General features: G+C 45.4%; 1 protein-coding gene, 2 non-coding genes and 1 pseudogene across 3 annotated transcripts; 2 read left to right on the top strand and 2 right to left on the bottom strand.

Moving 5' to 3' along the window:
* Positions 1-65,733: 65,733 nt before the first annotated feature.
* On the bottom strand, positions 65,734-94,780 carry LOC133460767 (zinc finger protein 501-like). Its single transcript, XM_061741536.1, has 3 exons — positions 94,617-94,780; positions 87,621-87,773; positions 65,734-67,041 (listed from the first exon to the last, which is right to left on the bottom strand). Exons 1-3 carry the CDS (start codon positions 94,662-94,664, stop codon positions 65,743-65,745), a joined length of 1,500 nt encoding a protein of 499 aa, XP_061597520.1. The 5' UTR covers positions 94,665-94,780; the 3' UTR covers positions 65,734-65,742.
* Positions 94,781-95,026: 246 nt separating this feature from the next.
* On the top strand, positions 95,027-118,920 carry LOC133460768 (zinc finger protein 501-like; annotated as a pseudogene).
* A 21,059-nt stretch (positions 118,921-139,979) lies between these two features.
* trnar-ucg (transfer RNA arginine (anticodon UCG)) lies at positions 139,980-140,052 on the bottom strand. Its single transcript has one exon. It is a non-coding gene; the product is annotated as a tRNA-Arg (tRNA).
* Positions 140,053-142,118: 2,066 nt separating this feature from the next.
* On the top strand, positions 142,119-142,192 carry trnat-ugu (transfer RNA threonine (anticodon UGU)). Its single transcript has one exon. It is a non-coding gene; the product is annotated as a tRNA-Thr (tRNA).
* The last annotated feature ends 1,987 nt before the right edge of the window (positions 142,193-144,179 follow it).

Raw genomic sequence — 144,179 nt, 5'->3', positions numbered from 1 at the left:
GTGTTCCTTCAGAACCTCCAGCAGCTGCCTGTACCAGCGAGGATTCCACAGATCTCTCGTGGCAAAAGTAAGTTTAATACGTCACACACATCAGTCCAGTCTGTGATCTTGTGGTTGGAAAGACCATCCTTGAAGTGGAAAACTGCAACCAAGAGGTGTGTGTGTGGGGTGGGGGGGGGGTCAGCTTTTCCTTCTAACTGTATAATTTAAAAATTCTTGTCTTCATCTTTCACCAGGTGGATAATGTTTGCAGGATGCTCCGATTCATCCAGCCTACAGGACATGAAGTCGACACTGACTTCTTGGTAAAAAGTTCACCGACCACGGACTTCATGAAGTTCCTCAAGGCTACAAAAATGAGTCCAGCAACAGTTCTCAATTACATAAAGAACATGCTCAGATTTGTAAGTTATTTGAGCACGTATCAGAACCTGGATGACCAGGACTTTAAGAGAAATTGCAGCTCATACGCCGACCTCCTGCGAAACCTCCGAAAGCCAGTTGCGAAGTCAAATACCAAGGCAACTTGTAGCACCAGGTCTGTTCTAATCGGCTCACTAGTCATTTTTCTTCCCCGTTGGTGGTACTGTGGTACTCATTTCTCTGCTGTTTTCTTGTTTATCATTTTAGGTACGACCGCTTCCAAAGAGGGCTGCCAAGCGTCCGTACCTGTCAGAAAGTCCTGCGTGTGGCCAAGACAGACATGCAAGGGGTGTTTGCCAAGCTTCTTCAAAAAGAGCACGTTGGAAACGGGGAAAAGACCCACTTCCGGTACTACTGTGAAGCCATCCTGGTTTTGAAACACTGTCAAAGACCAGGAGCCGTGGAAGGAATGACAGTAAGTACTTTTCTCTAACACACACACACGCACACGCACACGCACACGCACACACACACACACTAACAGTAAGCCTGGAAGAATATAGAAGTTCTGACCAGGATCTGTGCTCATGTCACGAATTCACTTTGTATCCATTCATTGATTTTCAGGCAACGGAGTGGGTGGAGAAGAGGGAGTGCGACGGCAAATTCTGCATCGGCGTCAAAGACCACAAGACTGCCACCATGCAGATTGCATCGTTTGCTTTGGATTCAGAAGAGGCAGCGGTAAGTTTTCTAACAGGCTGAAACAATAACTAATGATTTCATGTAAACAAAGTAAACAAACTCAGAGCAGGCTATGGGGAACTAGAGGCAGAGGGTGAGAGCAGGCTGCAGATGTTCTGTGTTACAAACACAAGAATACAGTGTTTTTGCTGAATCAGGCGGCAGCAGCAGCTGAAGGAGGACCATTAAGATAACTAAAGGCAGTAATTAACGTGACACATATGATAAATGATACATTTTTTTACAAGATTATTTGTTTTCTTTGCAGATGCTTGACGCATATTACGTCTGGGTCCGGGCTGAGCACATCAACAGTACGGACAACAAGGACAAGTTCTTTGTTAACGTCCATGGCAACAAAATAAAATCTGTCACCAATGACATCAGCCGTCTGCATACACAGTAAGTATTGACCCGTTAAGAAAAACTGAAAGAATTAATTGTGCGAGTCGGAGTGTCATTTGATATTTCTGCTACATTGCAGCTGCAATCTCTCTAACGTGACCAGCCAAACCGTCAGGAGGTCGATCGAAACTGAGTCCAGCGAGTGCTTCACCGACGAGCAGAAAGCTGGTGTGGCGCACTACATGGCCCACTCAACGTCTGTGGCCAACCAGCACTACCGGATGAAGACGATGAATGCGATAGTGACAGCAAGCAACCTGCTCAGCACCTTGGCAAGGTATGTGTCGTCATCTGAAGCACACAACATTCAAGTATTCTGTCTCACAGCGCATGCAGAGGTCTGTCCATCCGTTTGTCACTGTTTAACCTTGAAATCATATCAATCTTGCAGCTCCTCTTCTGACGAATCCGCCCAGCCGAGTTCTCGGGGACAGAAGAGGAGCAGAGAGGAAGCGGCCGGTGAGAGGGAAGACGAGGCTGGGGCCAGTGAGGGTGACGAGGAGGCAGAAGACTTCACCAAGTTTTTGAAAAGCTTCCCAGTCACCCTGAACGACAGTGCTCCTAGTGTGAAACAGCGTCAAGATGCTGGAGTAACACTTCAAAGACCCTTTTACGACAAGTGGCGGGCCCTTCAACAAGCCCTGCGGGCAGAATATATCTCTGGTAAGTGGTAAATACTTAATCAGTGTTAATCTGAATTCATATGTTCTGGAAGCACTGCAATTATAAAAACTGAATATTCATTTAAATGTTTTTTCTTTGACAGGAAAATTTACAAGAGGTCCCCCGACTGAGCACAGGGTGGACAAAATGATCCGGCAGGAGGGATGGGCTTCTAACCATCCCACTTTTACCAAGATTCAGGCAAAGTGGACACCACCAAAGAAGGTCCAGGTGGAGAGCGATAAGAGATTAATGGCCATGGTAAACACCCAGAAATGGACAGGTGTGGCCATTAAAGATTTTGGGGGCGAGAAAGGAAAAGGTTTGTACAGTCTTGTAAGCAAAGTCAAATTCTAATATGAATACACTCATGTAATTGAACAAGCCCATTAATATCCTGTCTTTTTGATTGCAGGAGTGGTTGCCACCCGCGTGTTTCCCGAAGGCTCCATCCTATGCGATTACCACGGGAAGAGGATCACAAAAGCCGAGGGACAGAAAATGTTAAAGGAGTTGTCTGATGAGATGGGATACATGTTTTTTGGCCTGGACTTCTGCATCGACGCGCAGACCTTCCCCTGCGAGTGCCATCCAGAGGTGGACACGGTCGGGAGGAGGATCAACCACTCCAAAAAGAAGCGGATAAACGTGAAGCCCTTCCACGTGAGGATGAAGTTCGCGGAAGGGGAGAGGGACATCATCCTTTTTAAGGCCACAAGAGACATTTCAGTCGACGAAGAGCTTTTTTTCAACTACGGCGTGAAAAGAAAGTCGTTTGCTGGAGAAGGAGCAGCACTGGATTGGTTGGATGAGTGAAGAAACATCCAAATTGGACTGTGTCTTTTGTACATTGTGTACATAATTTTATGTACATAATTTTTGTGTGTTACGTTATATTAAAGTGGTTTTAATTTTAACTGCCTCAGTGTCTTTGTACTTTTTTAAAGAAAGATTGTGGTGATTTCTGATTTCTCAGACGACAAAGTTTAGTTTCTTTTATATGGAACAATGTTTCACACTTTGTGTGTGTGGGCTGGTGGGAGAGAAGAGGACGCTGGGGCCGTGTACCATGGAGGGACCCCGGCCTGGGGAGGGTCCCGCAGTCCCCCACAGAGACCCGGACACCAGGGACCGGACTCAGAGACCCAGGACTGTGAAGGAATGACAGTAAGTACTTTTTCTCTAACAGTGTAGCACAATTCAATAGAAATCAGTGCTCTCTTTCTCTCTATTTCACACTCACACACGCAAACAGGACATTAAGAGTAATCCTGGAAGAATATGGAAGTTCTGACCAGGATCTGTGTTCATGTCACTAATTCACATTGTATCCTTCACTGCTTTTCAGGCAACGGAGTGGGTGCAGAAGAGGGAGTGCGACGGCAAATTCTGCATCGGCGTCAAAGACCACAAGACTGCCACCATGCAGATTGCATCGTTTGCCTTGGATTCAGAAGATGCAGCGGTAAGTTTTCTAACAGGCTGAAACAATAAGTAATGATTTCATGTAAACAAACTCAGAGCAGGCTGTGGGGAACTAGAGGCAGAGGGTGAGAGCAGGCTGTAGATGTTCTGTGTTACAAACACAAGAATACAGTGTTTTTGCTGAATCAGGCAGCAGCAGCAGCTGAAGGAGGGCCATTAAGATAACTAAAGGCAGTAATTAACGTGACACATATGATAAATGATACATTTTTTTATAAGATTATTTGTTTTCTTTGCAGATGCTTGACGCATATTACGTGTGGATCCGGGCTGAGCACATCGCTCGCAGTACAGACAACAAAGACAAGTTCTTTGTTAACGCCCATGGCAACAAAATAAAATCTGTCACTAATGACATCAGCCGTCTGCATACACAGTAAGTATTGACCTGTTTAGATAAACTGAAAGAATTGCGAGTCGGAGTGTCATTTGATATTTTTGCTACATTGCAGCTGCAATCTCCCGAACGTGACCAGCCAAACCGTCAGGAGGTCGATCGAAACTGAGTCCAGCGAGTGCTGGAAGAATTGCGAGTCGGAGTGTCATTTGATATTTCTGCTACATTGCAGCTGCAATCTCCCGAACGTGACCAGCCAAACCGTCAGGAGGTCGATCGAAACTGAGTCCAGCGAGTGCTTCACCGACGAGCAGAAAGCTGGTGTGGCGCACTACATAGCCCACTCGACGTCTGTCGCCAACCAGCACTATCGCATGAAGACCATGAATGCAATAGTGACCACAAGCAACCTGCTCAGCACCTTGGCAGGGTATGTGTCGTCATCTGAAACACACAAAATTCAAGTATTCTGTCTCACAGCGCATGCAGAGGTCTGTCCATCTGTTTGTCACTGTTTAAACCTTGAAATCATATCAATCTTGCAGCTCCTCTGACGAATCCGGCCAGCAGAGTTCTCGGGGACAGAAGAGGAGCAGAGAGGAAGCGGCCGGTGAGAGGGAAGACGACGCTGGGGCCAGTGAGAGTGAAGAGGAGGCTGAGGAAGCAGAAGACTTCAACAAGTTTGTGAAAAGCTTCCCAGTCACCCTGAATGGCAGTGCTCCAAGCGTCAAACAGCGTCAAGACGCTGGAGTGACTCTTCACAGACCCTTCTATGACAAGTGGCGGACCCTTCAACAAGCCCTGCGGGCAGAATATATCTCTGGTAAGTGGTAAATACTTAATCAGTGTTAATTTGAATTCATATGTTCTGGAAGCACTGCAATTATAAAAAACTGAATATTCATTTAAATGTTTTTTCCTTGACAGGAAAATTTACAAGAGGTCCTCCGTCTGCGCACAGGGTGGACAAAATTATCCGGCAGGAGGGATGGGCTTCTAACCATCCCACTTTTACCAAGATTCAGGCAAAGTGGACACCACCAAAGAAGGTCCAGGTGGAGAGCGATAAGAGATTAATGGCCATGGTAAACACCCAGAAATGGACAGGTGTGGCCATTAAGGATTTTGGAGGCGAGAAAGGAAAAGGTTTGTACAGTCTTGTAAGCAAAGTCAAATTCTAATATGAATATACTCATGTAATTGAACAAGCCCATTATTAATATCCTGTCTTTTTGATTGCAGGAGTGGTTGCCACCCGCGTGTTTCCCGAAGGCTCCATCCTCTGTGATTACCACGGGAAGAGGATCACAAAAGCCGAGGGACAGAAAATGTTAAAGGAGTTGTCTGATGAGATGGGATACATGTTTTTTGGCCTGGACTTCTGCATCGACGCGCAGACCTTCCCCTGCGAGTGCCATCCAGAGGTGGACACGGTCGGGAGGAGGATCAACCACTCCAAAAAGAAGCGGATAAACGTGAAGCCCTTCCACGTGAGGATGAAGTTCGCGGAAGGGGAGAGGGACATCATCCTTTTTAAGGCCACCAGAGACATTTCCGTAGATTTTCAACTACGGCGTGAAAAGAAAGTCGTTTGCTGGAGAAGACTGGTGAAACATCATAAAAAAAAGATCGCAAAAGCCGCTCCACACTGATCACATCTGTAAGGCTTGTCTTTCTAACCTTCTAATAATAAACAAGTCATGTAATGTCCTGTAAACGGCGAGGTCCTTGCATAAGCCACCCTAGGGTTTCTGTCCTCACGTGCACAACCACTACCTGTTATCTTTCCTCTGGAAATGAATTATCATGTCATGTTTATGTATATATTCATGTTGTGCAAATTAAATTAAAAAAAATAATAAAGGCTTGTCTCCAGTGTGAATACGTTGGTGTCGCTTTAGCTGATCTTGTCGGGTAAAAGCTGCACCACACTGATCACAGCTGTATGGTTTATCACCAGTGTGAGTTTTCTTATGGATCTTTAGGTTTGATGAAGTGGTGAAGACTTGTTTGCAATGATCACAGCAGTGTCTTTTGGGTCTTCCTATATGATTCTGTAACAGAGAAGATGACTTGCATTATCTTGGCTGCATTTTCAAAAGCCTTTTCAGTTTCAAGTATGGTCTTATATTTCACATATGCACATGCCGATCCACAAATGCAAAGGACAAAATTCACAAATGCAAACGTCGATCCACAAATGCACAGAACAATTCACACGTGCGTAGGACAAGATACACACAAATCTGCCCCGCTACTGCTTTTGCTTGTCTCGTCTTCAGAGTTCTCTTCTTTTCACTCCTCCGAAATTTACAATTATGGAATTGATTAACTGGTCTCTCAGCACAATTGACCAAATTTTTGCAACAAGAAGACAGGGGGTAAGGGAGCCCTCTTGCCCAGATGGGACATTTTTTGCTGGATATACAATGGATTCCCAAAAATACTGGAAGCCTTTGTGCATGGCGATTCTGTCCGTCGAGGACGTCGAAGTCGCCTTCATATTTGGATTTATGATAGCAGGATTTCTCCTGATTATCCTCATGATTGGAGGTGGGGGTTTCCTGATGTATCTACAAATGCGTAAGTTGTCGGCAGCCGTCTCGGCTCTTTCAAAGCCACCAAACAACTTTACACGCAACAGGTGCAGCAAGCCAGTGAAATTATCTGTGCGCACCGAGCAATCACATCCTCCAACTGGGTTTGGAGCTTCCACGCTATTTTTTCAAAAACAAAGGGAAAAGGTTAACCCAAAAGTAATGAAACAAAAGGAGATGGAGATCCCAGCCAAAAAGAACAAAAGAGGGGTCAGTACAGGGCCAGCCACGCAATGGGCCGTCGGACCACGTACTTTCCCCACTAAATAAGAAAACCCAGGTAAACCTATAACCAAACAAAACCGATAACAGGACTACCGGCAATCTCCAACTCAAACTAAAATAAGAGAAAACCCTTCCCATGTTACGAGGATGCGCACGAGAAACACCTGCCGTCTGGACACCTGTTACGAGCATAACTAATGACTGGTCCTAGAACTAGAGCTCTCCCCTACCGAGCCCAAAGTAACAAAACAAACAAACAAACTTATGCAAAGCAAAACAATGCACAACACCTTGGCACAAATCTTCCAATTTATCACATTCAGACAGCCAAAATGCACTGTGTCTTTTCCCTCCGACACAACACACTCAACACACGAGCAAACAAATGTTTTCTACCAAACCAAACAAAGGAACAACCCGACAGCAGTGTGCCAGCACCGAACCCAAAGCAACTTTAAGCACCGGATCACAAACTGCAGGCCCCAAAACAAGGCAAACATGTAACTAGTCAACAGATGTCCAAAAGCTACCAAAATACAACTTCAACAGTTCCAACTAAATTATGCAGCATAACCAGGGACAAAACCGACGAGCCCCCATTTGTCATAACCTGGCCCGTAGGCCATGACAAAAATGGACAACAGTGCAAATAAAAATATGCTATTTATTTTAAAGAAAAATACGGCAAATGCAAAACAAACCAACTTGTGAGGTGTGGAGGTCAGCATCAGTAGTGTCAGTGTGTGTGCATGTGGAAAATGTGTGGTGCGTGTTAAGAAAAATAGAATCAAAACCAAACAAATGAATGGGGCTGGCAGGGAAGAAAGAGCCACACTGAAGGCAGGGAGGTTTTATAGACTGGAACACTGGGCCCAGGTGCTCCAAATCAGCCCAATCAGCTCATCTCACACCAGACTCCTCAAAGATAAAACAGAGAGAAAGTCAGGCATGCCCACAAATAAACAGGGTCGTCACACCTTTACATCATGATTTACGTCACGTTTTGTTTGAAAGAATTTACAATCCTAATTTAGATCTGTTAAGTATGGAGGAAGGCGTTTTTAATTGAATATCTTTTTGAAAATATTTTTGTTTTTTCTGAATTTTTATTTAAAGCCTGGGAGAGAAGGAGAAAGGTAACTTATATGGGATAAAATCCTCAATTTGTGTGTGTTTCTCTGTGACAAGAACTGCATATTATTATTAAATAAATAAGTCTCTTTCTCTCACAGACTGAAATCTGACCGAAGGATCGTTCACTGCAGAATCTGTAAGACTCCCCATGAAGCGCTGACCACCCATCTGACGCGTATGTGCATGAAGAATAGCACAGCGGCAGAGAGAAAAGCTTGAGCTTCAGAAGGCCAAAGATTCGGCGAAAGCGTGGAATCGTACAGGCAGGACGTGGGATTTCAACGACCTCTGCAAAATCGTTCCCCACCAGCCGTCGAGGGCAGCGTTAGTGAATGAACTGTGGAGGAGAGACTTTTTCGTTATCAACGCACCCGAACAAGACCTGGACATTAGCGATGAGCAGCAGCCTTCGACGAGTGCAGCTGCTGCTGGAAGCAGTGTTCCTCCAGAACCTCCAGCAGCTGCCTGTACCAGCGAGGATTCCACAGATCTCTCGTGGCAAAAGTAAGTTTAATACCTCACACACATCAGTCCATTCTGTGATCTTGTGGTTGGAAAGTTTTCTATCTAAAAAGTTCCCCGTTGTAACATTTTTTGTAATCTTTCAGACCTCAGTCGAGATTCGGCAAAACTGTCAGCACGAACATGGCGACCAGCGGACTTTATGGCAAGTTCCCTCGCGAAGCCAAACTAGTCGCGGGCTTCCACGGTTACTTGAAGACCATCCTTGAAGTGGAAAACTGCAACCAAGAGGTGTGTGTGTGTGGGGGGGGGGTTAAACAGGGTCAGCTTTTCTTTCTAACTGTATAATTTAAAAATTCTTGTCTTCATCTTTCACCAGGTGGATAATGTTTGCAGGATGCTCCGATTCATCCAGCCTACAGGACATGAAGTCGACACTGACTTCTTGGTAAAAAGTTCACCGACCACGGACTTCATGAAGTTCCTCAAGGCTACAAAAATGAGTCCAGCAACAGTTCTCAATTACATAAAGAACATGCTCAGATTTGTAAGTTATTTGAGTACGTATCAGAACCTGGATGACCAGGACTTTAAGAGGAATTGCAGCTCATACGCCGACCTCCTGCGAAACCTCCGAAAGCCAGTTGCGAAGTCAAATACCAAGGCAACTTGTAGCACCAGGTCTGTTCTAATCGGCTCACTATTCATTTTTCTTCCCTGTTGGTGGTACTGTGGTACTCATTTCTCTGCTGTTTTCTTGTTTATCATTTTAGGTACGACCGCTTCCAAAGAGGGCTGCCAAGCGTCCGTACCTGTCAGAAAGTCCTGCGTGTGGCCAAGACAGACATGCAAGGGGTGTTTTCCAAGCTTCTTCAAAAAGAGCACGTTGGAAAAGGGGAAAAGACCCACTTCCGGTACTACTGTGAAGCCATCCTGGTTTTGAAACACGGTCAAAGACCAGGAGCCGTGGAAGGAATGACAGTAAGTACTTTTCTCTAACACACACACACACACACACACACACACACACACACACACACACACACACACACACACACACACACACACACACACACACACACACACACACACACACACACACACACACACACACACACACACACACACACACACACACACACACACACACACACACACACACACACACACACACACTAACAGTAAGCCTGGAAGAATATAGAAGTTCTGACCAGGATCTGTGCTCATGTCACGAATTCACTTTGTATCCATTCATTGATTTTCAGGCAACGGAGTGGGTGGAGAAGAGGGAGTGCGACGGCAAATTCTGCATCGGAGTGAAAGACCATAAGACCGCCACCATGCAGATTGCATCGTTTGCCTTGGATTCAGAAGATGCAGCGGTAAGTTTTCTAACAGGCTGAAACAATAAGTAATGATTTCATGTAAACAAACTCAGAGCAGGCTGTGGGGAACTAGAGGCAGAGGGTGAGAGCAGGCTGCAGATGTTCTGTGTTACAAACACAAGAATACAGTGTTTTTGCTGAATCAGGCGGCAGCAGCAGCTGAAGGAGGGCCATTAAGATAGCTAAAGGCAGTAATTAACGTGACACATATGATAAATGATAGATTTTTTAAGATTTTTAAGATTATTTGTTTTCTTTGCAGATGCTTGACGCATATTACGTCTGGGTCCGGGCTGAGCACATCGTCAACAGTACGGACAACAAGGACAAGTTCTTTGTTAACGCCCATGGCAACAAAATTAAATCTGTCACTAATGACATCAGCCGTCTGCATACACAGTAAGTATTGACCTGTTAAGAAAAACTGAAAGAATTAATTGTGCGAGTCGGAGTGTCATTTGATATTTCTGCTACATTGCAGCTGCAATCTCCCTAACGTGACCAGCCAAACCGTCAGGAGGTCGATCGAAACAGAGTCCAGCGAGTGCTTCAGCGACGAGCAGAAAGCTGGTGTGGCGCACTACATGGCCCACTCAACGTCTGTGGCCAACCAGCACTACCGGATGAAGACGATGAATGCGATAGTGACCACAAGCAACCTGCTCAGCACCTTGGCAAGGTATGTGTCGTCATCTGAAGCACACAACATTCAAGTATTCTGTCTCACAGCGCATGCAGAGGTCTGTCCATCCGTTTGTCACTGTTTAACCTTGAAATCATATCAATCTTGCAGCTCCTCTTCTGACGAATCCGCCCAGCCGAGTTCTCGGGGACAGAAGAGGAGCAAAGAGGAAGCGGCCGGTGAGAGGGAAGACGAGGCTGGGGCCAGTGAGGGTGACGAGGAGGCAGAAGACTTCACCAAGTTTTTGAAAAGCTTCCCAGTCACCCTGAACGACAGTGCTCCTAGTGTGAAACAGCGTCAAGATGCTGGAGTAACACTTCAAAGACCCTTTTACGACAAGTGGCGGGCCCTTCAACAAGCCCTGCGGGCAGAATATCTCTCTGGTAAGTGGTAAATACTTAATCAGTGTTAATCTGAATTCATATGTTCTGGAAGCACTGCAATTATAAAAACTGAATATTCATTTAAATGTTTTTTCTTTGACAGGAAAATTTACAAGAGGTCCTCCGACTCAGCACAGGGTGGACAAAATGATCCGGCAGGAGGGATGGGCTCTTAACCATCCCACTTTTACCAAGATTCAGGCAAAGTGGACACCACCAAAGAAGGTCCAGGTGGAGAGCGATCACAGACTAATGGCCATGGTAAACACCCAGAAATGGACAGGTGTGGCCATTAAGGATTTTGGAGGCGAGAAAGGAAAAGGTTTGTACAGTCTTGTAAGCAAAGTCAAATTCTAATATGAATATACTCATGTAATTGAACAAGCCCAATAATATCCTGTCTTTTTGATTGCAGGAGTGGTTGCCACCCGCGTGTTTCCCGAAGGCTCCATCCTCTGCGATTACCACGGGAAGAGGATCACAAAAGCCGAGGGACAGAAGATGCTACAGGAGCAGACCGATGAGATGGGATACATGTTTTTTGGCCTGGACTTCTGCATCGACGCGCAGACCTTCCCCTGCGAGTGCCATCCAGAGGTGGACACGGTCGGGAGGAGGATCAACCACTCCAAAAAGAAGCGGATAAACGTGAAGCCCTTCCACGTGAGGATGAAGTTCGCGGAAGGTGAGAGGGACATCATCCTTTTTAAGGCCACAAGAAACATTTCAGTCGAGGAAGAGCTTTTTTTCAACTACGGCGTGAAAAGAAAGTCGTTTGCTGGAGAAGGAGCAGCACTGGATTGGTTGGATGAGTGAAGAAACATCCAAATTGGACTGTGTCTTTTGTACATTATGTACATAATTTTTGTGTGTTACATTAGTTATATTAAAGTGGTTTTAATTTTAACTGCCTCAGTGTCTTTGTACTTTTTTAAAGAAAGATTGTGGTGATTTCTGATTTCTCAGACGACAAAGTTTAGTTTCTTTTATATGGAACAATGTTTCACACTGTGTGTGTGTGGGCTGGTGGGAGAGAAGAGGACACTGGGGCCGTGTACCATGGAGGGACCCCGGCCTGGGAGAGGGTCCCGCAGTCCCCCACAGAGACCCGTACACCAGGGACCGGACTCAGAGACCCAAGACAGTGAAGGAATGACAGTAAGTACTTTTCTCTAACAGTGTAGCACAATTCAATAGAAGTCAGTGCTGTCTTTCTCTCTATGGAAGTTCTGACCAGGATCTGTGTTCATGTCACTAATTCACATTATTCAATGCTTTTCAGGCAACGGAGTGGGTGCAGAAGAGGGAGTGCGACGGCAGATTCTGCATCGGCGTCAAAGACCACAACCATGCAGATTGCATTGTTTGCCTTGGATTCAGAAGATGCAGCGGTAAGTTTTCTAACAGGCTGAAACAATAACTAATGATTTCATGTAAACAAACTCAGAGCAGGCTGTTGGGAACCAGAGGCAGAGCGTGAGAGCAGGCTGTAGATGTTCTGTGTTACAAACACAAGAATACAGTGTTTTTGCTGAATCAGGCAGCAGCAGCAGCTGAATGAGGGCCATTAATGGCGCTTTTGCACTAGTATCGCTTCTCCTCGGTTCTACCCGCCACGGCCCCATTTTGCGCTTTCGCACTAGGGCTGAGACGGGTAGAGCCGCTCCAAGCCGATACTTTTTTCTGTAACCATTTCAGCGAGGTTCTAATCAGGGCTGAGCCGCGACTATTTCACCAGCCTCCTCGCCACCGATTGGTCGTCGGGCGGGGCCGTAACCACCCTCCACGCCTCTGATTGGTCGGGGGGTTGGCCAATCAGATGCCAGATGTCTGAGTCAGGATGTGACCTCATAAAGAGCGACCCGCGGGTTCTTCTTCCTTTCTCTACGAAAACACAACAACAATGGCTGCTCAGAAATCTGTCCCGTGGTCAAACTCCAAGGTGGAGACCTTTTTGAACCTGGTGGCGGAGGATAGGATCCAGAGAGAGCTGGACGGGGCCACGAGGAACGAGAAAGTGTATCTCCAGCTTTCTCAGTTGATGTCTGAACTCGGCTACACCAGAACTCTCCAGCAGTGCCGCGACAAACTGAAGAAGCTGAAGAGCGACTATCGTGCGGTGAAAGACCACAATGGCCGTAGTGGGGCTTCCAGGAAAAACTGGAAGTGGCTGGTTACTTTGCTCGGCAAAAGCCGCTCCACACTGATCACATCTGTAAGGCTTGTCTCCAGTGTGAATACGTTTAGGTGATCTTGTCGGGTAAAAGCTGCACCACACCGATCACAGCTGTATGGTTTATCACCAGTGTGAGTTTTCTTATGGATCTTTAGGTTTGATGAAGTGGTGAAGACTTGTTCGCAATGATCACAGCAGTGTCTTTTGGGTCTTCCTTTATGATTCTGTAACAGAGAAGATGACTTACATTATCTTGGCTGCATTTTCAAAAGCCTTTTCAGTTTCAAGTATCGAGGGCTTGGAGCCAGAGGGGCGTAAGTGGCATTTTGGGCGAATATGAGTTCTATATATCAAATTAAAGGTCTCGATGAGCTCTATCCAATGGTGCCAAAAAGACCTATCTGAGGTCAAACTGTATTGAATAAAGCAACAAAACAATAAAGACCTAACACAAAAGTGTGAATAATGTTTGGAGCCAGAAGGGCGTAAGTCCACTTACGCCCTTCTGGCTCTGAAAATTACATGTAGGACCCACATGTTTGTTCAGAGCCAGAAGGGCGTAAGTGTAGTTGGTGCCCTTAAACAGCATTCAGAATGGCTGACATGGAACTGTCTGAGGCAGAAAAGATTTTGATGAATATTATGAAACAAACTGATGAATCCTATATTGAAGAAGTTGAAGGTGAGTCAGAGTTGTTTTTGAATGTATTTCATCACAAGAGTGATGACAGTAAGACAATCATGCCTTGAGAGCCCCTACCTTGTTAGCCTAGCATGGCTACCCTTAATCCCATTGTTTTGGTCTGATCTGGCTAACTGTGCCTGCTAACTAGCCTAGTGTTCTGACATAGAATATTCTTTTGAACTTTCTCATAATCTACTTTATCCTAGCCTTGAACTATTAGAGTCAGGGTACTCATGTAGGATATTATATTAATAAGCTAATCATTAAGGGACACAACCACATGAGGTGAGGGAGAGAGATCAACTTGAGGGACACATGGAGACAGCACATGATGGAGGAAGTGAGTTCTGATTTGCATAGAAAATAAGTTTGAACATTCACCTTATCTAATCCTTACCCTGAATTATTAGTATCAGGGCATTCATGTTGGATATTAATAAATATTAATGATATCATTTAGGGACACAGCATGAGATGAGGGAGAGAGATGAGGAGAGAGAGAGGGACACATGGAGACAGCAGAAGATGGAGGAAGAAGGACAGACAGGGCGACAGATCATGCAATTGATGAGGGACACATGGAGACAGAAGAGGATCGAGGGAGTGAGACAGTAGACATTGTGCTAGAGTTTGTTCAGGACGGAGGGGTTGAAAGTGGCCAGCAAGAGGAGACAGTAGATTTTGTGATAGAATTTGTTCAGGAGGGAGGGGCTAACAGTGGCCAGGAAGAGGAGACAGAAGATCGAGGGAGTGAGACAGTAGACATTGAGCCTGTTGAGGAGGGAGGGGTTGAAAGTGGCCAGGAAGAGGATGCCAACACACCACAAAGAGGAAGAAAAAGACAGAGAGATGTTGAAAATTGGAAAACAAAACAAACGTAAAAGGTTAAGAAATTCTGGCCAAAGCTACATTAATTCACATGGCATTCATGTTCCAGGAAGGAAGGTGAGGGAGAAGAACTGTGCCTCTTGTCATTATAAATGCAATCAGAACTTTCCAGAGCCAGTGAGGGAAAGTATATTTCAACATTATTGGGGGATGGGAGATGCAGCCAGGCAGAAAGACTTCATTGTCAATCACGTTATCAAAATCACCGAGGCCGGCCTGGCTGAAAGCAAAAGCGTGGACGAACAGGTGATCGACTTCCTCCGGTCATATGAGATTGATATCGACGGGAGAGGGATTGAGGCTTGCCACCCTCTCCCAAAGAAAAAACCGACTGACAGCCCCACTGTCATCCTGAGGTTTACAAACCGTAAGGACAAGATTGCACTACTCAGGCAAAGGAGCAAGTTAAAGAAAAGCAACGTGTACCTGAATGAGCATCTAACCAAGAAAAACGGAGATATTGCCAAGAAAGCTCGACGACTAGCAAAGGACAAGAAAATCGTATCAACCTGGACAGCAAACTGCAAAACTTTCATTAAAGTTGAAGGACCGGATGGAGCAGAAAAGGTGATAGCCATAAAAGAGTTGGGGGAGTTGAGCAAATATTAAGAGGGTATTTATGGACATGTATTCCACCTTGACAACGTGTTATTCTCCTTACTGCAACATTGTTCATTTCTTTACTGTGAACTGCCGATTTGGTAATGAACTCGCTTATCCAATGATTAAAGGGTCCGGTTCTGAGAGGACTAGGTTTGTACTCAAAAATGGATATGGATTAACTCTGGATTGGATTGGGACTGTATTGGACACTGGATCACGTGGGAGAGTAGCCTACTATCATCGTGGGAGTGAAATGGTATCGGGGATCAGTTTCAAACATCCTCCTAATGACAGATAAATACTTCACCACGTCAACATCTGGATATGAAGATGAAGAGGAGCGACCTGAAGATACAGGGGACATGAACGATGACTCGAATAAAGGCAATGAGCACGTGAATATTTCACATGAGGTTACTGATCATGAAATACATGATATGAATAGTGACATTGATCCTGAATCCCACTTCTACAGCTCTATCAACATAAACTGTGAGTATTACACAGAGACTCAATTTAACAGCAATATTAATATGGATGGGGCATTTTCAATTATTCATTTTAATGGCAGAAGTCTCAACAAAAACCTGGGGAGAATTAAGGATTATTTATGCAAATTTAAAAAATATCATGTGGTTGCTGTGTCTGAATCTTGGGCAAATAATGAAAACGAACGCGATATGCAAATAGAGGGTTATGAAATGTTCACAAAAAATCGTGCTGGTAAAACAGGAGGTGGTGTCGCCCTTTACATTGACAACTCTCTAAGATGTAATTTGGTAGAATCAATGTCTAAAACAATAGAAAATACCTTGGAATGTGTCACTGTTGAAATACAATTAGAAAAAACAGCCAACATTGTTATAGGATGTGTATATAAAGCACCAAAATCCCCAGTGAACCTATTTACCAAACAAATGGCTGCTATGTGGGAAAATGTCAGTGACAGCAAGGTTAAAATAATATGTGGTGACATGAATATTGATCTACTTAATCCAAATGGACATAAAAATACCACTGACTTTATAAATACTATGTACAGCAGTAGCCTTTTCCCATTGATTACAAAACCCAGTAGAATCACCAAAGATACCGCCACATTGATAGATAATATATTTATTAATAAAATTGAACTTAATATTACATCCGGCCTTCTCCTACATGATATAAGTGATCACCTTCCTGTTTTTGCTGTAATCCAGGACATATTAAAGACAAGAAAGGAAACCATTGCGCCTAGGCCTGCTTATTACTATACAAGACTCAGATCACCAGAAGCCACCGCTGCCCTTGTTAAGGACCTCAGCAATAACAATTGGAATGACGTCCTTGAGAGCAATGATCCCGACAAGGCTTATGATATGTTTTTGTCTAAATTAATGGATTTTTATGACAAACACTGTCCTTTAAAAAAAGGTACTCAAAAGCGACATCTTGAGGACAAACCATGGATGACGAAGGGGATAAAAAAAGCATGTAATAAAAAAAACCTATATAGACGCTTCCTGAAATTAAGAACAACAGAAGCTGAAAATAAATACAAAATTTATAAAAACAAATTAACAAGTATTATTAGATTAAATAAAAAAGATTATTATCAAAACTTATTGGAGCTTCATCGGAGTAATACACAAGAAATATGGAAAGTATTAAATAAGGTTATTAAAAATGGTACAGAAAAGTCGGATATACCCAACCATTTTATCAAAGCAAACAATCAAGTTATCAATAAAGCTATTGATATAGCCAATGAATTTAATAATTTTTTTGTTAATGTGGGCAGTAATCTTGCTAAGGAGATTGGGGAGAAGAGAAATGGAACTGGGACTCCAAACTTTAAAGATACAATACAAACCAATCTGCATTCAATCTTTATAAAGGATGTAGATGAAACTGAGATCATTGACATTGTGAGGAAATTTAAGAATAAAAAGTCCACTGACTGGCTAGGGTTAGACATGGCCCTAGTTAAAAACATTATATACTGCATAGCCAAACCTCTTGCTCACATTTGTAACCAATCTTTTCAAAAAGGTACATTCCCTAATCAGATGAAAATAGCCAAAGTCATCCCAATTTATAAAAACGGAGACAGACACTTATTTACTAATTATAGACCCATTTCACTGCTCCCACAATTCTCCAAGATATTGGAAAAATTATTTGTGCATAGACTTGACAACTACATTGAAAAATACAATCTTCTGTGTGATCAACAATTTGGCTTCAGAACTAACAGATCAACTTCAATGGCAGTGATGAGTTTAGTAGAGCAGGTCTCTACAGCCATTGACAACAACAAACTTACTGCAGCTGTGTTCATTGACCTCAGTAAAGCATTTGACACTGTTGATCATGAATTGTTGATGAAGAAATTGGAGAAATATGGAATCAGAGGGACTGCGTACCAGTGGTTAAAAAGCTACCTTGCAGACCGTTACCAATATGTACAAATTAGGGAAACCAAATCACCTTTTTTGAAAATAAAATGTGGAGTCCCTCAAGGGTCGGTTCTGGGGCCCAAACTTTTCATACTATATATTAATGACATTGTTAATGTATCAAGGCTCTTTAAATGCGTCCTATTTGCAGATGACACTAGTTTGCTTTGCCATGGTACAAATCTGGAGCAGCTCCTCAGAACAGTGGAAGGGGAGATGGATTTTATGAAAAAGTGGTTTGACGCCAATAAACTTTCCCTAAATTTAAGCAAGACCAAACTTTTAATATTTGGAAACCGAAAGATCAATGAAGAAATTTCTATCAAAATCAACAATATTCCCATTGAAAGAGTAACAGAATACAAATTCCTTGGAACACTCATTGATCATAAATTAAAATGGAAATCACACATTAATTATGTCAAAAAGAAAATGTCTAGAACCATTGCAATTGTAAATAAATCAAAAGAATTTTTAAATTCAAAGTCACTCAACCTTTTGTATTGTTCCCTTGTAGTTCCATACATGTCTTACTGTGTGGAGATGTGGGGAAACACATACAAGACCCATCTAAAACCCATTTTTGTATTACAGAAACGAATAATACGTATAATAAAGAAAAAAACGTTCCATGAGCCAACCAACGCTCTTTTTATAAATTTAAATACTCTCAAATTCTGGGATATAGTTAAGTTGCAAACCTTATTGGTCCCATTCAAAGCTCACAACAATCTCCTTCCACGCAGCATACAGGAGCTGTTCCAAATCCAGGAGAACAAATATCAACTGAGAAATGCTGGTTCATTCAAAAACCAAAAGGCAAGAACAAAGTCAAAAGAACATTGTATTTCAGTAAATGGTGTAAAACTATGGAATTGTTGCGAAAAGGACTTAAGAATGTGTAGTTCAATCCATACCTTCAAAAGAATGTTTAAAATTAAGACTATCAACGGGTATAAAAAAATACTGTAACAAACTGTACGGATATATTCTAATTCATTGACACCAAATTTCATAGTGGTTTCATAGTATTATTACTGGGCTTTTGTTTGCTTCTTCGCATCCACCAATATATGATAGTGTAACAGATGTATTATTGTTGTGCGTGCGTGCGTGCGTGCGAGTGTGTATTGATTGTATGATAATAGGGTAGGCATTACAAGCTCATGCTTCAGCCTACACCTTTTTTGGTCACATCTTTTGAGCCATCTCTTTAGTTCCTCCCTGGTTTTGCTGTTTTCCCCATGTGTGCTGTATAATGATGATGGTTGCACCGATGTAACATTGTTTTTTGTTTTTTGGATGACCAAAATAAACAATAAAAGAAAGAAAGAAAGAAAAGAGGGAAAAGAAACTGTGAAAAAATCTCAAGAAGAACTCATTCATTTGAGTATTATCTAACCTTTGAGGGAAGACAGATAAGGGTATGCAAAGACTTCTTTTTGAAGACCCTTGATGTGTCTGAGAAATTTGCGAGGTCTGCAGGCGGCCATCCGTCTAGTGAATTGGGAATTTCCCCTCCAAGCAAGAAAGGGCGGCATGCACCTCAAAATAAAGTGCCTGAGAGTAGCAAAGACAAAATACGTGAGCATATCAAGTCTTTCCCAAATCTTGAATCCCACTACTCCAGGAAAGATACAAAAAAGCTCTACTTGGAAGGATCTCTGAATGTGCCAAGAATGTATGCGCTGTATAAAGAGAAATGCGAACAGGAGTGGAAGATAAAACCAGAAAAACAAAGTCTTTATAGAATGGTGTTTGACACCGGAGTTCAATCTAGCTTTCCACACTCCAAAGAAAGACGCGTGCAAATACTGTGAATGGTACAAACGTTTAGAAGACAATCAGTACGTGCACATGCAGCGATTCAAACTGGTTGGAGATCATTTGCACACATCGTACTGACTTTTAAACTGCATGTGAACACCTTAAGTCAGTCAAGTAATCTGATCAGACTGGATTCATCAACCCGCTTGCAGCACCTAGATAAGCCAGTCGCAACCGCCTTGTTAATGCCATGTGTACGGAGACATGGATATTACAGTCTGCGCATGCTCGAGAATTTCCCCCGGGTGGGGTTTTCCCCCAGGGGAGGGGATTCACCTGGAAGTGAAAGGAGACGACGCAGGACGCAACGCTGCTCAGTAGTAGCTCCCTGGGGTGTCGTGTGACTGCTTCAGGGGTGTCGTCAAAATATTTCCTATTCTGACATTTCATATATAAATACTGTATTTTCGCGACCATACGGGCGCCGTGTGAAAAGGCATAGCCTCAGTCTTATGTGTCATATTTCTGTATTTAAAACACACACGGCGCACCGACCGAAACGGCACACACACACACAAGCACAGGAGTGTGCGTATTTAAAAATACAGCGGGAGCAAAACTTTGTTTGATTGTAGGCTACTTTATTTCAGTTTTTACATTAATCAAACCCATTAAGTCTCATCCTCTGTTTCTGCATTAAAGAGCTCCGCTAAATCAGCTGTGCCAGTCCGAATTACTCGCTGTCAGAGTCACGTTCCGTGCCGTGCCTCGGAAATGCACGCTTTTGCAAAAGCTCGCAAAATAATCCCAGCAGACACGTTAGCCCACGCATCAACAATCAATCTGCAAACTGTGGCATAAAAAAAACAAAATACGCCGTACCCTACGCCGTAGGCTGCGTCTATTTAACGCGGACCTAATGCCGCGTTCCATTTATCCTCGGAAGTGGGGATTTCCCAGTCCCCAGTCGGAATTTTCAACTGGAACGCCCCTCAAAGTGGGGTTTCCCACTGGGAAAGTGGGAGAGTCTTCACCACCCCCGAGTTACCATTCCAAGATGGCTGCCATTCCCAGTTCCCACTTCCGATTTCCGAGGTAAATGGAACGCGGCATAAACCGGAGCCGGCAGACATAAATCTCTAAATTTCGGAGCAAATTTCTTAACAGGCGTAGCTACAACTGTTAGATTTCATCTATTAAACCAACATCTTCCTAAATGATTTATTTCAGCCGGCGTGATTCTCAACAGAGCAGCGTCCCAGAGAGAGTTTCTCTCCCGGGGCTGACGCAGCAGCTTGACCCGGCGGACACGTCTCTTCTCGGGCTGTGAGCTGAGGTTGCTCCCCGGGGGCGGCGGCTCTTCTCATCTCCGAAAACATCGGGTCAAATTTCTTAACAGGCGTTATTTGGATAAACTGAGCCCCGGTTGCGGATCTTAAGGTTACCTTTATGCCTGAAAAAATATTAAAACTTAATAAAGTGCCATATTAACAGCGCTACAGCTGAAATTAAAACAGCTTTTGGCTCTCTGCTTCCTGATCAGGTTAGGGATGAAAACGAGGGGGAGTAGGAGAAATGGGACAGGCACCTGGGCCAAGTGCCCTAGATCTCAAGTGCCCTAAAATCTCCCCCTTCTTTTTTAGGGGTTAGGGAAGAAAAGAAGTGCGAGTGGAGAAAAGAAGGGCGAGTGAAGGAGAATTGGGATTGGCCCTTAGAATGCACTTTTTCCTTGTTGTTAAGCGGAGGTCAACCGGAAGTGGCTCTTTGTTGAAATGGTTACCATGGTTACCTCGGGTACAGCGCCACCTAGCGTCACGGAGTCAGCCATGCTCTGGTTACAGTGGTTTATTCAATCTGATTCAGTCTGATCTCAGAACAGCATGTGTGATCAGATAAGTTGATCCAATCTTCTGCATGTCATTATCTGATCAGATCTCCAACCACCTTGAATCGCTGCATGTGCACGTACTGACTGAGAAGGACAGTCATAAGGATGACTTTGATGCCCACCAGTTAAGAAAAAAAACAGGCCAGAGAACATAAAGATAATGACAAAAAGAAAGCAAAGGAACAGGAGTCATACAAGGCTGTCACTTTTGACCTGGAGCAAGTGCTAACCACCCCCTGGAGCAACGTTAGTAGCCTGTTCTACTCACGCAAGTTAAGTATCTATAACCTGACTGTATATGAAATGGACAGTAAAGATGTTGTGTGTTACATGTGGCATGAGGGGGAAGGCGGCAGAGGATCATCAGGGATCAGCACTTGTGTTTACTCGTACCTTTCACAACTTAATCCTGAAGTCAAACATGCAGTTCTTTATTCAGATACATGTGGTGGACAGAATAGAAATGCTGCCTTTAGCACAATGTGCCTGCATGCAGTCAGCACATTGCCCCTCTCCACTATTGACCATAAGTACATGGAGTCTGGTCACAGCCAGATGGAGTGTGACAGTGTACATGCTGCAGTGGAAACTGCGAGAAGAAAGGTTCCAATCTACTCCCCTGATGGCTACTACACCCTTGTAAGAGTGGCAAGAAAGAACAAGCCATACACCGTACATGAACTTGGTCACAAGGAATTCCTGGACTTCAAATCTTTCTCCAATCACATACTCAAAAACAAAACCAAAGATGAGGAAGGACAAGCAGTGCATTGGCAGAAGATTAAATGGTTTCGCTACACAAAAGAAGAACCCAGAACAATCTTCTTCAAGAATGATTTCACCGACCCAACCTTCCGTGAACTGAAGGTGGCAAAGCAGGCAACCAGGGGCACCAGGAGCACCCATTCCATGTCCAAACCAAGCTCAATGTATGAAAGTCCTCCTGGGATCAGTACATTGAAGAAGAAAGATCTACTCACCCTGTGCAGCAATGGGAGTATTCCTCACACATACACAGAGTTCTACAATGCTCTGACAGTGAACAGTGAGTAGAACTAAACAGACTAGTGAACAGAAAAGCAAATACGATGCGACATGATTCTTTGGATGTGGTCAGTGAATAGACTCACAGAGTAATTGAAATGGTTGAACAAAAAAGAAAAGTGAAATGAGTAAAAAGAACATGAGAACTGTCTATTGTATACAGTATTTGAAAAAAATACTGAATGAAATGAAAAAATGAATGAATGCCATGAAATAAATTGTCTATTGTAAACAGTATTTGAAAAAAATACTGAATGAAATGAAAAAATGAATGAATGCCATGAAATAAATTGTCTATTGTAAACAGTATTTGAAAAAAATACTGAATGAAATGAAAAAATGAATGAATACAATGAAATAAATTGAATAACTCATGAATTGCCAATCAGAAGTGTGTTTAGCAAGTTCTTTTACTTTTATTACCGTCTGTACTGTTCAGCAGACGCCCAGAATGGGTTTAATGTTAATTATTCAATCAATTCCCCTTTTGTTGCCCAATTTATTCCCCAATTATTGTCTGCATTGTTCAGCAGATACGCCCAATATGTCCATAGGAGACTTAGAATGTTTGGTGCCAAAAAGGCGTATCTGATGTTTTGGATTTATGATAGCAGGATTTCTCCTGATTATCCTCATGATTGGAGGTGGGGGTTTCCTGATGTATCGACAATTGCGTAAGTTGTCGGCAGCCGTCTCGGCTCTTTCAAAGCCACCAAACAACTTTACACGCAACAGGTACAGCAAGCCAGTGAAATTATCTGTGCGCGCCGAGCAATCACATCCTCCAACTGGGTTTGGAGCTTCCACGCTATTTTTTCAAAAACAAAAGGGAAAAGGTTAACCCAAAAGTAATGAAACAAAAGGAGATGGAGATGCCAGCCAAAAAGAACAAAAGAGGGGTCAGTACAGGGCCAGCCACGCAAAGGGCCGTCGGACCACGCACTTTCCCCACTAAATGAGAAAACCCAGGTAAACCTATAACCAAACAAAACCGATAACAGGACTACCGGCAATCTCCAACTCAAACTAAAATAAGAGAAAACCCTTCCCATGTTACGAGGATGCGCACGAGAAACACCTGCCGTCTGGACACCTGTTATGAGCATAACTAATGACTGGTCCTAGAACTAGAGCTCTCCCCTACCGAGCCCAAAGTAAAAAAAAACAAACAAACTTATGCAAACCAAAACAATGCACACCTTGGCACAAATCTTCCAATGTATCACTTTCAGACAGCCAAAATGCACTGTGTCCTTTCCCTCCGACACAACACACAATACGAGCAAACAAATGTTTTCTACCAAACCAAACAAAGGAACAACCCGACAGCAGTGTGCCAGCACCGAACCCAAAGCAACTTTAAGCACCGGATCACAAACCTGAACTGCAGGCCCCAAAACAAGGCAAACATGTAACTAGTCAACAGATGTCCAAAAGCTACCAAAATACAACTAAACTTCAACAGTTCCAACTAAATTATGCAGCATAACCAGGAACAAAACCGACGAGCCCCCATTTGTCATAACCTGGCCCGTAGGCCATGACAAAAATGGACAACAACAGTGCAAATAAAAATATGCTATTTATTTTAAAGAAAAATACGGCAAATGCAAAACAAACCAACTTATGAGGTGTGGAGGTCAGCATCAGTAGTGTCAGTGTGTGTGCATGTGGAAAATGTGTGGTGCGTGTTAAGAAAAATAGAATCAAAACCAAACAAATGAATGGGGCTGGCAGGGAAGAAAGAGCCACACTGAAGGCAGGGAGGTTTTATAGACTGGAACACTGGGCCCAGGTGCTCCAAATCAGCCCAATCAGCTCAGCTCACACCAGACTCCTCAAAGACAAAACAGAGAGAAAGTCAGGCATGCCCACAAATAAACAGGGTCGTCACACCTTTATATCATGATCTACGTCATGTTTTGTTTGAAATAATTTATAATCCTGATTTAGATCTGTTAAGTATGGAGGAAGGCGTTTTAATTGAATATCTTTTTGAAAATATTTGTTTTTTCTGAATTTTTATTTAAAGCCTGGACTGCATATTATTATTAAATAAATAAATAAATAAATAAATGTGTCTCTTTCTCTTAGACAGAAATATCACCGAAGGATCGTTCACTGCAGAATCTGTAAGACTCCCCATGAAGCGCTGACCACCCATCTAGCTCGTATCTGCATGAAGGACAGCACAGAGGCAGAGAGAAAATCTGAGCTTCAAAAAGCAAAGGAGTCGTCGAAAGCGTGGAATCGTACAGGCAGGACGTGGGATTTCAAAGAGGTCTGCAAAATCATCCCCCACCAGCCTTCCAGGGTAGCTTTATTGAAGGAACTGAGGAGGAAAGATATTTATGTTATTAACGCGCCTGAACAAGACATGGACATTAGCGATGAGCAGCCTTCGACGAGTGCAGCTGCTGCTGGAAGCAGTGTTCCTTCAGAACCTCCAGCAGCTGCCTGTACCAGCGAGGAGACCGCCAGCATCAGCGACGCACGGACCAGCGAGGGTCCCACAGATCTCTCATGGCAAAAGTAAGTTTAATACGTCACACACATCAGTCCAGTCTGTGATCTTGTGGTCGGAAAGTTTTCGATCTAAAAAGTTCCCCGTTGTAACATTTTTTGTAATCTTTCAGACCTCAGTCGAGATTCAGCCAAACTGCCAGGGTGAACATGGCAACCAGCAGACTTTATGACGCGAAGCCAAACTACTCGTGGGCTTCAATGATTACCTGAAGAGCATCCTTGAGGTGGCAAACTGCACCCAAGAGGTAGGTGTTTGTGTGTGTGTGTGAGTCTTGTAGCACCAGGTCTGTTCTAATCAGCTCACTATTAATTTGTATTTAATTATTTCTTCCCTGTTGGTGGTACTGTGGTACTCATTTCTCTGCTGTTTTCTTGTTTATCATTTTAGGTACGACTGCTTCCAAAGAGGGCTGCCAAGCGTCCGTACCCGTCAGAAAGTCCTGCGTGTGGCCAAGACAGACATGCAAGAAGTGTTTGCCAAGCTTCTGCAGAAAGAGCACGTTGGAAAAGGGTGAAATAGAGTGACAAACTTCCGGTATTACTGTGAAGCCATCCTGGTTTTGAGACACGGTCAAAGACCAGGAGCCGTGGAAGGAATGACAGTAAGTACTTTTCTCTAACAGTGTAGCACAATTCCATAGAAGTCAGTGCTCTCTTTCTCTCTATTTCACACACACACACACACACACACACACTAACAGTGTAGCACAATTCAATAGAAGTCAGTGCTCTCTTTCTCTTTATTTCTTTTCTCATCCGTAGATCTGAGGAATTAGTCTTAAATGTGTTTGTTAACATAGATAATTGAAATAAATCAAAATTGATAAAGAACAAAAATGTGGTGATGTCCTCCATCTCTAGACCTGCCCCCCCTGGCTCTGTGGGCCTGCTGATGGCCGGTGTCTCTTGGACCTTACCTTGGTGTCAGTGTTACGGGCCTCAAGTCCTGAGACCGCTGCAACAAGATTGGAGCTTTGCCTCACGGAGTTGAATCCTCCTAACTCTCCTCTGGAAACCTGGGAAGCAGAATTGAAACGTCAGGAGGGAGCCGGCCGTCTTTCTTCCCCGGAAAGCTTGGTCTGATCTATTTTGGAGACCGCATCTCTCTTCTATTGACTGTAAACTTTTGAAAGAAGGGTCGATAATTCCTGTCAGCCAATACAATCAGAGTTACCCACGTGCGTATTGTCCAAAGGTAAACAGTCGCCAGAGCATACTGAGTGCACGGACACCAGTGAGCATTAAACCAGTTTAAAAACAAATATAAAAACATGATTTTCACAAGGTGCAAAGAGGAAGGGGTTTAGCGCCTTTAGGGGCCGGATATAACACTATTGGGTGAACAGGTAGATTTGTTTATATTTATGTACAGAAATGGGCAGCTAATTATAAGTGTGTGTGTGTATGTGTGTAATAGATAGATATATATATATATATATATATATATATATATATATATCTCACACACACACACACCTCAGAAAATTGTGATAAAGTTCTTTATTTTCTGTCATGCAATTAAAAAAAATGTCATACATTCTGGATTCATTACAAATCAACTGAAATATTGCAAGCCTTATTATTTTAATATTGCTGATTATGGCTTTTTTGAGATAGGATATGAGTTTTCTTAAGCTGTAAGCCATGACCAGCAATATTAAAATAATAAAAGGCTTGCAATATTTCAGTTGATTTGTAATAAATCCAGAACGTATTACATTTCTGCATTACAGAAAATAAAAGGACTTTATCACAATATTCAAATTTTCTGAGACAGTGCTGTGTGTGTGTGATTATTATATATATATATATATATATATATACATATATATACATACACACACACACTTATATAATGTATGTGTGTGAATACGTGTGTAAGTAGATATATACACATACAGGTAGATATAGAGCAGATGGAGTTAATATAGAGATAGTATGGTGTAAATAAGTATATTTATATTTATATGGGCATGTGTGTACAAATATATAGAAATACTCAACTATGTGTGTGTATGTATGTATGTATGTATGTATGTATAGGTAAGTATGTGAGTATAATTAGGGGTGTAACGGTACACACAAGTCACGGTTCGGTACGTACCTCGGTTTAGGGGTCACGGTTCGGTACAACGAAAAAAAAAAAAGAAAAAGTCCCAAATGTATTAGATTAGTTTTTTCGAAACGCAGAACCATAAATCAGCCTTTAATCACCTTGCCTTCACACAGGAAGATTTAATTTAATTCTAAACAGGTACACCAAAGTTGTTTACTCAGATTCCTCATCATTTATGTTACAAGACAAATGAATCATGTTAACTGTAAAGAAATTACAACACTGAATTTTCACAAATGGCAACTTTATTAAAAAAATAAGACATAAGTTGTATATAAATAACATGTATGCACTATTGCTGGCTCAAGGAAGGACCGTGCATCTTCTGAAGGTGTCGTTGAACAGCTTCAGGTGCTTGGAAGATCTGAAACCGACAGAAGAAAATGTATTACTAGTAGAGCTCCGCTGTTACCTAACACTCGGTTAGGGAACACCGGAGCCGCCGGGGCCCGGGGCTCCTCACCGGTCCGGTCCGGTCCGTAAGCAGCTCCGGATCTGCTCACGGACCTGACCGGTGAGGAGCCCCGGAGTGTGGCCTCCGGTGCTCCGGAGCTGAGCTAAATACTTAGCCCATGCAGAAATCATACTTGTAGAATATAAATAACATTAAAAAAATAACGTCACTTACCGCTGACTCGTGTGCAGTTGCCAGGTCTGTGCTGTGGGAACTGATCCTTTTATGAGGGTAAATGTCGATGTAAAACCTAATTTTAACTGTCCCTCGCTGTGGAAACAGCCACGGCTTCTGAACAATGGCTGAAGCTCCAGCCGGCGGAGAGAGTGGTGGGCGTGGTTTCAGCAGCGGAGGCAGACCTATGGAAATCTGCTCCCGTCGTGACTCACGACGGGAGCAGATTCTAAACGGCTCGCAGAAGTCACATGACACTGGGGGATTCAGTCGGGCGAGAAATTCATGGGATTTCATCTTTTCTGTGTTGGCAGGGTGAGGGGAGACCACTTTATATATGTTAAAACAAGAAAAAACAGGTCCCCTCGTTTGTTGCATCTTCTTCGTCTTCTTTTTCCGTAATGGCGGTTACTGGCAGCTTTTAGGCGCATTACCGTCGCCTAGGGACTGACTCAGACATTGATTTATTTATTTATTTTTTTTAACTCGGACGTATTCGCCGTATGACTGCATGCACCGAACCGTGACGCCCGTACCGTGACGAATACAAATACCGTTACACCCCTAATAATTATAGTATAGTTAAGTTATTATACGTGTTAATAAATGATTAGTGAATGGGGGTAGGATTAAATAAGTTTACACTTCTTCATACTCCTTTTTGCACATGTAAATTAAGATAGTAAGTGTTAAAGTATGAAGTTCTTTGTTTTGTTACTTATCTTCTCTTTAATTGTTGTTTTTCTACATGTACAAAATAAAAATAAAATAAATAAATAAAAGCTTCTAGCTCTTGGTGATGAATATGGTTTGGGTTACAAAGTAATCCTGAAGGAAGACGATGGCATAAAAATAACTGTAGATTAAGTTTTTGAAAAATACGTATGAGTGATGCTGGTGCTCTGTTTGAAACTAGATGGGTCATTGTCTAGGTTTCTTTGTTTCAGGCCATGTGGTCAACTGGAAGACAATGTGGTCTTACAGTTGATGTTAGCAAGGGCGCAGATGGCACTGGGGACGGGGGGGACACACGTCCCCCCCAGATTTATAATGACCCCGATCCGTCCCCCCCAGATTTATAGTGGTCCCCGTCCCGATCCGTCCCTCCCATCCACTGTCCCTATGTAACAGCCTGTCCTAACTGCATGAGAGCGCGCACTGCGTTACATCGGACGCTCTCTGTCCACGCTGAAAGGGTTATGTCCCCCCCACGTTCTTTTGATTGACAGCTGAAACTCGCTTTGTAGGCTGATTTATGGTTCTGCGTTACACCAACGCAGACCCTTCGGCGTAGGGTACGCGGCCACACGCACCGAACTCTGCGCGTCGCCGCGTAACCTACGCCGTCGATTTTACGCGGAACCATAAATCAGCCTTAACCGCGCTCCCCGCCCGTGCGCTCCTGAAAGAAACTCCTAAAAGAGTAAAGAGACAAGTAAAAGATGGGTGATTACTTGACTTGTAATCTTCCTACGTTTGTACTTTCTAAACAGAAAACAAGCTTGATATTGTGATATTTAAATGTTCTATTTTCTTCCTGCCGCTCGCATTGAAAGCTGGTTGAAAGCCGGTGTTCTGAGATTTCTTCCTACCCATATTTTTTTCCTACTCGAGTTGACTGCGCATAGCAGCAACTTCAGACTTCAGAAGGCCATAATATCCTGCTACCTGATCGCCACGGAAGAGAAAAGGTTAGTTTCTTGTATTTTAATACTTTGTATGGACAGTATTTAATGCATATACACGTTTGAGGGACAAATCAAATGCATGTCTTTATGCCTGTGCGTGAGTGAATGTGCTTTTCCAGCTGTATTAAACAGCTGGAAAAGTTATTCAGTTGTGTGCCAAAAGCAGTGATGGAAATAGACAGGTAGAGCAGGAAATGGACAGACCACCAAAGGTTAACTGCATTATCCAGCAAGAAGTTTTGATTGATTTGATTTATTATAATGTTTGGCTACGGTAGGAAAGAATTCTAGGTAGGAAGAAATCTCAGAACACCGGTTGAAAGCAGGTTGAAAGCGCTGTAGGAAACAGTCATGGATGAAGAACGGCTGATCCAGTTAGTTGAAATGAGAAGTTATCTCTATGATAATTCCTCATTTCACTACAAAAACCTCAATAAAGTGGCAGAAAGAAATATTATCCTATTATATTATTTTTTTTGTTAACAATTTTTTATACATATACACATATATACATACATACATACACACACACACACGCATAGAAGAGGGCCCGTTTCCCACTTAAGGAGGCAGAGGACAAGTGTGACAATCTGTCTCTAGGGCCCATTGTTCCACCACGTACACATAGGCCCCCTAAAAGAGTTTCTGGTCACACACACACACACACACACACACACACACACACACATATATGCATTTACACAAAATAGTTGGAATCATTTGCTGACAGCTTGGTCCCCCCCAGTTCAAAAATCCTATCTGCGCCCCCGGATGTTAGACGTCAGAGTTGAAGTTAGACCTTTACCATGTTCAACACGTGGCTGCGGCTCAACACTTGCAGAATTGTTAGACTCACAAAATAAACTTTAGACTCACAAAATAAACTTTAAAGGTTTCAAACAAAAACTTCGTATTTCAATTAAATATGTTTTTTTAACGTGCAATTAAAAAACAATTACAGTTTGTATATTTTTTCCTCTCCATCTGATTTTTGATTGAAAGTTAGATTTTATCTTTGCTTCCATAATAAAGAAACAAAAATCCCTTCACACTTTTGTTAGTTTAGAGTACGTCTGGTTTTGATGAAAACTTGTCTGTGTTTCAGTGGTTGGACGGAGGCAACATTCATGCTTTTCCGTCTCTTTATTGGGGAGTTATTGACCGCAGAAGTGGGAATCTACGAATATCTGTCCAACTTTATGGGACCAAAAAGCTCCAGACTGCTGCGTCTGTGCGCGCCGCCACATTTACAAACATTCAAGCGCAGAAACGTTTCTATGTGCAGTAAAAAAACAGGTCATGTGTTTGATTTATCTGTGGTTTAGTTCAAACACGCTGATGCAGATTAAAATACAGCGTTTGGATCATCATTAGCAGACAGAAAAACCCAGAACGAGCGGCCACGTGGACCCGAACACTGACCTGCAGACCAGCAGAGGAAAAGCTGGACTCTGGACAGTCCTGGTCCTGGTCCTGGTCCTAGTCCGTCTGCATTCTTCCAAAATGTTTCAAATCTTCAATGTAACCGGGAGTTTCTCGGGTCTGAACCAGAGCAGTGGATAAAACAGAGGCGACGCTTCCATAGGACTCCGTTGTAAATCATGGCGGCGGCACTTCTTCTTCTTCCTGAATGGTGTTTATTGGCGGTTGGCAAACCAACTTGAAGGTGCATTACCACCACCTACTGGACTGGAGTGTGGAACAGTAGTCTAGCACAGTGTTTCTCAACCCTGGTCCTCGAGGCAACCCTGTCCAGCATGTTTTAGATGTTTCCCTGCACCAACACACCTGATTCTAATTAATGGTCCTAATTAGCTTGTCACCAAGGTCTGCACAATTCTGTTGATGACACACATACTTTTATCACGGTGTGCTGAAGCAGAGAAACATCTAAAACATGCAGGATAGGGGTAGCCTCGATGACCAGGGTTGAGAAACACTGGTCTAGTAGACAAAATAATAAAAAAATAAAAAATAAAAATAAACAAATAAAATAAAACAAAAATTAATGAGGAAATCAAATCCTCTCCAGTAGCCCTGTATCTTTGAGATATGACATCAAGTGCTTGAGCATAATTCCTGACTCTGCTCCCAGCAAGTTCCCCACATTTAAAGCCATCCTGGCTTCCTCTGCTGCTGCTGCTAGTGTCCTTCTTTCCACCATATATCCTTCACAATCCAACAATACATGCTGAACAGATTCAGCCTGCCCACATTGGTCACATCTGCCATCAGGGCGTTTACCTATTTTGTGCAGTGTATTATTCAGTCCTGTGTGCCCTATCCTGAGTCGTGTAATGATTGCCCCTTCCCTCCGGTTCCTGCCCCTCCTTCTTCCCAACCCAACGGTTTTCTGTATGTTGTAAAGGTGTCTTCCCGTGTCTTGGAAGTCCCAGTATTCTTGCCACACTTTCCCCACATGCTTCTTGATCATTGATTTTCCCACTGCCCTACATAATGGAATTTCAGTATCTACAATGTGTGATCTAAGTGTCTGTTTGGCCAAAATATCCACCCCTTCATTCCCTTCTATCCCTACAAGGGTCAGGAACCCAAATGAAACAAACTGTCAAACCTCTCTTGTGCATTCCGTGAAGTAGATTATGTATTTTGTATATGAGATCTTGCCTACATGACATCATGGTTTTAATACTTGTAAGAGCTGCCCAACTGTCTGATGCTATTGCTGTATTGCTATGGTTGTTTTCTTCTATCCATTCCAAACCTAAAATGATAGCTACAAGTTCAACTGTGTATACTGATAAATGGTCTATGGTTCTTTTCTTGATATGTGTTTTGTAGTGTGGAATGAAAACTGCAGCTCCTGTTCTTCCAGTATCAGGGTCCTTTGACCCATCAGTGAAAATTAATATTTTGTCTGAAAAATGTTGTTCCAGATAGCTTTCAGCTACCCTTCCCTCAGACATCTGCCTGTTCCTTTTCTTCAGTTGTTGCTGTAAGTCAAAATGTACTGACGGTTCTATGAAAACCCAGGGAGGAGTACGTGAATATGGGACTGTCGGACTGAAGTGTATATGACCTAAACCTGCTTGTACTGCTTTTATGTTACCTACCCACCCAAAACTCATAATATTTGATATATTATGTTCCCAACAGTTCTCCAGGATGGCTTTAGCAGGATGAGAAGTACTATGTCCTTGAAGATTTACCCAGTATGCTAATAGGAGTTTTATTCTCCTGATCCGTAGTGGTTGTTCCCCCATTTCTGTTTGTATGGCTGCTACTGGAGAGGATTTAAAAGCTCCACAACATATCCTCAGTCCCTGTGCCTGCTGCACATCCAGCTTTTTCAAATGAGTTTCTGCTGCTGCTAGATAGCCTAAACATCCATAGTCAAGCGTTGCTCTCATGATGGCCTGATATATATTTAGCAGCGACGCTCTGGTTGCATCCCACTGTCTTCCTGAAAGGCATCTTAAGAGGTTGTTGACTCTTTTGCATTTATCCCTCACCTTGTCAATATGATGCCTCCAAGTCAGCTTTTCATCTAGCCACATCCCAAGTAGTCTAACGACACTGACCTGTTCAATTTTTTGGCCATATATTTTTAAGGAGATCTCTTTGTGACGTTTAGAAAAACATATTCCTTGTGTTTTTGCAACAGAGAACTTAAAACCCCATTCATCTGCCCACTGCTCCACCGTCATAATTGCTGACTGTAGTTTCTTCTGAATGTAGGCAAGATTCCGTCCCCTTATCCATAATGCCCCATCAGCAGCATACAATGACTTCCATATACCTCGTTCACCATGTTCAAAAATATAATTGATTATGATATTAAAAAGGATTGGACTGCAGACACTTCCCTGTGGTATTCCGTTCTCAACTTGATATATTTTCGAATATTCTGTATTCATTTTTACTTCTATTGTTCTTTCAACCATGAAGTCTAAAACCCAATTATACAGTTTCCCATTTACACCTAATTTATTGAGTTTGATGAGTAGTCCCTCCTTCCATAACATATCATATGCTTTTTCAATATCAAAAAATACTGCAATCACCATTTCTCTGTTGGTCTGAGCTTTTCTTATTTCTGCCTCTAAACACAAGACACTATCCATCGTTCCTCTTCCCTTACAAAAACCACTTTGGTAATTGGAGAGAAGGTTTTTGCTCTGGAGAAAATGTGACAGTCTCTCCGTCACCAACCGTTCCATGGTTTTCCCTAACTGCGATGTCAATGCAATGGGCCTATAGCTAGAGGGATTTGATGAATATTTGCCAGGTTTTAATATTGGCACTATGACTGATTGCTTCCATGTCGACGGAAGTCAATCTTAATACCAATCAAGTGCACTATCTGTCATATGAGCTAACATGCTGTAGCATACACCGTCTTTCCCTGGTGAAGTTTGTCGTGCATTTAAAATTGCTCTCCTCAGCTCAAATAGAGTAAACGGTAGGTCTAGTTCTTCTCCTGACGATGTGCTACTTCTTTCTGCACCCCTTAAATTTTGTGCAAGGGTGTTATCTCTACACTGCTTAGCTTTTGTAGAGCTATATTTGTTTCACCTTTAGTTGAATTTACTACGAATGACGTTTTGCAATATATTCAAATGTTCCGACCTTCACCTGTATATTATGACATCAATAAATAAGAGCATAATGTATGTCCGTATTGGTTCAATACGGAACGCAACTTTTAATTCCCAATTCCAAACCCCTACCTGGAGGTGAAGCCCGAGTCCTTCCCGCTGTCTGGCACACACATATAAATATAATTATAATATATAATATATAAAGATCCCCTCCTTGAACCGCCACCTTACTGTGGTGGAGGGGTTTGTGTGCCCGAGTGATCCTAGGAGCTATGTTGTCGGGGGCACTTTCGCCCCTGGTAGGGACTCCCATGGCAAACAGGTCCTGGGTGACGGGCCAGACTAAGAGCGGTTCACAAAGCCTACCATGAAGAAGAAAAGACCAAGGACCGTTACGTCGCCCGGATCGGCGTCACCGGGGCCCCGCCCTGGAGCCAGGCCTGGGGTCGGGGCTCGTAGGCGAGCGCCTGGTGGACGGGTCTTTGCCCGTGGGACCCGGCCGGGCTCAGCCCGAAACGGCGACGCGGGTCCGCCTTCCAGTAGGCCCACCACCCGCAGGAAGGACCATGGCAGGCCGGTGCATTGTGGGCTGGGTAGCAGTCGTGGCGGGGTGCCTCGACGACCCAATCCCTGGACATCAACCCTCACAGTGGGGACATGGAATGTCACCTCGCTGGGGGGGAAGGAGCCGGAGCTTGTGCGTGAGGTTGAGAGATACCGGCTAGAGATAGTCGGGCTCACCTCCACACATAGCTTGGGCTCTGGAACCCAGCTCCTTGAAAGGGGCTGGACCCTCCACTACTCTGGAGTTGCCCATGGTGAGAGGCGGCGGGCTGGTGTGGGCTTGGTTATAGCCCCCCAGCTCAGCCGCCATGTGTTGGAGTTCACCCCGGTGAACGAGAGGGTCGCTTCCCTGCGCCTTCGGGTCGGGGATAGGTCTCTCACTGTTGTTTGTGCCTACGGGCCGAACAGCAGTGGGGAGTACCCGGCCTTCTTGGAGTCCCTGGGAGGGGTACTTGATAGTGCGCCAACTGGGGACTCCATTGTTCTACTGGGGGACTTCAACGCTCACGTGGGCAATGACAGTGATACCTGGAGAGGCGTGATTGGGAGGAACGGCCTCCCCGATCTGAACCCGAGTGGTGTTTTGTTGTTGGACTTCTGTGCGAGTCACAGCTTGTCCATCACGAACACCATGTTCAGGCATAAGGGTGTCCATCAGTGCACGTGGCACCAGGACACCCTAGGCCGGAGGTCAATGATCGACTTTGTTGTCGTTTCATCTGACCTTCGGCCGCATGTCTTGGACACTCGGGTGAAGAGAGGGGCTGAGCTGTCAACTGATCACCACCTGGTGGTGAGTTGGATGCGCTGGCGGAGGAGGAGGCTGGACAGACCGGGCAGACCCAAACGGATTGTGAGGGTCTGTTGGGAACGTCTGGCTGAGCCCTCTGTCAGGGACATCTTCAACTCCCACCTCCGGGAGAGCTTCTCTCGGATCCCGGGGGAGGCGGGGGACATCGAGTCCGAGTGGACCATGTTCTCTGCCTCCATTGTCAACGCGGCGGCTCGAAGCTGCGGACGCAAGGTCTCCGGTGCCTGTCGTGGCGGCAATCCTAGAACCCGGTGGTGGACACCGGAAGTACAGGATGCCGTCAGACTGAAGAAGGAGTCCTACCGGGCTATGTTGGCCGGTGGGACTCCTGACGCAGTAGATAGGTACCGGCAGGCCAAGCGGGCCGCGGCTCGGGCAGTCTTGGAGGCAAAAACTCGGGTCTGGGAGGAGTTCGGGGAGGCCATGGAGGAGGACTTTCGGTCGGCCTCGAGGAAATTCTGGAGGACCGTTCGGCGCCTCAGAAGGGGGAAGCAGTACTCTGCCGGCACCATTTATGGTGCTGGTGGGGAGCTGTTGACCTCGACTGGGGACATTGTCGGACGGTGGAAGGAATACTTTGAGGATCTCCTTAACCCGACTGACATGCCTTCCACTGAGGAAGCAGAGGGTTGGGGCTCGGAGGCGTGCTCATCCATCACCCAAGCCGAGGTCACCGAGGTGGTTCGTAAGCTCCTCGGTGGCCGGGCACCGGGGGTGGATGAGATTCGCCCTGAGTACCTCAAGTCTCTGGATGTCGTAGGGCTGTCTTGGCTGACACGCCTGTGCGACATTGCATGGAGGAAGGGGACAGTACCGCTGGGGTGGCAAACCGGGGTGGTGGTCCCTCTGTTCAAAAAGGGGGACCGGAGAGTGTGTTCCAACTACAGGGGGATCACACTTCTCAGCCTCCCGGGGAAAGTCTACGCCAGGGTACTGGAGAGGAGATTACGGCCGATAGTCGAACCTCGGATTCAGGAGGAACAATGCGGTTTTCGTCCCGGTCGTGGAACACTGGACCAGCTCTATACCCTCCGCAGGGTGCTCGAGGGTTCATGGGAATTTGCCCAACCAGTCTACATGTGTTTTGTGGATCTGGAGAAGGCATTTGACCGTGTCCCTCGTGCCATTCTGTGGGGGGTGCTGAGTGAGTATGGAGTCCGGGGCCCTCTACTAAGGGCTGTCCGGTCTCTGTATGATCGAAGCAGGAGTCTGGTTCGCATTGCCGGCAGTAAGTCAGACTTGTTCCCGGTGCATGTTGGACTCCGGCAGGGCTGCCCTTTGTCACCGGTCCTGTTCATAATTTTTATGGACAGGATTTCTAGGCGCAGCCAGGGGCCGGAGGGGATCCGGTTTGGGAACCTCAGGATTTCATCTCTGCTTTTTGCAGATGATGTTGTCCTGTTGGCTTCATCAGACCGGGACCTCCAGCATGTGCTGGGGCGGTTTGCGGCCGAGTGCGACGCGGCAGGGATGAGAATCAGCACCTCCAAGACCGAGGCCATGGTTCTCGACCGGAAAAGGGTGGCATGCCTTCTCCGGGTGGGTGGAGAAGTCCTGCCTCAGGTGGAGGAGTTCAAGTATCTCGGGATCTTGTTCACGAGTGAGGGAACAATGGAGCGTGAGATTGACAGGCGGATCGGTGCAGCGTCCGCAGTAATGCGGTCGATGTACTGGACCGTCGTGGTGAAGAGGGAGCTGAGTCGAAAGGCGAAGCTCTCGATTTACCGGTCAATCTACGCCCCTACCCTCACCTATGGTCATGAACTTTGGGTAGTGACCGAAAGGACAAGATCGCGGATACAAGCGGCCGAGATGAGTTTCCTCCGCGGGGTGGCTGGACGCTCCCTTAGAGATAGGGTGAGGAGTTCGGTCACCCGGGAGGAGCTCGGAGTCGAGCCGCTACTCCTCCACATTGAGAGGAGTCAGCTGAGGTGGCTTGGGCATCTGTACCGGATGCCTCCTGGACGCCTCCCTAGGGAGGTGTTCCAGGCATGTCCCACCGGGAGGAGACCCCGGGGAAGACCCAGGACACGCTGGAGAGACTATGTCTCTCGGCTGGCCTGGGAACGCCTCGGACTCCCCCCGGAAGAGCTGGAGGAGGTGTCTGGGGTGAGGGAAGTCTGGGCATCCCTGCTGAGGCTGCTGCCCCCGCGACCCGGTAACGGATAAAGCGGGAGAAGATGAGTGAGTGAGTGAGAATATATAAAGATATGGCACAGATGCAGCAGGTCCTGTTCTCCCGCCACAAAGATTTTGCTGGCCTTTCCTGTGTTTTATTTTGTTCATTATTGTTACATTTAGTGTTGATGTGTGTGTGACAGACGTGTGTATGGGGCGTTAATGAAAATACGGGACAAATCGCGTCCCGTATTAGTTTAATACGGGACGCAACATTTTTTTCTCAAATAAAGGACAATTCCGTATTTTACGGGACGGGTGGCGAACCTAATCCAGACTTCTGGCAGAGTTTTGGTTAGTTTGGTTAGTTTTTGTTTCAGCAGAACTTTGATCACATCCGGGTTCTTCTGCCGCCGGAAATCTGGAGAAAACATGTTTCAAAGTTGGTGGGGGGGGCACTAATGTGCAGTCAACAGCATAGAAAACATATCAGTCGGTCCTGGAGGCTTCAGGGTCCTGGAGGCTGCAGGTCCTGGAGGCTGCAGGGTTCTGGAGGTTTCAGGGTTCTGGAGGCTGCAGGGTTCTGGAGGTTTCAGGGTCCTGGAAGCCGCAGGTCCTGGAGGCTGCAGGGTCCTGGAGGCTGCAGGTCCTGGAGGCTGCAGGTCCTGGAGGCTGCAGGTTTCAGGGTTCTGGAGGCTGCAGGTCCTGGAGGTTTCACAATATACACACATACATTATATATATACACATACTATATACTGTATGTATATATATATATATATATATATATATATATATATATATATATATATATATATATATATATATATATATATATATATATATGCAGCAGAAACAGACTGCAGGTGGTGCTGTGCATGCTCAGCAGGCTCATTTCTATGCAAATACAGTCATCAAGTAGTTGGTATTGACCATTTTTGGTATGAAGTGGGCGTGTAGAGGGCGGGATATGAGGCGAATTCACGTGCGCAACCTTCCAACTGGACTGTGATTTATAAAGCGAACATTGCGTGCAGATGTGCGTGCACACGGTTTTAGAAATCCAGATTTTTTTTTGTCCCCACGCCATTTTCGGCTTTTGGGCGCACATACACTTTTATTATGAATCCTACGCACTCTTTTATAAATGAGGTCCCTGCACTCTTTGGCTTGGTGCAACCAGTTGTAGTGGTGTTTGGCTAGTTTGTCAAGCTTCTGATTGAAATTCAAAATTTCCTCCATAGCCCTTTTCCTTTTCCTGTAACATCTAAAATTGTTAAAAATTATAATCATGAAAAGTGTACAAAATATTTAACTTAAAACTAATAAACATTTTAGAAATGTAATAGATCATTTTAAAGCTTTAAATAACATTATTTATTTAATATTGTGACATTCCTTGCAGTTGCGCCACCTGACTTACTGGTTGCGCCACCTGACTTTTACAACTAATTTTAAATTAAACAGGCTTCTACTTGGACACCTGTATTAGCTTTACCTTAGCTATCTGTCATAACCCTGGCTCAAAGGCCATGACAAAAGAAGGGGAAAGGACGCAACGTACTAGTAAATTAAGATATTTATTAAGGTAAACAAATAAGATAAGGAATGGGATGTGTAAAGTCAGTAAAATCAGTAGTATGCATGTGGATGTGTGTAAATGTGCTGTATGGTGTTGTGTGTGCAAAAGGCTCAACAAAACCAAAAGGAGTGCTGCCAGGATGAAAAAAGAGAGAGGAAGAGAGACTGAAGCCCCAGCCTTTTCTCTTCCTGAGGAGCACCCAGCCCAGGTGCTCCAGATCTAGCAATCAGCTGGCTCCACCTCGAAGAGGAAAACAGAGAGTGAGGGACTGAGACACAATATAACATAGGCCATCACACCCCCCCCCATAAAGTCAATGTTTCCCATGGAACCATTGGCCTTCACCCACAACCAAAGAACAAATCACACTAATGACAAAACATAAGCCTATCACCGTCATCCTGCCTGCAGCCCACCACTGTGCCCCATCTCAGCAACCCTGGTACCTGAGAAGCAGATTAAGAGGATGAGAGCACAGAGCAGTTTAACAGGCAGAACAGACAGTTATTTGACTTGAATAACACAAGGACAAACTAACACAAAGGTGCACGTGATAATGCATCTGCAATAACATTGTCTGTTCCTTTTATATGTCTAATGTCCAGGTCATAGGCCTGCAAAAATAGAGACCATCTTACAAGCCTCTGATTGGGACATCTAAGAGACCGAAGAAATGTCAGAGGGTTGTGGTCAGTGAAAACCACCAGGGGTGCTCGAGCTCCTCCAACAGAAACTCCAAAATGTTGTAAGGCCCAAACAAGTGCCAACGCTTCCTTCTCTTCTTCCAAGACGAACCAACGATAGACAAAAGCGCCAAAACCTGGTCGCCTGGACTGTAGTCATGACGCACGGAACGACAGTCATACAACCTTTTCATTTTTTCCTGGGACACAGACAACCTTTCCCGTGCCATACAACCAGCAACAAACAATCGATGACGGAACCCGTTTACATATTCCAACAAACTGCTAGGCGGGTCAGTATCAACGCAGTCCCCCTTCAGCACTGGTAACGGACCCCGCACAACATGTCCAAAGACCAACTCATTTGGGCTAAATCCTGTGCTTTCTTGCACTGCCTCTCGCGCAGCCAACATGAGCCACGGGAGCCCCTCTTCCCAGTCTCTATCCATCTCCGTGCAATAGGCACGTAGGAGAGACTTAAGCGTCTGATGGAACCGCTCGAGGGCCCCCTGGCTCTGCGCATGATAAGCTGTCGATTGGTTCTGTCTAATACGCAGCAGCCTCAACACTTGCCCAAACAAGTTAGATGAAAAGTTTGACCCTTGGTCACTCTGAACCACTTTGGGGATACCAAACACTGAAAAAAACTGCGACAATGCCTTAACCACAGCCTTAGTTGTAATCGACCTCAAAGGATATGCCGCCGGATAGCGGGTGCTCTGACACATCACTGTCAGCAGATATTTACAGCCAGACGTGGACGGCGGCAACGGACCCACACAGTCCACAATGAGGTGCGTAAAAGGCTCACTCGCAACCGGGATAGGTTGCAGCGGCGCCGGCTTGAGACTCTGATTAGGCTTTCCAGTTAGCTGACAAACATGGCAGGTTTTAATGTACGCGGACACATCACGCTTAACGCGCGGCCAAAAGAAGTGTTTCAAAATGTTCAAATACGTTTTGCGCACACCAAAGTGTCCACACTCATCATGTGCCACCTTCAAGACAAGAGGACGAAACTTCACTGGCACTACCAACTGGAAAACGTCACCCTTCACACACTCATTAACAACAGGGACCCACTTCCTGAAAAGCACGTCATTATGCACCAAGTAACCATGTGCAGCACTAGATATTTCCGAAGCAGACAAGGCACGCTCAAACACCTCTTTCAATGACAAATCATTACGCTGCTCCTGTACAACTTCCCCGTGTGACAAGGATAAAGGCAGTTCAGATAACAAAGGAACCTCTAGAGCTACATCACTGTTACTGTCAGGCCCTACCGGATCAGCTTTGCTCATAGCTTGCGTAATGACGCATGATGACGAAACGTCTGGCAACACACCGGAGCTCTCCTCAGACATAAACTCAGACTGACAAGATGTAACTACAGGCGATGGAGGCGGGTCGGCGAGAGGTGTGGACGGAGTATCAGACCAAACCCGTCTACCAGCAAGGCCGTTGCCCAAAATCAAATGCACACCATCAATAGGCAACGCCGGCCGCACCCCAACAGCCACCTCGCCTTTAACCAGCTCACATTCAAGGAACATTTTATGCAACGGAACAGGGAGAATTTCTAACCCCATCCCCCGACTGAGAACACGGTCACCAGTGTCAGACTCTTCAGACAAAGGTAAAACGGAGTCAACAATGTAGGAATCATACGCCCCAGTATCCCTCAGAATTTTTATGGGGACCTTCACATCACTCCCTACAAGTGACACAAAACCATCACGAACGAAATGAGCATAAGCTGCCAACACATCTGGTTCACAGGAGTGAGGAACAAACCCCTCCGACACACAGCAACTCTCAACAGGTGCAGCAAAGGCAGCAGGCCTAACACCAGATCTCCTTCCCCCGGCTTTAGATTTTAACACAGGACAATCTGCCTTCCAGTGCCCTTTCTCATGGCAATAGTTACAAACATTGCCACCGTCAAAACTGCCACCTGCCTTGGAGTCAAACCTCCCAAAACCAGCTTTCTTTGAACGCTGCCTCTCAAACGTGTCATCAGCCCCAGTTCCACGCCCCCCAACATCACGAGCAACAGGGCGCTCCCTGAAACTGCTTTTATGAAGCAACATATACTCATCCGCTGATACAGCAGCATCAGCAGCAGTAGTGACTTTCTGCTCTATGATGTATGTGGCTATGCGTTCCGGCAAAGAATTTTTCAACTGCTCCAGAACCATCAGATCACACAAACTGTTAAACTCAGTGACGTCAAGCGCAGCTAACCACCGCTTAAAGTGAGTGGACAGGTCCCTAGTGAACTCCACATAGGTCTGACCATTTTTCCTCTCCCAGGACCGAAATCGCTGGCGATATGCCTCCGGCACGAGTTCGTATACTTTAAGCACCGCCGCTTTTATCTTAACGTAACTAGAGCTGTCCTCAAGGCTCAAAGACGAATAAGCCTCCTGCGCTTTCCCTGAGAGGACACACTGTAACATCAGGGCGCAGTCTGCATCAGACCAATTTCTAGCCTTGGACACACGCTCAAACAGTAGAAAAAAAGTATCTGGATCCCTTGCATTAAACTGCGGCAGCCAACGCAAATTGTTTATATCAAAGCGATCCACAGAAGACTTAGACCCCTGCTCGCCCTTAACAGACACATGCTTTTGCAACTCCAACTGTGCCATCTCTGACTCATGGCGGAATCTTGCTATTTCAATCCGTGTTTTACATTCCAATTCATGTGTTTTACTTCCCAATTCATGTGTTTTATTTTCCAATTCATGTTTTCTAAGTTGTAACAACAAAATCTCCCTCTGCTGCTCAAAAGTTAACCCGTGTGCAGGCACAGCCACCGTAGGTGCAACAGAAGCAGTGGCCTCACCAAAATTTGAATCAAAAACCACTTCTTCCTCGCCTGACATGAGCTCAAGCGACACCAACTTAGATTTTATAGCAGTTTTAATATTATCCTTGAGACGCCTGTCTCCCACAACCTCCACTGAAAAATGATCTGCAACCGCGAGCAACTGCTCCTTTGAAAGCGCATCCAAAGCCTCCTGAGACGGATTGGCAATAAATGCGTCCACCACAGACATGATAAATACTCAGACCGAACAACAAGAACAAACTTTACGCACACAACTGGACCCGACAAGCAACTGTGCGCACCAAAGAGGAATAATCCTCCGCTCGGCTTGGAGTTCCCCGCTATTTTTTCCAAAACAAAGTGAAAAGGTTAACCCAAAAATAATGAAACAAAAGGAGATGGAGATCCCAGCCAAAAAGAACAAAAGAAGGGTCAGCACAGGGCCAGCCACGCAATGGGCCGTCGGACCACGTACTTTCCCCACTAAATAAGAAAAACCAAGGTAAACCTATAACCAAACAAAAACCGATAACAGGACCACCGGCAATCTCCAACTCAAACTAAAATAAGAAAAACTCTGCACCAATTCACAGACAACTACGCACAGCCACCCTGTCGGTCCAGCTGAAAATAGCGCAAACAGGACAGACAAGCCAATAAGCTCCCTCAAAAGAAACAGGTAAGTAACCCAAAACTTCGTGCAAAGCCACAAACAAACTTAGTTACTTACCCTGCAAAAGCACTCCAAACTTAAAGTCCTTTCCCTTAAACAAACAAACAACCGTGCAGCCACCTGCACTAACAAACAAAACTGTGGGCGCGCACTCCAAACTAATTACGCACACCTGTGCCAAACCAGACTGCAGCCCAAACAGGCCCTTAACAAGCTGCTACAACTTTATCAAACCTAAAGCTGCAAGCACCAAACTGCACAACTAGGTATTAAACAATGGCGCATACTTCACTCACTAAAGCTTACCTAGATGCAAAATAACCGGGAAAAACACGGCACGAGCCCCCATTTGTCATGCCGGTTACTCACCAAACAGTCCCGGACGAGCCCCCATTTGTCATAACCCTGGCTCAAAGGCCATGACAAAAGAAGGGGAAAGGACGCAACGTACTAGTAAATTAAGATATTTATTAAGGTAAACAAATAAGATAAGGAATGGGATGTGTAAAGTCAGTAAAATCAGTAGTATGCATGTGGATGTGTGTAAATGTGCTGTATGGTGTTGTGTGTGCAAAAGGCTCAACAAAACCAAAAGGAGTGCTGCCAGGATGAAAAAAGAGAGAGGAAGAGAGACTGAAGCCCCAGCATTTTCTCTTCCTGAGGAGCACCCAGCCCAGGTGCTCCAGATCTAGCAATCAGCTGGCTCCACCTCGAAGAGGAAAACAGAGAGTGAGGGACTGAGACACAATATAACATAGGCCATCACAACCTTGGGTGCTCCTCAGGAAGAGAAAAGGCTGGGGCTTCAGTCTCTCTTTCTCTCTCTCTCTCTTTTCATCCTGGCAGCACTCCTTTTGGTTTTGTTGAGCCTTTTGCACACACAACACCATACAGCACATTTACACACATCCATATGCATACTACTGATTTTACTGACTTTACACATCCCATTCCTTATCTTATTTGTGATTATTTGATTTACCTTAATGAATATCTTAATTTACTAGTACGTTGTGTCCTTTCCCCTTCTTTTTGTCATGGCCTTTGAGCCAGGGTTATGACAAATGGGGGCTCGTCCATAGCTGTTTGGTGAGTAACCGGCATGACAAATGGGGGCTCGTGCCGTGTTTTTCCCGGTTATTTTGCATCTAGGTAAGCTTTAATGAGTGAAGTATGCGCCATTGTTTAATACCTAGTTGTGCAGTTTGGTGCTTGCAGCTTTAGGTTTGATAAAGTTGTAGCAGATTGTTAAGGGCCTGTTTGGGCTGCAGTCTGGTTTGGCACAGGTGTGCGTAATTAGTTTGGAGTGCGCGCCCACAGTTTTGTTTGTTAGTGCAGGTGGCTGCACGGTTGTTTGTTTGTTTAAGGGAAAGGACTTTAAGTTTGGAGTGCTTTTGCAGGGTAAGTAACTAAGTTTGTTTGTGGCTTTGCACGAAGTTTTGGGTTACTTACCTGTTTCTTTTGAGGGAGCTTTTTGGCTTGTCTGTCCTGTTTGCGCTATTTTCAGCTGGACCGACAGGGTGGCTGTGCGTAGTTGTCTGTGAATTGGTGCGGAGTTTTTCTTATTTTTTTTTTTGGGTTGGAGATTGCCGGTGGTCCTGTTATCGGTTTTGTTTGGTTATAGGTTTATCTTGGTTTTTCTTATTTAGTGGGGAAAGTACGTGGTCCGACGGCCCATTGCGTGGCTGGCCCTGTGCTGACCCTTCTTTTGTTCTTTTTGGCTGGGATCTCCATCTCCTTTTGTTTCATTATTTTTGGGTTAACCTTTTCCCTTTTGTTTTGGGAAAAATAGCGGGGAAACTCCAAGCCGAGCGGAGGATTATTCCTCTTTGGTGCGCACAGTTGCTTGTCAGGTCCGGTTGTGTGCGTACAGTTTGTTCTTGTTGTTCGGTCTAAGTATTTATCATGTCTGTGGTGGACGCATTTATTGCCGATCCGTCTCAGGAGGCTTTGGATGCGCTTTCAAAGGAAGATTTTGGTGAGGCCACTGCTTCTGTTGCACCTACGGTGGCTGTGCCTGCACACGGGTTAACTTTTGAGCAGCAGAGGGAGATTTTGTTGTTACAACTTAGAAAACATGAATTGGAAAGTAAAACGCATGAATTGGAAAGTAAAACACGGATTGAAATAGCGAGATTCCGCCATGAGTCAGAGATGGCAAAGTTGGAGTTGCAGAAGCATGCGTCTGTTAAGGGCGAGCAGGGGTCTAAGTCTTCTGTGGATCGCTTTGATATAAACAATTTGCGTTGGCTGCCACAGTTTAATGAAAGGGATCCAGATACTTTTTTTCTACTGTTTGAGCGTGTGTCCAAGGCTAGAAATTGGTCTGATGCAGACTGCGCCCTGATGTTACAGTGTGTCCTCTCAGGGAAAGCGCAGGAGGCTTATTCGTCTTTGAGCCTTGAGGACAGCTCTAGTTACGTTAAGATAAAAGCGGCGGTGCTTAAAGTATACGAACTCGTGCCGGAGGCATATCGCCAGCGATTTAGGTACTGGGAGAGGAAAAATGGTCAGACATATGTGGAGTTCACTAGGGACCTGTCCACTCACTTTAAGCGGTGGCTAGCTGGGCTTGACGTCACTGAGTTTAACAGTTTGTGTGATCTGATGATTCTGGAGCAGTTGAAAAATTATTTGCCAGAACGCATAGCCACGTACATCATAGAGCAGAAAGTCACTACTGCTGCTGATGCTGCTGTATCAGCGGATGAGTATATGTTGCTTCATAAAAGCAGTTTCAGGGAGCGCCCCGTTGCTCGTGATGTTGGGGGGCGTGGAACTGGGGCTGATGACACGTTTGAGAGGCAGCGTTCAAAGAAAGCTGGTTTTGGGAGGTTTGACTCCAAGGCAGGTGGCAGTTTTGACAGTGGCAATGTTTGTAACTATTGCCATGAGAAAGGGCACTGGAAGGCAGATTGTCCTGTGTTAAAATCTAAAGCCGGGGGAAGGAGATCTGGTGTTAGGCCTGCTGCCTTTGCTGCGCCTGTTAAGAGTTGCTGTGTGTCGGAGGTGTTTGTTCCTCACTCCTGTGAACCAGATTTGTTGGCAGCTTATGCTCATTTCGTTCGTGATGGTTTTGTGTCACTTGTAGGGAGTGATGTGAAGGTCCCCATAAAAATTCTGAGGGATACTGGGGCGTATGATTCCTACATTGTTGACTCCGTTTTACCTTTGTCTGAAGAGTCTGACACTGGTGACCGTGTTCTCAGTCGGGGGATGGGGTTAAAAATTCTCCCTGTTCCGTTGCATAAAATGTTTCTTGACTGTGAGCTGGTTAAAGGCGAGGTGGCTGTTGGGGTGCGGCCGGCGTTGCCTATTGATGGTGTGCATTTGATTTTGGGCAACGGCCTTGCTGGTAGACGGATTTGGTCTGATACTCCATCCACACCTCTCGCCGACCCGCCTCCATCGCCTGTAGTTACATCTTGTCAGTCTGAGTTTATGTCTGAGGAGAGCTCCGGTGTGTTGCCAGACGTTTCGTCATCATGCGTCATTACGCGAGCTATGAGCAAAGCTGATCCGGTAGGGCCTGACAGTAACAGTGATGTAGCTCTAGAGGTTCCTTTGTTATCTGAACTGCCTTTATCCTTGTCACACGGGGAAGTTGTACAGGAGCAGCGTAATGATTTGTCATTGAAAGAGGTGTTTGAGCGTGCCTTGTCTGCTTCGGAAATATCTAGTGCTGCAAATGGTTACTTGGTGCATAATGACGTGCTTTTCAGGAAGTGGGTCCCTGTTGTTAATGAGTGTGTGAAGGGTGACGTTTTCCAGTTGGTAGTGCCAGTGAAGTTTCGTCCTCTTGTCTTGAAGGTGGCACATGATGAGTGTGGACACTTTGGTGTGCGCAAAACGTATTTGAACATTTTGAAACACTTCTTTTGGCCGCGCGTTAAGCGTGATGTGTCCGCGTACATTAAAACCTGCCATGTTTGTCAGCTAACTGGAAAGCCTAATCAGAGTCTCAAGCCGGCGCCGCTGCAACCTATCCCGGTTGCGAGTGAACCTTTTACGCACCTCATTGTGGACTGTGTGGGTCCGTTGCCGCCGTCCAAGTCTGGCTGTAAATATCTGCTGACGGTGATGTGTCAGAGCACCCGCTATCCGGCGGCATATCCTTTGAGGTCGATTACAACTAAGGCTGTGGTTAAGGCATTGTCTTACATATCAAGTTCATACATATCATTTTTAAATAGAATAAATAGTTTTATGATAAAAATCACATTTTCCTAGTTTTACATTGGTTGTACCACCTGACATGGAAAGTGTACCAGCCTACCTACGAGTTAAAAGTAGCTATTTTTATCAATATTTGAGCAAGATCTACAAACCTTTTCACTCTGCCATAAAAGTCACCGGGGGACCACTGGCTGATGCACCATCCTGTTCACTGTTATTATCTCTTAACTTCACAATAAAAGTCCCATGTTTACGGTTGTACCACCCTGGAATTGCTGGAACATAAATTGCTGGACAAAAGTTTTTCAATTATATCAACAGCTTTAAAACTATTTATATTTGTAAAATGTGGTTAATTTGAAAGGTTTCAAACATTAAATAATGCCATCATTAAAAGGCCATTTTTAATAGTTTTCTTAGTCTGTTAATTTGCACGGACGGTTGCACCGCCTGACATTTTGGGGGTTTGAGATGCCAAACCGTAAAATAATATATATTATTTGAATGTACCTAAAAGGTATTCAAACTAAATAGGTTTTATAGAATAAAGTGATATATGTCATAAATTGATTAAAATTATTTTAAAAGGAAATAATGCACCCGGACACACAAATATGCATGTCATGTCATTGACCCATATATATATATATATATATATATATATATATATATATATATATATATATATATGTGTGTGTGTGTGTGTGTGTGTGTGTGTGTGTGTGTGTGTGTGTGTGTGTGTGTGTGTGTGTGTGTGTGTGTGTGTGTGTGTGTGTGTGTGTGTGTGTGCTCTGCGTCCCCCACGTGGGGTGCGCTCTTATGATTGGCTGAAACAAAGGAAGACATCTGATTGGTTGCAGATCCTTCCGTGTTTTTGTGGATCGAGTCACGTCAGGGGAGTCTCAAAAGTCACACGCAAATCCAGCGCAGCTGACAGACAAAAAAAAACGTTTATAAATCAGGTTATATTTGTGTGTGCATCAAAAATACATTTGTATATCTTGTCTTACGCACGTGTGAATTGTTCTGTGCATGTGTGAAACGGTGTGTGTATTTGCAAATCGTTATGTGCATTTGTAAAACTTGTCCTGTGCTTTTGTCAATTATGAGACTGATCTAGCTCCATAGCCCTGGGCGTCAAGTAATGCCGCAGAGGGGATTACGTTGGTAGATTGGGGGATCGGAAGAAAACGCGAAGGGGGCTTTGGGCGTCAGTCATGAACGCAAAGGGGTGCTGCCAAAGCGTCCTTGTTGGACGAATCGGGGGTAGCGGAAAGGTGGGGGGGATATAAAGCGAGACGATGGCTACTAGTCCCCTATTTAAGTTTTTAAAATATATATACATCTCCCAAAAATGTCAGACAACTAGTAGGCTACAGCCAGAGAATATATGGGAATTATAAACGCATGCATGCAATGCATTAAACTAAAAATATATTTTTCAAAAAGGCTGCTGTCGTTTGTTGGTGCCCAATTCCATCCCCATTTCACTCTGGTCAAAGTGGAAAAATGCTTCTTAATAACTGATAAACCATGCATGATACTCACTGAACAGAGATTGTGGGATAAAAAATGCATATTTCTCGCTTGAAATGTCATCAAACCACACTTTTAAATTGAAGTACTGCTCTGAGCGTCACATATAGCCACAGACGGGATTACATTGGAGATGTCATACAATTTGGTGTATTCTATTTGCGTCTGAAAATTTCTCGCTATAAATGTCATCAAACCACACTTTTAAATTGAAGTATTTGCATTTCAAAAGAGGAATGAGGACGCAGTGATCAGCTGTTCTGAGCGTCAGATATAGCCGCAGACGGGATTACATTGGAGTCAATTGGAGCCTACTTGCGTCTGAAAGAGACGCATGTGGGTACCTTTTGCGTCAGTAGATATATCGCCAATGGTTCGTGACCTGCGGAGTGAGACTGTGTTGAAACAACACACGCTTTCTTTTACAGTCCAGTTTCACTTTAATTACTGAGTAAAAGCCAGGTAAAAAATTCTGTACTTATTGGGTAAGTACTAAGTACCTGCCAATTGCCAGGTAAAACATGGTAACTATCAGGTTAATTACAAGGTCAATAGAGTCATTTACACCCCTCGGGGGTACATGCACCAATCCATTGATAATACTCATTACTCATCAGTCACTCATCTTCCTCCGCTTATCCGTTCCCGGGTCACGGGGGCAGCAGCCTCAGCAGGGATGCCCAGACTTCCTTCACCCCAGACACTTCCTCCATCTCTTCTGGGGGGAGTTCGAGGCGTTCCAAGGCCAGCTGAGAGACATAGTCTCTCCAGCGTGTCCTGGGTCTTCCCCGGGGTCTCCTCCCGGAGGGACATGCCTGGAACACCTCCCTAGGGAGGAGGGACATGCCTGGAACACCTCCCTAGGGATGCGTCCAGGAGGCATCCGGTACAGGAAGGTACCGGATGCCATTGACAATACATAAATCAATAATGAATGGGTAAATACCTGGTAGTTATCCATGAAATGTATAGTAAATACAAGGTAACTACATGGTCATTCAAGTGTAATTAGCTGGTAACTACCTCAAATATACAGTAGGTTATAATTTCCTGGTAGTTTGCAGAAAAATACTTAGTAATTACCTGGTACTTACTTAGAAATAATTAATGTAATTACATGTTAAATTGACTGGTAGTTACCAATATTAACCTAGTAAATACCTGTAATTTCCCTCATAGTTCCCATCTAATGTCTTTGTAATTACCTAGTAATGTTTAGTTTAAACAACCAGGTATTTACCATGTAATTACATAGTAAATACACATAATTACAAGGTACAAGAAAATATGTAATAATTACCTAGTACTTACTGGGTAAATTACCCGGTAGTTACCATGTAATTACTTTGTAAATAGAAGGTACTACTAGGTAATTACAGTGTAATTACCATGGTATTACCTGGTAATTACTGTACTCTAAAAGAAAGGGTTACCAATATATCTGTAATTTTCATCACAGATATATCTCAACCATGAGAGACAAAATGAAAAAAAAATAATCAGAAAATCACATTGGCTGATTTTTAAAGAATGTATTTGCAAATTATAGTTTAAAATAAGTATTTGATCAATAACAATAGTTCATCTCAATTCTTTTGTTACTGGTTATCAATACTGATAACCAGTTAAAGCACTAATACAGTTAATTAGTAGAGGACAGAGGAGCCTCTTAAAGAAGAAGTTACAGGTCTGTGAAAGGCAGAAATCTTGCTTGTTTGTAGATGACCAAATACTTGTTTTACCCAGGAATTTATCAATTCATTCAGTAAAAATCCTACAATGTGATTTCTTGGATTCTTTCCCCCCATTCTGTGTCTCATAGTTGAAGACCTCTCTCATCTTTTTAAGTTGGAGAACTTGCACAATTGGTGGCTGACTAAATACTTTTTTGCCCCACGGTATGTCCCGCAACATGAGTCTTTCAAACCAGGCAGTTGAAAACCTGCAGCATCCATCTTGCTGTCGGGAAAATGTGGCAACCAGAGATTATTTGCATGGAATTTAAAATTTTGCACACTGATTTCAAATAATGTCAGTTTCCGTAGTTCAGAGAGAAGCAAGAGAATATGAATATATGTCCATCAGCATGAGCCTCTCAGAGCATGCAGGAGAAAACCTGCAGTATCCATCTTGCTGTGGGCATTTTAGCAATCAGAGTCTCTTGGCCCGCCGATTTCAGCGCATGGCAGTGTCCGTAGTGTAGTGGTTATCACATTCTCCTAACACACGAAAGGGCCCCTGTTCAAAACTGGGCAGAAACATGTATGACTTTGCAACAACATTATTTGGACTTGGAAAACCACTCCAGTCCTCTACTTGGTGCTCAGGACATGAAGGCCAACCATCTCTTTCTCATATTGGGTCTCATGCAGAAATGAAGTTTGTTGCAGTTGTTGCAGACCAAAAGCCAGTCATTCTCCATTCACCTACACTTTAAAATCTCCAACTTTATAACCAAAAAGAAACATATTAATTACCTGCCTTAAAAAAAAAAAAGAAAAAATGTTTTTTCTAGATCGTTTGTTTTCACACCCATGACATCTCTGTGGTGGATGATTTTTTTATTGTACTACAACAGGACAACTTATATAAAGCCATACATTCATTTCTAAAATGATTCATATGAAGATAACTTCAAAGCCAATGTGAAAAGACTCAAAGAAAAGGAAGATAAAATATTTCTCAGAGAATGAGTCTTTCAGAGCAGCCAGGAGAAAACATGCAGTATCCATCTTGCTGTATCAGAATTTTTTACAGGACCTTTTTTGTTATGCCCGCCGACTTTGCAGGTCAAAGCATGTCAGTTTCTGTAGTGTAGCGGTTATCACGTTAGCCTAACACGTGAAACGTCCCCTGTTTTGAAACTGAAACGCGAGGGCTCCAGTTGGAGCCCTCGCGAGTAAGTTTTGCTCTGCACCACCGGGCTAACTGCCGGCTAAAGCAACAACTAGCTAGCTGCTCTCTCTACCATTACTCCTTTACTGGTCACCACCACCTCCACCTCAACAAGCTTACCTGCTGGATGTAGCATGCTGTGGCTAATGCCGTGGATACTCTTGGGGTGCTCATCGCTCCTCTCTACCCGGACACTCGGCTCCTCGACGCTAGCTAACGTTAGCCTCCTGCTACCGCTCTCCACCCGGACCATGCCACCGCTCCACTCCGCCTCGGCCCACCATTACCACCCGAGTCCGACATCTGGCAAAACCATCCTCCACACAGCCGCTCAGGCCGCTTGTTTTCATACTACTTCACGTCGCCAAACTCCATTCCTTCATTCTGGTCCTCCTGCCGTCCCGCAACTACTACGTTACGTCATCACAACAAACACCATGTGAATCTGTCCAATCTCCGTCCACTTCCTCAGTCCTCTCAGCCAATCACCAAGCGACACCACCTGAAACTGGCTCTGTTCAACACCCGCTCACTCAACAACAAAAGCCTGCTGCTGAATTAATTTATAACAGATAATAATCTTGATTTCCTCTGTCTAACAGAAACCTGGCATAAACCCCTGGACTATTTCTCTCTAAATTAGACCACTCCCCCCAACTTCACCTACATTGAAAAAGCTCGCGCTGAGGGGCGGTGTTGCAGCAATATACAGAGAGGACATTAAAACAACCTCCATCCCCATTCCCGACATTCCGTCATTTGAACACACTGCCTTCAAACTACCTGGCCCCACTCCTCTTGTCACCGCCGTGATTTATCGCCCCCCCCCTCCTTTCTCTCGGATTTCTCGGATTTTCTGACCCAGCTCTGCTCCATCTCTCCCTCTGTTCCCCTCCTGAGTGATTTCAACTTCCACGTCAACGATGCAAACAGCAAACCTGCTACTGAGTTCCTGGACCTGCTACATTGCCTCAACTTCTATCAACACATCGACCTCCCCACTCACACCCGCAGCCACACCCTTGATCTCATCTGCTCCACCGGCCTCACAATAAATCAGCTCTCCAGCCTCAACCTCCATATGTCTGATCACCTGGCAATCACTATGGACATCAACATCTCCATCCCCACTCCCAAAGAATCACGCAAAATATCCTTCCGCAACATCAAATCCATCTCCCCCTGTTAGGTTTAAACATCAAACCCAGCTTTTAACAAAGAAAAACACCAAAGACTTGGAAATGAGTTTTTAAATGGGCTCTTGCAAGAGGGAAGCAAAGCCAGAGCCTTCTTGAGCAACGGAGCTCTCTGTGAATGCTGCTGATAGTGCTTCAACTTTCCTCAGTGCATTTGCCCTTTTATTGAGATTTCAAACAGGAAAAGTACCATATTTGGCAACCAAACGTTGGGGGTAAAAGACACCCAATAGTTTAATGGACAATGTACAGATGGAGAACAGATGGTCACACACATGAATTTTCAGTTAAAGAGGCTTGGTATGAAGAAAACAAACAGACATCTTTAAAAACAAGGGTTCAAGGGGTCAACTAAAACAGTACCTCTGTTGGTGGTTTGAACAGATGGTTTTTAAAGACACTGGGTTATTTACAAACCAGAAGTCACCAGGCCAAATCTTCATGGGGGTCTCGTGTTATCAGATGGTCCAACTAAACCTAGCTAACCTTTAAGTCAGCTTAACGTCTTGAAATCACATGAAGGGTCAATAAATGAGCACCTTCTGGACAAACAAGAAACTCTGTAAGGCTTTGCACAGATGTGTCTAAAGACACTGCTCAGCTGTTAACAAAGCCATAAATACCTAAATACCATCAGGGAATGGCCTGGCTGTAACTTCTGTTAACAATTGTAAACTTGTGAAAAACGCAGCAGTCAAGTTCTCTGAGCTTACCTAATTAAACCTATTCTGATAGTTTTATTTTTTCATAAGAACAAACTTGTTTAAAAACTCAGATAAATCTCACAATTCCCTCCTGTTGTTCTTATGAACCTTCAACTAATATCCGTCCATCAGGCTTAGGATATGAGCATCATACTATAAGTTCAACATATGGGAAATATCAAGGGGAAAGTTTATAACATACTTAATGCAAATCTGCTAATGCAACTATTAACAAACAAAATAAAACAGTTTACTTCCAGTGACATCACGGACATTCTCTTCATTAATTCTGTTGGGGTAGCCACATCCTTCAGTTTAGGTTTGTTGGAGTTGCTGGTAATGGATTTCAGAATACTGGACTAGTGTAGTTTGGATGGACCTTTGGACCATCGCACGGAGACACGGAATGATACAGGCAGTAAAAACACAGAACAGTACCAGAACAGTGATGAATGGAATCATAAATTTAGTCATTATGTCAGTCCAGTGGCCTGAGATTAGCCAGGACCAAAAAGTGGTACCTGCTGAGCGTCTGTCTTCTGACACGACTTTGGCCAACTGACGTAATTCGGCTATAGCTGTGGTAATATTACCTTCAGTACCGGTTTCATCAGGGATGAATGTACAGCAGTGTTCCCCAATCATTGCACAGACTCCACCATCCTTAGCAGTTATCAAATCTAACACAGTTCTATCTTGGAGCTCCATTTCTCTAATGGCAGCCATTTCAGTTGCCACTCCTCCTAAGGCTTTAAGAGTGGAGTTAATGAATAGACCCATGCGATAATTTATAGTCTCAATCCTTAACATGGTCTTTGCAACTCCCAACTGGGGAAGGGCTGACAAAACTATCTTTTGGCTTGTTGACCAGAGTTTATGGTCATCGGGGACATCTCTACCCCAGACTGAGTCATGGGGGAGGATACCTATGGTACGTTTAGTACGTGCGGGGGTATGGTGTCCACGAAACACAAATGCATCTTGGACCAATCTTACCATCGTGCATCTACCCACCCATCCTGGTGGGAGGAGTAGATAGATTGAGTTGCCACACATCCAAGAGATATCGTCTTGTGGGTCAGTCCCAACTGCATCAGGAGCTGCATAGTACTCAATACAAGTGGCATTCGTGGGCAAAAATGTGTTGTTAAATTTGGTCGGGTCAGCTGTGTTCCGGCCGCAAGCGGCTAGATTAATGGAGCACTTAGAGATTGGGACTTCCCCTACGAATGTGGGTTTCCCAAAATCTATTTTGTTGCTATAACAAACTGCTTTAAGGTGTTGTGGGAACGGTATTTCCTGTATCATGATTGGGGATGACCAATCGTATGATAGGAGATGGCTAAACCCACGGCCTTTATTAACTGGGGCCGTGCTGTTGAATCCTTTAACGTAATTTAACAAATGGCCTGAGCTGTACCTGGATTTCAATATATCAGGGTAGTATGAACCATTGCGTGGGTCTATGGGAATGGGGTGTACTGGTGGGCTACCTGCTGACAAAGGCATTCGGCTACACACATAGCAATTAGACATGTTTTGTTCCTTGGCTATAAACCCAGCAAAATTGTACCACATGTTCATTTCAAACCGAGTCTTGGGTTGTTTGACTTCATACCACTTGCGGATTGGTATGGCCGCTACTGATCTCTTCTCCCGGGGCTCCTCTTTATTCTGCTCCACCAAGAGCCAGATTGTGGTCAAGAGGACCACAATGGCCATGATGATGAGTGGAACTCTCATAATGGCAGTGCAAGGAGGCACAACCCGTGGCTGGTGAGTAGGCGTCAGATGAGTTCTTCGGCGGACAAAGGTTTTGATACCGTCCGACTTCCGGCCTACTCAGGGTCTGGGAAATTTTTTACTAGTTTGCACTGTGACTGGTGAACCCACGTAGATCGTTCAGCAATCTTTACTGCTGTCGGGGTCGCGATCTGGACGACAAAAGGGCCGTCCCATCGGGGTGATGACCACGTCTTTCGTTTCACCACTCGAACCAGGATCTGGTCACCTGGTTTCAGCAATTCCTGCGTAGAAGGGAGAGGAGAAAGCGGCAGCTTACAGGAACTTTGAACATCTTTCTCAGCAAACAATTTACTCATCCACATCGAGAGTGGATCTGCCTCTTCGGTTTTCTCTTGCCACGGCTCTCCCTCCCATAGAGGGAGTTGGAACGGGCGACCATGCACTACCTCAAAGGGCGTGAGGCCTGATGGGTTTGGGACGATTCTCATGTACATTTTGACTAATGGCAGGCATTCAGGCCATGGTTTTCCAGTTTCTTCCATGGTTTTTCTGAGCCTTAGCTTAACAGTGCCATTAGTTCGTTCCACTAGGCCTGCACTTTGTGGGTGATAGGCACAGTGGTTCTTTAGATTAATACCTAGGTGTTTAGCCATGTTTTGGACTACAGTGTTCACAAAGTGTGCACCATTATCACTCCAAATTAATCTTGGAATGCCATGTTCTGGAATTATGTGTTTGCAAATGGCTTTAGCTACTGTGAGTGCGTCAGCTGTTTTGGCCGGGACTATTTCAACCCATTTGGATAGGGAGTCAATTAACACTAGGCAATACTTGTATTGCCCACTTCTGGACAGCTCAATAAAATCCATATGGATTACTTCAAATGGATATGTCCCTTGGGGACACTGACCTCTTTTAGGTCTCATATTGCCTTGCGTGTTGTGCCTGCAACATGTTAGGCAGCTCCTACAAAAATTTTTAAAGTAGGTATTTAGACCTGGTGATGTATGGAATATTTCATGTACCATACTTTGCATCCCTCCAGTTGAGACATGGGATTTCCCATGGCTCAATTTAGCCACCAGGGGGAACAGATTTTTGGGGAGTACAGGTTTGTTTTGCACTACATAGAGGCCTTCTAAAGTTACAGTAGCACCCTCTTTCAGCCAAATGTCTTTCTCTCTTTGCGGAGCATTGTCTTGCATGTCAATTAAAATTTGAGTTGGAATGGTGTCCATTTGTGTGTTGGTCATGATGTCAGTTGTGGTTTTTTGAGCTGCTGCTTTAGCCGCTTCATCTGCTTTGGCGTTTCCTTTGGTGATTCTGTCGATTCCTTTGGTGTGAGCCCTGCATTTGCATACTGCTATTTCTTTGGGGAGCAGTACTGATTTGAGGAGTTCTTTCAATAAGGCTGCATGTTCCACTGGTTTCCCTGTGGATGTCTTCATTCCTCGCCGGTTCCATTGGGCGGAGAATACATGGAGAACCGAGTGTGCATATTGGCTGTCTGTGAATATTGTGACTATTTCTCCTTCAAACAGTTGACAGGCTTTTGTCAAGGCTTGGATTTCTGCAGATTGAGCTGATTGGTTGGACGGCAGTGTTTCAGCATGCAGAACTTCGTCATCCGTGACTACTGCATAACCAACTTGGTTCTTTCCTTCAGGTGATTTTGAGGCTGATCCATCTACATAGACATATGTACTGTCTGGGATGGGCGTGTCTAGTAGGTCAGGTCTTGGTTTGCAGCAGCTGTCTGTTCTTTCCACACAGTAGTGAGGGTCGCCGTCTTCTTCTGTTGGGAGAAGTGTGGCTGGATTCAGAGTGTTGCATCTCTGCAACGTCAGGTGTGGTTGGGATAGCAGTGTTGCAGTAATTGACAGGTGTCTAGCAGGCGACATGAACGACATTTTAGTGCTGGTGATTAGCATATCAACAGCATGTGGCACTTTTAGGGTGAGGGGGTGAAACAACACCAGTTCAGCTGAGGCCTGGATGGCCAATGCAGCTGCGCACACTGCTCTAACACAAGAAGGCAGTGCAGCTGCTACTGGGTCCAACCTTTTGGAGTAGAACGCTACTGGCCTTAGTTTGTCCCCAAATGTCTGTAGTAGCACTGAGGTCATGAATGTACCTTTACAGTCTACTGTCTGGATGAATGCCTTGTTGTAGTTTGGCAGGGCCAGGACTCCAGAGTTCAGAATCACAGTTTTCACCTCCTCAAATGCTTGGGTGCCTTCTGGGGTCCATGGAATGGGGTCTTTCATTGACATTTCCACGGTGTAGATGAGATCCAACAGTGGTTGTGTGAGCTCTGCAAAGTTTGGGATCCAACTTCTGCAATAATTGGTTAATCCTAGGAATGCCATCATCTGCTTTTTGTTAGTGGGTTTTGGACAATTTCTGATGGCTTCCCTTCTGTTCTCGGTCAGGCTCTTTCCTGCTTGAGAGACATTGTGTCCAAGGAAAACCACTTCCTTCTGGCAGAATTGGAGCTTCTTTAATGAGGCTTTGTTTCCAGTTTCCTCCAGGTGCTTGAGCAGAGCAATTGTTTCTTCTTTGCATTCTTCTTCTGTTGGACTTGCTATTAGAATGTCATCTACATACACCAGAATCTGGGTCATTGGTGAGTGTTGATGTGTACTCAGACATGCCATTATCTCCTGAGAAAAGATTGTTGGGCTATCACAAAACCCTTGGGGAAGACGGGTATATGTGTACTTGTGGCCTTCAAATGTGAAGCCGAACCAGTGGCGGGCCTGTCGATTCAGCGGAATGGAGAAGAAGGCGTTGCTGAGGTCTACCACGGTAAAATACTCTTGTTGGGGTTTTAGCTCGTTCAGCAACGTGTATGGATCTGGTACACAAGGGGCCCTTGACTGGACAGCAGTGTTGACATGTCTGAGGTCATGGACTAGTCTCCATGTTCCACTTTCAACCTTCTTGACCGGAAAGATGGGGGTATTGCACTCGCATGTGGGATCTTCAACTAGCACACCCGCTTTCACCATGTCCTTAATTACTGGTCTTATTCCTTCAATTGCATCTGGTTTTAATGGATATTGTTTTAGTCTAGGTCTATGAGAGGTCTTAGGTGTGATGACTACTTCCTTGGCTGTAGTCATCAGTCCTACATCGGTCTTTGATGCTGACCACAAGGTGGCTGGGACACCAGGGAAATCTTCTGCAGTGTGGCAGATAAGGTTCTGATGTCATTCTGTCAAATGGGTCTTTGCCTGTGCCACAGTGGTCCAGCTGAGGGCTGTTCTCTTTACTAGGCCATATTCTTTGGACTCATATTCAGCAGTTTTTGGTCCAGTTTGTGTCCATTTCTTTTCTGGCATGCTCTTAAATGTAAATGCTATTTGGCCTAGGTCTTTCCAGCGTCTCCCTGGTTTTTTGGAGAGGGAGATGTGTGGTGTGGTGTTTGGCCAGAAACACCAGAGGGTTCTTGCTTTGGTGGGCATACTGACTGTAACCCATGCATCTCCACTGGTGGTGGTGAACAAGTGGTTAACTGTGAGCGTTTGGGGGCCCAAGTGTTCAAACTTGTGGTCATACTGCTCGTCTCCAGGTCCAACTCTCATGGTGACGTGGAGAGGCCACTTGGTTTGATGTTCACCTTTTACTGCACTGATTTTGCCCTTCAAGGCGCTTACTACTGAACCGGGACCCCCAGATATGGGGTCCAAGGTGTAGAACTTTTTTGGTTCTCCAATCCCTTGGATCGCATGGACGTTGATCTCGTTACTTAGATCATCAGTGGCTTTCCTGGCTTCTATCCCATCGTCGGTCGGGATTAGACTGATCTTTAATTTCAATAGGAGATCTCTCCCTAGAAGGTTTACTGGACAGTGTGGACTTAGCACAAACTCAGTTGTACTAACATCTCCGTCTTCGTCTTCGAAATCAATTGGTTTGGACCATTTCAGTAAACAGGTGTGGCCCCCCGCGGCGACTACTGTGATCAGCTTTTTTCCTGGCTCTACTCCTGGAGCTTTATCTTTCAGAACTGATTTATCGGCACCGGAGTCACACAAAAACCTTATGGCTTTTCTTGAGGGGCCTAATCTTAGGGTATAATATGGCTTCTTTGGATCTGATGAGTTTAGAGAGCACAATTGGGTCAAGTCGAGGATGTCAACAGGGATAGGGGTCTCGTTGTCATCATCCCTTTTTTTCTCCACTGGATTCTTTTGGCGTCATTCTTGGTGGTCACCGTGATGCAGGTTTTGTGGTGGTGGACGCTTTTCTTTGGGAGTCTCAGAGCAGTCTTTAGAGTAGTGACCCAGTCTGTGGCAGTTGTAGCATTTGACAGGCTCGGGGCAGTCTCTAATATAGTGGCCTAGTCGATGACAGTTGTGGCATTTACCATTAAAACGTATTGGTCTTCTTGAGCGTCCTTCTCCGGGGCGATCAGACTTCCTGGGGAATCTTTTATTTTCTTGGTAAAGAACTTCTTCTTCTTCTTCTTGATCTTTCTCTGAATGGGTCAGGGCTGCTAGAGCTTGGGCCAGGGCGTGGACTTGGGTGGTGGGGGAGGTTTTCTTCTTGTGGACTGTCTCAGCATGAGCAGCCCACTCCATCATTTGTGCCATGTTCTGGGTGCGATGGGTAACACAGTGTTTGGTGATGAAACCTGAAATTCGTGGGAGGAAGCCTGCCATGATGCTTTGCTGTAGTTGTCTTTGGTAAGCACCTTCAGGATCCTGGTCTTCCTCCAGCCCACTATGGGCTTTGAAGATCTCTTCCATTCTTCCTCTGAACACATGGACATCTTCATCTTCCCTTTGGGCGGTGGTATTGATTTTACCATAATCTGGGGCGGCGGTCCAGGCGTCGCGGACTCGTCTCATCACTTCATCCACCCGTCCTCTGAGGGCATCTCCTGGTTGTAAAATGTCGTTTTGGTTATCCCTTGGGTTAAAATTTCCTTTAACCCTCGTCCAATTGTGGCCCAAGCTGGTTCTGAAAGCTCTTTCTACCTCGATCCCATTTAGTCCATATGAATCACAGAGTAGACGGAAATTTTCGATCCATTTGCCGGGGGTAGCAGTGGGGTCCCCCAGGCCTTTGCAGGCATCTCTGCATTCGGTCTCAGTCCACGGGCGAAAAACTCTCAGGGTCCTGTCCTGGTCATTGTCGAGACCATAGTGGGGGTTTGCGACCTGGACTAGGGGGTAGAGCTGGGATGGTGGTGGCCCAGGTTGAAGTTGAGCGGGTGGATATGGTGGTGGGTCTTCATAACCACTTGGGACAGTGAGTAGAGGGTAAAGCCTGTCTTTTCCCTTCATCTGTCGCCGATTTCTGGTCTGTACTGGTGACCAAACCTCGTTTCTTTCATGGGTTGTGGCTCCCTCTAGTGTGCGGACTACAACTGTAGGTAAGGCGTCATGTTGTGGAGGTGGGGCCAGCACTGGGATGGGCTGTGGGGGCGGAGCCAGCACTGGAATCTCATCGGGCTGGGCGCTGCGTGTGCGTGCGCCTGTCTCCTCATCTGCTCTAATCCTCATCATATAGCTTTCTTTTTTCAACATTTTTCTTTCTTTCTTCGCTTCACGATCTGCTTCTCTTTGTCTTGCTTGTACAATCCACACTTCAATATTCTTCAACTGTTTTCGTATTTTATCACCCGCTTTGCCATTCGTTACCCTCTCTTCATGCTGCAATGTTCTTTTTATTTCAAGCAGTTTAGAAATATCAAATTTACCATCAAAACCATGTTTCTTCTGCCACTTTTTCACAGGTTTGCAACTTTCAGGAAAACGTTGCATCATAAACCGTGTATCTGGTGGTAACTTTTTGCTGGACTTTTGTCCCATTTTGAACGTTCAGTCAGTTTTTCTTTTAGCCTTAAATTATTTTTTATCTTTTAAGTCCTGTATATTTTTCGCACAATATTTTGTCACAATCTTTTATTTACCTATTTCAGGGACGTCCCGTCAACTAAAAGTTTTTTGGAATATTTTCTTTAGGTTCACCATAAGTTTTAGTTTAACCCCGTATTTGCTATTTTAGCGATCTTTGTTTTAACTTTCTTCCAGTTCATACATTTTGTGTTGACAGTTTGGTTTTTAGCGCTGATTTATTTAGTGGGCAATTCAAACTTTTAGTTCATATTTTTAGAAACCACAATATTGTCAATAGACAGTTTCAATCACGAACATTTAAACAAAAAACATTACACAAGACAAACATTAAACAAAAACCATTTAAAAAAAACATTCCCAAGAAACCTCCTCTCGGAATTCTGTACTTCGAAAAGTCCCCTGACTTCACAAAGCCGGTCCTCGACCGAGTTAGATGTTGGTCTTACGCACTGCTCTTAAGCTAGTATTTTTAAAAGTCCCCTGACTTCAAAAAAATCGGGTCCCCGACCCGCTGCCAACACTGTTTTCGCTAACCTCTTGTTAGTATACACAGAATTTTCACTTGTATTTTACACAAAATACTTCAATACCCCACGTATTTTAAATAAGAGGAGGTCTTACCAGACTCAGGTGTCTTCCCTGGCTCGGAAACCCGTCACTGGACTCCGGACCAGCGCAGGACCAACTTCTGTTAGCCCTGTTCCTAAAGTCGGAAATTTTCAGGTGGCCTCTTCGGTCCTACGCCGTTCCCAGTCACAGATCTTAGGTCCCGGATTTTCAGCACCAAAAATGTTAGGTTTAAACATCAAACCCAGCTTTTAACAAAGAAAAACACCAAAGACTTGGAAATGAGTTTTTAAATGGGCTCTTGCAAGAGGGAAGCAAAGCCAGAGCCTTCTTGAGCAACGGAGCTCTCTGTGAATGCTGCTGATAGTGCTTCAACTTTCCTCAGTGCATTTGCCCTTTTATTGAGATTTCAAACAGGAAAAGTACCATATTTGGCAACCAAACGTTGGGGGTAAAAGACACCCAATAGTTTAATGGACAATGTACAGATGGAGAACAGATGGTCACACACATGAATTTTCAGTTAAAGAGGCTTGGTATGAAGAAAACAAACAGACATCTTTAAAAACAAGGGTTCAAGGGGTCAACTAAAACAGTACCTCTGTTGGTGGTTTGAACAGATGGTTTTTAAAGACACTGGGTTATTTACAAACCAGAAGTCACCAGGCCAAATCTTCATGGGGGTCTCGTGTTATCAGATGGTCCAACTAAACCTAGCTAACCTTTAAGTCAGCTTAACGTCTTGAAATCACATGAAGGGTCAATAAATGAGCACCTTCTGGACAAACAAGAAACTCTGTAAGGCTTTGCACAGATGTGTCTAAAGACACTGCTCAGCTGTTAACAAAGCCATAAATACCTAAATACCATCAGGGAATGGCCTGGCTGTAACTTCTGTTAACAATTGTAAACTTGTGAAAAACGCAGCAGTCAAGTTCTCTGAGCTTACCTAATTAAACCTATTCTGATAGTTTTATTTTTTCATAAGAACAAACTTGTTTAAAAACTCAGATAAATCTCACACCCCCTCTGCCCTCTCAGCCTCTGTTGCCACTCAGATGTCCCCCTCTCCTCCCCCGTCACCCGACAACCCCTCAGACCTCTTGGATTACTACAACCATACACTCTCTTCCTGTCTTGATCAGCTGGCTCCCATCAAAACCAAAACAGTCACTTTCGCACGCTCAGCACTCTGGTACACCCCTGAACTCCACAAAATGAAATCCTGTAAACGTCAACTCGAACGACTCTGCAAGAAATCTGGTTTAACTGTTCATCAACTCGCCTACACTGATCATCTCCACCAATACAAGGATGCCCTCAACTCAGCTCGCTCCACCTTTATTCTCCAACATCATCCATTCTGACTCCTCCAACCCAAAGGCTCTCTTCTCCACAATCAACAAACTTCTCAAGCCCAGTGACAACATCTCCAACTCCTTCACAGTCACCAAGTGCAATGACTTTTTCTCATTTTTCCAATCCAAAAATCAACACCATCTACAGTAACCTGACCACCTCCACCACCCCGTCCACCTCCCCACCTGTTTCCCCCTCCTCCACCACTCAGCCCCTGTCTAACTTCTCTCCCATGTCTTCAGCGTCTCTTTCCACTCTCATGGTGGGCATGAAAACCTCTTCCTGTGCTCTGGACCCCATCCCATCCACATTTATAAAAAACTGTCTCCCAGCCATCTCCCCACTCATCATCAACATCATCAACTCCTCCTTCAGCTCTGGCTCAGTCCCCGACACCCTCAAACTGGCAGCTGTCACCCCCCATCCTCAAAAAACCTGGACTCAACCCTGACACCATGAACAACTTCCGGCCCATTTCCAACCTCCCTTTCCTGTCGAAGATTCTGGAATGTGCCGTCGCCACTCAGCTCAACACCCACCTCACCTCCAATGACCTGTTTGAAACATTTCAGTCTGGTTTCCGCTCACGTCACAGCACAGAAACAGCCCTCATCAAAGTCACCAACGACCTCCTTCCAATACATTCAAAACTCTGCCGCCGGCCTGCTCACCCACACCGCCGGCCTGCTCCCGTGACCACATCACCCCAGTCCTCCAGAAGCTCCACTGGCTCCCCATCCCTCAACGGATCAATTTCAAAATCCTTCTCACCCACAAAGCCCTCCACAATCAGGCCCCCTGCTACCTCACCGACCTGCTCCACCATCACACTCCCTCCCGCAGCCTCCGCTCCTCTGACGCCAACCTCCTGTCCCTTCCAGTCAGAACCAAGCACCGGACCTGGGGTGACAGAGCCTTCTCCATCGCTGCTCCCACCCTCTGGAACTCCCTCCCCAAACACATCCGTGACTGTACAACACCTCCCTACATTCAAATCCCATCTCAAAACTCACCTTTACAGAACAGCTTTTAATGTGTGATTAATGTCCTGTGTCATGTTGTGTCCTCATGTACTGTCCTGTGTCTTGTAATTGTCCTTTGTGTACTGTTTTTTTGATTATGACTAATGTAAAGCGTCTTTGAGTGCCTTGAAAAGCGCTATACAAATAAAATGTATTATTATTATTATTATTATTATTATTATTATTATTATAATAATATAGCGCCTTTCACGAAACTCAAGGTCGCCTTACAGAAAACCGGGAAAGAACAAACAAAACAAAAACACAACAGAGACAAAACAACAGGGGGGGCACTAATAGGGAAAGACCAGGGTGAAAAGGTGGGTTTTGAGTTGTGCCTTGAAACTGTCCAGAGAAGGGGAGTCACGGATTACGGCAGGGAGAGAGTTCCAAAGGGTGGGGGTAGCAACACTGAAGGCTCTGTCCCCAATGGTCTTCAGTCTGGTCCGGGGGATGGAGAGCAGACCAGCGTCTGAAGACCGCAGGTTCCGGGAGGGAGTGTGGTGATGAAGGAGGTCAGACAGGTACTGAGGGGCGAGAGTGTGAAGTGATTTGTAGGTGAGTAGGAGGAGCTTGTACTGTATGCGGAACTTAACAGGTAGCCAGTGGAGGTGGATGAGGGTGGGGGTGATGTGCTGCCAGGGCTTGGTGTGGGTGAGAACCCTGGCAGCTGAGTTCTGCACGTACTGGAGCCTGTCCAGGGTTTTACTTGGAACCCCGGACAAGACACCATTACAATAGTCCAGTCGGGAGGTGATGAAAACATGGATGAGTGTTTCAGCCACTGAGTCAGAGAGTGAGGGACAGAGACGTGCAATGTTTCTGAGGTGGTAGAAGGCAGATTTGGTAACCGATTTGATGTGTGACTGGAAGAAGAGGGTGGAGTCCAAGATGATGCCCAGATTACGGACCTCGGAGGATAGTGTGATGGTGCAGCCGTCCACCCGGATGAGCAGATCTCCAAACTTCCGGAGCAGTGACTTGAGGGCCACAACCATGAGCTCTGTCTTATCGCTGTTGAGTTTGAGGAATTTGGTTGTCAACCCATATTTTATGGCAGAGAGGCAGTTAACCAAAGACTGGGGGAGCTGGGAGGATGGTGAGGTGCTGAGATAAAGCTGGGTATCATCAGCATAGCAGTGAAAACTGAGACTGTGATGGCGTATGATCTGGCGAAGGGGGAGCAGGTAGGTGGTGAAGAGAGTGGGACCGAGCACAGAGCCTTGAGGGACACCATGGTTGACTGGGGCAGGGTGGGGGGAGGAGTCAAGGATGGTGACAAACTGAGTTCTGTTGATGAGGTAGAATTTATTGAGTTGAAGGGGTAGGAGAAGTTTTCTACTTCATTTTCTAAATGTGGTTATAACTGAACAGCTCTTACAGCTGTAAGAAACTGCTGCTTTTTAAAAATATATTCAAAATGTTTCCCACAATCTAACGACCAGAATTATTTCTTTCAAACTAAATTAACTGAACTAAATTGGTGCATTTTAACTGAACTCTCAAAATAAATGATATCAGCAATGATCACAAATGTACACCTCCAGTGTCTACAGTGTGAATACGTTGGTGAGTCGTTAGGTTACTTTGTTGGGCAAAAGCCGCTCCACACTGATCGCATCTGTAAGGCTTGTCTCCAGTGTGAATACGTTGGTGAGTCGTTAGGTTACTTTGTTGGGCAAAAGCCGCTCCACACTGATCACATCTGTAAGGCTTGTCTCCAGAATGAATACGTTGGTGAGTCGTTAGGCTACTTTGTTGGGCAAAAGCCGCTCCACACTGATCACACCTGTAAGGCTTGTCTCTAGTGTGAATACGTTGGTGACTCGTCAAATTACCTTGCTGGGCAAAAGCCGCCCCACACTGATCACATCTGTAAGGCTTGTCTCCAGAGTGAATACGTTGGTGTCGCTTTAGAGCACCTTGCTCGGCAAAAGCAACTCCACACTGGTCGCATCTGTAAGGCTTGTCTCCAGTGTGAATACGTTGGTGATTAATTAGAGCATCTTGCCGGGCAAAAGCCGCCCCACACTGATCACAGCTATAAGGCTTGTCTCCAGTGTGAATACGTTGATGTCTCATTAGAGCACCTTGCTCGGCAAAAGCAACTCCACACTGGTCGCATCTGTAAGGCTTGTCTCCAGTGTGAATACGTTGATGTCCGGTTAGAGCACCTTGCTCGGCAAAAGCAACTCCACACTGATCGCATCTGTAAGGCTTGTCTCCAGTGTGAATACGTTGATGTCTCGTTAGTGCACCTTGCTCGGCAAAAGCCGCTCTACACTGATCGCATCTGTAAGGCTTGTCTCCAGTGTGAATACGTTGATGTCTCGTTAGATTACCTTGCTGGGCAAAAGCCGCTCCACACTGATCGCATCTGTAAGGCTTGTCTCCAGTGTGAATACGTTGGTGAGTCGTCAAATCACCTTGCCTGGCAAAAGCCACTCCACACTGATCGCATCTGTAAGGCTTGTCTCCAGTGTGAATACGTTGGTGACTCGTCAAATAATCTTGCCGGGCAAAAGCCGACCCACAATGATCGCATCTGTGAGGCTTGTCTCCAGTGTGAATACGTCGGTGAGTCGTTAGGTTACTTTGGTGGGCAAAAGCCGCTCCACACTGATCACATCTGTAAGGCTTGTCTCCAGTGTGAATACGTTGGTGTCGCTTTAGATCACTTTGCTGGGTAAAAGCCGCACCACACTGATCACAGCTGTATGGTTTATCACCAGCGTGAGTTTTCTTATGGATCTTCAGGTTTGATGAAGTGGTGAAGACTTGCTTGCAATCATCACAGCAGTATCTTTTGGGTCTTCCTTTATGATTCTGTAATAGAGAAGATGACTTACATTATCTTGGCTGCATTATCAAAAGCCTTTTCAGTTACAAGTATGAAGCTCGAACAGTCTCATAACTCACACATGCACAGGACAAAATTCACAAATGCACACGCCGATCCACAAATGCAAAAGCACAAAATTCACACGTGCTTAGAACAAGATACACAAATGTATTTTTGATGCAAATTTAAATCACAAATTTAACCTGATTTACAAAAGTTTTTTTTTGTCTGTGAGCTGCGCTGGATTTGCGGGCGACTTTTGAGACTCCCCTGACTTGACTCGATTGACAAATGTGTTTTTTTTTTAACACGGAAGGATCTGCAACCAATCAGATATCTTCCTTTGATTCAGCCAGTCATGAGAGCGCACCCCACGTGGGAGATGATTTACTCGTAAACCAATCAGATGATAGGGCGGATACACCTGCTGTTTGAGCTGCGTCGTGCCGTTCGCTTAGAAAAGTGATTCAATACTTCGAGTTGGTGGAGTAAAGATAAATAAACAAGACAGCAACACAGGATGGAGAGGAGATCACTGCTCTGCTTTTCTTGTGATCTCGGTAAAGAAAACAGCGTGATCGGAGAATGCTTGTCGGGCCGTTCAACCACAGCCGCCGGGAGACTGGAGAGCTCCAAGTCCTGCCGATGTAGCAAATGATGATGAGAAACAGCGGAGATATTTATGTATGTATCACCACCCACTCGCCCCCACTAGGTAATGAAGCCTATAATCGGGGACCAGAGAGAATGCAGTTCTGCCGAATTATGTTTAGTGGAGGCAGACATTATCTGTTTACTGATATGATTTAACAGAAGATTCCTAAATTGATTAATACATAGATTTGATTTTTGTTTCCAGTTCATTAGAATGGTTGTCTTTGCGATACATAAAGCAGTGAGACCCAAGTGAGCCAGGTTATATTCCATGTGGATGTCTCCCAGGTGACCTAGTATGCATAGTGTGGGGCACACTGTAATTGATCCATGTGGATAAATCCTCACATATCTCCATTCAGAACTTCTGTACCTGTGCACAAAACCATAAAGCGTGTATATAATTATCAGGGGTGTTCTCTGTACACTGTGAGCAGATATTAGAGGTTGCAAAACCCATCTGGAACATCCTTTGTCCTGTATAATGCATTCTGTAAATAACTTTGTACTGTATAAGTTACAAGTTTGGATTCTTGGTCATAGTGAAATTATTTAAACATATTTGTGACCAAGAGATTTGATTATTGTTAAGAGAGAGGTCAGCCGCCCATTTGGAAATCGGAAGAAAGACTATCTATTTGGGACATTAACCTGTAGCGTTTCGATAGTAATTTTGGGGTTTTTAGATTAAGTAACTATTTTCTTAGCGGGAAGTTGCAGATCCAGTTGGTTGAGTTTATTTATTTTTATCATTGACTTAAGTTTTTGGTATTCTAAAAATGTGTTACTGCTCATTCCATATTGAACAGTGAGTGTGTGAAAAGGTACAAAATGTCCACTTATGATTATATGTTGTAGATACTTTATTCCTTGGTCTCTCCATTGAATAAAGTTTACCATCTTTTTATCATTTTTCAGAATGTCTTGGTTGTTCCAGATGGCTGTGCGATCACATGGAAAAAGTGAGACTTTGGCTATTTTAAGGAAGTCCCACCAGGCTGTCAGAGTTGAGCTAATATTAATGCTTTTAAAGCATTTATGATGTGTAATATTTTGACTGATAAATGGTAGATCTGAGATTTCCAAATCATTGCAAAACACTTGTTCTGAATCCAGCCATTGACTATGTAGTGAGTGGTTTTTGCACCATTTTAAGATATACAATTAACTTATTAACTAAAAAATAATACTGGAAGTTGGGTAAGTCTAAGCCTCCACAGTCTTTGGATTTTTGTAATGTCTTTAAGCTAATACGTGGTCTTTTATTTTTCCACAGGAATTTTGACATATATGAATCCAGTGACTTAAACCAAGAAGGAGGGGGTTTGGATGGTATCATTGTAAAAATATATTTATTTTTGGTAAAATCATCATTTCGATGGTGACAATTCTCCCCATCAGTGAAATGGGAAGAGAGTTCCATCGGGTAAGATCATCCTCTATTTTTCTTAACAGCTGAACATAATTTAGTTTTATTACCTCTGACAGTCTAGGGGAGATGTTTATGCCTAGATATCTAATGTTTCCTGATTGTAATTTAGTAGTGGCTGTATTCTGGAAATTGCAGTTGATGCACAAAACTGTGGATTTGGACCAGTTGATATAGTCAGACAGAGATGAAAATCCATCTATAAAGTGCAATTGTCTGTGATAGTGAGGTTTGTGAGTTCTGGAGGAAGATTAGTACATCATCAGCATAAAGACTTATTTTGTAATCTAATGTCTTGCATTGTATGCCTTTAATATTTTGGTTTTGCCTAATAGAAGCTGCTATGGGCTCAATAAATAGTGAGGGAGAAAGAGGACAACCCTGTCTGGTACCTCTTTGCAAGTTAAAGCTTGTTGAAATTTGATCGTTTGTCCTTACAATTGCCTTGGGAGAGCTATATAATATATTTATCCAGATGATAAAAGACTTGCCAAATCCAAATTTGTGTAAAGTTGCAAATAGAAATGTTCAATTTACCCAATTGAATGCTCTTTCTGCGTCTAGAGATATAATTGTAGATTCCTGTTTATTGATATTCGAATGATCTAAAATATTAAGTAGTCTACAAGTATTAGTAGAAGAGTGTCTACCCTTAATAAAACCTGTTTGATCCGGGTGTATATTAGAAGGGGTAATTATTTTCAGACGTTTGGAAAGAGCTTTGCTGATTATTTTGAGATCTAAATTTATAAGAGGAGATATTGGGCAGTAGCTCGATGGGAGCATAGGATCCTTATCCGGTTTCATCCATCCATCCATCCATCCATTTTCCGTCGCTTATCCTGAACCGGGTCGTGGGGACAGCAGTCTCAACAGAGATGCCCAGACTTCCTTCACCCAAGACACTTCCTCCAGCTCTTCCTAGGCGAGTCCAAGGCGTTCCCAGGCCAGCCGAGAAACGTAGTCTCTCCAGCGTGTCCTGGGTCTTCCCCGGGGTCTCCTCCCGGAGGGTTATGCCTGGAACACCTCCCTAAGGAGGCGTCCAGGAGAATCCGGTACAGATGCCCCAGCCCCCTCAGCTGATCCTCTCAATGTGAAGGAGCAGCGGCTCGACTCCCAGCTCCTCCCGGGTGACCGAACTCCTCACCCTATCTCTAAGGGAGCGTCCAGCCACCCTGCGGAGGAAACCCATCTCGGCCACTTGTATCCGCGATCTTGTCCTGTACAGATGGTCCTAAATTAACATGGCTGTTTCACTCGCGGGATACAAGATTCACGCATTCGTTTGAACTGCAATTTTCAGTCTTAGCCGCTAGGTGGAGGCAGAAACTACGACTTGACATGGGATCTGTTTTTACAGAGGGGGGGAGTCAGGCTGCATCTGACGTCATCAGCCTCCACCACTGATTAGTCGGGGGACGCTGGGGGGGCGGGGCCTGCTGGGGGGGCGGGGACATCAGACGGCTGAGTCAGGAGGCTGAGGATTCCTCGTTGCATTTTGTAATAAATGTCCAAAATGTAATAACTTTTTCATTTATTTTTGCATTTTGTAATAAACTGCCCCATTTTGTAATAGATTTTACCACATTATGTAATAAGTTGTTGCATTTTAAGAAGATTATTATAAAATGCACTTGCAACTTTTTTATTTTCTACAAAATGTAATAACATGGTGCATTATGTAATAATACCTATTATTGTTATTTGTTTAACAATGAATTTATACAAGAGTTACTTTTGTTGTTTTTTATGCAATTTCCCTTAGAGCTATGTAGCCCAATAAATCTACGTATAACACTCCAAATATGACTTTAGTTTCCTATTTGAAGTTTGGAATTATATAAGCCAATGACAAACAAATAAACTATGCTTTAGAGCAGGGGTCGGCAACCTCAGGCACGCGTGCCATGATTGGCACGCGGCGGCATAATCATTGGCACACTGGAAAAGGCCCGCTCGGTTGGTCTCAGCAAAAAATGTCCGCGGTTTCCGCGGAACGGGAAAAAAAAAATAAAAAAGTAGGGTTACGGCGTAGGTTCTGCGTCGATTTAACGCAGGACCATAAATCAGCCTTCACAGACAGACAGCCAGGACGCGGCAGCAGCAGAAATGAAGAGGAGCGGCAGCTCAGTTTAAAACACATTTTTGCAGCGGGACAAAAAAGCAGCAGCACTGCTTTTTTGCAGCAGGTAGGCTGTGCAGAGATGAGTATGGGCTTGCCACCCGCCCCTTGAAATACGGAATTGTTACGTAATTGGGAATTAAAAGTTGCGTTCCGTATTGAACCAATACGGAACCCCTTTGCGCTCCGTTGCCTAGTTAAGCCTCATTTATGGTTCCGCGTTAAATCGACGCAGAGCCTACGGCGTAGAGTACGCGGCGACCCGCAACGTACGGCGTAGGTTCTGCGTTGGTCTGACGCAGAACCATAAATCAGCCTTTACCTCTCACTGCTGCTAACTGCACCGACACGCGCGGCTTTAAACAAAAAAAAAAAGTCAAGTCAAGATGTCTCCAGAGTCTCCAGACACCCCACCTCGTCCTAAAAGAGGAAACAGAGGTCTCCCGGAGGTGTGTCAGGCAGCATGCTGCAGGAACCTCCACAAACGTAATATAACGTCACAGAGGAGCCAGGCATCTGTTGCAGAGTTCCTCATACCTGAATCATCCCCTGAGCTTGATATGGTGTGATACGGGACATATATTATGCTCTTATTTATTGGTCATAATATACAAGTGAAGGTCGGAAAATTAGAATATATTGCTAAACTTAATTAGTTTCAATAAATTCAACTAAAGGTGAAACAAATATATTATTTCCCACTACATGCAAAGTGAGATATTTCAAGCCTTTATTTGTTATAATTTTGATGATTATGGCCCTCAGCTAATGAAAACCCCAAATAAAAAATCTCAAAAAATTTGAATATTTTATGAAATCAATAAAGAATTAAATAATCAAAATTATAACAAATAGTTCAGTGGAGCTCCTCATCACTGAACTTTGAGCAGACCTGTTCGGAGTTCCACACTACAGTTCTGAAAGACAAGGAGCTGCTTGTCTTTTGTCGTTTTGTCATTTAATTTAGGTGTGAAAGGGGGATTCTGGCCATTGTAGAAGTTTAAGATATGATTATCTTGATTTCAAGATTTATTCATGCATGAAGAATTACCCATGATGATGAATGCGTGTTATTATGTTATCAAAATGCATCATTCTTTGCAAAAATTCAGATTTTTTGTGTGTATTCTTGCATTGATAAAAGATGTGATTATGGAGCTTTGAGACCACCAGAATGCACCATTTTGAGTCTATTTTTCAAAATTTTCCGGGGGGGCATGCCCCCGGACCCCCCTAGAGGGTTTGGGCGCGATGCACCCTCACTCGTCCGCGTCAAGAATTTTCCTCTTTTTTTAGGACAAGCTGTTCTGATGCTTGTAAAATATGCTTGCATGTGGCCTGTATAGAATATAATTCCAGGTGTGTTGGAAATGTTTTTGTATTTTGTGTCATACCTTAATGTAACTTTGTTTTAGCCTGCTGTTGATTATGGCACATTCATTCACAAGAAAATTTCACACTGGCACTCCATGTCAAAAAGGTTGCCGACCCCTGCTTTAGAGAATAGAGAATAAAAAAAGTTGCAAGTGCATTTTGTAATAATCTTCTCAAAATGTAATAACTTATTACATAATGCTGCAAAATGTATTACAAAATGCGTTGGGGTAGTTTATTACAAAATGTGGCAGTTTATTTAAAAATGCGGCTTTATTACAAAATTAAATGACAAAGTTATTACATTTTGGACGTTTATTTCAAAATGCACCGTTATTACAAAATGCGGCTCAACAGAGCTGCTGCGCAAGGGTCAAACCCGAGCATTCATCCAATGACTGTGTGTTTGGCTGCAGTGGAACAACCCACTCCAGGTTCAGCTTCATAAGCTGCAGGAATGAATCAAGTCAAACTTTATTTATAAAGCACCTTTCATACATAAAATGCAACAGAAAGTGCTTTACATAAAACAAATAAACAGAAAACGTATTAATGCCCTTCCCCCCTCCCCCCTCCGCCCTCCCCGCACACACACAGACACACACGCAGATACACGGTGCAGACATGGCTGAGCACTGAGGATCCAGGTGAGGAAACGGTATCAGGGATCCATCCACACCAGGATGGCTTCATATGAGAAGGAAGTCGCGTCTGTGACTGTGATAAGATTCTGAACTTCACGTTCAGGCGCATACATAGTCAATGAAATGTAAAAACAACAGTACATATTTGACCACTTATTTTTTGACATTTTAAAGGAAGCTGAGATTCCCTTGTAGTCTTAGAGGAATCGCCAATACTGAGGAGAGAATTAAAAATCTAGACGGCGATAAGTCGTTGTCACTTCAGACAAAGGCCTATTGAGACAGACAAGCATTCCTTTCTAATTGCTTGACAAAGGCCCAATCCCAATTCCCCTTCACTCGCCCTTCTTTTCTTCCCTACCCCCTAAAAAAGAAGGGGGAGATTTTAGGGCACTTGAAATCTAGGGCACTTGGCCCAGGTGCTTGTCCCAATACCCCCACTCCCCCTCGTTTTCATCCCTACCCTGATCAGGAAGCAGAGAGCCAAAAGCTGTTTTAATTTCAGCTGTAGCGCTGTTAATATGCCACTTTATTAAAGGAGCTTGAGGCTCCTTTTAAGAAATGAGACTCTCTAGCGCCACCCTTCACCACGACGGCCGTTGGGGGTACTGCAGCCAACAGTGAAGCCGGCACGGGAGAACGGGGAGAACGTGCATGCAGCGTCATGTGACGTCACATCCGCAGGACAGCGCGGGAAATTCGGGACCGAATTGCAGCACATTTTGCAGCACACAGCCTGTTCAAGGCAAAGGAGAGATACACTACAGGGCTCATTCTTTTGGGTTTGGAACGCTTCATCTGACATTATTACTAGAAAACTTAAAATGTATACGGATTTTTTTCATAAATCCTGCCACAATCCGGCCTCAAGCTCCTTTAAGTTTTAATATTTTTTCAGGCATAAAAGTAACCTTTAAGATCCCCAACCGGGGCTCAGTTTATCCAAATAACGCCTGTTAAGAAATTTGACTCAACGTTTTCGGAGATAAGAGCCGCCCCCCCGGGGAGCAGCAGCAGCTCACAGCCGAGACGTGATCGCTGGGTCAACCCAGCGAGGTCGTCCCGGGAGAGAAACCTGCAGCTCTGTTGAGAATTACGCTGGCTGAAATAAATCATTTAGGAAGATGTTGGTTTAATAGATGAAATCTATCAGTTGTAGCTACGCCTGTTAAGAAATTTGCTCCGAAATGTCGAGATTTCTGTCATAATAAGATACAGAAAGCCCATTCTGACCTGCTGATCTGCAAAGCGCAGACCTCCCGTGGTTTTCCCATTCATGTGCCTGTGCTGCCGTGGCGCAACAGCGGGCCGCTCTGCAGGCGAGCTCGGCTGCACCAGAGGCCGCATGCTGCGGTGAATTTAACTTTTTTTTTTCCTCCCGCACTAAGATATTTGCGGAGAAAGAATCTCTGTGGACCTCATGTGATCACTATCACATCTCGGTTGAGGATGCTCAATTCACTCTGAATTAATTCACCAACTGCGTCGGAAGGTAGTGTTATAAGAGTGGCGTGGTTCCTTTAAGGGACGGGGCAGCGTGTGCGTGTGTGGGAGAGCAAGAGAGAGAGAGAGAGAGCGGCGTGGAGAAGGAACGCTGTGTTCGAGTGACTGGGAAAACAGCAAGCAGAAAAGTTAGTTAAGCCGGAAAAGTGCAGTGTAAACGTTGTTGGCCTTATGAATAAAACCTGCAGCATTCGAGACGAAGTGGAGTTCCCGTAATAAAGAAATCAGATTTTTGATGTTATTTTTATTTTGAAGATAAAAACAACAAACTGGAACGTGAATAACGTGCCCCTTATATGGGCAACAAACAGTGAAATAAAACGCAACGCAGCGGTTTTCACACATTACTTAATCAACGACTGCACTGCTACATATGCTAATAAACGAGCTGTACCTGAAAAACGGGACCCGATCTGGCAACCTGGTTTTCCTCACTTTGCTCTGGTTTGGTTGAGTCTGATATATAGCCTTATTAATTATTAATAAAAAAAATTGTATTATTGAATATACCGTATTTTCACGACCATACGGCGCACCGTGTGAAAAGGCGTACCCTCAGTTTTGTGTGTAATTTTTGGTTTTAAAACACGGAGCTGCACACACGCGCGCGGCAAAACACACGCGCGCGCGGCAAAACACACGCGCGCGCGGCAAAACACACGCGCACAAGCGTGCTTATTTAAAAATAGAGCGGGAGCAAAACTTAGTTTGATTGTACTTTATTTCAGTTTTTACATTAATCAAACCCTTCAAAGTCCTCATCCTCCGTTTCTGCATTAAAGAGCTCCGCTAATTCAGCTGCGCCAGTCCGAATTTCCTCGGTGTCAGTCACTTTCTGTGCCGTGCGGCCCCTCGGAAATGCCGGCTATGCAAAAGCCCGAACAACAGTCCCAGCAGACAGGTTAGCCCACGCATGATGTGTGAAAAAAAAAAAAACACCGGGTCGCCGCACATAGACCTGTCTCAGCCACTTGATCATCATCCCTTCATCCAGCCAACTCTTTTCATTTGCCTTTATAATGACTCCGGCTGGAAACGTCTTATGCAAAGTTTTTCTTTTAAAAATCACCCTAGGCGTTTCTGTCCATCAGTGTGGCAGGCAAGCGCAACATAAATGACGACTTTTCATACCCGTTGTGTGGATCTCCACCACGCTGGTCTTGTCTCTCCACGGCGCGGGTCCCGTCTTTCGCGCCGCGAAACACACACACGCGCATGTCGGGGATCTGGTACCGGGGTTTGTAACCGACAGATATCGCTGAAAATCTCGGAGGGTGAAGCTGATCCGACCTGGGACGGAGTCCAGAAATCCCAGCTCCCAAAGCAGCCGGGAACCAGGAAAATTTAGCCCGAGATCGCTGAGTCGCCGCCCCGCATCCCCACGGCGGAGGATCCGGGGTTCCTAACCGGAGGTTCTGAGCGGCGGATCCCGGTCCAACCCGCCGGGGAATGACGGGGCTCTGACCCAGGACTGGTAGCAGAGGCTCCCGGGGAAAGACCACCGGCATTTCAGCCGGTGGTCTTTCCGCCAGCGGCAGATAAAATCATGAAGGACCCCTCCCACATACTTCATCCCGCATTCCAGTGGCTCCCCTCCAGGAGGCGCCTGCGCTGTGTCGCCTGCAGGACTGAGAGGAGGAGGGCTACTTTTGTCCCCAAAGCTATCCTGCTTTTTAATTCCAGCTGCTAAACTCCATCCCCCACATCCACAGTCGTCGCCCCCCCCCCTGGACTACTCTATACTCCTGTTGGACTGTTTACATCCACTGTCGACACTTTGCATTGACACTTTATATTTTTACTTAGACCACTACAGTCACTTTGTTGTAGATTTTTTTGACATTCGTATATTTATATATTTTTTGCACATAAGGAGACATGCCCTGGGGCCTCATTTAAAATGGACTGCGTAGGAGTCATACTAAAAGTGCACGTACGCTCAAAAGCCGAAAATGCCGGGCGCAAAAAAAAATCTGGATCAATAAAACCATGTGCACGCAGATTTGCACGCAACGTTCCTTTATGAATCACAGACCTGCGCAGCTGAATCCGCCTCTAATCCCGCCCTCTACACGCCCATAAATGCATATGGATGAGCCTACTGAGCATGCGCAGTGGCTTCCTGCAGCCTGTTTGGCGTCAGAATGAATTAGAAGTAGCAGCCACCGTGACACTGACTTTCACGGAGACAGAGATGTTGTAGATGATGTGGAGGACAGGAAAACCACATTATTTGGTGGTCACAGTAAAAGTTAGAATAACTATATAAATAGTATACAATAAAATAAAGCGAGTGAGTGGCAGCACGCCGTTGCTGCGCTAAACGCCGTGAGTTCCCCGGCGCAACAGGGGGACACACGTCCCCCCGTCTCTTCAAAATAATGTTTTTTTCCCCCTTACTTTTTACAGTTTAAAAACTAACGGTAGGCTCAGCCTTAAATTGCAAATTACCAAAACACTGTATGAAAGCGATACGAAAACGGCCCCGCAGCCCCGCTTCACCCCCCGCTCCCCCTCCTCCTACCTCCCCTCAGAGCTGCTCAGGTTTATGGTTCTGCGTTACACCAATGCAGAGCCTACGGCGTAGGTGCGCGTCGCCGCGTACCCTACGCCGTAGGCTCTGCGTCGTTTTAACGCGGGACCCTAATTTAGGCACCATACACCCGCACGTAAAGGTTTCACGCGCGCGTAAAACTCATGTAAAAAAAAATCTGAGTCCCTTTAGGGGCTCCGTGGGGCTCCCTAAACGCAGCCCCTCATTTGTTCTGTCCTAAAGCGGGTGAAGAAGAGGCTGCAGCTCCAGCAGAGTCCTGACTGACTGAGCTTCACACAGAGGAACACGATCAGCGCCATTTTATTTTATTTTATTATATTAAGTCTGATATATGTTGTGATATGTGATGACATTATTAAGAGTATGACATGAATCTGGCTTCATTTCACCACCTCAATCCCTGCGTCGCCAGTTCCCCGTGTCTTAAGTAAATTCTTACGGGAGGGTCCGAGTTGCCGTAAAGATAAGCAGATTTTTCGGTTAGTTTTTTCTTTTTAGATCCGAGGATTTGCGTAGAAGGTGGCTTCCGCAACTTTCAGGCGCTTTTTCTGCGCAAGCAAGCTTTATAGATGAGGCCCCTGTTCATTTTATTCTATTTTATTTCTTGCTCTATTTGATCATTTCAACGTCTTGCTGCTCAGTTGTCCTGCAATTGCCCCTCGGGGATGAATAAAGTTTTCTGAATCTGAATCATGTGGAAACTGTGGCATAACTTGCCCGGCGCTGCCGTCCGCTCTTGGTGAAGCTGTGCTCCCCCTCAGTCATCCATCTCTCCCACGCCGCCCGCAGCCTCACCTTGAACGGCCGGTTCACACCGACATCCAGCGGTTGGAGTTCCTTCGTCAGACCTCCCGGAATAACAGCCAGCACAGCGTGTTTTTAACTTCTTTTTTTACACTATCTGTGAGATGGGCGCGCATAGAATCACAGACCAGCAGCGAGGGGGATGTGTGGACAAAACCACCAGGTCGCCGCATATAGACCTGCTTCAGCCACTCGATCATCATCCCTTCACCCATCCAGCCCTTTTCATTCGCCTTTATTATGATTCCGGCTAGAAAAGTCTCTTTAGGCAACGTTTTTCCTTTAAAAATGACCATCGGCGGCAGTTTTCGTCCATCAGCGTGGCAGGCAAGCACAATGGTAAATGAGGACTTCTCATGCCCCGTTGTGCGGATCCCGACCGTGCTGGCTCCCGTCCGCTCCACCGTGTGTTTCATCGGGATGTCGAACTTCAGCGGCACCTCGTCCATGTTCGTGATGTGGCTGGGGTGGATGTGTTTCTCGGTTATGTGTCGGCTACAGAATGAGTGGAAGCTCTCCATCTTTTCCAAGTAATCTGCCGGGCGCTGCTGCGCTACTGTTGTCCTGGCCCGGATGGAAAGATGGCACCGCTTCATGAACCGAAAACACCAGGACGGACCTCCATGAAAATGTTCAATTTCCATCTCCTCCGCCAGCGCTACTGCTTTCCGTTGATACGCTCCTTCCACTCGCTCTTTGCTCGATCACCCACCGCTCCAATCTTTCCTCCAAGTCCGGCCATCTCGCCTTGTGTCCGCGGAAGCTCAGCTGCGTTTTCTTCACCTGCCGCAATTCGTTTTCCAGCTTCCTCCACTTGCGAACCATAGACTCGTTGATGTTAAATTCTCTCGCGGCTGCTCGATTCCCATGTTCCTCCGCGTAGCTCATCGCCTTCAGTTTGAACTGTGCTTCATAAGCGTGTCTCTGTGCCATCTTCAGGGTTGTTAAGACAACAATGTTCTGCGTGAAGCACAAACCTGTCCCTTTATACACCCCCCCTTCCCCCTCAATCACGTCCGCAAACCACGGGTGCTTCACACCCCCCCCCTTCCCCCTTTAACGTCTGTGGATGGTCTCATTGACGTCCGCAACTCACGGGGGCTTCACCCACCCCCTTCTCTTTTTACCGTTCTCATGGTGGCCGGCCTAACATTACCGTAATTCAGGTAATAGATACGGCGCACCGTTTCATAAGGCGCCCGGCACATTTAAAAAAAAAAATGCCAAGGAAAAAAAAAAAAAAAAAAAAGCCTTTTTTTTCTCCACGAAAGAAAAGTTGATCAAGCGGGCACTCCAAAGTACCCCCTGACTGAGTTAGATTTAACAGGAACATTCAACAGTAGTTTGCAGGTCTGAATTTAATGTAGATTTCTAATAAATTAGTGTCCAAAGGGAAGGAAATCTGCACACTTGTCTGTATAAGATTGTGACGTAATCCACTAAGAGAAGTTGGAATTGAGTATTTGTGTCAGGAGTGACCAATGGTGTTGTAGCTGTTTGCCCGTGATTAGAATCTTCTCAGATGTGGTTGTTAATGAATAAAGTGCTTCAAGTTATGTGAACACAATTGTAAAATTAGATGAGTGTCGGTAATTTTGCTCATGCCGAACTGTTAGTGAGTTAAAGTGAGTTATGAGCCTGGTCCTGCTCAAGGTCTCTTCCCTCCTAAAGGGGAGTTTTTGCCTGCCATTGTTTATGTAATAATTGCTCGGGGTTTATGTTTGTGTTCTGGATCTCTGGGAAGCGTCTAGAGACAACGGTTGTATTAGACGCTATATAAATAAAATTGAATTGAATTGAAAATTGAATTAAAGGCTTGATTATAATCCTGCTGATTTAGACTTTTTGTATTATTCTGCAGCAGGAAAACTCCGGCATCACATGCCAGACTGGAACGCCTCGCCATGGTTAATTAAAAAGGAGGCGCAAATAAGATTAAGTGATATGGATGGACTAGAAGTGAAATAGATTCGACCGTTTTTTTGTTGTTGTTGTTGTTTTTGTTTGTTTTCTCAGTGTTCCAGTGCATCCTGACAGTTAAATTTGGTTTGATGGTCACTGATTGCCCAGGGCGATGATGGAACATGCACTGTGATGTACACTGGAGAGCAGAACTGGGTGACGATCCCAGTTAGCAAATGTTGTTTGTGTGTAAACTAATCTTGTGCGTCTTATGAAGTTTTGTATGATGCAGGAGTGACCTGGTGGAAACTACTGATGGGAACCAGACCAACTGGAGATGGCTCTGAACTACGGGTTCCGCCTAAGACGTGGTGGTGCCGGATTCGGGGTCCTGTAATCGACACCGGTCGGGGTTCGGCTGAGGCTCTGGCGCGCACAGGTGTGGTGTGGACGGTGAGGATGCCAGTCCTGCCATCATGCCATCACACACGACGGAGACGCGCATGGTGTGGCACCCTCCTTGGAGGAGCTGGAGCTGTTCTGGGCGTGTCCAACGCTTTCGATGGGGGATGACCGGAACCGCGTTGTCGAGTGCTGGGAGGTCACCCTCAGGCGCCGTCCATTCCCTTGGACAGGGGATGCTGAAGGTGACGAGGAGGAGGACGAGGAGGAAGAGGATGAGAAGAGACTGCCAGTATAATAAATGGAATGTTGAACTGTCTGATATGGCTAGTGACGTGTTTGTAAACGTTTCTAATGTTTACTGTTTAGCATTAGTAATACTCTCTGGATCCGCGTATAAATGGGTCCAGATGAATGTGTGTGTAGGTGCCAATCTGTAAGTTTTATGTCTTGACTGGTTTTTGAAGAATATGATTTGAAGGCTTGTGATATGACAGATAAGGAGGTTGCCTGTATGACTAAGAATAGATATCATGATCCATGTGTTGCTGGAAACACGGTGCTATGTGAAAGGTTTTCGCAGACACCGTTCTCTGGATGTTTGAGGGATGCGTACACCTGGCACTGGAACAACCAGACCTTTAGACTTACAAATTTCACGTCAGAACGCCATCTGACGGGGGTCCAATGGAAGGCACCGAGTTTGCCTTGGACTATCTCCCTGGACAGGTTCAGGTGCGCACTGAATCAGTCTACGGAGCTAAAACAAATTATTAAGTCCCGTGGGTCTAACGTGTCCAGACTCCTCGTGTCGACCCTCATCACCGGTGGAGAGGTGGTACATGCCGCTAAGGTGATAGAGCAGAATAGCGCACATCATTGGTGGGATATCTTTTCAGGAATGTCTGCAACGGCTAGGACACATGTGGCACCTCCACTGTTAATATTGGTTGTTGTATTCTGTGTGCTTACCATGTGTAATAAAGTTTGCATGCCACTATATTCAAAATGCATGTAGATGGTACAGGTTTAGTGGACGTAGGGGAGAAGAGAAGGCACCTTTGATGATTACCATGGTAATTGATGTTTGTTTTTGAATTAAGGACGTTTCCAGGCGAAGAGGTGGAATGAGAGACGGAGTATGTTTGATGTCCTGGAATGCCCTTAATTCAACTTTTCATATTAATTATGCTATGCTTGTTGCTCATGTATTATGCTTGTTTTTGAATTAGGACATTTTCAGGCCAAGAGGTGGAATGAAGGGAGAAAAAATATGTTTTGTGTCCTGAAGATGTCCTGAATTCCCAAAACACAGTCTGCACCTGCTGTTTAGTATTATTGTAAACTGTGAGAGAAGCGCTTGGTTCGCACGGGAGAACTCCGCGGTTTCCGGTTTCCAGTTTCCGCGAGAAAGGTATAAAAGACAGGGAAGCCGGAAGTCCAGTGAGAGTCTGCTGTCGGTCTGCCGGTCGGAGTGACGCCCAGCCGGGGTTTCTGATGGCTGCCTCTGCCTGGACTGATGGCTCTCCCAGTCCTCTGTGTTAAGGTGAGAGTTTATCAAGCCCTAGCCCCTATGTGATTGTATGTTGCTCTGTCATTTGTGGCGGGGTAACCTGACACAGAATTATCCTAGCAAACGAGTAATTGCTCAGCCATTTGCGGGGGATAACCCGACAAATTATCCTAGCAAACTGCTGGTTTTGTGTGTACTGCTGTCTGCGGGGGGTGACTTGGCCCGTTATCCTAGCAAACTACTTTTGTGTGTTGTCTTCTATGTAAATGCTTGCTTTTTGCTAATAAATGTATTCGTATCTTATAGCAGAAGCGAGTGTGTGCCTGATTCCTTTTTGCACAGCCGACCCCTCCTAGAACCTAATTGAGATTTCTCCCAAAACACCTGGTTTAGGCTCATAGATCAAGCAATTCCTATTTTCATTTGTATTAACTCTGTGACACCTAGAAATACCAGAGGCATAAAAAACAAGTACAGCAATACTTTCTTTCATATACAGTTTCAGAAAATGTATAATACCACCATATTATTTCTATCTTGTGGGTGATTGTGTGCTGGAATTCGTGGGCAGTTAGGATGCTGAAATACCGCAGTCAAGCAGCACGTGGCGAGTTGCCACAACAACGAGTTAGCGAGTCAACTAGCTAACATGGATGTTGCCAGTGCAAATATATGTGGTGGTGTTCATCTCCTCTATTAAGGGTGAGTAACAGTAACAATAATTTTGAAAAGATGAATCATGTGTTTAAGTTAATCAAGTCATTTAAAAAAAATATCAACCAAATTCCTGGATTAAAGTTAAAGGGTTCAGTCAGTGAGAACATCAATGATGTCCGTTTGGGCAGGTTTGTCAAGGGTCTGACAATAGAGAGACTACTGCCCACCAGAGATGCTTTGAGCTTTCATATTCAGCGCGTTCACTTCCAGAGCTTGGTCTGGCGGCAGGCCCATTTGCAGTACCCGGTACTCCCGCCCCCTGAAAATATGGGATGGGAGATGGAGGACAATGTGCTCATTCCTAAACTGATGTTGCTTCCTGCGGTTCCAGATGCCTGTGAGGAGCTAAGGACCTGTGGTTGCACAACTGGATGCAAGACAGCCAGATGCGGTTGCAAACCAAACCCATGCACTGCATCTTGTCAGTGCCAAAAGTCAAGTGACCGTTGCATGAATATGTAGGCCTAAAGCACTGAAGACAAAAATGTGATAGCTCATCACTCACTCATCTGCTTCCGCTTATCCGTTCCCGGGTCGCGGGGGCAGCAAAGTCAGCAGGGATGCCCAGACTTCCTTCACCCCAGACACTTCCTCCAGCTCTTCCGGGGGGAGTCCGAGGCGTTCACAGGCCAGCCGAGAGACATAGTGTCTCCAGCGTGTCCTGGGTCTTCCCCGGGGTCTCCTCTCGGAGGGACATGCCTGGAACACCTCCCTAGGGAGGCTGTCAATCTCTGCTCCATCGTTCCCTCACTCGTGAACAAGACCCCGAGATACTTTAACTACTCCACCTGAGGCAGGACTTCTCCACCCACCCGGAGAAGGCACGCCACCCTTTCCCGATGGAGAACCATGGCCTCGGTTTTGGAGGTGCTGATTCCCATCCCTGCTGCGTCGCACTCGGCCTCAAACCGCCCCAGCACATGCTGAAGGTCCCGGTCCGATGAAGCCAACAGGACAACATCATCTGCAAAAAGCAGAGATGAAATCCTGAGGTTCCCAAACCGGATCCCCTCTGGCCCCTGGCTGCGCCTAGAAATCCTGTCCATAAAAATTATGAACAGGACCGGTGACAAAGGGCAGCCCTGCCGGAGTCCAACATGCACCGGGAACAAGTCTGATCTACTGCCGGCAACGGAACCAAACTCTATAATATAGAGACCAGACAGCCGTTAATAGAGGGCCCCGGACTCCATACTCACTGAGCACCCCCCACAGAATGGCACGAGGGACACGGTCAAATGCCTTCTCCAGAGCCACAAAACACATGTAGACTGGTTGGGCAAATTCCCACGAACCCTCGAGCACCCTGCAGAGGGTATAGAGCTGGTTCAGTGTTCCACGACCGGGACGAAAACCGCATTGTTCCTCCTGAATCCGAGGTTCAACTATCGGCCGTATTCTCCTCTCCAGTACCCTGGCGTAGACTTTCCCGGGGAGGCTGAGAAGTGTGATCCCCCTATAGTTGGAACACACTCTCCGGCCCCCCTTTTTAAACAGAGGGTACACCACCCCGGTTTGCCAATCCAACGGTACTGTCCCCTTCCTCCAAGTCACTGCTCCGGAAGGTTGGAGATCTGCTCATCCGGGTGGACGGCTGCACCATTACACCATCCTCCGAGGTTCGTAATCTGGGCGTCATCTTGGACTCCACCCTCTCCTTCCAGTCACATATCAAGTCGGTCACCAAATCTGCCTTCTATCACCTCAGGAACATCGCACGTCTCCGTCCCTCACTCTCTGACTCTGTGGCAGAAACACTCATCCATGTTTTCATCACCTCCCGACTGGATTATTGTAATGGAGTCCTGTCTGGGGTTCCAAGTAAAACCCTGGACAGGCTCCAGTATGTGCAGAATTCAGCTGCCAGGGTTCTCACCCACACCAAGCCCTGGCAGCACATCACCCCCACCCTCATCCACCTCCACTGGCTACCCGTTAAGTTCCGCATTCAGTACAAACTCCTACTCACCTACAAATCCCTTCACACTCTGGCCCCCCAGTACCTGTCCGACCTCCTTCATCACCACACTCCCTCCCGGAACCTGGTGTTTGTTATGGACAAACTGACTAGCACAGAAGTCCAACACCAAAACACCGCTCGGGTTCAGATCGGGGAGGCCGTTCCTCCCAATCACACCTCTCCAGGTATCACTGTCATTGCCCACGTGAGCGTTGAAGTCCCCCAGTAGAACAATGGAGTCCCCAGTTGGAGCACTATCAAGTACTCCTCCCAGGGACCCCAAGAAGGCCGGGTACTCCACACTGCTGTTCGGCCCGTAGGCACAAACAACAGTGAGAGACCTTTTCCCGACCCGAAGGCGCAGGGAAGCGATCCTCTCGTTCACCGGGGTGAACTCCAACACATGGTGACTGAGCTGAGGGGCTATAACCAAGCCCACACCAACCCGTCCCCTCTCACCCTGGGCAACTCCAGAGTAGTGGAGGGTCCAGCCCCTTTCAAGGAGCTGGGTTCCAGAGCCCAAGCTATGTGTGGAGGTGAGCCCGACTATCTCTAGCCGGTATCTCTCAAACTCAATCACAAGCTCCGGCCCCTTCCCTCCCAGCGACGTGACATTCCATGTCCCCACTGTGAGGGTTTTGGTCCAGGGATCGGGTCGTCGAGGCACCCCGCCACGACTGCTACCCAGCCCACAATGCACCAGCCTTTCATGGACCTTCCTGCGAGTGGTGGGCCTACAGGAAGGCGGGGCCACATCCCTGTTTCGAGCTGAGCCCGGCCGGGTCCCACGGGCACGGTCCTTGATTTATTCCTCCTCATGATTGGCGTTTGTGAACCTCACAAACACCACAAAGCTCAATAGCGCCCCCTAGAAAACTATTCTCTGCCATAACTTTTGAATGGTTTGACATAAAGACTCGTGGGTGGCGTGGGTGACTCGGTATTGAGTCCTTGAGCTTCATTGGTGCAAATTAGCCCCTCCCCTTCTTCTGATTGGTCGATATGTGATAGTCCGATAACTTTGACATAGAATCGTGGGTGGTGTCATCGGATTTAGTTTTGAGTCCTTCACCTTTATTGCTGAAAAATGCTGCTTTATGCCAATGTTTATTCAACTTTCCACAAAAAAAGCTTTAGATCTGAATGTAACATTCCTTCATAAATACAAACACAATGTAGTCATGTAAAATTGTAATGTAAAACAATGAACCATATGCATCACAAACTATGGATGAAAATAAAAGGCTCAAAGAATATATCCCCTTCTCCTAAGCGGGATCAAAACAGGGGGATACAAAAAGTAAATTACAAACAAATAAAGTGCACATGTAACAGCAGGGAGTAACTCAACCTATAAAGTGCAGCCGTTTCCTCACCTGGATCTTCAGCTCAATCAGAAACTCATGGGAATCGCAGTGTGTTTTATGTAAAGCGCTTTGCGTTGCATTTTTTATTTTGTAAGAAAAGCGCTTAACAAATAAAGTTGGATTTGACTGGTCCTTTTTTGCAAGCTGCTCCAGCGTTGTCTGCTTTTGACGAGGGGTGGGGGGGCGGAGTGGAGCGGCGCTCTCTGTTCGTGTGTTTGGCTGTAAGTGGTATTTGAGACTCAACGTACTTCGATAGTAATTCATTTCAAATCAACAGAACATGCAAATTACTTTAGTCGTGTCGAGCGAACCATCTGCATCTTTTTGAAAGTGAACTAGCCGTTCAAAAGTCCCTTTCAATTCTCCATCTTTCAATCCACCATACTTTTCCTCACGCTACGGGTGCCGACGAGCGTCAGAAAGGATATCATGCCTTTTTTTTTTAAATTGTGCGTTAAAAAAATTGACGGCTGGGCCGCTCGTTGGCGCAGTGGGTTAAGCAGCGGCTCATATACCGAGGCTACAGTCCTCCTGCAGCGGTCGCAGGTTCGAATCCCGGCCTGCGCACCTTTGCTGCATGTCATCCCCGATGTCTCTCTCTCTACCCCTTTCATATCTGCAGCTTGAATAAAGGGCCACTAGAGCCCAAAAAAATAAATAAAAATTGACGGCGTTAAGAGGACATTAAGTTAACGCGTTAACTTGGACAGCCCTAACACACACACACACATATATATATATATATATATAAAAAAACATACATATAATTTGTGTTTTTGTTAAAGACAAGAATTTGGACTTTGTCCTTAATAATTTGGTGTTATTGGGAAAGTTCTTCATTCACAAATGTAGATTTTTTTAAGACCAAACCATGAGCTAAAGCTCTTGAGTAATTCCTTGAGTCTTGTTAAAGAAAAGAAAGCCCTTAAACTGTTTTCTTTACTTGAAAGATGATTTAATATGAGATTGCCCTTGAGTAATTTTTTATTTTTTTTTATGTTGTACAATAATTAGATTCTCAGTGTATATTTTGCAATACTGATGTTGCTCAACCCAAGGCAAAAGTTTGTAATTCTGATATGTGCCTTGTTTGTTTGTATCTATGTTTCAATAATAAAAAAACATATTGTGGTGTAAAACTAAGTTAAGGATTAAAGTGAAGATTGTGTATGAATTAGCAGGAAACATCAAGATGAGAATATGTTTTCAGATAGAAAGTTTGGGCAAGTTAACCTGCATGGGGACCTTTCTTCAGCAGAGAGCAGCAGAATCTGGGCAAAGGAAACGGCGCCAGCGACCTCCGTCGTCACTTGTGTCCAGCTGGTATCAGACCGGGAACAGCGCCACTCGCGGCCACAGCCAGAACTGCAGGTCGCGTACGCGTTCACTGTCTTTTTGAGAACGTGCACGTCCACGCGCCAAATGAACGCAGGATACGTGTGACGACAACGACGCGTACGCGTTCTGAACTGCAAGTAGAACTGAGCCCTAACTGATGACGGTTGGATTTTTCCTGATGTTGGTCCTCAAAGGCCTTCAAGAAAGCAGCTCAACGTGAAGTCAAGAGACTAAACTGTGGTGTTTGTTTCAAGATAACGGAGCCTGGAAGCAGGTTTACCTTCCTCTTCCTCAGCTTGGAGTCGTTGAGCTCCTCCTTGTCGGTAATTTCCTGCTTGGGCAGCGGCGGCAGAAGTTCCAGCTCCCTCTCCTTGGCTTCTCTCGGCAGCTGCTCGGCGATGATCTGCACCTCGGCAGGAGCTTCGTTCTTCACCTGAAACACCACAAACACCCTGAAATCTCCATCCACTTTTATGCTCCCTGTGTCTTTTCAGAATCCAAAGAATTGAAAGGACAATCAGGATCTTGTGTTTCATGCCGTCATCCTGAGTCAAAAAAAGCAGTAGTGCCAAGTAATCTAGCAAAACCAAAGCTGGAGTTATGATGGGAGACATTCCTTGGTTTGAGGATTTGAAACACGCCACTCCTTTTAAGAGTTCCACCTCCGACCAAACGGGACAACTAATCACAACAATGTTCATGCTGCTGCTGTAAGACAACGGAAACCTCCAATGGGTCAAAGAAAGAAATAAAAACAAACCCAGTAAAACCCCTTTTCCACCAAACCTGGGATTTCTGTTCCCACTTACAAACAACTGGTTAACAAAAGGTTAATGTTTGCATATCGTTGTGATTGATTAAGAATCAGGTCCATTTCAGTGATGCTGATATACGGTGTAATCTGATTACTATAATGGTAAATAATGTAATTTCAATCTTCTTTTAAAGATTTTTTGTGGCTCTAGTGGCCATTTATTCAAGTGTCAGACAGGAAGGGGGTAGAGAGAGAGAGAATGGGGATGACGCGCAGCAAAGGTGCAGGCCGGCAGCAGCTGCAGCGGATCATCCGCTCTAACGAGAAGCTGATTGGCTGCAATCTTCCATCTGTCCAGGACCTGCAGCCTCCAGGACCTGCAGGACCTGCAGCCTCCAGGACCCTGAAACCTCCAGGACCCTGAAACCTCCAGGACCCTGAAATCTCCAGGACCTGCCGCCTCCAGGACCCTGAAACCTCCAGGACCCTGAAACCTCCAGGACCCTAAAACCTCCAGGACCTGCAGCCTCCAGGACCTCCAGGACCCTAAAGCCTCCAGGACCCTAAAACCTCCAGGACCCTGAAACCTCCAGGACCTGCAGCCTCCAGGACCCTGAAACCTCCAGGACCCTAAGACCTCCAGGACTCTAAAGCCTCCAGGACCCTGCAGCCTCCAGGACCCTGAAGCCTCCAGGACCCTGCAGCCTCCAGGACCCTGCAGCCTCCAGGACCCTGCAGCCTCCAGGACCCTGAAACCTCCAGGACCCTGAAACCTCCAGGACCCTGCAGCCTCCAGGACCCTGAGGCCTCCAGGACCCTGCAGCCTCCAGGACCTGCAGCCTCCAGGACCTGCAGCCTCCAGGACCCTGAAACCTCCAGGACCCTAAAACCTCCAGGACCTGCAGCCTCCAGGACCTCCAGGACCCTAAAGCCTCCAGGACCCTAAAACCTCCAGGACCCTGAAACCTCCAGGACCTGCAGCCTCCAGGACCCTGAAACCTCCAGGACCCTAAGACCTCCAGGACTCTAAAGCCTCCAGGACCCTGCAGCCTCCAGGACCCTGCAGCCTCCAGGACCCTGCAGCCTCCAGGACCCTGAAACCTCCAGGACCCTGCAGCCTCCAGGACCCTGCAGCCTCCAGGACCCTGCAGCCTCCAGGACCCTGAAACCTCCAGGACCCTGAAACCTCCAGGACCTGCAGGACCTGCAGCCTCCAGGACCCTGAGGCCTCCAGGACCCTGCAGCCTCCAGGACCTGCAGCCTCCAGGACCTGCAGCCTCCAGGACCCTGAAACCTCCAGGACCTGCAGGACCTGCAGCCTCCAGGACCTGCAGCCTCCAGGACCCTGAAACCTCCAGGACCCTGAAACCTCCAGGACCCTGAAACCTCCAGGACCCTGAAACCTCCAGGACCCTAAAACCTCCAGGACCTGCAGCCTCCAGGACCTCCAGGACCCTGCAGCCTCCAGGACCCTAAAGCCTCCAGGACCCTAAAGCCTCCAGGACCCTGAAACCTCCAGGACCTGAAACCTCCAGGACCCTAAGACCTCCAGGACCCTAAGACCTCCAGGACTCTAAAGCCTCCAGGACCCTAAAACCTCCAGGACCCTGAAACCTCCAGGACCCTGCAGCCTCCAGGACCCTAAAACCTCCAGGACCCTGCAGCCTCCAGGACCCTGCAGCCTCCAGGACCCTGCAGCCTCCAGGACCCTGAAACCTCCAGGACCCTGCGGCCTCCAGGACCCTGAGGCCTCCAGGACCCTGCAGCCTCCAGGACCTGCAACCTCCAGGACCCTGCAACCTCCAGGACCCTGCAACCTCCAGGACTCTGCAACCTCCAGGACCTGAAGCCTCCAGGACCCTGAAGCCTCCAGGACCCTGAAGCCTCCAGGACCTGCAGCCTCCAGGACCCTGAAACCTCCAGGACCCTAAAGCCTCCAGGACCCTAAAGCCTCCAGGACCCTAAAACCTCCAGGACCTGCAGCCTCCAGGACCCTGAAACCTCCAGGACCCTGAAACCTCCAGGACCCTGAAACCTCCAGGACCCTAAAACCTCCAGGACCCTAAAACCTCCAGGACCCTAAAACCTCCAGGACCCTGAGGCCTCCAGGACCCTGAAACCTCCAGGACCCTGCAGCCTCCAGGACCCTAAAACCTCCAGGACCCTAAAACCTCCAGGACCCTAAAACCTCCAGGACCCTGAGGCCTCCAGGACCCTAAAACCTCCAGGACCCTGAGGCCTCCAGGACCCTAAAACCTCCAGACCCTGAAACCTCCAGGACCCTGAAACCTGCAGGACCCTGCAGCCTCCAGGACCCTGCAGCCTCCAGGACCCTGCAGCCTCCAGGACCCTAAAGCCTACAGGACCCTAAAACGTCCAGGACCCTAAAACGTCCAGGACCTGCAGCCTCCAGGACCCTAAAACCTCCAGGACCCTAAAACCTCCAGGACCCTAAAACCTCCAGGACCCTGAAGCCTCCAGGACCTGCAGCCTCCAGGACCCTGCAGCCTCCAGGACCCTAAAACCTCCAGGACCCTAAAACCTCCAGGACTCTAAAACCTCCAGGACTCTAAAACCTCCAGGGCCCTAAAACCTCCAGGACCCCGCAGCCTCCAGGACCCTGCAGCCTCCAGGACCCTGCAGCCTCCAGGACCTCCAGGACCCTGAAACCTCCAGGACCCTGAAACCTCCAGGACCCTGAAACCTCCAGGACCCTGAAACCTCCAGGACCCTGGAGCCTCCAGGACCTGGAGCCTCCAGGACCTGCAGCCTCCAGGACCTGCAGCCTCCAGGACCTGCACCCTCCAGGACCTGCAGCCTCCAGGACCTGCAGCCTCCAGGACCTGCAGCCTCCAGGACCTGCAGCCTCCAGGACCTGCAGCCTCCAGGACCCTGAAATCTCCAGGACCCTGAAACCTCCAGGACCCTGAAACCTCCAGGACCTGCAGCCTCCAGGACCTTGGATCATAAAGGGGGGTAGAAACCTGGACCAGTGTTATTCATTCATTCATTCATTCATTATCTTACCCGCTTTATCCCTTGCGTGGTCACGGGGGTCTGCTGGAGCCTATCCCAGCTCATTTTAGGTGAGAGGCAGGGGTTACACCCTGGACAGGTCACCATCCATCACAGGGCCACACATAGAAACACACAAACCATGCTCACAATCACACTCAGGCTCACACCTACGGGCAATTTTTTAGAATCATCAATTAACCTAGCATGCATGTTTTTGGACTGTGGGAGGAAGCCGGAGTACCCGGAGAAAACCCACGCAAGCACGGGGAGAACATGCAAACAGAAAGGCCCCTGCCGGGCCTGGGAGTCGAACCGGGGACCTTCTTGCTGTGAGGCAACAGTGCTAACCACTAAGCCACCGTGCTGCCCTTTTGGTTATGTGTTATATGTCCTTGAATAATGTTTGAGGATTTATTTATCTGTGCTGTATTTATTTGTGTCGATGGACTGCAGACACACAGTGTGTGTGTGTGTGTGTGTGTAATAAACCAAACAAAGCTCCACCTGAAGTGTATCTATAGTGGGGGAGGGGGGGGAGCAACCCCGCCACCCGCGAGACCAGAGGCCGACAAGGAAGAGCCCGGAACCCAGGCCACCGGCAACCCCACAGAGGGGAGAAGTAGGAGGGAGGCAACCCACCGCCTGCGAGGCCCCCACGGCGCGGAAAGAAGCAGCCAGGGATCCCGCGGCGGCGGACCGCGACCCAGGCAATCCCCGGCCACCCGGTCCGGGCCGGACACGCGGCCAGGAGGCCCTCACCCTTCAGGCCAACGACCCCCACCCGGCAGGGGGCCAGCCTGCCCGGAGAGACAGAGCCGCCCCGGCCGCCGACGCGGGCAGGCGCACCCGTCCCCCACGAAAGTGGCCCTCCAAGACCAGAGGGGCGCCCCGCCGTAGAGGCAGCGGGGGGGACCGGAGACAGGCCCGGAGAGAGGGAACCCCCCAACAAGGCGACACCCGCGCAGGCCCGACAACGGAGGGCCCCAGACCCAGGCATCCCATTCATTCATCCATTCACCTATCCGATACCTATACTAATAATAATATAATATACTATACATAATAATAATAATAATACTAATAATAATACTAATAATAACCATCTTTGTATAATATAATATTGATAAATTATTAAGTTTTTGATGTCCTGCCAATGGAGGCTCAAATCCTCCATGGCAGGACCCTTCCATACCGCATTCTCACCGACACAGACATACAATCACGCACCGTTTCCCCCTCCCCGGGGGGGTCCAGCACCGCCAGAAGGCACCCCAGGCTGCACGGCGGGCCCCGCCAGGCCCGGGTAACCCGACCCACCCGTCCCAGGCCCAGGCCGGTGAGGGAACGCGGGTGATGTGGGACCCCCTCCCGCCCCTTGTGTTGAGTGCATGTGATTAATGCCATAAAAACAGGGAGGAGGGAGGGCCAAGTATCGATTGACACCGACCCCCCCCCCCCCCCCTCCCGAACTATGTGTCCTTGTCAAGTGTATTTATAAAGTGTTGAATGTGCAGTGTCTATTTTGCTGTTAAAACCGTGAGGCGGGGAGTGCCAGGCCCCGCGGGACAGTGCCCCCCACGACCCGGACCCCCCGCCTTTCGCCTATGTGCGTATGAATCGTGTAGGGGGGGCAAGAGGGGGAGCGGAGGCCGAAGCCAGGAAGCAGGACCAGCAAAGCCGGCCCTGATAAGACACCCCCGTCCCCCCACCGGCCGTCCAGTAGACGGGGGCCGGCCCCCCGTCTACATTTAGCATTTAGGTTTTTAATTGCACATGGTCCCTCTCAAATAAGATTTAAGTAAGTAAGTAAACTCTGTGGTCCTGGTCTCGGTTTAGGGGGTCTTGACTCCAAGTTTACCGATGACTGATATGTTTTCTATGCTGTTGACTGCACATTAGTGCCCCCCACACCAACTTTGAAACATGTTTTCTCCAGATTTCCGGCGGTAGAAGAACCCGGATGTGATCAAAGTTCTGCTGAAACAAAAACTAACCAAACTAACCAAAACTCTGACAGAAGTCTGGATTAGGGTCGCCCCGCGTCCCATAAAATACGGAATTGTCCTTTATTTGTGTGTCCACACACACACATCAACACTAAATTTAACAATAATGAACAAAATAAAACACAGGAAACATTAAGGCCAGCAAAATCTTTGTGACCGGACAACAGGACCTGCTGCGTCTGTGCCCATATCTTTATATTATTATTATTATTATTATTATTATTATTATTATTAGTGTGTGCCAGACAGCGGGGAGGACTCGGGCTTCACCTCCAAGGAGGGCTTGGGAATTGGGAATTAAAAGTTGCGTTCCGTATTGAACCAATACGGACATATATTATGCTCTTATTTATTGATGTCATAATATACAGGTGAAGGTCGGAAAATTTGAATATATTGCAAAACGTCATTCGTAGTAAATTTAACTAAAAGGTGAAACAAATATATTATTTCCCACTACATTCAAAGTGAGATATTTCAAGCTTTCATTTGTTATAATTTTTGTGATTATGGCTCACAGTTTATGAAAACCCCAAATAAAAAATAAATTAGAGAATATTTTATGATATCAATAAACAATTCCATCATCAAAATTATAACAAATAAAAGATTTAACATATCTTGCTTTGCATGCAATAAGACTATTAGTTTCACCTTTTAAGTTGAATTATTGAAATAAATGAACTTTTACACCATATTCTAGTTGAATTATTGAAATAAATTAACTTTCACACCATATTCTAGTTGAATTATTGAAATAAATTAACTTTTACACCATATTCTAGTTGAATTATTGAAATACATTGACTTTTACACCATATTCTATTTAAATGATTGAAATAAATTAACTTTTACACCATATTCTAATTGAATTATTGAAATAAATTAACTTTTACACCATATTCTAGTTGTATTCTTGAAAAAAATGAACTTTTACACCATATTATACTTGAATTCTTGAAATAAATGAACTTTTACACCATAATCTAATTTAATTCTTGAAATAAATTAACTTTTACACCATATTCTTCACCTGTATATTCTACATCTGGGCTGATGTGGACATACATACATACATAGGAGGATATTTCAGTTACTGTATGGTTGTCTGTCTCCACAGTCATGAAAGTTCAACGCTATTAAAGCACTTTAAACTTTAAATCAAAGCATTTTGTTTTTTCATATAAAATAAACACATTTTTATGCAGTTTAGAAGTTTTGGGGCTTTTTTTTTTCTCCTGCGCTGCTGAAATCAGGGCGTCCCTTATTTCTATTTCTGAAAGGTGGAAACTCTAGCCTGGATTAAACTAATTAAACTGAATGAATCCATCAATAATAACTTATTCCACTAATCCATATGAATGTGAGCCCGACACCAGCCCCAGTTTGACACAGAAACAGTTTAAAACGCTAAGAATTCATGACTAAAACCCGTGCCCTGTCCAAACCCTGCTTAGCTTAGCTTAGTTTAGCTTCCCTAAGCTACGGGGTTTCGTACCTTCGCCACCTCGGGGATCCGCTGCTTCCCTGCCGCGGTGGACGCCATGATCCTCGGTGTGTTGGGGGTTCGAGCCCCGGAATATCCAACCTGAGCGGGTCAAACAGCAGCTTTTAGCAGCTTAGCAGCGGCTACAACAACAACACGTGGTGCTAACCGCGGCTCCCACAATGCACCGCGGCCCCACCACCTCCAACCACAGATATCGTTATCAAATACAACTTAGGCAATTATGCTATGATACTAACGATACATGGTGGTCTTTATATCTATATCTTTATATATTTATATCTATGTATCGCAGCAGCTCCACAGGGCGTCTACGTTTATATGTCTATGGTTTGTAGAGCAACATTTGTTAATAAAGTTTTTTAAATAAAGGCTCCTTGACCCGGAAGTGCTGCCGCCATGAGTCCTATGGAAGCGTCGCCTCTGTTTTATCCACTGCTCTGGTTCAGACCAGAGAAACTCCCGTTACATTGAAGAGTTGAAACATTTTGGAAGAATGCAAACGAACCAGGACCAGGACCAGGACTGTCCAGAGTCCAGCTTTTCCTCTGCTGGTCTGCAGGTCAGTGTTCGGGTCCCCGTGGCCGCTCGTTCTGGGTTTTTCTGTCTGCTAATGATGATCCAAACGCTGTATTTTAATCTGCATCAGCGTGTTTGAACTAAACCACAGATAAATCAAACACATGACCTGTTTTTTACTGCACATAGAAACGTTTCTGCGCTTGAATGTTTGTAAATGGACAGATATTCGTAGATTCCCACTTCTGAGGTGAATAACTCCCAAATAAAGAGACGTAAAAGCATGAATGTTGCCTCCGTCCAACCACTGAAACACAAACAAGTTGTCATCAAAACGAGACTTACTCTAAACTACACAAAAGTGTGAAGGGATTTTTGTTTCTTTGTTATGGAAGCAAAGATAAAATTAACTTTCAATCAAAAATCAGATGGAGAGGAAAATCGATACAAACTCTAATTGTTTTTTTAATTGCACGTTAAAAAAACATATTTAATTGAAATACGAAGTTTTTGTTTGAAACCTTTAAAGTTTATTTTGTGAGTCTAACAATTTTGCAAGTGTTGAGCTGCAGCCACGTGTTGAACATGGTAAAGGTGTAACTTCAACTCTGAGGTCTAACATCAACTGTAAGACCACATTGTCTTACAGTTGATCACATGGCCCGAAACAAAGAAACCGAGACAATGAGCCATCTAGTTTCAAACAGAGCACCAGCATCACTCATAGGTAGTTTTCGAAAACTTAATCTACAGTTATTTTTTTTGCCATCTCTTCCTTCAAGATTATTTTGTGACCCAAACCATATTCATCACCAAGAGCTAGAGAACTTTTATCTATTTTTTTATTTTATTTTTATTTTGTACATGTAAAAAAACAACAATTAAAGAGAAGATAAGATAACAAAACAAAGAATTTCATACTTTTAACACTTACTATCTTAATTTACATGTGCAAAAAGCAGTAGGAAGAAGTGTTACATATTTAATTCTATACCCCCATTCACTAATCATTTATTAACATGTATTTATAATAACTAACTATACTATAATTATACACACACACTTACCTATACATAAATACACACAGTTGAGTATTTCTATATATTTGTACACACACGCCCATATAAATATTTATATAAATATACTTATTTATACCATACTATCTCTATATTAACTCCATCTGCTCTATATCTACCTGTATGTATGTATGTATGTATGTATCTACTTACACACGTATTCACACACATACATTTTATATATATAATATAATTCTATGTGTGTGTGTGTGTGTGTGTATATATATATATATATATATATATATATATATATATATATATATATATATATATTATTATATATTCACTCTTATAATTAGCAGCCCATTTCTGTACATAAATATAAACCCGTCTACCCAATAGTGTTATATCAGGCCCCTAGAGGCGCTAAACCCCTTCCTCTTTGTACCTTGTGAAAATCATGTCTTTATATTTGTTTTTAAACTGGTTTAATGCTCACTGGTGTCCGTGCACTCAGTATGCTCTGGCGACTGTTTACCTTTGGAGAATACGCACGTAATAATAAATTAAACTTGTAATGCACTTTACATTCAATGAATCTCAAAGTGCTACACTTAAACTATTAATCATTCATACACATTCTCAACGGTAGCTACGTTTTGTAGCCACAGCTGCCCTGCAGACTGACGGAAGCGTGGCTGCCATACTGCGCCAAACGGCCCCTCCGACCACCACTAACATTCATACACATTTAAACACTGATTGCATTGGCTGACAGGAATTATCGACCCTTCTTTCAAAAGTTTACAGTCAATAGAAGAGAGATGCGGTCTCCAAAATAAATCAGACCAAGCTTTCCGGGGAAGAAAGACGGCTGGCTCCCTCCTGACGTTTCAATTCTGCTTCCCAGGTTTCCAGAGGAGAGTTAGGAGGATTCAACTCCGTGAGGCAAAGCTCCAATCTTGTTGCAGCGGTCTCAGGACCTGAGGCCCGTAACACTGACACCAAGGTAAGGTCCAAGAGACACCGGCCATCAGCAGGCCCACAGAGCCAGGGGGGGCAGGTCTAGAGATGGAGGACATCATCACCACATTTTTTTTAATCAATTTTGATTTATTTCAATTATCTATGTTAACAAACACATTTAAGACGAATTCCTCAGATCCACGGATCAGGAAAGAAACGGTCAAATAGAAAATAATAATAGCAATAATTAGAGATGCACCGATCAGGATTTTGAAGACCGATCACAGCGTGAAATCCATGAATTCGTCAATATTGTTGTCTCATGTACACAACACTGACATTTTATTATTAGGTATAAAACTTAGGAGATGAGAAAGTATCATGAATTGACTGTTTTATTTCAGGCTGAGGTAATATGCATTATTTCACCCTCTAGAGCAGGGGTGTCCAAAGTCGGTCTTGAGGGCCGCAGTCCTGAATGTTTTAGTTGTTTCCTGCATCAACACACCTGATTCTAATTAACGGCCGTCACCACCTCGTCATCAAAGTCTGGATAGTTCTGTTGATGACCAAGCTCATTGTATCACAGGTTGATTTAAAAAAAATAAAAAATAAGGGACACATCTAAAACATGCAGGACACCGGCCCTCGAGGACCGACTTTGGACACCCCTGCTCTAGAGACTCTTAGAGACGATTTAGACTCTGCTTACAAAGAGTAAGTGTAGCTTACTAGCTTAAGCTTTCCTGTGGTAATAATTATGTACAACATGTGCAGCAACACAGACAACAGCAGACATGTCACTCTCTAAAAGTTGAATTATTAAGCTTTGTGAAAGCTTTAGCGGTAGCATCCGCCGCATGTGAGGAAACGTGTGAGTGAAGCAAAACTCTTGCCACTAGAACTCCACATGTCACTCGTGAAGCGACTGACACAGCTTTGGACTGTATATAGTCTGGTAAAACTCCGACAGGATTTCATCAGTTAAATATTTACGACGCGGCAGCGCGCACCGCGGATCCAAGCTGCTAACGACACTTTTAAACCTGATGTCTTCTACAACAGAAAGCGGCTGATGAGCAAAGCATATGAATTCATTACCTTACAATGTAGTTCTTTATTTTTCTTGCTGTCGTTTACATGTCTGTGTTACGTTCAGAGGAGTTAGCGGTGTGGCTGCACCTCCTTTTCTTTCTCTGCCTTAGCAGCAGCCAACTTTGACAACTCAATAAACTCCTTCGTATGAAAAACTTTGAAATGTCGTATCAGCTTTGTTGTGTTGAAATTCTTTTATAACATTCCTCCCCGGGGTATCTTCTCTCCACACACCTTGCAAACTGCAAATTTGTTGTCCTTTTCAGACATTGTAAAACTCCCTCACCGGCGAGGCCGACGCCTCCTCAGGACAGCTCGGTCTGAGATGCAGGAACACCCGCGCGGACGACGTTTGTTGTTGTAAACGTCATCAGATCGGCCGCTCTGAACTATTATTTTCTGATCTCCGATCAAAACCGATAGAGCCATTATCGTCCCGATACCGATCAATCGGTGCATCTCTAGCAATAATGATAATACTAAATAGGATAAAACAAATTAATACAAAAAAAAGATATAATAACCATTCAGAAAGATCGAACAGAGCCTGTGCACAGTTACGTAGTCACTTCTTTCCTTATATGACAACCATTTTCCCCAGTTCGTTACAAAGAGATCTTCTTCCATTTTCAACTTGTATGTGAGATGTTCCATCACCAGTATTTAATCTATAATTGACATCCATTGTTTGCTACTGGGGGGATCAGACTTGAGCCGGTTTTTGGTAATGGCCTTCTTCCCAGCCACTAGGAGAATCTTGACCAGATATCTGTCTCCAACATATACCAATCCATCCAAATGTCCAAGGTACAGAATAAGACAGGATCATATATCCCAGTACATTACAGAGAACCGAGTGAACATTCCCCCAGAAGGGGCTGTACATTCATACATTTCCAAAATATGTGTGTGTGATCTGGATCCATGTGGTTACACAATCTCCAGCATGGTTGGTGAGTATTTATCTGTTTAGCTCTGATTTTAGGTGTGATAAAATATCAAATTAAGTTCCTCCAATTAAATTCTCTCCATCTCAGAGACTGTGTAGTAGTTTTATGATAGGATGTATTTTATCTTCATCTGATTTTTGATATAGTCCCTCATTTGCAGGTATCTAAATAAGTCCTGATTAGTTAGATCGTGTGCATTTAGTTCCTGGAAGCTTTTCATTTCACCCTTTTTAATAGTTGTGCACATGGCTGTAATTCATTTTTCTGCCCACTGTTTCAGAATCAGAAGAATCAGAATCAGCTTTATTGGCCAGGTTCGAACGTTGTCCAACAAGGAATTTGACTCCGGTAATTTCGCTCTTTCGCGGTAGATAAACAAATAAACAAATGTGGTATTTTTAACATGTGTACAGATAGACATCTAAGGTGCAGCGGTTTGAGGTAGGGAAAGGAAAGGAAAAAGGACAGCTCTGAGTAAAATAAAATAAAACAACCTTTTTACAGTTTTACCAATTTTGGTCAGTCTTGAGTCGGTTCAGTTCTAGGTGGTTCCGACTGCACCAGTGGACCAGCTGTTCCACCTCCTGTCTGTACGCGGTCTCGTCCCCCTCCCGGATCAGGGACTCGTGGAGGCTGGTGATCCACTGACAGGTGGAGGCTGGTGATCCACTGACAGGTGGAGGCTGGTGATCCACTGATCCACTCAATCTACGCACCTACCCTCACCTATGGTCATGAACTTTGGGTAATGACCGAAAGGACGAGGCAGCACGGTGAGCTGGGTGAGCTTCTGGTGGAGGATTGTGGGAGCGATCGTGTTGAACGCCGAGCTGAAGTCCACAAACAGGATCCTCGCAGTCCCTGAGGTGTCGAGATGTTTAAATCTCCCATCAAATTTTCATGGTTTAATTTATCGTCAAATGCAATCCATTTTAGCAATCCTATTTCCTTACCAAGTTTTAATTGTTTCACTATGGAATACCATGTTTCTAAAGTGAATGAAATCACTGGGTTAAAATTATGTTCTCCTCTTATGTGGCTGGGGGTCTTTATTTCCCCTATATTCGTTTGAATTGGGTTTTTAGATATGGAGATTTCAATATCTTTCAAATATTTAATTGATTTAGCTTCCCAGTTTATCTGCCATTCCCTCAGTTCTTGATTAGGCGAGCAATTAAACATGAGAAGTTGGGTTTTAGGTATATTTACTTTATAACCTGAATATAAACCAAATCTTTCTAGAGTTTGTGCAAGCTGCTTATATGGACAACTGTTTTTTTTTTTTTTTTTTTATAAATCATAATATCATCTGAAAACATTATGCAGGGCAAACCGTGTTGGACTAAGGCAGCAGCTCTGTCTAGTTCCTCTTTCTAAGTAGACCCTCCAGAAAAACAAAAAATCCTTGATTCCGCGGGCTAAAATCTTTAATTCCGCGGGCTAAAATCCTTGATTTTGCGGGCTAAAATCATTGATTTTGCGGGCTAAAAAAATTGATTATGCCATTAAATGTGGGGGTTTTTTATGTGCTTTTATGCGGTGAAATTGCGGAATATGCTGGAAGTTGCGGAATATGCGGGAACTCGTGGAATATGCGGAAAGTTGCAAAATATGCGAAATAGTCAGGAAGTTGCGGATTCGGCGCTGAGCTCTTCCCTCTTAAATTCAGCGGGCTGTCTCGTCTGATCTGAGGTCGTAAGAGAAAAAAAAAAGGAGAGCAGGTGGAGAGGAGAGGGGCGGTCGCAGCCCGGGGGCCGGCCGCCTCTCTCCCTCCAGCCCGCGGCTCAGTGCTCGGGTGATTGCCGGGTGCACCGGCGCGACGAGGGGGACGAGACAGAGCTCCGTCACCCCACGCGTCTGCCGCCACTATCCCCCAAGTGGATGGGAGCTCCGCCTCCGCAGGCGCAGTGGTGCACGGTCAGCGCGGAGACCTGAGTCCACCGGCAGCCCGTCCCACCGCGCAAGCGGGGGGCGCGGCTGCCGGTGGACTCTCTTTTTCCTCTCTCTTTTTCCTCTCACCCCCGCGGGTGAGAGCTGCTGTTTGGGGGGTGGCGGTTTCTGTGAGGGGTGCGGAGGTCCCCGGGCGGGCCCCCGGGCGGGTCCCGCACGTCGCGACCGGGCGTCCCGACATGTCACTGACTCACAACACTTCCCCCTTTTTCCAAACTTTATGCGAATATGTGCGGTGATGATGCGGTGAAATCAAGCGAGCCCCGCATAATTCGCATATTCAGCCCGGACATATGCAATATTAACCCCAGTAAAAGTGATTTTTCTGCACCAGACATTGAAATCCACGGAAGGTCTGTAAATCCACGGACAGCCGTGAAATCCGCGAAAAATTCCGCGATCACGGAATCGCGGATTCCTGGAGGGTCTATCTAAGGTAAATCTTTCGGATGAAGAGCCATTGACTTTCAGCCTAGCTGTGAGTTTGTTATATATAGACCTGATACACGGAATTGACTTATTATTAAATCCAAATTTTTCCCGGAGTTATGTATAAAAATTCTCAATTAACTCTATCAAATGCTTTTTCTGCATCCAAACTAATCAAGGCTGCTGGTATCTTTATCTTTATGTATTTTATGTATAATGTGCAATGTTTTAATATTGTCTTTCGTTTGTCTATCCATAGCAAATCCACATTGGCGCGGTGGCACAGCAGGTAGTGCAGCCATCTCACAGCAAGAAGGTCCTGGGTTCGATTCCCACTGGGGACGCTGTGGGCTCTGAGGTGCGTGTTAGTTCAGCTTCCACACCCTGGGTGGGGTTGGAGAAAGGGCCTTTGTGTGGAGTTTGCATGTCCTCCCCATGTTCCCTTGGTAGCTTATAGGGGTGGGCAAAAATATCGATATGGCAATATATCGCAATACTTTTCCAGCCGATTCAATATCAATATTCAAAATAATTATATAATATATATAATATATAATATAATATATTATATATTATATAAATTCTTACAAAACCCGCGGTAGTAGCCTGCCATGCCTAGGAACCTGCGGAGCTCTCGCCTAGTTTTAGGCACGGGATACTCGAGTATTGCTTGAATTTTTGCGTTCAATGCACGCACTTGTCCCTGACCAACTTGTCTACCCAGATAAGTTACGGTCGCACACCCAAACTCACACTTCGACAGATTAAGAGTCAAGTTAGCCTCGCTTAAACGCTCAAAAATCTGCTTCAATGTATGTATATGATTATCCCACGTATCATTATACGCTACCAAGTCATCCAAATAAATTTCACAGTTGTCAACCCCTCTAAGGACTGTATTCATCATTCTTTGGAAAGTTGCTGGCGCATTTCTCAAGCCAAACGGCATTACAGTATACTGATATAAACCGTCCGGTGTCACAAAAGCACTGATCTCCGACGCACAGGCACTGAGTGGAATCTGCCAGTATCCCTTTAACATGTCCAATTTTGTCACAAATTTAGCCGAACCCACCCGATCAACACAGTCTAACATCCGTGGAAGCGGATAAGAGTCTGGTTGCGTTATATTATTAACCTTACGAAAATCCGTGCAAAAGCGCTGAGAGCCATCATTTTTTGGAACCAAAATACAAGGACTTGACCACGCGCTGTTACTATGAACCGCCAGCCCGTTCTTTAACAGATAGTCAACCTCTTTTTTCATCATAACACGCTTAGTGGGATTTACGCGATAAGCGTGTTGCTTAATCGGAGGATGGCATGGATCATTCAACACTATATCGTGAGAAAGGGCTGAGGTGCGTGATGGAGTATCTGAAAACAGATTCACATTACCATTAACCAAATCAATAATGTCGGCTCGCGCTTGTGGATTTAAATGCTTTAAATACCCGTCCAAATCATGCAAAATGTCGGAGTTCTGCAAACGTGACACAGATGCATTTTTAACACGCAATCCGTCGCTCTCGGGGGAGTAGAACGAGGGCACTGCTTCAGATACAGAGCAGGCGACAACTGTGGGGACCGAAGCTGTATCTGGATCAGCACGAGTCAGATACGGCTTAAGCATATTAATATGACACACCCTTGATTTGTTACGACGATCTGGCGTCTTAATCACATAATCAGTTTCACTCAATTTTTTTTCAACCACATACGGACCACTGAATTTGGCGTTAAAAGCTGAACCTTGCAGTGGCAGCAGAACCAACACCTGCTCGCCTATTGCGAACTCTCTTCGTACAGCTTTCCTGTCAAATCTTTCCTTCATTTTACCCTGGGCCTCTTTTAAGAACCCACTAGCCAACTCCTTGGCTTTGTGCAAGCGCTCGCGAAATGCTGAAACATAATCCAAAATGTTAGTAACAGGCAAATTGTCATGATCACAGTTCATGGTTTTTTTGCTGTGTTACTGACTCTCCTGTCATCTGGATCCTGCCACCCTCATCAGCCTCATTCCCTTCACCTGTGCTTCCCTGGCCCAGCTCCACACCTGGTTTCCCTCATCAGTTTCCCCTTCATAAACCGGCCCATTCCCTCATACCTGTTGCCAGATTGTCGTGTGCTTTTGCCTCGCTTTCCAGCCTTCCTGATTTCTGTCCTGTTCCTGCCTGCCTGCCTGTAACCCTGCATGACTCCCGGTATGACTCCCGGTTTTGGATTTTTGCCTGCCCCCTTGGACTTGTTTGCCTGATCTGCCTGTCTGCCCAGTTTTGACCCCTGCCTGCCTTGGACCCGAATAAAGCCTCTTGGACTCTGATTCTGCCTGGTGTTGTGCATGTGGGTTCTCTGTCCTGTCTGAGCCGTGACAGTACAATCTGGCCCCGACTGAACCCAGCCAACATGGACCTACCACGTAAGGAAGAGGATTTGTGGGATTTTTTTTATGGGGACCAAGTGGCGTTCTACCACCGTACGGTGAAGGGGACGGGGACATGCCCCCAGTTCCGGCCTGTTGCTGTTCCCGAGGTGGTCCCAGACCCACCCCAGTCCCTTCCCCCTTTCTGGGGAACACGCCTGGCTCTGGGTGGGCCCAGGAGCCTGCAGGCTCAGGGGAGGCAACGACGAAGGCGTCAGCCCCAGCTTGCTCCAGCTCCTGTTCCGGCTCCTGCTCCTGTTCCGGCTCCAGCTCCAGCTGCTGCTCCGGCTCCAGTTCCTGCTCCGGCTCCTGTTCCAGCTCCTGCTCCGGCTCCTGTTCCGGCCCCCCACATCCTGTCTGCTCCTGTTCCGGCCCCCCGCATCCGGTCTGCCCCTGTTCCGGCCCCCCGCATCCGGTCTGCCCCTGTTCCGGCCCCCCGCATCCGGTCTGCCCCTGTTCCGGCCCCCCGCATCCGGTCTGCCCCTGTTCCGGCCCCCCGCATCCGGTCTGCCCCGACTCCGGTTCCTGAGGTGGTCCCGCAGCCCTCGGTTCCTGAGGCGGCCCCGCCGCCAGTCTCTGTTCTGGAGGTGGTCCCGCCGGTCTCTGTTCCCCTTCCTGAGGCGATCCTGGATGGATCTGCCGCAGCCCCAGACCGACCCCCTGACCAGCCTGCCGCAGTCCCAGACCGACCCCCTGACCAGTCTGCCGCAGTCCCAGACCGACCCCCTGACCAGCCTGCCGCAGTCCCAGACCGACCCCCTGACCAGCCTGCCGCAGCCCCAGACCTACCCCCTGACCAGCCTGCCGCAGTCCCCGACCGACCCCCTGACCAGTCTGCCGCAGTCCCCGACCGACCCCCTGACCAGTCTGCCAAGCCCCCAGACCGACCCCCTGACCAGCCTGCCGCAGTCCCAGACCGACCCCCTGACCCGCCTGCCAAGCCCCCAGACCGACCCCCGGACCCGCCTGCCAAGCCCCCAGACCGACCCCCGGACCCGCCTGCCAAGCCCCCAGACCGACCCCCGGACCCGCCTGCCAAGCCCCCAGACCGACCCCCGGACCAGCCTGCCAAGCCCCCAGACCGACCCCCGGACCAGCCTGCCAAGCCCCCAGACCGAACCCCGGATCCGCCTGCCAAGTCCCCAGACCGACCCCCGGAAGACCTGCCTCGCTGGTCTGCCCGGCACCGAGGACGGCCCCCGGAGCTTTGGCCATGTGTTGGCCGGGGCCCTCCTCCGGACCCCCTCCGCCCACCCTGGGTGGGGGGGGTTTGGGACATCTGGAATCTGTCCCTTGAGGGGGGGGTTCTGTCATGATCACAGTTCATGTTTTTTTTGCTGTGTTACTGACTCTCCTGTCATCTGGATCCTGCCACCCTCATCAGCCTCATTCCCTTCACCTGTGCTTCCCTGGCCCAGCTCCACATCAGTTTCCCCTTCATAAACCGGCCTATTCCCTCATACCTGTTGCCAGATTGTCGTGTGCTTTTGCCTCGCTTTCCAGCCTTCCTGATTTCTGTCCTGTTCCTGCCTGCCTGTAACCCTGCATGACTCCCGGTATGACTCCCGGTTTTGGATTTTTGCCTGCCCCCTTGGACTTGTTTGCCTGATCTGCCTGTCTGCCCGGTTTTGACCCCTGCCTGCCTTGGACCCGAATAAAGCCTCTTGGACTCTGATTCTGCCTGGTGTTGTGCATGTGGGTTCTCTGTCCTGTCTGAGCCGTGACACAAATGCGCCTTTGCCAATAGGCCGTCTCTAAATGCACGCAGCGGACCACGCACTGTATGGCCAAACACCAACTCGGCAGGACTAAAGCCCAATGATTCCTGCACGCATTCTCGTACCGCAAGCATCAAAAATGGCAAACCCTCGTCCCACGACCTTGCCGTTTCGTGACAGAATTTTTTCATCATCGATTTTAGGGTCTGGTGGAAACGTTCAAGCACGCCTTGAGATTCCGGGTGATAGGGTGAGGACTGTCTGTGTTCAATACCCAGTACGGACACAATTTGAGCAAAAATATTTGACATGAAATTGGAACCGCGGTCGCTCTGCAAATACCGGCAAAACCCGAAAGTAGAAAAAAAGTTAGTAAGCGCTTTAATAACTGGTTTAACTTTCAGTGTGCGCAAAGGAAACGCCTCAGCATATCGCGTCGCAGTGCACATGACGGTAAGAATGTACTGATTACCAGATTTAGTTTTTGGCAATGGTCCAACACAATCAATCATAATATGCTCAAACGGCTCTCCTACAGCAGGTATAGGTCTCAATGGCGCAGGCGGAATCATCTGGTTTGGCTTGCCAGCCATCTGACACACATGACAGGTGCGGCAAAACTCCACCACAGATGATTTCAACCCAGGCCAATAGAAATACTGAAGGATGCGCTCATAAGTTTTGCGAATACCCAAATGACCCGCAATGTTGTCATGAGCCACACAGAGAATCTGGGCACGAAAACTCTGAGGCACAACGATTTGGATTACGGCATTCCACCCTTGATCACCAACAGCGGCAGGGAACCATCGGCGCACCAAAATGCCATCCTCTAGCCCATATGCGCTGGGAGCGGCAGCAGCCCCTCTATTATTAGCCGCCTCCCAACACATAGAGAGCGAGGGATCACCTTTCTGTGCGTCGCCAAACGAATCCCTGTCGATGCTGAAATCAAAGTCAGCCTTGACTTGTAACAGACTCCCTGTAGCCTTTTTGCGCCATCTGCGTGAAGCACCACCCACCGTCGGCTTCTCGGCACATAAAAACGTGTCACCCAATGTAACAACATCATCAAACTTTCTGGTCTGTGCCCGAGTTACCGCACAAGCTGGGAAAACAGTGGTTGGCTCTGCACGCACACACGCAGCGACAGGCTTTTCAATAACCTCGAGTGAAGGAAACACTTTTTCACCGGCAATATCGTTTCCCAGAATCAAGGACACGCCCTCGATAGGCAAACTTTCACGTAACCCGACTTGCACAAAACCAGACACAAGTGGCAAACGTAAATGCAGCGTATGCAGTGGCGCACGAGAGGATTTCATCTCAACTCCGAGCACCAAGGCATCAGCACCACTAAATGAACACTCTGAGAAAGCCAGTGCGCTCTGTAAAATGAGGGATTGGGAGGCGCCCGTGTCACGTAAAATTGTGACAGGCACTCGTCCCTCCTCCCTGTCTGACAGAGACACTGTTCCTTCCAGCATGAAAGGGCCAAAACATGCTTCAGTCTCCTCCCTGACAGCCGCAGTTGTCGCGGTAGCAGACTGAGGCACAGAACGTATAAACGCAACACCTTTAGCTTTCTTTGGATTTACACCATCCTTTTGCTGTTTAGGTGGCACTCTTGGACACCGTGAAATTAAGTGGCCTACTTCGTGGCAATAGAAACAGGCACAAATGTCCGGCGCCCCTCTGTGGACTGTTCGTTTTTGCACCCTCTTTGCACTCTCTGTGCCGTTTCTGTTTGTCAAGACCACCCACCTCACGGTGGCCAAAAGAGCCGCCTGCACGATGCGTTAGCTCAAACTCATCAGCTCTAATAGACGCTTTAGACACTGAATCAACTTTTTGTTCTTCAAGATACACCACAATACGTTCCGGTATACATGCCTTGAACTCTTCCAACAAAATCAAATCACACAACTGCTCGAAAGTTTGAACGTTGCTTGCTTTACACCATTTATTGAATAGCATGGCCTTCTCTCGGCCAAACTCGACATAAGTTTGAGTAGCAGATTTCTCAGCAAACCTAAATTTTTGCCGATAATGTTCGGGCACTCTCTCAAATCCATTAAGAATCGCAGCCTTAACTCTATTGTAGTCCAAGCTCTCATCAACTGATAGCGCGCTACAAATATCCTGTGCTCTTCCTGTCAATTTACATTGGAGTAACAGACTCCAGAACTCTTTTGGCCAATGCACTGCCCTAGCAATCCTCTCAAAAGCACAAAAGTAGTTGTCCAACTCGCCTTCCTTAAACGCAGGCACCAAGGCTATTTGCTTGCTCACATCAAACGATGACACATCTCTGGACCCAGGAGCTGACACATCTCCATGCTGTTGCTGCTGCTGGGGGGCGGGTGACTCTGCGGACACCGGCTCGGGGTAGGCTTGGTCTCGCAGGCGTGCAAGATATATTTGCTGTCTTTGCTGTTCCAGCTTGCATTCCTCGCTTTTTAAGCGGATTGCTTCGATCTCGTGCTGCAACTCAAGCTCCCGGAGACGCGAAACCCCCCCTACGCCCTCGGTAGGACTCCCCCAGCCACAGTGTGTCGTTGAACCGGAGCTTGAGCCCCCGCGGACTCACTGTCACCCAAGTCCAACACATTAAAGGCACCAGACACACTGGTATTAACTTCTGTCATAGTAAGCTCTTCTGTGTCACCCTCCGATGTCATTTTTATAACACCACGTTTAGTTAATTCACTGAGCACAGCCGCAAACACCTTATCCTTCTTTTTGGCACCTTGCGGGAAAGGAACGCGATATCTCTTTGCAATGGAATATAACTCCCAATAATTGCACTGTTCTAACTCTCTTAGCGACAGGATATCAACGCAAGCATTATCAGAATCTGAGGCCATAACATTGCAACAAAGTCTTTTACTCAAACTAAAGCGAGCAGCGTACTTACTATTCGCAGCAGCATCCACCGAACCGCCTAGGTCTACTAGCACACAAAACAAAAACAACAGGCCACACAGCCAACCAGAAAACATAACCAACTGAACTGAAACTTTTAAACGTATTAAAACGGACGAGCCCCCAATCATGTTACAAACCCATCTGTCTAGGGGTAAGGTGAGTAGGTAACATGTTTAAGGAGGAACGGAAACTATGGTCAGAGTATGAAGTTTTATTACAAATCTCTTGAAAAGTGTGCTTTAGGCACATTTACAAGGTTGATGACTCTATAACTAAAAATAAAAGACAATAAACATAAGCAGAATCAAAAGGGCAAAAGCTTAACGTAAACAAACTCTCCTTTCCCAAGGGAGAAACAACACAAACGTTTAACATAAACAAACTCTTCTTTCCCAAGGGAGAAACAACACAAAAGTTTAACAGTTAGTGGTTAACATGTCTACATAGTAGCGGCGGGTCGGAGGAAGACCATAGGGGTGTTCCTCCTCGATTGTCAGGTTCAGACTGAATATATAGTGCTCTGGGCACCCATGGCCACTGGGTGTCACATGACCGGCAACCAATAGGACAGCCAAGGGGTGATCAGACCCTTAACTACTGCCAGCCCTTGCTGATGGCATTAACAAGGCAATCAGCAGACCCTTAACTACTGCCAGCCCTTGCTGATGGCATTAACAAGGCAAACAGACCTGCAGTGGAGCAAAAACACATTATACATAATAGAAGGCGCTCTCTATTCTATTATAATGTTGAAGACTCAAGTGTTCAGCAATACACAGACCTCATATAAATATATATACATATATACATTAGCCAATAGATATATATTATATATATTTATACTACAATACCACTAAAATCATAATACCAAAACTAAATATAATGCATAATAAACACGGCGACAGCAGTCGACGTAACACAGTCACATACTATATATGATTTAATGCCATATTTCACGGGCTTTTGAGGGTTGTACACCCTGAAGGAGAGACGCACCCGCTACAGCATCATCCCTTCATCAATGCATATATTCTGCCTAGGTTGGTATAGCTATTTGAATTTATCCACAATGTAATCCAACACTGGCCGGACTTTGTACATCCGGTCATTGGGATCCTGGGCTCTGTTATCATTGAAATGAAGGAACCTCCATATGAGCTGGAACCTGTTTCGTGACAGTGACATATTCTTGGAGAAATACGGGGTGGCATCAACCTCATCTACGCTCCAATAAAGCTCCAAGTTTGGCTTTTTTACATACCCAGTGAGGAATGTTAGCCCAAAGAATGATTTAATTTCTTGGACTGACACCGGTTTCCATGCATTATGCCCACTGTGTGGTGGGGGAGTGTAGGGGTCGGCCTCAAAATATTGATGTGCATACAAGTTTGTCTGCTCTACAATGTGGCCTAACAGCTCATCAGTTAGGAAGAGCTCAAAGACTTCTGCTGGCAATTCAGAAGTCAGCTCTGCAGCAGCGCTCTGCGGACCAGGTCTTGCACTGAAGGGGATCTTGTGTGGCTGCCAGTCACTTTCCTGCCAATCAGGATCCTGCCCACAATCTCTGCTCGATGCACGACCTATAAATTATACATACATATATTCCATTACCTATATGTTATACATACCAGATGCCATTATCATAAAAATACAATGTACCGTGAAGATTTTTTTTACCTTTTTTTTTTTTTTTTTTTTTTTTTTTTACCACTGCCAGCAGGGTGTCTGGGATCCATGGCCGATGCATCATCTGTGAATTACAGAAATATATCTGTATATTTATAAGTGTAAAAATAAATTGTTTTAATCACTACAGTGTAATGTGGAGATTTATTTTACCTTTCTTCTTTGCACTACCACCAGGAGTGGGACCGGGCCCTCTGGTAGTGGAGCGAGATCTAGGCCTATGATCTGTGAATTACAGAAATATATCTGTATATTTATAACTGTAAAAATATTTTTTTTATCACTACAGTGTAATGTGGAGATTTATTTTACCTTGCTTCTTTGCACTACCACCAGGAGTGGGACCGGGCCCTGTGGAGCGAGATCTAGGCCTATGATCTGTGAAAGTGAAGACTATCATTACTAAGCTGCTACCTCGTTGCTAACAAGTTCTTCTCTTTGAAGTCTTTGAACTTCTTACCTCGTGGTCTTGGCCGCTCCGGGGAAGATGAGAGGCTGCCATCCGTCAATCCCGACGGATACCATTCATCAGAAGAATCAGGATCAGGTTCACTGAATTCTTCATCGTTTGTTTCAGGATCAGGTTCATTGAAATCTTCATCGCTTGGTTCATCTTGCTCACCCACTCGAACCTTTGATATGCCCAAACGAAAGCTATCCTGAAGCTTTAGCTGCCGGTATTTCCCTCTGTCGTCTGTCTGTCGTCTCGCCATTTCTCTTCTGCACCGCGTTGCCACTTCCTCTTCCTCTAGCCCCCACCCTCGCGATCACTCATCCAAATAGGCACTTTGCTGCCATCTGCTGGCCTGATATTTACTGACAAGTTGCACCAGGCTTTTTGCAAGCCTCTCACATTAAAAAGCATGATTGACGCCATATGGCGTCAATGGCAGTGAACGGTTGTAAATAGATTGACGCCAATCGGCGTCAATGGCAGTGAATGAGTTAACAACCTGTCAGAGTAGTAGTATGATTAAATGTTGAATAATGATATCATAATAAGTAATAAGTAAGGAAAGCATTTCCTGTGTTTGTCACCAGTGTACAAAAAACAACAATTATTCAAAGAAATTCATAAATTATTCCTAACAATGTCTTATGAATGACTCTGTCATTCTGTTCATTCATGAACTAATGGCCACCTTGGGCTTCAAACCTCTGACCAGGGATGTCAGGTGTGATGCTTGTGACAGCCAGCCTGAAGTCCTGGTGGTGTCTGTTGCGTGCGTTTGTTCTTATTGTTACAAGGGCGCTGAAGGCTGTCTCGGACAGGTATGTAGTGCTAAATGTTGCAAAAAAGGTTGCATGTCCCCTTTTGACATTTTTTTGACTCTGTGCTCCCCTTTGCGCACAAACATGTCCAGGGCGTCTTTGCACTGCATGACGTAAACGTGAGTCACAATTTGTCCTACTGTTCCTGATTTTTTTTTTTTTTTTTTTTTTTTTTTTTTTTCATAATCTTTCATTTTCTCCCGTTCAAATCCGATTAATCGGGTCGCGGTGGGGCAGGGCTGATCTTTGCAATTTGAAGCCTTGTATAATTGTAAAAAAAAAAAAGTTTGCTAATTGGCAGATTTCACCTATCACGGGTTCTTTTTGGAATGTAACTGTTAGGAATTGGTTTTCCTTAAACCCAATCGCACGACACAAAACAGGAGTATTTTTAGCCAAAAATCACGGCGTGGTTTAATTGTGAACCAAAAAGAACTCCCACGGGGAATCCACAGAGAGTGGAACAACAAAAAACTCACTGAAAGGAAACACAAACCTTCCCCACAGGAACTCGAAAATAAACACGAAAAAGGCAGCCACCAGCAAAACCTCATCACATTCTAAAGTTAACGTTACAAACTTACAATGTTACCAAAATCGCCACGCGCAGCTCCGCTTGGCCACACGCCGCACCGACTCTGCGCTCCCCGGCCGGGCTGCAGAGGAAAACCCTGCCCGGCCGAATCTTAACAGTAACCCCCGTGAAAAACCACGGATTACTGTACTACATTAGATGTGTTATTATGATTTTTTTTTTTTTTTTGTAATTTAAAAAAAAAATGTGCAAATATAATTTTTACAACTGCATATCTTCAAAGCAGACGAAGTTCTGCGCATCCCCAGAGATCTATGGCGCCCCCCCAGGTTGGGAGACACTGCTCTAGACCAGTGATTCTTAACCATAGGGCCGCGGCCCACACTTGGGCCGCGAGCGCCATCTAGTGGGCCGCCAAAAAAAATTCAGTTTTGTACGTGTGGGCCGCGAGGGCCGCGGGACTGCATAGCAACTCCCGACCAAATGAGGAGAAGAAGACACTCAGCTAGCTGTACGTGTAATAGTAAGAGAAATGGTGTGTCTTTACAGAGAAAATCCTTCATTTTGCACAGAGTAGGTTTAGATCCGCCAGGATTAGGGATCGATTAATTGGGTCTGCGCCCAGAGCGAGCGAGCGCGGCATGCTCATTTATCCCGGCGCGTGCCCGCGGCCGGGGAGGTCGGCTGAGGCTGCCGTTCGGGCGGTGGGCTCCGTCGTTACTGCTGAAGGATGGTAGATGTAGATGCGTGGGCTGTCGTGTCTGCTGGACTGGACTGTTCGGGCTTTCGAAAAAGCATCGGAAAGTAACTGCTGCAGCGCGACCAGAGAGCTGCGGTGCGGGCTGTGCCCGTCGCAGCTGATCAGGCTCGGATGAACCCGACACACTGAGTCCTGACAACTTATTAATGTAAATAACTTAAAGTAAAATCAAACTAAGTTTTGTCCTCGCTGTATTTTTAAATATGCAACCCGGAATGGACAAATTCATCCTGTTCAGTCTTCCCACTGGGACAAAACCAGTGTCTCATACGTTCAGAGACTGTGGCGTTCAAAGTGCGAAAGAGAAACGCCACTGAAACAAAACACAAAGTTTTTCATCAAACATATCCACTCAAGTCTGAACTGAAGTCACAGAAAAATAAGCTGAGCATCTTAAAACACCCATGTTTGGGTCCAGATACAGCTGTGAAGCAGCTTTCTCCACAGTGAACATAATTAAAACTAAATATCGTTTCAGGCTCATCAATGAGCACCTCCACATGCATATGAGAACCTGAACCTGAACCTTAAATTGTTAAGATGTGTTTATATTAATTTAGTATAAAAATGTGTTGAGACAATTAACAAAGAAAAGGGGAAATTCAAACTGCTGGTAGAGAAATAAAATAAGATAGCATTTGAAAAATAAAATAAAATCTACTTTATTTTTAAGAGAAAAAAATATGTTTAATTCAAGTTAAACATGTTAATTGGCAAATATGTACTTTTTTTAATATAACAGTCAGATGCAGATGTTGATACAACTATGAGGCTACTTGAATATATATACACACACACACACACACACACACACACACACACACACACACACACACACACATATATATATATATATATATATATATATATATATATATATATATATATATATATATATATATATATATATATTATGATGTTCTGGACCTTCGCTTGAGTAAATTTTCTCTAAATGGACCTCTTAAAGTTGAATACCCCTGCTATACAGTGTTTATATTTAATGGGCCCCGGGCCACTCTGTACTGAAAAAATTGGGCCCCAAGGTCAGAAAGGTTAAGAACCCCTGCTCTAGACTGTCAAGAGTTAATAAAACTAAATTATGTTCAGCTCTTAAGAAAAATAGAGGATAATCTTACCTATGGCTGAAACGAATCCTCGAATAATTCGATTACAAAAAATGATCAAGGAAGCAAAAAGCAGGGTGTGCACGTGTGAATTGTTCCGTGCATTTGTGGATCGGTCTGTGCATTTGTGAATTTTGTCCTTTGCATTTGTGGATCGGCATGTGCATATGTGAATTATGAGACTGTTGTAGCTCCATACTTGAAACTGAAAATCTTCTCTGTTACAGAATCATAAAGGAAGATTCGAAAGATACTGCTGTGATCATTGCGAAAAAGTCTTCACCACTTCACCAAACCTGAAGATCCATAAGAAAACTCACACTGGTGATAAACCACATAGCTGTGATCAGTGTGGTGCGGCTTTTACCCGACAAGATTATCTGAAGCGACACCAACGTATTCACACTGGAGACAAGCCTTACAGATGTGATCAGTGTGGAGCGGCTTTTGCAGCGCAAAGTACACTAACGACTCACCAACGTATTCACACTGGAGACAAGCCTTACAGGTGTGATCAGTGTGGAGCGGCTTTTGCCCAACAAAGTAACCTAACGACTCACCAACGTATTCACACTGGAGACAAGCCTTACAGATGCGATCAGTGTGGAACGGCTTTTGTCCGGCAAGGTGCTCTAACAAGACACCAACGTATTCACACTGGAGACAAGCCTTACAGGTGTGATCAGTGTGGGGCGGCTTTTGCCCAGCAAGGTGATCTAAAGCGACACCAACTTATTCACACTGGAGACGAGCCTTACAGGTGTGATCAGTGTGGAGTGGCTTTTGCCTGGCAGGGTCATTTGACGAGTCACCAACGTATTCACACTGGAGACAAGCCTTACAGATGTGATCAGTGTGGAACGGCTTTTTTCTGGCAAGGTGCACTAACGAGACACCAACGTATTCACACTGGAGACAAGCCTTACCGGTGTGATCAGTGTGGGGCGGCTTTTGCCCAGAAAGGTGCTCTAACGGGTCACCAACGTATCCACACTGGAGACAAGCCTTACAGATGTGATCAGTGTGGGGCAGCTTTTGCCCAGCAAGGTGATGTAAAGCGACACCAACGTATTCACACTGGAGACAAGCCTTACCGGTGTGATCAGTGTGGGGCGGCTTTTGCCCAGAAAGGTGCTCTAACGGGTCACCAACGTATTCACACTGGAGACAAGCCTTACAGATGCGATCAGTGTGAGGCGGCTTTTGCCCTGCAAGGTGCTCTAACGAGTCACCGACGTATTCACACTGGAGACAAGCCTTACAGGTGTGATCAGTGTGGGGCGGCTTTTTCCCAGCAAGGTCATTTGACGAGACATCAACGTATTCACACTGGAGACAAGCCCTACAGGTGTGATCAGTGTGGAGAGGCTTTTGCCCGGCAAGATCAATTGACGAGACATCAACGTATTCACACTGGATAAAAAGTGTACATTTGTGATCAGTGCTGATATCATTTATTTTGAGAGTTCAGTTAAAATCCACCAATGTAGTTTAGTCAATTTATTTTGAAAGAAACATACTTGAGCATTGAATGCAAGAGATTCTTTTTGACATGTTCAAAAACAGGTAGGAAGTAAAAAAACTTCTCCTTCCCCTTGAACTCAATACCATGTTTTCACATAGACCCTTGTTATTAGATGTCAAAAATCTTGATGTATCGATAAGTTACACAAATTCATATTAACAATTTTACACAGTGTAAACATATTGTGGTATACTGTACATGAGTATAAATTTGTGGATACCTGGGTGATTATTGCCATTTGCAGTTACATGTCCCTCTATATAAACACTATTTACCCTGTATTCATCTATACATAAAAGCATACATTATTTACCGTGTACAATCTTATTAATTACGGGCATTCTCACACAAATATTTCTAGATGCATTAAAGCATATATGTGTGTGTATGTGCATATATATATATATATATATATATATATATATATATATATATAAAATATACAAAATAAAAGACGGGTACACGCATTTCCACGTACATATACACCCACAAGTCCAGTCCACCCCACCATCCCCTCACACAGCGCAGAATGAGGAAGTCAGCCGTCCCGATCGGCCAGCACAATACAAATGATGAGAAAAGATATGAGAAATATTTGTTGGGCCACAGTCCGATATGAACTATGGATTGTGTGATTATATGAACAGTTGAGGCCTTTAGTCAGCTTTGAGGCCCAGTTCTGGGGCCTCATGCTGAGACCAGCCTCGAATTTATGATACTTGACCGCATGGTTTGGAACAAAGGAAACCCCATGGACGCAAAGCTCAACCAGGATTTGCATCTAAGGCCCTGCAGTGATAAGGAACAGCCCCTGATTGGACACAGACCCCAAGCCACAGGGGGGGGCCTTGACTTCCTGGGCCAGCTATAAAAGGAAAAGCTCTCTTCTCCTCTGCTCTGTCCGTTTCGCAGCAAGTGGCCGCAAGTTTTCTGAGCCCAAAGAGGAGCCGAACCAGGGACCCTGCAGGCCTCGACGTGAACGACTTTGGACCGACCTGGAGCTGAAGGAGGCCCAGCTGCTGTGCCCATGTATTCCCCTCATCCACACTGGTCCTCATCTGGACCAGGAGACAGAGAGAGCCGCTCTTTATCAGGATCCCCTGCTGAGCGTAACTACCCTTTGTTTCATCAAGAAACACTCAGTACGTGCACATGCAGCGATTCAAGGTGGTTGGAGATCTGATCAGATAATGACATGCAGAAGATTGGATCAACTTGTCTGATTACACATGCTGTTCTGAGATCAGACTGAATCAGATTGAATAAGCCACTGTAACCAGAGCATGGCTGACTCCGTGACGCTAGGTGGCGCTGTACCCGAGGTAACCATGGTAACCATTTCAACAAAGAGCCACTTCCGGTTGACCTCCGCTTAGGAAAAAGTGCATTCTAAGGGCCAATCCCAATTCTCCTTCACTCGCCCTTCTTTTCTCCACTCGCACTTCTTTTCTTCCCTAACCCCTAAAAAAGAAGGGGGAGATTTTAGGGCACTTGAGATCTAGGGCACTTGGCCCAGGTGCCTGTCCCATTTCTCCTACTCCCCCTCGTTTTCATCCCTAACCTGATCAGGAAGCAGAGAGCCAAAAGCTGTTTTAATTTCAGCTGTAGCGCAGTTAATATGGCACTTTATTAAGTTTTAATATTTTTTCAGGTATAAAGGTAACCTTAAGATCCGCAACCGGGGCTCAGTTTATCCAAATAACGCCTGTTAAGAAATTTGACCCGATGTTTTCGGAGATGAGAAGAGCCGCCGCCCCCGGGGAGCAGCCTCAGCTCACAGTCGGGGGGACAGACGTGTCCGCTGGGTCAAGCTGCTGCGTCAGCCCCGGGAGAGAAACTCTCTCTGGGACGCTGCTCTGTTGAGAATCACGCCGGCTGAAATAAATCATTTAGGAAGATGTTGGTTTAATAGATGAAATCTAACAGTTGTAGCTACGCCTGTTAAGAAATTTGCTCCGAAATTTAGAGATTTCTGTCGGCTCCAGAGTTTATGCCGCGTTCCATTTACCTCGGAAATCGGAAGTGGGAACTGGGAATGGCAGCCATCTTGGAATGGTAACTCGGGGGTGGTGAAGACTCTCCCACTTTCCCAGTGGGAAACCCCACTTTGAGGGGCGTTCCAGTCGAAAATTCCGACTGGGGACTGGGAAATCCCCACTTCCGAGGATAAATGGAACGCGGCATTAGGTCCGAGTTAAATAGACGCAGCCTACGGCGTAGGGTACGGCGTATTTTGTTTTTTTTTATGCCACAGTTTGCAGATTGATTGTTGATGCGTGGGCTAACGTGTCTGCTGGGATTATTTTGCGAGCTTTTGCAAAAGCGTGCATTTCCGAGGCACCGCACGGCACGGAACGTGACTCTGACAGCGAGGAGTTCAGACTGGCACAGCTGATTTAGCGGAGCTCTTTAATGCAGAAACAGAGGATGAGACTTAATGGGTTTGATTAATGTAAAAACTGAAATAAAGTAGCCTACAATCAAACAAAGTTTTGCTCCCGCTGTATTTTTAAATACGCACACTCCTGTGCTTGTGTGTGTGTGTTCTTGTGTGTGTGCCGTTTCGGTCGGTGCGCCGTGTGTGTTTTAAATACAGAAATATGACACATAAGACTGAGGCTATGCCTTTTGACACGGCGCCCGTATGGTCGCGAAAATACAGTATTTATATATGAAATGTCAGAATAGGAAATATTTTGACGACACCCCTGAAGCAGTCACACGACACCCCAGGGAGCTACTACTGAGCAGCATTGCGTCGTCTCCTTTCACTTCCGGGTGAATCCCCTCCCCCGGGGGAAAACCCCACCCGGGGGAAATTCTCGAGCATGCGCAGACTGTAATATCCATGTCTCCGTACACATGGCATTAACAAGGCGGTTGCGACTGGCTTATCTAGGTGCTGCAAGCGGGTTGATGAATCCAGTCTGATCAGATTACTTGACTGATTTAAGGTGTTCACATGCAGTTTAAAAGTCAGTACGATGTGTGCAAATGATCTCCAACCAGTTTGAATCGCTGCATGTGCACGTACTGACTGACCAGCCGGATCAAACCACTTTCTCTTCATTTACAAAGATTCAGGTAAGAGGCTGTTCTGTGTCTGGGCAGAGAAACTTAGTAACACATTTTAAAAGTTAGTTTTACGTTGTGAGCCGGACTGGTGATCCCGTCACAACTGTACTCTTTAGTTGAGTGTGTTTGTTTATCTTGTTGTTTTCTCCCCTAATTCTGCTCCTACTACCACCCCCACCCCCCTTCACGTAATCTGAAGTTTTGTGTACATGTTTAGTTAGTTGTCGTTTTTGGGTAGTTTAGCCATCAGAATTTATCCGAAGTGTTGTTTTACCATCTTCTTGACACTTGTGTAAATAAATTCTGATTAATTGGAATGAGAGAAGTTGTTTGTGCTTATTTTACGCATATTTGTCACAACTGCTGTTGCAAATGCCTGTGCTCGGACTCCTCCCTTCACTATTATTCTGCAGAATAATCTACCTTGAGACTGATTTTTGCTGTTAAGTTATAATGTTCCTGATTACATCAGCTGTTTTGATTGTCATTTTGATTCAATTTGATAATGATTGTCCTTCAACAATCATTAATGACTCTTTAACTGAACCAGCACCTCCCCTGTGGCACAACATCAATCATATTATAAATAAATGTATGGCTTCATATTAGTTGTCCTGTTGTGGTAGAATAAAAAATCATCACCCACAGAGATGTCATGGGTGTGAAAAAAAAAACATTGAGAAAAAACAATTTTTCCCTTTTCTTTTTATAGCAGGCAGTTAATATGTTTCTTTTTTCCTGTAAAGTTGGGCATTTTAAAGTGTAGGTGAATGACTTTCTTTTTGACAGTTGTGGAACTGCAATGAGAGCCAATGCAAGAAAGAGATGGTCGGCCTTCCTGTCCTGAAGAGGACTGGAGTGGTTTTCCAAGTCCAATAACACTGTAAAGTTTCAATTTTCCACCAAGTTTCAAAAAGGGGACGTTTCACGTGTTAGGCTAACTTGATAACCGCTACACTACAGAAACTGACATGCTTTGACCTGCAAAGTCGGCGGGCATAACAAAAAAAAATCCTGTAAAAGAATTCTGCTACAAGTCTTGACAGCAAGATGGATACTGCAGGTTTTCTCCTGCATGCTCTGAGAGGCTCATGCTGAGGGACATATTTTAACTCTTGCTTCCCTCTGAACTACAGAAACTGACATTCTTTGAAATCAGTCTGCAAAATTAAAAATTCCATGTGATGAGGCATTGTGACAGCACCGTGGTCGACCTGAATGTCAGCTTCCTGAACCCCTGCAGGGACGACGCCTTGCAGGTGGCTTCAGCCTCATACTCCTGCTTGAGACACATTGCCACGCAATTTCCGGCTTCCTGCACCCCTGCTGAGACGGCACCATCGAAGTGGCTTCGGCTTCCTGCCCCTGCAGAGACGAGGACTTGATCCACGGGGATGCCATATGATGGACTCCCTGACTTACTATGGGGTAGTTCCAAACTGAACGATCACATCTGACTGTAAATAGCTTTTAATTGCTCCTTGTCTTTCACCTTTGGGTTGTTGATTCTTGCCGTCTGTGCTTTGAACTTTTTGTATAAAAGCCCTGTTGTCAAACCTCTCTGGGTCGGCATACCAACTTCAGACACGATCTGTGCTGGTCCTTCCCACCGCCGGCTTACTGAAATAAAACTCTTAACCCCACAGCGGATTCCTGAACTGGATTTCATATTATTCTTCAACAATTTGGTGCTGTGACCCGGATGACAATAGACCTTCGATGGAAACTCCTCTTTCCAGACCAACGACACACCAGTGACTTTTATCCAAATTACTCAGAGGTAAAAGGGGTCCATTTACAAAATCCCAAATTATTGTTGCTGGGCTGTTGTCGAAAGTCTGAACTGGAGTACCAGAGAAAGGTTGAAGTCATCCCAAAATTTTAGGTAAGTCCGCTGTGTGGTTGTGAGCAGAGGTTATTGAGAACGTTATTGTAGAGATGTTTAGGAACGCTTGCAATTTCATAACACTTGACTTTGATTGTGTTGTGAGAATGCTTTGCTTCTCCTACCTTCGAATTTGACTCGCTCTTCTAAAAAAGATTTAATAATCGCGGGTAACATTAAAGAGAGACTGGCCAGAGTGCCATGGTTGGTCTGAGTACCAAGAGAATAGTCCAGTGGGACTTATAGCATATGCAGAACTTGAGGTCCATAAGAAGTGTTTGGAACACTGATAATTTTGTGGGAAATTGGAATATATGTGGAGGAAATGGTTTTTATAAGTGGGGATGATTTGCTCTCCCAAATACTTGGAGATATATTTCATTTCAGTAAGGATCTGACCCGCTCTCCTTGCATTAAGAGGAATCATTTGTATGCTCAAGTAGACTGATGATTGGAAGAATTAGCAAGTGATTTGTGGGTAAAAGTAAGTGTAATTGAAGATTTTTTGGAGGGATCTTACAGAAAGAAAAATGGGAAGTTTTTGGGAAGTTTTTTTTAGTAGAGAGTCAGAGATAGAGTCGACTGGTCCTATTAAAAACCTGTACGATAATTATGGTACCGATAGTTTTATTTGTTACTTAGTTAGTATTAAATATGGTTAAAATAACTAAAGCACTTCAACTCCCTTAGACTTTGGTGGGATGAAAGTAGATGCCGTAATGCAGAATCCCAAATAGCTTCGTTTACTGATCAAAATAAAAAGCTGATTTTTATTTTTTTTTATTTAACCAGGAAAATCCCATTGAGATTAAAAACCTCTTTTCCAAGGGAGACCTGGCCAAGATAGGCAGCAACAATTACAACACATAGTAATAAATGACAGAAAACCCCAACAGATAAAATACAATTAAAATTAAATTAAAAAAGCAAGCAAATCACAAAAAACAGGAACATGTAATGGAGTCGGCCTCAAGTATTTTCAATTTAGATTTAAAATTCCTCAGAGAAATTAACTCTGTTAGCCTCCGGTCATTTTGTAATTTGTTCCAGGCTGAAGGAGCAGAATAAACAAAGGCTCTTTTGCCCAGTTCAATAATAATAATAATAATAATAATAAGAAGAAGAAGTTCAGTTCAGGCAAAAGAAACAGAGAGTAACAGGTAGTCTTGTGAACGTAGCAAGACCTCTCTGTACAATCAAAGATCAGATGTAAGAAGGCAGCAGACAAAGCATTGCCTTTTATATAAAAGTTTACCAATGACTGAGCCTTCAGGTGGCCAGAGAAGACCATCCAACCCGAGAGTAGAACTCACAGTGATGTGTCAATGGTTTACAATTTATAATAAACCTCAGGGAAGCAGAATATGCAGTATTGATCATATGAAGACATTTAGCAGAAGCATTCATGTACAGAATATCTCCATAATCTTGTACTGGTAAATAGGTAGCAGCAACAAGTCGCTTCTTAGCATTAAAGGAAAAACACAGCTTATTTTGAAAGTAAAAATCCAATTTTATCCTCAGCTTCTTCACAAGTTTCTCTATATGCTGCTTAAAGGTATTGTGACATGAAAAACACACTTTTCTTGATTTTTTTGTGTTTTGTTGGGTGTCTTGACATCAATTACACCCAAAAAACAACAAACTTTTAACATTCAGTGTATTGTGTGCTTTCTAGGATTTTCCGCATAACTATGCAAAAATGGCGCCTCTGGTTTGGTGGCGGAACGTGACGTCACGCCCCGCTAAATCACCGCCCCCTCCACCCAGCTCCCTGCCTCCTCTCCTCTCCAGCGCACCATAAAGGCTGATTTATGGTTCCGCGTTACACCGACGCAGAGCCTACGGCGTAGGGTTACGCGGCGACGCGCACCGTACGGTGAACCCTACGGCGTCGGCTCTGCGTCGATTTAACGCGGAACCATAAATCAGGCTTAACACGGAGCTGTTTAGAGCCCCCTCTGTTCTCATCACCGGAGGACAATTGCTAAAAAGACCCGCGGCCACTGACTGGACTTAAGATAAGGGGACACTGCTGCTTGCATGCCTTTATTTTTATGATTGTTTGCGGTGGACTGCTTCGCCGTGCTGCTTTTCCGTGCATGCTTGCTTCGCCTGTCGCTCCCGGCTTAACTCTCCGACGCCGCTGTGAGCGTATGGCTTGCGGGGAGCTACGGTCCTCTGGTCCTGGTTGGACTTCATCCCCGGGCTGTAGTCGCCCTGTCTGGGCTGTGTGTGTGGGTGTTTGTGGTTCGGTGTACGCGCGTGGGTGTGGAGACGGCAGAAGTGTGTAGCAGTTGGGTTGGAGGAGGTTGGGAGGAGGAGCGGGGCAATGATTGACAGGAAAGGGGGAAAAGGACGCGTTTTTCACGGCGCAAAAAAACACTGTCATAAAAAGCCAGGAATGGAGTACTGGAGTGAAGTTTTTCTTGTTACACCCTTTTAGACACATTTTTTTTTTTTTTTTTTTTTTTTTTTTTTTTTTTTTTTTTTTTTTTTTTAAACCTTGTCTGCACACATATTATTGATTGATACCATGACGGTAGAAACCAAAAGTGTATATATGTGCATTATTACTATATTTAATATATATACATATATATACGCACACAAATGCGTACACATACATAAATATACACATACAAACCCAGTGTTTTTTTTTTTTTTTTTTTTTTGGGGGGGGGTGACGACATCCACTGCCAATCCAGGAAGCAGGAACACACGGAGACACACGTCAAGCACTGGAAATCTGCAACAAAAAAAAAAAAAAACACAAACAAAGCACGAAACCGGCACGGAGCCAACCAAAACAATAACAGCAATCGACCTAAATCTTGAGATCTGATCGCAGTCTGAGCTAAGCTATCGCTACCGCTACCTAAACCCAAAAACTAGAGAGCCAGCATGCAGGTGAACAAGCCAGTGTGTATGTCTATGTCTTTTAGACACATTTGAGGGATGTTGGCCAAGACTTTTAATAGTGTTAAAAGCATGTTAAAAATTATGTCACAATACCTTTAAAAGTGAGGGAGTCATCGATCCAGACACCTAGGTATTTATATTCATGTACAACCTCAATTGCATTTCCCTCAAGAGTGGTCATTGAGGGGATAACCTGGGGCCTGATCCTAGAGTTGGAGAACAGCATAAGCTTCATCTTATCTGCATTGAGAATGAGCTTCAGCTGACGTAATGAATGCTGGACAACAGCAAAGGCTTTCTGCAAGGATCGTTGATATAAATAATAAATAAAAGTGGGCCTAAAACAGAGCCTTGTGGCACCCCCTTATGGACAGTAAGAAAAATCAGAACGCAGGCCATCGTGTTTGATGCACTGAGTCCTATTGCTGAGGTAATTGGTGAACCAGTTGACTGCATGCTCCCAGAGTCCAGAGTGCAAATATCATGGTCAACCGTATCAAACGCTTTCTACAGATTAATGATAAGAGATGCACAATGTTGTTTCTTATCAAGTGCAACAGAAATGTAATTTACCACCTTCATTGCAGCTGTGATAGTACTATGCTTTTTTCCGAAATCCTGATTGAAATTTGGATAAAATGGAGTTGGAATGTAAAAACAGCTTAACTTGCTCACTCACAAGAGCTTCAAGAACTTTGGCGAGCACTGATAAGTTAGATATTGGCCTATAATTAGTTAAAATTGCTGGATCACCCCCTTTTAATAAAGGATGAACAAAAGCTGATTTCCATAGAGGGGATTACATTCCTCTCTACTGTTAAATTAAAAAGGAATGCAAGAGGTTCTGCAACAAAATGAGCTGCCAATTTCAAAAAGTAAGGATCAATTAAATCAGGTCCAGGGGATTTTCTGGGATCTAAATCTAAAAGTGCTCTATGAACTTCTTGGACAGAGAAGGGTACAAAGTTTAAAAGCTGACCAGCAAACATAGGAGGGCCAGTGGGAAGTCTGTCAGAGACAGATCTCACAGAGTCAAAAAGAGAACCGGACGATATAAAATGCTTGTTAAAACAATTCAGTACTTCCAATTCATCATAGACTGGAACAGAATCCTTTAAGATATATGTAGGTAGAGCTGGGGAGGTTTTACTCACAGAAAGAGAATTAATAACTTTCCAAAATGTTCGTGGATCATTTAGGTTCTCAGTGGTGACAGACAAATAATATCCAGATTTGGCTTTCTTGATAAAAGAAGAGCATTTGTTTCTAAGTTGTCTGAAATCTAGCCAATCAGTGGGAGAACCTGTTTTCCTTGCCTTTGCCCAAGCCAGGTTACGCTCATGTAAATTTTCTGCCAGCTCTGGAGAGAACCATGAGTTATCTCTCCCATGGTTGATGGCTCAACTAGAAGAATTTAAAAACACAACACAGACAAAGATGGTATTGGACTTGTTAACTGGGTCCTCCACAATCACACGCTACAACTATTTATCCTATGAAAGACTTGGAAGAACTTAAAAACAACACAGACAAACATGAAATTAGAGAACCAGTTAAATGATCAAATCAAAAACCTTTATCCGGTGAAACAGATTAAAGAATCAAGTGATGATGACACTTCTGATGACGACTGGATTTTACAACATTCCAAGATCTGAGGACAATAGCCAAGAGAACAGTGAGGAGGAGTGGGTTATAATAAAAAAAGAGGAAAAATCTGTAAAATTAGCTCCACTGATCACAATGAGAAAAGATGTTGTCTACAAAATTTGGAGCCGCAATACAACTAAAAATAATAGTAAGAGATTTTAAATAAATAAACAAAAATGGCTAGAGGAAACAGCTGTTAAACTTACTTTGCCACATGATTTGAAAAGCAAAGTACTTGATGCGTGAAGAATTCCCTGTAATCCCACAGCTGTCGCCAAAATCACACCAGAGCAAGCTCAGACCTTTTTACAGTATTTATTGCCTTAACAGTTCAAAGGGAAATAGTACAACAGGTTGACTTTACTCCCCTCACAAAACATAAACAAGGAAAAATTGATAATCCCAGGGAGCTTTATGTTAAAATAATGTTGACAGCAAAAGAAAATTGTGGTCTGTCACAAGATCAGATTGATGGATTTCCTCCAGGGTACACACAAACAATATATTTGCTAATTGCCCTCAACAAAGGGTAGGGCTGGATAACACAGAACAAAAAAGAATCTGAAATGTATGAAAATACTAATACTTGCCCGGGTGTTTCCTACACAGGTTGAGTGCAGAGAGGAGGACACAGGAACAGAGTAACCATCCAAGACACGGGCCAATTAATCATTCACACCAATCAACAAAGGCCACACGTCACACTTCTCAAACAAAGAAAATGAGAACTGCTCCTATTGTGGTGAGCCAAATCAGAGCATCCCAACCTACGTAATATTATCCTGCCTACGGTAACTCCATTATGTAAGCGCATGGAAATCTGTCTCTGAGCCAACTATAGTGTCTATAAGCCTTTCCTGAAAGCATGTCCAACTAACCTTTAACCCTGCTCGTCCTGACTTTTCTTGTTTTCTTCACTGACACTGACTTATAAAAAAAATTGAATACCATACGCAGGTTATACAATTGGTGATAATTCTTAATTGTTGAAAGCGCCGCCCTGCCCTCCTCCAGCTCCACCCAAGTAGCTGAAACTATATGCACTGATGAGAGCCTGTCAACTAGCAAAAAGATATGCTTATGGTTGTGTACACGATTTTGGTATATTGTGGGCGAACCGAGGATTTATCCTTGGAGACACCCATTAAACATGGTAAATTGATTGGTGAACTGTTAGAAGCATGCCAACTACCTTCATCTTTTGCTGATGTTAAATGTGAAGCCCACACCAAGGACTCTGTGTCACTAGGCAATGCTTCGGCTGACCATGCAGCAAAAGAAGCCGCCAAATTTGGCTTACCTGTCCATGTAAAGCTCTGCCCTTCTATACCCGCTAACGACCTGGCTTATCCTAATGATGTTGCCCTCTTACAAGAGACTGCTGATGTGGAGGAGCAAAGATTGTAGCTTTCCCATGGTTGTAAAAATGTAAATAATTTGTGGGTCAGCAACGACGGCCGCGTTGTGACACCCACATCCTTGTACCCGTGGCTAGCACGCATGTCACATAGTTTGTCACATGTGAGCAGAGGGGGAATGTGTCAGTTAGTGTTGAAAGACTGGTATACTCTAGGATTTACATCCTATGCAAAAATATTGCGAACATTATCAACACATCCCCCCCACCGGGACCTTTTGAAGCTCTGCAAATAGACTTTATTCATATATGAAAATGTGAGGGATATAAAAATGTTCTTGTATGAAAATGATCTTGTATGTGTAGAGAATTTTTTAAACTGGACTTAAATGGACAATGTTGTTGCCTTTGGCCCTAATGTCAATGAGGATTCCTGAACTGGATTGTATATTATTCTTCAACACATGCAAATAATCTCTGGTTGCCACATTTTCCCGACAGCAAGAAAGCAACATGTTGCGGGACATACCGTGGGGCAAAAAAGTATTTAGTTAGCCACTAATTGTGCAAGTTCTCCCACTTAAAAAGATGAGAGCGGCCTTCAACTATGAGACACAGAATGGGGGGAAAGAATCCAAGAAATCACATTGTAGGATTTTTATTGAATGAATTGATAAATTCCTGGGTAAAACAAATATTTGGTCACCTACAAACAAGCAAGATTTCTGCCTTTCACAGACCTGTAACTTCTTCTTTAAGAGGCTCTTCTGTCCTCCTTTCGTTACCTGAATTCATGGCACCTGCTTTAACTGGTTATCAGTATTGATAAACAGTAACAAAAGTATTGAGATTGAAGTGGCAAAAACAGTGAAAGATGGTTGGTCCGTTAACCCCTCTTCTTTCCTTTGTCTGAAATGTTTGCCACATGGAACACAGGTACCGACTTCTAACTGACTCGCAGCATTTCAGCAATAAACCAATGATGACGTATCCATTCCTTGCGGTGTCACAATGATTTATTTTACAAAAACAAATTTTAACACTAGGCTTTATGCCAAAATAATGAGTTTGCTGAGCTGAGCATGGCTGAGGTCAATAATGGTGTCCGCCTGGCACCTGCTTCCTCCACCAAGCCCAAGGACAACCCCTATATGGGAGTCAGTGCACCACACCAGGTCACCTGCGGAGGGCGCACACTGACAATAGGGATTAGACACTCAAAAAATACAGGGTGAACAGAAAACATCATTATGGCTCTAACACCCCGGCCCCTAATTGCTCTCCAAAGAGCCAATTACCCAATGAATGTAAATGAAATAGGAGCCATATTATAAATGGAAAAGAAAAAATAAAGCATATACATTACTGACAGGCTGGCTGAAGACAAGTCACTCAGTTTCTAGGATGGGGCACAACTTTGTAATGGGCCTCTCCAGGATGGAGGTCTTTGTTTTGAGCCTGACTGAGCGGACCAACCCCTTTGCGTCTGGCCTTGTCTCCAACACCCTACCCAACGGCCAGGATCCCCGTGGAGCCGTGGGGTCCACCACCAGAACTATATCTCCAACATTTAGGTTCCTCTTCACCATACCCCATTTCTTTCTCTCCTGTAGTAGCAAAAGGTACTCTTTTGTCCATCTTTGCCAGAACAAATCAGCCATATACTGGATCTGTTTCCAGCGGCGTCTGGCGTAGAGATCAGATTTCTGGAATGATCCTGGGGGTAGGACGGGTTGTGTTCTAAGTTGGAGTAGGTGGTTTGGGGTTAGCGGCTCTACATCATGAGGATCGGAAGAGACAGTGGAGAGGGGGCGGTTGTTGAGGGTTGCCTCTACCTCACAGAAGATGGTTTGTAGGCCCTCATCATCCATAGTCTGCTCTTTGAGAGTGGAGTTGAGCACCTGGCGGACGGAACGTATCAGTCTTTCCCAGACTCCGCCATGGTGGGATGCCGCGGGGGGATTAAAGCTCCATTGAATCATGTTGGGTAGCAGAGCATTTTGGATTTTCTCTCCATCCAGGGATTTTAAGGCAGTCTTTAGCTCAGCCTGGGCACCCACCAGATTTGTGCCTCGGTCCGAACGAAAGTGGCGTGCCTGTCCTCTCCTGCAACAAAATCTCCTTATAGCATTAATGCAGGAGTCTGTGTCAAGCGAGTATGCAACTTCCAAGTGTACGGCTCTGGTAACCATACATGTGAACAAGACTCCATACCTTTTGACCCTTTTTCTTCCTCTCCTCACCTCTATCGGGCCAAAGTAGTCCACGCCGACATTGGTGAAGGGTGGCAAGTCGGGTAGAATTCTTTCCAGAGGCAAATCTGCCATTTTTTGTTCTCCTGTTTTCGACAAACAACACACTTTGAAATAATTCTCCGTGCTGCTGCATTTCCTTTTATCATCCAGTAGTGCTTCCGGAGCTCTGAAAGCATGTGGTTTCTGCCACTATGTCCGGAGCGCTGATGAATGTCTCTTAGAATGAGAACTGAGGCATGTGCATCTTTGGGGAGGATGCAAGGATGTTTACTTTCAGCAGGCATAGCGGATCTGTGTAGCCGGCCGCCTACTCTTATGAAACCGTCCTCCAAGATTGGGTCTAGCCTCCAGATCTTGCTATTTTTTGGCACACTGGGCGGAGTTGCTGCCAGTGTTTCCATTTCCACTGGGAAATGCTGTTTCTGAACGTAGGCAATGACTGACCTTTCTGACTGCATCATATCCTCCACTGAGATGGACTGTCCACCAAATGTAGCCTTAAAGGTGTCAAGCTCTGTGTTCAGTTTCCGGTTGACTGAGCGGGTGGGGGCGTGGCCTGTGAAAATCTCTTGACGTTTTTTGGAGATAAGCAACAAAATTTTCATTAGCTTGAGGTACCATGCCACTCCTTTCACCAGCCTTTTCCAGTCAGAGTAGTGGGAAATCAGTTGGTGTGTGGGGGTTTCTTTCACCACTGTGGTGAACACTGAAGTGGTTTTTCTGACCTCTGGGTCATCTTGTAATGACTTCTCCTCAGGCCAGCTGTCCTCAGGTTTACACAAAAAATCAGGGCCGTAGATCCATCTCCTCTGCACCATGAATTTGACTGCATTTAGCCCCCTGGAGGCATCATCCGCAGGATTTTCCTTTGTGCCTACAAACCTCCATTGGGATAGCTCTGTGTTGTCATGGATTAGTGAAACCCTGTTGGCTACATATGTTTTAAACCTGGCATGATCATTTCCGATGTATTTGAGTACTGTTTGACTATCCGTCCAGAAGACTGAGGGATGTAATTCCAGGTGAACTTCTCTCCTCAGCATCTTATCCACTTTTACTGCTAGTGCTGCAGCTGCTAGCTCTAGTCGTGGCACTGTCATGTGTTTGAGGGGGAGGACTCTGGACTTTCCGAGGGCAAAAGTGACATGAATAAGGCCTTGAGCATTAACTTGCCTTATATAGCTCACCGAGCCATAGCCGCTTTCACTGGCGTCCGCGAAGTGATGTAGCTGGACATGTGTTGGTGCTCCATAGCCTGCGGGCTTCATACAGCGTGCAACTTTAAAGTGCCGCACCTGTTCCAGACTGTCCAGCCATTCCTTCCACTGTAGTGATGCAGCTTTTGGTAGAGGTTCATCCCATCCAAGACCTATCTGGCAGAGCTCCTGTAGCAATTGCTTGGCTGGGAGAATGAGTGGGGCAAAAAAACCAAGTGGGTCGAAAATTGAACTCACGATGCTGAGAATGCCCCTGCGTGTCTGAGGCTTTTGTGGAAGGTTGATGTTGAACTGGAAGTTGTCATTTTCCACATTCCACTGTAGCCCCAGAGCCCGTTCGATTGGGAGGCTGTCACTGTCCAGATCCAATGACCTCACTTCTTTAGCCCTATGCTCTTGGGGGATGGAGGCCAAAACAGCACGGCTGTTACTCACCCACTGTGTGATTTGGAAACCACCTTTGTGGCACAGTGAGGTTAGGTCCTTGATTAGGTGGATTGCTTCAGACTCTGTGGCTACTGACTTTACACAGTCATCGACATAAAAGTTGTGCTGTATCGTTTCTGCAGCCTGAGGGAAAAAGCTTTCTTTATTATCATCAGCCGTTTTTCTGAGTGTGAAATTTGCGCAGGTTGGGGAGGACACAGCACCAAAGATGTGCACCAGCATACGATACTCTTTTGGACTTTGGCTGGTGTCCCCCTGTGGCCACCACAGGAAGCGCAAGTAGTCCACATCAGACCTGTCCACTCTGACCTGATGGAACATGGACTTAATGTCACCCATGATTCCAATGGGTTCATGTCGAAATCGTAAAAGAACCCCTACAAGGGAGTTGGTCAAATCGGGGCCTTGTAATAGCTCACTGTTCAGGGATTTGCCTTGGTATGAGGCTGTACAATCAAAAACAACCCTGAGTTTTTTCTTTTTTGGGTGACGCACACCATGGTGTGGTAGGTACCAAGTCTTGCCTGGTGACTGTTTCAGTTCATTCTGTGGGACCTCCTCTGCATAGTCATTCTCGAAAATGTCCGTCATGAATGCAACATATTCCTCCTTATAGTTTGGGTCCTTTTCCATTTTCTTTTTAAGACTCTGCAGCCGGTGCTCTGCCATCTGGCGGTTGCAGGGCATCTCACTGCTGTCATTCCTGAAAGGTAGCTTTAGATTATAGTGTCCATTTTTAAAGACAGCCCCATTGGCAATCTCGACAAATTTTTTGTCTTCCCTTGACATCTCTGTTTTTTCCTGCGATGCTACCTCACTAAAATCCTGGTTGTACTGGGCCTTTAACAGCTCCTCCAGGTTAGCCACTGAGATTCTGTTTGCAGTAACTTTCAGCGTACAGTCATCATTGCTCTTTAAAGGGCCACAAGAGGGTTTTAACAGCATAGGGACCCCCCTTCTGGCTATTTACAACCTCCCACGGTTCCAATAGATTTGGAGCATTAGTTCCTATTAATAGCTCCACCTTTGCATTGATGTGGGGAAGTTTGACATGGCTTAGATACGCCCATTGCGTTAAGTCATTTTGCCTTGGGATGCTGACTGCAGTGACAGGCATTTCACTCTGGGTTAGGACAGCAGGTAGGGGTAAGAAAGTGTCGCTGTCCAGTGTTGAAATCTCAATTCCTGACACCACCTGAGTTTCAACAGTTTTCTCCTCATTAATTGTGCGTAGCAGGACCTGTTTCTTCCTGCCTCTCAGGCCTAGTTGGGATGTGAGCTTCTCAGAGCAGAATGTGGCTGTGGATCCGGGGTCTAGGAGAGCATACGCCTGTATTATCTTGTCACCTTTGGCTGCTTTAACCTTGACTGGGACTATGGACAGCCCACTCTCCTGCTCTATGGCCCCTATGTGGGCACATAACTCTGTTTCGGCACCCCTTGTGGGCGCTAAAGGCTTTACAGCTTGCTTAGCCATTTTAGGGCCAACATCAACTGAGAAAGTGGATCCCACACTATTCTGGTTCCCGGCCCCTTTATGGGCATTTGACTCGACAGCACCCCCTATGGGTGCTGCAGGCTCACCGTCATTCTCGGCCATCTTTGCTTTGTAGTCTATGTGCAGGGGAGTGGGATGAGAAAACTTGCATATCTTACAGGTGAGTCTATTCTTACATTGTTTACTCATATGATTTGAGCCAAAACAACCATAACACAATGTTTTTGACTTTAAGAAATTAAGTCTATCTTTATGTGTTTTCTTTAGGAACTGTCTACACACCTCCAATGTGTGTTGCTGACTACAAAATATACATGGAGGTTCAGGCTTTGCATTTTGAGTCATAGTAATGCTAGTGGCAAAACTACTACTAGATGACTTATACGGATATGACTTAGTAGGGGGCTTAGCTTTTCCTCTGCCTATTACCTCATCTGCCTTTCCTCTGGCTGTTGGCTTCTCGGAATGAAGGTCACCAAAGACAGGGTCAGCGGCAACACGGGCCTGCTTCTCAATGAAACTAACAAGGTCCATGATTCGAACCCGTGCGCCTCTGCTTTGGTGCAGCTCATAGGCCTGGAGGCGCCATCTTTCTTTGAGTTTGAATGGTAGTTTCAGTACCAGGTTTCTCATGTTGGATACTGAATCCAACTCCTCCATGTAGTCCATCTGTTGCATGGCATTGCAACAGGACCTGAGAAACATTGCATACTCCTGCAGAGCTCTTGCATCCTCAGGTTTGATTTGGGGCCAGGAGAGGGCCTTGTCCAGGTATGCACATGAAATCTTGTACTCGTTTCCAAAGTTTTCTTTGAGTAACATTTTGGCCTTAGAGTAGCCAGTGTCCGCAGTCATGTATTCACAACTTTTAACAAGCTTCTGAGCCTGGCCTTTAGTATACTGGATCAGAAACTGTAAACGGTCTTTATTATTATCTGTTTTACTTTCAACCATGTTTTCAAATGAATTTATAAATTATTGATACTCTAATACCTGACCATCAAACACTGGGATGGTGCCTTGTGGGAGTGTGGAAAGGAGTTGCTGTTTTATCAGAATCTTTGTTAATTCGTTTTGGCTCTCCAGAATTCTGGTATAGTTAGGATCCAGAACAGAGCCAGGTGAAAGTGGCCATTGTGGCGGGCTTGACTGTGTGCCAAGTGGCTGGGAAACACGAGCAACAGTAGGAGTAGGTCTACCATGGGCCAGGGTCTGTAGCTGTGAATGAACAATAGGGGCTGCATCACAAAAAGCACTTGTTGTTTGCTGTAGTTGCGACACCTGGGCACTAGGGGGAGCCAAAGGTGGCTGTGCCTGAGCAATGGGAATAAACAAAGGGGGAATATTCTGGTATTGTTTTGGTTGAATAACATGGGTTGCAACAGTGGAAACATCATGAGTGGGCTGCCATTGTGCATTGGCAGTAGGCAGGGGAATGGATTGTTTATCTGAACCAGGCCGGGGAAACTGGATCTGAACCCCATATTTTGGCCTTACTACCTGAGAATCAGATGTAAACAGTGGTGCCGATGCAGACAATACATCAACATTCTCTGATCCCTCAGCCTCAGTTAAATAGTCAATCTTTGCAATAGCCGCCTGTAGCTCAGTGTCAATTTCAAGTTTTTCTCTTCTTTTTCTCAGCTCTTGTTCCTGCTCCTCAATGGCGTGCCTTTCCTTCAATTTTGCAGCTTTGACCATTAAGGCAGCCTTTTCTGCCTCTGCACTGATGCGTAGACTATGCTGTGAGGATGATGATGATGATGATTTTGTGGAGCCTTTGGAGGATGATGATGTGGAGGATCCCTTTTTCTGCCTCCACTCAGCAGCTGGGCCCGGGAGGGTAAAGGACTCCCCCTGGACACCTACTAGTCCTCTCTGTCCATCAGTGTCAATATCACCAGGCTTATCTGGGCTATGGGCTATGTCTCCAGGCTTATCATGGATGGGGCTTAATTCTCCAGGCTTATCCTGGGTATTGCCTATTTCAGGCCTATCTTTACCAATTAAAAGTGAAGCTTCAGGAGTTACCATCTGGGCTTTCTCCAATCTGGCTCCATCCATAGATTTTTCCACCATGGACATCCATTTATTTACATTACTTTGGAAAGCGCCCAATTGCTTGATTCTGGGTTGAAACCATTGTTCATCATCTTCCTTCTTTAAGTCATCATCAAGCATTTCTACATAGGAAGAATTCACTTCATTGAAACTGTCCAGTAATTCATGAAACTTAGTGAGGTTGCCTTTTACTTCCTCTAAGAATTCCTGGTCTGTCATGAGGTTGTTTATAATGTTCATTCTCCTTGTTAAATGAGACATTTTCCCTGCACGGGATGAGCGTAAACGTGCAAGTTCCTGACCTGCATCCATGTTAGCAGGCATATCCTGTTCCTCCAGGCTCTCCAATTCCTCCATTTTGTCACTCATGATTCATGAAAACAGAAAAAAGAGAAAAATGCTCAAAGAATTTGTTTTCCAGTTGCCTTCAAAATGTATTCAGAGCAAAAAGTTTGGCTGAATCGTTGCATCAAAAATGTTTGTTTGAAAAGGACTGAAAAATGAACGTACCTCAATCAGTCCGACACACAGCTCAATATATGTGTAGAAAGCGCATCCATGCAAGCTCTTTGATTTCAAACTAAATCCTTAGAGCGCTCACTTCAATTCCACTCCATTCGTGGATCCATGGCGTCATTATTGACATTTGAAGTGGCAAAAACAGTGAAAGATGGTTGGTCCATTAACCCCTCTTCTTTCCTTTGTCTGAAATGTTTGCCACATGGAACACAGGTACCGACTTCTAACTGACTCGCAGCATTTCAGCAATAAACCAATGATGACGTATCCATTCCTTGCGGTGTAACAATGATTTATTTTACAAAAACAAATTTTAACACTAGGCTTTATGCCAAAATAATGAGTTTGCTGAGCTGAGCATGGCTGAGGTCAATAATGGTGTCCGCCTGGCACCTGCTTCCTCCACCAAGCCCAAGGACAACCCCTATATGGGAGTCAGTGCACCACACCAGGTCACCTGCGGAGGGCGCACACTGACAATAGGGATTAGACACTCAAAAAATACAGGGTGAACAGAAAACTTCATTATGGCTCTAACAGAGATGAACTTTTTTTATTGATCAAATACTTATTTTACACTATAATTTGCAAATACATTGTTTAAAAAATGTTTTTTTTTTCATTTTGTCCCTCATGGTTGAGATATACCTGTGATGAAAATTACAGATATATCTATACCTTTCTTATCTTATTAAAAGTATAGTCTGTGATCGTATTCAAAATCATTTATTGTTATACTGGGTGAAATGGTCCTTCCATCCTGAGAGTAGCCAGTGAATAATCTGTTCAGAAAAAGGAAAGAAAAACATCTGACCTCTCTGACAGTTTTAATCCTGTAAAAACTCTGACCAACCTGTTTTTTGCGGTCCGAATGAAACGGATTGGTCAGAGGACCAGAGGCTTGGCAGGGGGTAAAGGACCAATCAAATGCCTTCATTTTAAGTCCCGCCCACGCCCTCCTCCGTCTCATGCGCGCACTCGCTTCCAGCACCCCGTGTCCACTTCCCACGGGTCCTCCTCGGCTCAGAGTGTCCCAGTGTAACCCCCCCCCCCTGCCCCGGACCCCCAGTATGTAGTTATTTCCAGAACGGCTCAGTCCCCGCTGTGTGGGTGAGAGCGGGGAGCAGAGCTGTTGGTCCGGCGCAGCTACTGCAGGACTCTCCGCCCAGCAGCAGCAGCCCGCGGGGACACGAGCCCCAGCCGCTCCGGCTCGGAACCAGTATGGGGGTCCGTGGGGATGGAGATGCCTCCATCCCGGCGAGGGCGGAGAGCGGAGAGCGGGTGGCGATGCGCTGCGGCTACGCCGTAGGGTAAGCCATAGCCTACGGCGTAGGGTACGCGGCGACGCGCACCATTCTGCGTTGGTGTAACGCGGAACCATAAATCAGCTTCAGTGTGTGCTCTGTGTGCTGTTCTGAACTTCTCTGTTGTGCTCATTTTGCTGGGACCTCGGGTCCCTCCGCCGAGACACAACTTTTGCGGTATGCATTCATTGCTGTGTCTAAAAATGATGCGCAGTGCCCACCCAATCAGAAACGATACACATATTCTGTGATGTTTTTTAATATTTATAAAAAAATAAAATGATAAAAAATAAAGGACATTTGATTGGGTGGACACAGCCCACCCCTGCCCCCCCTAAAACCGGCCTCGCTTACAGGTGAATGATACATGGGGTAGTTTTGTTGAAAAGGTGCTGTCCAAAATGTCCTGGAAAACTCGACTCCTGCAAATGCGCGTTCCCCAAAGTTTGTGGGGGCGTGGCTTTGGACAGAGCGCTGACGGGAGGGGGAGGAGGGGGCGGGGCTTAGATGAGTGGGCGGGGCTTTGGACGGAGCGCTGACAGGAGGGGGAAGAGGGGCGGGGCTTAGAGGAGGTGCCACTTTCAAATCTTGCTAGCTCTCCAAAATCAGGGATTATACCTTTTAAGTGGGAGAACTTGCACAACCGGTGGTCTGACTAAATACTTTTTTTTCCTCCACTTATATATTTATATACAGAAGTAACTAATAACGGTAACTAGTTACTATTTTTCAGTAACTAGCACAACACTGCCCCCAAGCAATTATTACATAAACAATGGCAGGTAAAAACTCCCCTAGTGGGAGAAAAACCTTAAGCCAAACAGTGGCAAGAAAAACTCCCCTCTAGGAAGGAAGAAACCTGGACCAGGACCTGGATCATAAGGGGGGACCTGGGGGGTCGGGGACATTGAATGATAATCTTTAAAAAAAACGAATTTAATTTCTTTATCAGGAGACCCAAGGCAAGTTTATTTGTATACCACATTCCATGTACGATTCAAAGTACTTTGATAAAAACATTTTAAAAAATTGGGAAAAAAAATGCGTGTCAAAGTGATTAAGTAAAATCACCCAATTTAAAAAAGACCCTTCTGCTGTTATTGTTACCTGGCGAGGGTCACTAACCAGCTGTAACATCAGCTCAGACAATGGGAGAAACAGTTCTGATCCTACCTGGAATTAAAGCTATGGTTAAAGTAACTCTTATCATCATGCGTTTTCATCCGTCTCCAAGAGCTGGACCACTAATCAACCATCACTAGCTCCAGACTGGAGCAGACTGGAACAGATCAGTAGTGAGGAAGAAGAGGAGAAGCACCAAAGAACCTGAGTTTTAAAGAGAACTACCACCACCGATGTAGACACAACACCTGGGCCTTAAAGTTCAAATGAAGGTTCCCATGTTCACATAGGACTGTGGCCCAACACACCTATGGATACATTTACCGGTAAAATCATTAGTATTATTGATACCTGTACTGGTATGGAGTGAACCCAATCGCAGCACAAATGAACCAGGTTGTTGTATTTAAACTTTATTTGGCAGGTTATAGCAGGTCAGAGGAGCAGCAGAAAGTGATCCAGAGTTTTTAATAATGAAAATGACATATCAAAATGAATAAATCAAAACGGGGCACCAGCTGACTTATCAGGAAATAATAATAAACAGCACAATCAGTCTTAATGTAGCTTTTATTCTCTGCGTGCCTGACTGCCAGGGTTGGTGCTATAGAATAACAGTGAAGGAAGTCGTCACTACACACCTGCAAAACACCTCTCTGCTGCTATTAACACTGTGATGTTATTGTTTGGACACATGCAGGTCACTCAGATTCAAGGTCTCTACATCTGAGCTACCAAGGTCTTGCATGAAAGCTTTGTTTCTGTCTCTCCTACGTTTGTTTTTTTAATTAAAGGGGACCTATTATGAAAAACACGTTTTTTCTTGTTTTAACATATATAAAGTGGTCTCCCCTCACCCTGCCAGCACAGGGGAGACAAAATACCATGAATTTCTGCAAGCTCTCTGACCCCCGCCGGACAGAGTCCCCCAGTGTCACGTGGTTTTTTTTGAGCCGATTAGAATCTGCTCCCGTCGTGACGTCACGACGGGAGCAGATTTCCATAGGTTCAGCCTCCGCTGCTGAAACCACGCCCACAACCAGCTCTCTCCGTTGCTGGAGCGGTCCTTACTTGAGCCAGTCGGACGCGGCGCCGCGGCGGAGCGGATCCGGGTTAAATCATCCAGGTTCCTGGGTGGTTTGGGAGCTGGTTCCTTGGGGGTCTGTCCCAGGTCGGACCAGCTTCACTCTCCGAGATTTTCAGCTAAATCTGTCGGCTTGATCCCCGGTAACGGGCGATGCGCACAGGATGCGCTCCGGAGCCGATCTGTGCGCCCCCGTCGTGGGGTTGCAGCGCCAGCGCGCAGAATCCGCCGGGCAGATCCGGCTGAAATTCCGCTGGTCGGTCCCCGGGAGTCCCTGCTACCAGTCCAGGCGGGTTCCTGCGGTCCCGGCCGGTCGGAACCGGTCAGATTCCCTGGTTAAAGCCGCGGTGATGCGCGCTGCTCCAGCCTACTTCCTGGTTCCCAAACCGGGTCCGTCCGACTAAATTCTCCAGGTTCCCAGCCGCTTTGGGAGCAGGGATTTCTGGGGTACGTCCCAGGCTGGACCAGCTTCACCCTCCGAGATTTTCAGCGAAATCTGTCGGTTTGATCACCGGTAACGGGCGATGCGCCCCGGAGCCGCGCCCGGCGTGGCTCCGGGGCAGCGTTCAGCATCCGCCGGGCAGATCCGGCTGAAATAGTGCATAAATGTTATTTATATACAACTCATATTTTATTTTTTTAACAATAAAGTTGCCATTTGTGTTGTAATTCATTTACAGGCTCGGGCTGCTCTGGCGGAGTGAGGTTTATTCTCCTCCCCTGCTACACGTCATTCAGGGAGCCAATCAGCACAGAGCCTCATTATCATACCCCCCCCTTCCCTTAGAATGAGGCACAGAAAAAGGGGTTACAAGCAGTAAAACTAGTGACAGGGCCCACAGGCTGGATTTCTGATTTATGTAGAAAAAACAAGCTTTAGATTGTTTTTAAGACATTCAAGGCCTGTTTAAAATATACATTAAATGCCATAATATGTCCCCTTTAATAGGTTGAGATGAATCTTGAAAATGATGAGGTTGGTTCTTTATCCACCTTATTCCTAGCCCCCATCAGGCTTTGCGTGAATTATGGGTGCGATTTCCGGCGCGTACCGGAACCGGCGTTTGTTTACATGCTAAGTGTACGCGCTAACCCTCTTTCTCCGAGCGTTGGGGATATAAAACATGTGGGAACACCACCTGTCACAGCTCAAACGGGATAATATCATCTTACCTCTGCCTACTGCTATTGAGGGATGGGAGGACGACCTGAAGAAGTGAAGAAATGCTTAGAAGATGGGAAGTATTTCATTCTTCTCAATGGGCAAAGTGGATACTACCCCCAGGTGGGTAAATATTGTTACTTATAATCAGTACTCGACATGAGGGGGGATGGCATCCCCCCTGAAATAAAAACGGTCAAAATCATCCCCCCTTTCCATCCCTTATGTCATTTCATCAATGAATGTGGTTTTACTGCTATTTCAACATTTAGAGTCATCACCAGAAAAATAACACCAGAAAAAAAACATTTGACAATTTTCACCTGTTTCAAGTAAATTTTCACCTGAAATAAGTAGGGAAATCTGCCAGTGGGACAAGATTTATCTTCTCATTACAAGCAATAAAATCTAAAATCTAAATAAAAAGAAACAGTCAGTCCTTGAGTCCGGAGCCTTAGAGCACTCGGCCATCCTGACGCTGCTGCTGTCACTTCACAAAGTTAAGGACAGAAGATGACAATCCTGGTTTCTGAAGACAATTTTAAATGTTGTTTCACCAGGATAGTTTTCCTATTATGGAATAGAGGACACTTTGGTTTAAAGTTCACTTTCTGTCTCATGAGGAAAGAAAAAATCTACAAACATCTAAAAGTTGCAGGTCAGTGAGCTCCGGGGAACAGGGCTGAGAAACACTGAAAAACTAGAACCTCCACTGTTGGAGCAGCTGAGAACGTCTGATCTCCAGGACATCAGGACCTTCTGATAGGACCTTCGGTAGAAACCTGCAAAGAAACAAATCCTATTGCTTCCATCTGGACAAATATATAGTTGAGTAATATATTTCTATGACATGTACGATGGTCATAAGAGTACATCTTGAACTAACGGTTTTAAACCTCTTTAACCACAGAGGGACTCGAACCCTCAATCTTCTGATCCGAAGTCAGACGCCTTGTCCATTAGGCCATGTGGTCTTCCTGTGACTCCTCTTTCTCGATCCATGAGGTCAGACCTCTTAAGGTCTGATACTAAATGACCGACTTAATAGGTCTGTACCTGGTTTGCGGGACTATGCGTGGAACTCAAGAACCAGGTTGGATATCTCAGAAGGTCAGACGGATGTGCTGATAACACCAAGATCATGGGTTCATTCCCCATACTGGCCAAACTGGTTACCACTAAAACTTGGGTTATCTTTGAAAGTTTCACATTATAAAAATTGTATTCAAAAATAAGCTGACCCCCGCCAGCTACTATGTAGGGTTTGCTCAAATTTAACATTAATTGAATTAATGTGGCAACCTATCCTAAAGTTTCTTTTTTCCAGACAAAATTCCGACTTCTTACCTTCCGTTCTAACAGTTTGGGCGGATCTCTCGCCTTCCTCAGAGTGTCACGTGATGGGAAGTGACAACGTCCTTATCAGCTGTTTTCACGATGAGGTCTTGGCCAACCTGCCAGGTTTGACAGGTCGGCCACGCCCCCCGCGGGTCGGCCACGCCGCCCACTGGTAGGCCACGCCCCCCACTGTCCTCCCTCCAAGATGCTGGTCCATGTGTGAGAGCATGTAAGCTCGCTCATCCCTCTACATTGTTTGTTGTCCTTGTTTCCTTATTTCTATGGCCTCCATGATCCAGTGCTGGTGTCTTTTGTCCTCAGTGCTGTTGACTGGTGCTCTCAGAACAACCTGGACCTCAACACATCCAAAACCAAGGAACCGATTGTGGACTACAGAAGATCTAAGTCTGTGCTGCTCACCCTTGCCATCAGAGGAGAGGAGGTGGAGAGAGTGGAGAGCTTCAAGTTACTTGGAGTCCATATTTCAGCCGACCTCACCTGGACCACCCACACATCTGTTCAGCTGAAGAACATCTGTTCAGCTGTAGATGGCCCATCAGAGACTCTATTTTCTCAGGAAGCTCCAACAGTCTCACCTCCCCTGCCCGCTGCTGGTGAACTTCTACCGTGCTTCCATCGAGTCCATCCTAACCTACTGTTGCGCAGTGTGGTCCACTAGCTGCACAGCTAAGCTAGTGTGGTCCACTAGCTGAACTGCTAAGCTAGTGTGGTCCACTAGCTGCACTGCTAAGCTAGTGTGGTCCACTAGCTGCACTGCTAAGCTAGTGTGGTCCACTAGCTGCACTGCTAAGCTAGTGTGGTCCACTAGCACTGCTAAGGACAGGAAGGGCCTGCAGCGTGTGGTGAGGACGGCAGAGAAGATCATTGGGACCACACTGCCCCCCCTCAGAGACATCTACACTGGTCGACTTCTAAAAAGGCCAGTAACATCAGCACTGACCCCACACACCCCTGACATGCCCTGTTCTCCCCACTCCCCTCTGGAAAAAGATATCGGACACTCAAATCCAGAATCACAAGACTGAGTAACAGCTTTTTCCATCAGGCCGTCAAAGCCATCAACCCCCCCTAACCCCGCCCCAACACCATAACCCCGTCCCTAACCCCGCCCACCTGACATGGACTGACACCAATCCCCCAACCCCTCCCACACACACTCATACACAACCAAGTGCAATAATTGCCCCAGAAAGTATTTATCCCTCGCCCTGCACTACATGCACAGTCAATTTTATATTTTATATTACAATTTTGCATAAGTGATTTTATTTATTAATTATTCTTGTCGTTTCTGTGTGTGTTGATTCTTGTTGTGTGTTATGCTGTCATATGGAGCTGCTAAACAGATTTTCATAGCGATGTTGGAAACAATGTTTACAGTGAGAATAAAGGATTCTATGTTTTCTATGATTTCTATGAATTAAAATTTGAATAAACCTAAATTGAGGTTAAGTGGAATTTATGTTGTTTAAGCTTGCTTCGGTTAGAGGTTACCTGCCCATTTCAGGGCAGGTAACCATATATGGTAACTATAAAAGCATTGTTTCCCCTCCTTCATAGCTCTGTTACTTCACATAAAGCCAGGACAGTAGTGGAACAGGTTTGTGAACTAAATATATCACAGTGAGGTGGAATAGAGCTGCTCCAGAAGAAGAACGAACGTTGGTGGCAATCTGTTTGGGGCTCTGTGGCTTAGTTGGTCAAAGTGCCTGTCTTGTAAACAGGAGATCCTGGGTTCAAATCCCAGCAGAGCCTTTAAACTAACAATTAAGTAAAACACTCCTGTAATGATAAAAACCACAGTCTTTGGACTGGTCCAATTTATCCAATTTCTGTCTTTTCCACATGGTTGGATAAAGTCTTCACTTTCTCCTCTGTTTGGGAGGAAACTGTTTGTCAACACAAACACTTACAATCTTTCAGTGTAGCAAGTGCTTCTTCAGACATTTCCTAAGCAGTAAAAGCAGACTGAACTCTCATGACATTTTAACAGGCCTCATTCATATTGAGATGATAATTGTTGCTCATAAGGGAACAGTCGTTGGCTGACCGTCACTGCCAGGGTTCTTGAGAAAGCTGTAATCCAGTCAGGAGTAGGTACGAAGAGAGAGTCCTGTACATTCAAATGTCAATGACAGTTGTCATTATCAAACCTCTCCAAGTCTATGGTATCTTTCTAAGAGGATGCTGTAAAGCAATGGATGACATACAACACGTGTCTAACTGAATATACATGCAAACATGCAATCGTTAATCTAGAAGTTGTTGTATAAGGTGAAGGACAAATGGAGGTAAGTAGCTTGGGATATTGAAGAAACCATCAACAAACAGTTACTTTCCTGACATCATGACTGCTCACCTGCTCATGTGGCTGGTAAACTGTGACGTCTCCTGCAGCGTTGGTGGTTTAGTGGTCAGCATATCTGCTAGCAGTTGACCTCGGTTCAATTCCAGCCAATGCAGCAAACATGAGAGGGAGTTAAGAGTGACATTTTCTCTTTTTGGGGAAACTCAGCAGTCATTATGAACATGAGTTCAAACAGTGGAGTGGAGATAGCTGCTGGGTTTCAGCTAAACATGCGGTGAAGTAGCAGGAGAATGCTAGAGACAGGCAGGTGGGAGGTGGACGGGTCCAGCATCTCCTGGTGCGGTAGGAGACAATGATGGAGCAGTAGAAAAACCATGAATGAGGTGGAAGATGAGACCTCCATCTATCTGGTTCTCCTTCTGCCTGAAGCCTGTTCTTCTTCATCCCTGATCACACATCTCTCACATTGTTCTACTGCAGCTTGTTCTCCGGCGTCCTCCTCGTTATCTTTAATCTTGACTTTCAGTAGTTTTTGTCCTGACCTCAGTAATCTTCTGTCTCCCTCCCTGAAGGCTCTTTTCTTCTGTTTGAGGACCTCATTCAGGTGTTGTGCCACGTCATGTGGTTATGTGAACACTTATGAATGTTTATGAACATTTTGTGAAAGTGTGTATTCAACTTTAATATCCTGGCTCAAAATCAGCTTTAATGTGCCTCCTAAAATGGCCGCCTTGTCCGAAACTACAGGACCAGCGTGCCTTGCGGGGGGGGCGGCGCCTAAAGTGGCGCGCATCCAATCACGAGCGAGGCACTGATGACGTCACGCAACGAGCTTTGAGTCTGTAGTGTCTGGCGGAGCGTAAGACCGTTACCACGGGGCGCACTGCGCTCCTGATCTTCCTCTTTTCTAACTTCCCTCTCCGCTCTGAGTTTCTCTAGCAAAGGATCCTCCGGTGAGCGTTCCCAGATCAGACCGAGACGCATCCCGCCGACTGAGTCAGGACGCCCACACGCTCATCAGCCATGACGGGAACCCGCACGTCTAACGATTGGACCGGCCCCGCGCGCTCCGAGACGATGTTACGAGGAAGGGACCGCCGGCTGCTGAAATGCTGCACCACCGTCCTACTCACTTCAGAGTCGGAAGGAGAAGAGAGAGAGCCGGGAGACCGCTTGGACTGACCTCTCCGACGGACTGAAACCCCCGGCAGAAACCCTGATCAACCCCCGGCAGAACCCGCAGCCGTCCAGACCCGGACCCAAAGGGAGACGTGAGGCTGTGTTTTGGGGCGATCAGTTCATTTAGAGCGGTTCAGGGCCGAATTTATGTTTAATGAGATTACTGTATGCGTATTATTGTACATTATCATTATTGTGTTCGTTATTTTGTGGCGACATTTTCCGCCAGTTGTTCACGTTTTAAAACGCTGTGTT

Source organism: Cololabis saira, chromosome 15 (assembly GCF_033807715.1).
Source record: "Cololabis saira isolate AMF1-May2022 chromosome 15, fColSai1.1, whole genome shotgun sequence".
Taxonomy (NCBI): Eukaryota; Metazoa; Chordata; class Actinopteri; order Beloniformes; family Belonidae; genus Cololabis; species Cololabis saira.
Note: the sequence above shows the minus strand (reverse complement) of the source record. Positions and strands in the feature narration are given on the sequence as shown.

Bases quoted from the DNA above. Each gene is read 5' to 3' on its own strand.
- LOC133460767 (XM_061741536.1), bottom strand. From the start codon at position 94,664: ATGGCGTCCACCGCGGCAGGGAAGCAGCGGATCCCCGAGGTGGCGAAG. The intron at 87,774-94,616 runs GTACGAAACCCC...GTGGTGTTTCAG, and splicing joins GGATCCCCGAGGTGGCGAAG to GTGAAGAACGAAGCTCCTGC. The intron at 67,042-87,620 runs GTAAACCTGCTT...TCTCTATTACAG, and splicing joins CCAAGCTGAGGAAGAGGAAG to AATCATAAAGGAAGACCCAA.